We start from the raw sequence: 144,179 nt of genomic DNA on the forward strand, positions 1-144,179 counted from the left end.
GCGCAATAGACCTATCTGAAGACGGGGCGCATACGCACGGCTTCATAGTGCACATGACATGTAATTGAATACAGCTGTCTTTAATGCAGGTAAGGAGTTGATTAGGAGCATCTAAGTGCTCGGTAGGAGCCAGAACTCTTAATGGTTGGTAGGGGATCAAATACTTATTTCTCTCTGCAAAATGCAAATTTATATAATTTATACAATGTGATTTTCTGGATTTTATCTTGGATATTCTATTTCTCACTATAAAAATTAACCCACCCTTAAAATTATAGACTTTCATGTCTTTGTCAGTGGGCAACCTTAAAGAATCAAGAAGGGATCAAATACTTATTTCCCTCACTGTATACCTATAAAACTAATTCTAGAGGTATTGCCTCCATGTGCTGTATTGACATGCTAATGGGGTCTCTATCTGGTTTGCAATGTCTCTCATGTGTTCGCCAACTCTTCTGTCAATCGCGCTTTTACATTTTCTTTATTTCCCTATATATTCAAGATTTCGCAGATGGCTTTGTAAATCACTTCTTTAGTAAGACAATTAACAAAGGAGCACATTTCATATACCTGTCACTGTGCTTGTAAATGTCTTGCTTGTATTAATCCCCTAACATGCTATGCAGCCCTTACATTTGAAGCAGCCCTGAATATTAGATCATAACCATGTTAGCTGTCTAGGTGGAATGACATATGTTCTCCCCTTGTTTGTGTAGGTTTCCTCCACGTTCTCTGGTTTCCTCCCACACGCCAAAGACATACTGATATGGAATTTAGATTGTGAGCCCCAATTGGCACAGCTATGATCATTTCTGTAAAGTGGAATTAATAGTGCTAAACAAATAAATAAATACATAAATAAATAAATAAATAATAATCTTTATTTCTATAGCCCCAACATATTCCGCAGCGCTTTACAATTCAGGAGAATCATATACAAACAAGTAACAGTTATAGAAATACAATATTTAGAGGAGAAAAAAGAAAAAACACAACCCTGTTCGTGAGAGCTTACAATCTACAATGAGATGGGGGGAGGCAAGGTTCAAGTGTTTATTTACAATGACAATCCAGCCATCTCACGGAAATGGGGGATAGATAATGGTTTCCTGGACCAGTGGGCCAGAACTTGAGATGCCTTTGGGTGCCATGGAGTTTGATGTGGAGTTATGTTGTGAGAAGTTGTAGAGGGACTATGTGAATCGAATCTGATTAGGGAGTGTGATAGGCCGCCCTAATCCCTAATCCTAAGCCCTAAATAAATAAATTAAATGACTAAGGACAAGTCTGTTCCCTAGAGATTTTCCTTTCTTCACATTGCAAGAGGAGCATGTACCTATCATCTCTCCAATGTCACTATCATCTGAAATACAGGCCACTGTTTCTGAAGGATAGTGCGGGCCTGAGCAGAGAAGTTACAGAAAGTGATAATACAGCGGACAATTTTGGCATTCTCTTTTGAGCGAGTGGTAATTAGCAATTGATTTTTATCCTTGGTTGTGGCTGCCCCAAAGGCAAACTTGAGAACTGTATTGGGGTACCATCTCTCCAGGAATCACGTAAATTAGATCCTTGATTTATCAAATCACTGTTGATGGAACAATTACGACTAATTCTCAAGTACTAACTCTTGGGAAACTCTATCCTCAAGGGTAACGGATGATTGCTATCCCACTGCAGGAGGGAATTGGTGGAGATGGTTTTGCTATAGGGTTTTTTGCCAGCATGCCAGTTTTGGTCTTGCTGATCAGGGTGTCCAATGAGGAAAGTTTAGATGGAAGACTTTCTGAGGTAAAGGAAAGACCTAGAAGGGTGTTATTTAGCCCAGAAAGAAAATATGATAAACTTTTAGAATTACCCTTCCAACAAAAACATCATCTATATATCAGGACAAAAAAACGATGTTAGCAATGTTGTGAGGTGAACGATCATTAAAAACACAAGTTTCCTCCCACCAGCGCAGCAGCAGATTAGCATATGAGGACACCCCATTGCAGTACCCATGAGCTGGTGGTAATAAATGCCATAGAAAAGAAAAAAAAATGTTAGACAAAGATCTAGCAACCTAAAGACAATTGCATTGTGTCCAACATATTGACAGTGTCTACTCTTGAAGAAGAACTCTACTGCTTCTGTAGCGCCCCTGAACCCATCAGGGCACTGCAAGGTACTGCATCCTGTCTAAGATGCAGGGCCTACCCCCAGGGACATGGAAGAATGGTGCTGGTAACAGCAAAACACAATATAATCCCAGTTTTTCCCCATCCCCAAGGACTGGTGAAAGACAAGACTTGGACCCAATGGCTGACCACCCAGGGGTGGAGCCGATCCAGTCCACTAGACAACAACCAGGTGGGAGGGGATGGACAGTTAGACATTTAGTGAGTGTAAGTGAGAGGAAATAGACGTAACTGCACTGACACGGGAGTGTAGCGGTGACCTAAGGGCCCAGGCATGTGGTTGCCGGTGGAGTACGGCGAAGTACTCCCGGAACCATAGCACCAACAAGCTACAGAGCCCTAGGTCAGAAAAATGCTCCAAGCAGACCTGATAAAATCTGCACAGTAAAGGGACCATCCAGTACCTCACTGACCTTAGAAGTCCAGGGGCACCAGCAGTAATGGAAGAACCAGGGACCAGAATGGAACACCAACCCTACAGGGTTTACACTGCCAGCCATACGGAGACTGAGAGACAAACATGAGGGGACCCCCAGACGCTCCAAGCCACGGGGACCCACCAACTTGAGAAAGATGCAGGGGAAAGAAGCCACCAGGTCATCAACCCAGCACTGGGACTAAGGGAACCAGAGGTGAATACCAGCCTTATTCTGGGTACCAGTTACCATCTACTGTAAAGAGAACCAGTTACACTGCAACCTCTGATGTGGCCTACATTCTTTCTGCACTCAACTGTATCACCTACCCCCTGGGGCTCCAGCCCTACTTGTGGAGTGCCCAACATCTAGGCTGCCGTCAACATCAGCCCCAATGGAGAGACTGTGCAGCGGCGGTTCTGTGACGCCCGGGGCAAGCCAGGGGTCACAGGTCATCACACCACCACACCCTACACCCCAGTTAGGAACACCAAAGCTACCAAAATCCTTGTTGCCTTCCTCCAGGGGCTGATGTTCACACCAGGGGGTGGGCCAGGCGGTTGGCTCCGCCCACCAAGGAGTACACAGCCCTGGAGGCGGGAGAACCAGGCAGTTAGAGTTTGGAGGGAGAAGTGGAAAGAACAGTTTAGGAGGAGGAAGTAGAAGGAAGTGGTAGTGGAGCTAAGGAGAAAAGCTGAAGTGACAGAAAAGTGACAGTAGTAAAGCCTGAAGTTGGTCCGGGTGTGTGCCCCGGACAGTGTCAGCAAGGTCAGCAGACGGCGGTGATAGTCTGCAGGGGGACTGCTCGGAGGTTGCTGGAAGGACCGCGGATGGGTGGTGACCCGGCGGTCTGGAGCAGTATACGAAGAACAGTCAGCACCAGGGAAGGTTCCTTTCGGATCCCGGCAAGGCTAGGAGTCGCCATAATTTGCCAAATCCGTCAGTGAAGGGGACATCTGTCTCCCAACAACCAAGTCCCGATTGAAGGCAACAGTCCAACCGCAACGGAGAGACACCGCCACCGCCAGGGCACCAGTTTCTCAGGGCCAGCGCCTGCGGGCAAAGTAGGGCTCCTCCGGCCCATATCCAAGCCGGGGAGCGGGTTACCGGTGGGAACCCATCGCAACTATTATCATCATAGGTGCAGGACAGAGGGACCGTCACCGTCACCTACTGGGGAAAGCAAGTGCAGCCGTCCGTGGGAACCGTCTTTCCAGCCGTGTGTTTTACCGAGAACTGTGTCATCGTCTCAGGCTGAGTGAGTACCACAGTGCCGCAAGGCACAGCGCTGCCCCCCGCGTCCCTGCGCCCACCAAGCCCTGCATCTCCCACTTCATCACTGGGCCCCGGGATCACCAACCCCTACCCACGGAGGGCAACACAACAACTGGCTGCTCCGTACCATCACTCCTGGGCTCCCCAGACAGAGCAGCGGTGGTGTTCACTTAATCACCACAACCGTGGGTGGCATCACGGACAATAAACAATCCCCACACCCAAAAACCCCCTTTCACTCACGGGCGAGGAGCGCCGCTCGAGTCCCCGGGATCCGGCCCATCGCTCGAGCCACCGAGCAGCGGCAGGCCGCAGCAGCCGCGGCAGCCGGACCCGAGCAGTAGGGAGGGTGCGGCGTCCTCTCCTCCGCCCACGACAGTTCCATCACCATAACCGCAACCCGCAAGTGGCGAGTGCCACGAGTACAAAAGAGGCGCCCCTGATCCCACCGTTACTGTCCTAATATCTCTATGCTACATCTCCCATGTGCTCCATGTGTCCCGGATTTGTCTGTAACGGTGGGATCGGGGGCGCCTCTTTTGTAATCATGGCACTCGCCCCTGGGGCGGCAGGCTCAACCCAGACCCAGCCGTCACAGACAAATCCGGGACACATGGAGCACATGGGAGATGTAGCATAGAGATATTAGGACAGTCCCATAACAAAGCACCTGTCAAGTCCTGGCCTTTCCTCTGCTGGAGAAGTTGTCCCTGGCAACAGGAAAGAGTCCAAGACAGCCATATAACTTAACAAGTTTGTCTTTATTACATAACAGGTCTGCAGCACATCTATCAATTGAAATCATTCTCTCCTTCAGGTTACACTTTCAGTCAAATGTAGTTACTCTCAGGGCTCTGTTACTTAGCCCTCAGCTTACACCACCGCGCAGTTGTTGATCCAAACTTCCAAGAAATAGTACAGGCGAGCACTGGTTCACCTTCCTGTCCTCTAAAAGGGCTCATAAAACCTATCCTTTAGTCGCTGCACTGTTCCCGGGCTCACCAATACCTAACTCCAAGGTACTTCTCAGGCCTTTCTCGGGTACCCGTGCCAGCCTCCGGCTCAGGTAAAGAACATTAATATGGAAGCTTTTATCTGCGATTCCCTCTCTCTTCAGCTTAACTACATTACAGATGTTCCTCAGCTTTCCACCTCCGTCTCTTTCTTCTCTGCTGCTTCAACTCCCTGTCAGGTCTGTGTCCCAAACTAGACTAGACTGGTTTCACTTCCTGTCACAACTGTAACTGCCATTGACTCCTTCCCCTAGCCCAGTGATGGCAAACCTGTGGCACTCCAGCTGTTGCAAAACTACAATTCCCATCATGTAGCCAATCACCAACTGTCAACTGTTACCAGGAAGTTTTCCTAGTGAGTGTCTTACTCCTGGGTGACATCTAGTGGTGAAACAACCAAACAGCATTACAATATACATAAAACTGTAATACATCCTTATAACACACTATAAAGATTAATAACCACATTTTAGAAACATGTGATGTCTTCTGGGGGGGTTTCTTCTTCCAGGGGGCTCGACCACCCCCTTACAAGTGCATCTACTGTACATCGATGCTCACCAGAATCAAGTCCAGTCTCAGCACAATGCATTCTAGTTTCCTCAGAAGGTCAGTGGTGTTGGGTTATATGAGTTAAAAGACAAAACAAATGGTTTTAGAATGTAATCAATGTAGATCCCTACATTATGACTGAGCCCACCTATTTGTGATACTAAGGGCTTACCCCGAAGAGGTGATAACCCTTTATGAATTTTGGGCAAACAGTAGAAAGTCGCCAAAATGGGGTGTGGTGGATACAAAAATTCAAATGAGTTATGACCTTCCAATAGTATTATTCTTAATTTGCTGGAGTACAGAGTCACAGGGTTAGGCTGGACTCACATGAAGGTATGGCATCCGATTCGAGAGCATCATATGCGATATGCTAATGACCCCCGGTTCAGGCTCTGCTGCGAGCGTGAGCCGAGTGTCATGTGACTGTGACCCGATCTTGCAATCGGGTCACAGCTGTGAAGCTGAGGGCGGGTGCTGCAGAGGAGAGGGAAGGGTTAATCCCCCTATCTCCTCCATTGTCAGCCTGTGCGTATAGCGCACTGCACTCGGATAATTTCCGAGTGCAGTGCGATGTTTCTCTCGCACCCATTCACTTGAATGGGTGCGAGTGACACGGCTCTCCCAGAAAATTGCAGCATGTTGCGACTTTTCTCGCATCCAGAATCTGGATGCGAGAAAAGCTGACCAACTGCCCTCCCTCATTGACTAACATTGGTCAGAGTTAAATGCGAGATTGTCTCGCACTGTACTCGTCCGTCCGTGCCCTAAAAGTGAACTTTTTCATATCCACTCCTATCTATAAGAATGATTAGACACATTTCATAATATTATGTCCAGTCTATGACCACTACGTTTCTCCCTTTATCAGAGGGTTTAATCACTAAATTTTAGTTCTTCTCCAGTTTCCTGAGGGCTGTGACCTCACTCCGAGTCGTATTGTACCTATCATTAGTTTTATAGGTATATAGCTCTTCCAGATGCTTTGACACAAGAAGAACAAAAACATAAATTGACGAAATATCGCTCTGAATAAGGGGCATACGATTGCTTTTATTTTTATGATCAATAAGCGGGCCTTCACCATTTCAAGGCTAAATAGAAATCTTAAATCAGCTAAGAGATCATTAGGGATCTGTACATCATCATAGAGGCATTGATCTGTCTGTATGAAATGTTTTTATCATTTTAACTTTCTGCCAAATATATGGAGATTCCTGATGCTTCCAAAAATCTGAAGTCTGATGTATGAACAAACAATAGCCCCTTGATGAGGACACACATTTCAGTTTCGGTTAAAGGTCTTGATGAAATAATCATAATCAGTGACAATCTGTAGTTCTTTGACTGCTGGACGGATTTGACGTGTTCCTGAGAAGGTACGTATGGTCTAAAAAATGAGCACAAGTGGATCTGTCGACCGTCCACCTCTTCTTCCTCCACGTCCTCTCTATATTGTTAAGTGAGTATCTGTATCAGAGAGTTCAGTACATGTTGAGGATAACAGTACCTCCGTTCTCCTTTGATACCTTATTTTATGGAAAAAAGTAGGTTTTTCTGTCCCTGAAGTCCTACACGTCTCTCACTAAATTTGATGTTTGTTTTCTTTTAGATGGAATTGAAACATTTCCAAGATATTTTGGAGGTTTGTTTCTCTAGAGGCAAAATCAGTCTCTGAGGAAAACTTATTTTGTTATTTTAATTGTTCTTTAACATTCTCATTAAGAGTATTCAGAGTCTGCTTTTCCTCATCAAGTAGTACCATTAACCGAATGGAACTATTGGTAGCCTCCTTTTCCCATTTCTCAAAGATTAAAGTTTTTATAACATAAGCTTTGAGTTAGTGAAATTTTGAGGTGACGTAGGACAATTCCTGCCTTAATATAATTATCCAGGCTCTTACCCTCCCACCAGGAAGTAATTTGGTTCTTATATAGTTTTCTCAATTCTTTGAAAGCAGAATTACAATAAGGGGTTGGGAAAATTGCGGTCTAAAAAAACGTTCTTTGATTCCGCAATCCAAATCACAAGTCAACAGTCATTTTGAATCTGGGTTGTAATACAAAAATGTGTGTCTTTTTGTGTGTAGAATCCGAATCTAACTTCAGAATTGTTAAGTCACATAAGGTTTTGAGATATCCTGCTGTTACTGATGAACAAGGTGAACACTTTTACAAAGACATACTTGCCATGGAGCAACATTAAAAGGAACGCTAGGACTCTGCAATGAATGGTGATTACTATTGACTTCTGTTGAGAGACACTGACCTTACCAAGAAAAGCATCCTCATCATATTTTGCCAAAGGAAATTGACTGCAAACTTTGCAAATACTTGTATTAATATGTTTGAGGTACTCTTTGGTTTGTTAGAGTTTACAGTTTAGTCAGTATATGTAACATATAATTTTATGTATGAGTGTTATTGTGCCTTCTAATAGCTTAAATAAATGGTTAATTTGTCAATGTGTCATTATTGTATTTGATAATTATACCTGCTGTATATCTGTATATCTATTAAACAAGATGTGATAGAAAGAATTTGATTTCACCACTGAATTCAGAAGCTTGTACCATGAAGAAGGCGGCCAATACTGCAGAAACGTGTTGTCTGTAACGCACGTATCTCCTGCAACTTATTATTTACAGCTCTGCTATATATAGTTTTTAATTTTTCTATCAATAAATCCATTGTTTTATGCCAACTGGACCTCTTGATACTTGCTGGATCACTCTTCCTTTTCTACATTGTTCAAGACCCACTCCCGGTCTTCTGGATCTGTACAATATTGAGGATAACAGGAGGAACCATTCATTCAGGGCTGTCACGGGTGAGCTGGTCTACATCTTCTGTGCCATTGCAAATATATATATATATATATATATATATATATATATATATATATATATATACACTATTTTAAAGTGCCCTAAATGAATATTCAAGCAAATAGGTACATAGTAATAAATCAAAATTGAGGGGTATATATAAATGGTCATGCACCATACCATGAAACCTACATGAGAAATGTGCACTAAAGACCAAAATCAGTATAAAAAATGTCTCTATTAAATCAAATAAGATACAGAAAAAGTGAACGTGTATCGCAAATGGCCACAAGGTGGCCCTGCTTACAAGACACAGGGATGACTCAAACAATGGTCTAAAATATATATACATCTTTAGAAATACACATATAACAAAGTGATATTGCAAATGAAATTACCTGTATTGCCAATAGTATTGTTAATTAAGTGACCTGTGCAAAATATCAAAAGAATTACCGCATAAAAAGAGATAGTAAAATGTGCAATGATAATAGAATTAACAAACTGTAACAGTAACACTATCTTTAACCCCTTCAGCCCCGGGGCACTTTCCATTTTTGCGTTTTTGTTTTTTGCTCCCCTTATTCCGAGAGTCGTAACTTTTTTATTTTTCCGTTAATCTTGCCATATGAGGGCTTGTTTTTTGCGGGACAAGTTGTACTTTTAAATGAAACCATACGTTTTACCATATGGTGTACTGGAAAACAGCAAAAAAATTCCAAATGCGGAAAAATTGCAAAAAAAGTTTGATGGCATAATAGTTTTTGGGATGTTTTATTCACTGTGTTCACTATATGGTAAAACGGATGTGTGGGTATGATGCCTGAGGTCAGTGCGAGTTTGTAGACACCAAACATGTATAGGTTTACTTGTATATAAGAGGTTAAAAAAAATTCACAAGTTTGTCCAATAAAAGTGGCGCACGTTTTGCGCCATTTTCCAAAATACGTAGCGTTCTTGTATTTTGGGATCTATGGCTCAGTGACAGCTTATTTTTTGCATCTCGAGCTGATGTTTCTAATGGAACCATTTTTGCGCAGATGCTACATTTTGATCGCCTGTTATTGCATTTTGCGTAAAACTTGCGGCGACCAAAAAACGTAATTTTGGCATTTGGAATTTTTTTGCCACTACGCCGTTTACCAATCAGATTAATTGATTTTATATTTTGATAGATCGGGCATTTCTGAACGCGGCGATACCAAATATGTGTATATTTATTTATTTTTTAATCCTTTCATTTTCAATGGGGGGAAAGAGGGGTGATTTGAACTTTTAGGTTTTGTTTTTTTTTGTTTGTTTTTTTTTAAACTTTTTTTTATTTTACTAGTCCCTCTAGGGGGCTATAGCGATCAGCAATCGGATCGCTCTTATCTATCTGCTGATCACAGCTATACAGCTGTAAACAGCAGATACAGTCACTTTCTGTTTCCCTCTGCTCCGTGCCGAGAGAAAACGAAAGTGAAACATCATAGATGCAGGCGTCATCACATGACCCTGTGCTACAATGGCAACCATCGGGGCGGCGGTAAGTAAAAAACATGGCTGCCCGCATATAGATCTTGCTGCCAGACTTTGGCAGCAAGATTTAAGGGGTTAATGGCCGCGGGTGGAAGCAATTCCACCCGCGGCTAGCAGGCACACATGTCAGCTGTTGAAAACAGCTGATATGTGTGCCGACCGCCGCCGCCTGCCCGCGGCAGGGGGCGGGGCTTAACGGGACATGCTCCATGACGGATATATCCGTCCATGGTGGTGAAGGGTTTAAAGTAAGGTAAGTGGCAGCAACAAATGATAAGGTGCAAATGATAAGGTACTATGTTTATAGTAAAATAACAATTGCTACCAAAAAGGTTATACAGTATATAATAATGTAATAGTAACAATTACTATAGCAGTACTCACATTAAAGTAGAGTAAAATAGCAGCAAAATTTAACAAGATGCTTAAGGTAGTGCAGCAATTGCTGTCAAAAAGGTGCGTATACAGTCAGCAATATATGATTGGTAGCAGTAAAAGTTAATAACGTACAAAAATCAGCAAGATTGGATCATAATACCTGTGTCAGGAGCAGTGCTACGACCCCAATGCATGTTTCGGCACTGCATCTTCTTCTGGGGGCGTCCTATACACATTCATTTTTTATGTATTTTATTTGATTCAATCAAGAGAAAGTTTTTATACTTATTTTGGTCGTTAGTGCACATTTTTCATGTAGGTTACAGTGAAAATACAGTATTATATAATAAATCTTGGTTGTAACACTGGTGACCAGAAAAACAGGTGTGACAGAATTTGCAACCTATTAATAAGTTAGGAACAAGCTCCCCAATATCCACAATAATATTCAATAAATGCTCCCATAGAAAGACTGTTTCTTCTGTATGAGGGTAAGGGGGCTATTTTTTAGCAACACCACACATTACCCCAAGTCAAACGATCCATGAGAAGGTGTTCCTAGATACTTCAGTCGTGTTTTGTCTTGGACTTATCAGTGAAATTGAGGGTTAAACAAAGCCTACTGGGCTGGATGAGCACTACTGAAAACTACTGCAAAAAGAACAGGAGACAATGGGCAACCTTGTCTGGTTCTGTTGGTTATTCAAAATAAATAAATAAATCTGAAGCCTGGTTATTGTAAATGCTTCCTGCTTAAGGGTATGTTCCCACGAGTGTAGGACTCGGACGAGTGCAATGCGAGAAAATCTCGCCTTGCTCTTGGACCAATCTTATTCAATGAGGGAGAGCAGATAGCCAGCTTTTTTCTCATCCACATTCTGGATGAGCAAAAAGTTGCAGCATGCTGCGATTGTCAGTGAGAGACGTGTCACTCGCACCCTTACAAGTCTATGGGTGCAAGTGAAACATCGGACTACTCTGAGATGACATCCAACTGCAGTACGATAATCGCATCAGCTGACAATGGAGGAGATGGGAAAATTAATCCTTCCCTCTTGTCCGCAGAACCCGCTCCCTCCTCCGCAGCTGTGATCCGATCTCAGGATCAGATCACAGTTGCATGACACTCAGCTCACGCTCGCAGGACAACGGCAGCCGAGGGTCATTAGCATATCGCTTCCGATGCACTCACATCATGTGAATTCCACCTAAGGGTTACTATATTGGACTAATAAACTCTTTAAGATTGGGCCAGGAACTCTACATTTCTCCAATACTTTTCCCTGAAAACCCCAGGTGACCTCATTGAACAGAGTGATTTCACCTCAGGTGAGGTCACTGAGTTCACAGACCTGCATCTCCTTGCAGAAAACTGTATTTGGTGCTGAAATTTCTACACCATATTATTGCACTCAATCTACACATCCTGGCAACAATCCTCATTAAAAAAAACTATGTGGTTTCGATGCAATAGTGGTGCGATTATTTTTGCCAGGAGGGATGTAGATTGGGTGCAGGATATGGTGTAAAAATTTCAGCATCAGATCTGCATCTCATGGGCAAAAATGCACAAAAATACTGCTTTGGTGTGGATTTCTGCCAGGAGGTGCAAATTTGGTGCTAAAATCTGGCGCAGACATTTGCATCTCCTGGCAGAAAACTGCACCAAAATGGCATCAAAACTTATTTTGTGCATTTTTTGGCCAAGAGATACAGATTTCATGCTGAAATATTTACACCATATTCCTGCAACCAATCTATAACTCCTGGCAAAAAAAATTGCATCACTATTACATCAAAATCGCATGGTGTTTTTATGCATTTTTTTGCCAGGAGCTGTACATTGTTACAGTAATTTGGTGTAGAAATGTCAGCATCAAATCTGCACCTGTTGGCAAACAAAATGCTGTTTTCTACCAGGAGATGTTAGTCTGTCAACTCAGTGACCTTACCTTAGGTCAATCATTTCAATAAGATCACCTGAGATCTGGTTACCTGCGGTCACTGGTGGAGGACCGTGGGAACCTCCTGCTGTGACTGCAAATAACCTGAGTGACATCACCGCTCATTGCTGTGGCTCAGTCTCTGCCTGAAGTCCACAATGGGCGGTTATGTTCTATGTCCATGTGCTGTGCCTTCAGTAACGTAGCAGAATTGGAATCGTCGTGGGACCTCATGTGGGTTACGTCAGACTTGTGTGTTTTTGAGGTTAATAAAGTGGTGAAAGAGGGTGTATTTTATTTCAAATAAAGGATTTTTTGAGTGTTTGTATTTATTTCTATTCATTTAAAGTTTAGTAATGGGAGATCGCATAGATGCCTCCCATTACTAAACTAGGGCTTAGTGGCAGTTGTGAGGTGTCATTAACCCCTTATATCCCTGATTGCCACTGCACCAGGGCAATAAGGATGAGCCAGGTAAAGTGCCAGGATGGCCACATATAATGGATGTGACAATCCTGAGTGGCTGCAGGCTATTATTTTAAAGCCAGCTTTACACCTTACAATTAGGTGTGCGATCTCGTATGCGATGTGACACGCCCAGGTCGCATATGCGATTGAATGAGATTGCACGTAGGTCGTTCATTTGCTGTCACACGAGCGTTAGTAGCCTATGTTAAATTGATCAATTTTGTGTGCGATCCTTTAGATCATGTGTTCTGTGACGTATGCATTGGGCACCCTTTTTTTTTTAATTTATTGACTTGCCAAGCGTGTGTAATGTGTAGGGATGCGTTTTTACTATGTCATCTGCCATTCAGCTCTGCTACATGGCCGCTAACAGCAGACATAGACAGCCATGTAGCAGAGCTGAATGGCAGATGACAGCAGACAGAGCCGCACTGTCAGAATGAACTCGGGCGAACTTCACCTGACTTCATGGTCATGCTGCAGCTCTGTCTGTGTCGCGCCCTGATTAGCGGTCACCTGTGAAGGACTCACCGGTGACCGCTAAACTCCTGAGTAACTGACTTGAGCAGCCCTCTCTCATATACTCACCGATCCCCGATCCGCTGCACGGCATTCACACTGCTCCGGCGGCTTTTACTATTTTGAAAAAGCCGGCCGCCCATTAAACAATCTCGTATTCCCTGCTTACCCCGCCCACCGGCGCCTATGATTGGTTACAGTGAGACACGCCCCCCATGCTGAGTGACAGGTGTCACACTGCACCCAATCACAGCAGCCGGTGGGCGTGTCTATACTGTGCAGTGAAATAAATAATTAAATAATTAAAAAAACCAGCGTGCGGTCCCCCCAATTTTAAAACCAGCCAGATAAAGCCATACGGCTGCAGGCTGGTATTCTCAGGATGGGGAGCCCCACGTTATGGGGAGCCCCCCAGCCTAACAATATCAGCCAGCAGCCGCCCAGAATTGCCGCATACATTAGATGCGACTGTTCTGGGACTGTACCCGGCTCTTCCCGATTTGCCCTGGTGCGTTGGCAAATCGGGGTAATAAGGAGTTATTGGCAGCCCATAGCTGCCAATAAGTCCTAGATTAATCATGTCAGACGTCTCCACGAGATACCTTCCATGATTAATCTGTAAGTTACAGTAAATAAACACACACACCCAAAAAAATCCTTTATTATAAATAAAAAACACAAACATATACCCTGGTTAACCACTTTAATCAGCCCCAAAAAGCCCTCCATGTCCGGCGGAATCCAGGATGGTCCAGCGCCGCTTCCAGCGCTGCTGCATGGAGGTGATCGGAGCTGCAGCAGACACAGCCGCTCCTGTCACCTCCACGCAGCTAATGAGATGAGAAGTGCGATCAGCTGAGCTGTCACTGAGGTTACCCGCTGTCACTGGATCCAGCGGTGGCCGCGGGTAACCTCAGTGACAGCTCAGCTGATTGCGCTACTCACCTCAGTTGCTGCGTGGAGGTGAGAGGAGCGGCGGTGAGTAGCGCGATCAGCTGAGCTGTCACTGAGGTTACCCGCGGCCACCGCTGCATCCAGTGACAGCGGGTAACCTCAGTGACAGCTCAGCTGATCGTGCGGCTGTCTTCAGTTGCTGTGTGGAGGTGACCGGAGCTGCAGCAGACACAGCCGCTCCTGACAGGAGCGGCTGTGTCTGCTGCAGCTCCGGTCACCTCCATGCAGCAGAGCTGGATGTGACGCTGGAGCATGCTGGATTACGCCGGACATGGAGGGCTTTTTGGGGCTGATTAAAGTGGTTAACCAGGGTATATGTTTGTGTTTTTTATTTCTAATAAAGGATTTTTTCGGGTGTGTGTGTTTATTTACTGTAATTTATAGATTAATCATGGAAGGTGTCTCATAGACGCCTGACATGATTAATCTAGGACTTATTGGCAGCTATGGGCTGCCAATAACTCCTTATTACCCCGATTTGCCAACGCACCAGGGCAAATCGGGAAGAGCCAGGTACAGTCCCAGAACTGTCGCATGTAATGTATGCGGCAATTCTGGGCGGCTGTAGGCTGATATTGTTAGGCTGGGGGGCTCCCCATAACGTGGGGCTCCCCATCCTGAGAATACCAGCCTTCAGCCGTATGGCTTTATCTGGCTGGCATTGAAATTGGGGGGGACCGCACGCCGTTTTTATTAATTATTTAATTATTATTTCACTGCACAGTATAGACGCGCCCACCGGCTGCTGTGATTGGGTGCAGTGACACAGCTGTCACTCAGCGTGGGGGCATGTCTCACTGTAACCAATCATAGGCGCCGGTGGGCGGGGAAAGCAAGGAATACGAGATTGTTTAATGGGCGGCCGGCTTTTTCAAAATAGTAAAAGCCGCCGGAGCAGTGTGAACGCCGTGCAGCGCCGCGCCGGTGATCGGGGATCGGTGACTATGAAAGAGGAGGGTAAGAGGGATAGACTGACATGGACAGTGAGAGAGGGACAGAGATAGTGACCGACTGACAGAGATTAGTGAATGACAGACATTGTGAGGCGCTTCAGAACGCAGCTTTTCAGCTGCGCTCTGAAGCGGACATTTTTTAAGCTGCGGTCCAGAGCGCACACCTGCGCACATAGCCTCAGACATCACAATCGTATGAGGGATGTCACACGTTACAATTGCCTAGGTTCATACAACAAAACGTCCAATGTATGAGGAATAAACGACTTGTATGCGATCACCGTGTTTTCGCTCAATCTTGATCGCACGTAGGTGTCACATGCAAATACCTCACGAACGATGCCGGATGTGCGTCACTTACAACTTGACCCCGACGACGGATTGAAAGATTTATTGAAGCGTGTAAAGCAGGCATTAGGCTTTGGGGGGTCCAATAAGCATGGGTCTCTCCAGCTTGAGAATACCATCCCAAAGCTGTCGGCGTTATCATGGCTGGGAAACAAAACTGGGGGGGGACAGCACGCAGTTTTTTTAAAATTATTTATGTATTTTATTTTTTTTAAAGAAGCTGCATGCAGTCTATCTTATTTTAATACACATCTAAGATAAGCACACTGCTAGGGACTGTAGCCTGTAGCTGTACGCTTTATCTTTGCTGAGTATCGCAATATGTGGGGGACTCTACGGTTTTTTATATTTATTTATTTTTTTTATTTTTACACCAATATAGACATACACATAGTGTCTCTGATTGCAAACAATCAGACATGCTGTCACACAAGGTTGGGGCATGTCCGACTGCAACCAATCAGAAACGCATGGCCTGCCGGTGGGCAGGGAAAGCAGTGCATATGCGTGAAGGATAAAGAGCAGCACTGGAAGTAGCGTTACAGCTGTGTGGAGATGGGTAAACATGAATAGCTTGCTCCAATTCCTCTATCCCTTCTACCACCATTTTTAAGCACCTGATTCAGGTCCCCATAGATTTATATGGGGATAGGCATCAGGCCATATATCCAGGATCAATTCTGCCCCTGAATCAGGTCTTTTTAAACCCGGTTGGATCCACCAATCGCCGGTATCTGCGAGTCCGTCCATCACTCATTATGAAACTACCTTCATCATCAACAATTTGGTTAGTTAATTGAAAACTAACAGCATTTTTTTTATAAAGAAAGCTACTCCCAGTTTTTTTTTTTTTCTGTTGTTGGCAAGGATGATATGGGAAATTTCAGTTATTATAAGTAAGGCATTTATTTTGTGTAAATTTTGTCTCTCGAAGACAACAATGACAGCCTTCGAATTTTTCATGTTGAAAATCTTTTACAAGGGTTATTAACACCTCTTTGGTTTCTATCTTCTCAAGCGACTGGTTCCTAGGATACACTTATAACCAAATATTGAGGATAATTTCAGGGTAAAAGGATATGCTAGACTGAATTAAAAAAGAAAACAAACACATCAATTTGAGCTCTTAAATTTTAGTTGCTTTCTTCTCTAAAAATTAGGGTTTAATAGGGCTCCCAGGGTCAGCCCCTGAGGAGTGAAGGCACCATTTCATCAAGTTAGGGTGCCAACCCCTGCAGACAGGTAGGAACAGCCAATAAGATGAGAATCGGGATATTTAGGACTGACTTTAACACCTTCCATCTATCCGATTGTAGCCATTCATTAATCTGCATTCTACATTTTAGTATTTCCCTTTTTGTGTACTACTGCCTAAATACATATTTTATTTGTAACTTCATGTTTTATTTGATGTAATATCAAAATGAAGACCATTTCTTATTACCATATTTTGGTGCATTTGCAGTGACCATTTATCCCTGTCCTTCATTACGTTGCGTTCCACAGGCAACCCCCTTTGTATGTCAATACACGGCACATAAGATATGACGACAGCACCATGGTAAGGAAGTGACGTGTGCTCAATAATATATAGGATACATTGGCATTGCATTACTGCTAGAAGAATATTAAAGAAAGAAGAAAAATACATAGCTATTGTGAAAAATGAGTAAAAAAGACATAGGTATTCATTACTGCTTTGGAAATATTGACAACATTTTTAGCTTTTGTATTGGCCAATCCATGTGAGCCCGATAACCTCGACAAGGTGATCTGATTATATCGGGAACCTATCTGTAAATGCCTCTATGTGTGATTAAAAATCTGCGTGTCCTTGCAGATAAGTCCCTGGCTAAATAAGATGGTGGACACACCCTGGCTATGGGGCGGAGTGCTAGGTCAGAACAAAGTTTAGGATCACAGTGCGGAGCCATTTGTTGGTGAGTGCAAAGTGATCCTAATATGTGTAAAGTATCACATAGGACAGCCGGCATAGTGCTCCACTGTATGATGTGCCCTACTGTATACTGTGCCCCATATACTCTGCCACCATATTACTGTGCCCCCAAAATACTGTGTCCCATATTCATGTGCCCCATATTACTGCATCCCCTAGTGCTCTCTGTGCCGCCAGTGTTCTTTGTGCACCCAGCATCCTCAAGGTCTTGCTATTCCCCCAGTGCTCTCTGTGCCCCTAGCATCCCCCAGGTCTGGCTATGCACCCAGAGTCTCCAGTGCTCTCTGTGTCCCTACAGCATCCCCCAGTGCTCTGTGCCCCACCAGCATCCCTCTAGTGCTCTCTATGCCCCCAACGTTCCCCAGTGCTCTGTGCCTGCCTCGAACATTCCCCTGTCCTCTGTTCCCCGAACATTCCCCAGTGCTCAGTGCCCCCTGTGTTCCCCAGTGCTCAGAGCAAAGACAGGAGGAGCTGCCAGGAGCGGAGGTCCGAGGTGAGTGACATGTGGGGGGAGGAGCGGAAAGGGGGAGAAGTGGGATTGGGGGGTGCGATGATTGCAGCGTGACATCTATAGTACAATACTAGGCTCACGTTGTAGATCGCCGCTCACCACCACCGTGCTCAGGGGGAAAGTGGAGCACACAGCATATGCTGTGGGCTGCACAGAGATGGTGGCAGTCTCCTCCCAGACCTGTGGTCTGGACAGCCCAGGGGGAGCCTGACTACTATCTTTTATGCACAGGAGCCGCTGTATTTGACGTGTGTGTGGTTACACACAGCAAATCCAAGATGGCAGCCCCCAGTGTTTGAGTAAAAATAAAATAAAAAAAAACCTAATAAACAATTAATTTAATCTTGTATTAAAAATAATTGATTTCATAATCCAGAATTATTAATAGAATCCTACGAATCGAGGCACCTTCCCTTTAACTAGAGTTTTAACAAACTTTTGTATAAATAAACCTATTAAATGCCAACAGAATCAAATGTTTATCAGATCTACTATTAAACTCCTTTTTCTTTCTTCAATTTTTCCATTACTTATATTTTTTCCCCCTTTCCTTTCCCATCTGTCCTATCCCCTTCATATCCACATTCCCCCTTTCTGTACCTAACCTCATTTTCTGTTTCCCTCCGAGGCTGGTACTTGTATTATTTTACTTTCATTTTAGTTAATGTTTTATTTTATATTGTTCAAATATTCTTTTTATCAATGTTCAAAGAAAACCTTTCACCGATCAATGCCGGAGCGCCATCTAGTGGAAAATCCAAAGATCACACATTTCTAAGGACTCGTCTAAGAAAACTAGGTTTTGCTCCACGAAATGTGGGCATTTAATATTGTTTATAGCATCACAGCTTACCAGATTGCACTATATGTGAATGACTTCACTCATTGCAAAATGTATATCCCCTAAAAGTCTTTTATTGCTCTGCACTTCTCAGAAATAAAATTATCCTACTCATTTACCATCATTTCACTAATTTATATTAAACTTTCACAAAAGAGATAACTCATCCAGAGATAAATCATGAACCATGATTGACTGGGCGTCATTTTAACATATGCAACAAAAGTCTTCATCGTTGCCAATTATATAATTTAATCAAAAATTGTTTTGTATCATCAATTTAGGACAACCATTTATCCATTATTTGGATGATGGGGCTATGTGGGGGCCTGTCTTTTGCTCTTTTGCAGGGTACCTGATCTTTTTATATGTAAGTAGGAGTAGATGTAGATGCAATGTTTTGTTTGCTGCTTATTGCATTTTTTGCAAAGTTGTGGTAACCCAAAAAATGTAATTTAGGTTTTAGGTGTTTGCGTTTTTCTTTTCAATTAATGATAAGTGAGTGTGTTTGCTACTGCTCAATACTCGGAGTGCTCAGGTACGCTTCGGTCTGATCAGGAGAAGCAGTCGGACTGTGTAGGCAAAAAGTCCACTAGGCGGACTAGTAAAATCAATAAAAAATGTAAAAAAAAAGTTTAAAAAATATTAAAAAAAATTGAAAAATATAAAAAAAACAATAAAAAACTAAAAGTTCAAATCACACCCTTTTGCCCCATTGAAAATAAAACAATAATACTATAAAAAAAAACAGATATTTGGTATTGCCGCTTTCAGAAATGCCCAATCTATCAAAATATAAGGTCAATTAATCTGATCGGTAAATGGCGTAGCAAGAAAAAAAAATCAAAACGCCAAAATTACCTTTTTTTGGTCGCCTCAACATGGCATGAAAATTTAATATCAGGTGATCAAAATGTCCCATCTATCTAAAAATGGTATAATTAAAAACGTCAACTCAAGACGCAAAAAATAAGCCATCACGCAGCCCCAAATACCTTTCTCCTATGCTATGTGCTACATTTACCAATATGCTTTACCTTATGCTGATTGGTCATTTAGCAGAATGCACTCACAGACTGTACTTATCATACCTTGTGAAGCTTACAGGCAGTTTGTTATCAGCTACATGATGTTATATCCCATAATGTGTTCCCTAGACACTCATTGGTACTTGAATATCTAATATTGATATTCTTTGCATACTAAACGACACTTGCTGCAAAATGTGATACCCTCATCTTAAACTTCTGTGACGGCTGTGACTGACCATCACCATACCATGTACGCCTGATCTTGGTTTGCAATGTATTCTTCCTGTTGGTAGCTGTACACATTCAGTTGCCTCACCCTTTCCACAGGCATTGCTAATTAAGCACCATACTTGGTTCTGGTCCTTTATCAATGGTTGCTGTCTGGCACTGGGAGTGTCAGTTCTGATGTAGTCCTGGTAGGTGTAGAGCTTGCTCCACATACTGGGACCTGGGCTGGCCTCTATGCATAATTGCCTCTTTTGCAACATGGAAGCGACTATATACAGGTTACAGGTATGTGTGCTCCATTCTGCTTTTAACTTTATCTAGGAGGCCGCAGGGCACATGAAATACATAATATAGAGTAGGACCCCCCTATTGAGATTTGCCGTGACGTTGGCAGGGGTGGCTCAAAGAATTGATCAATTATTTGCTAAAAATCTTATTTTTTTATTATAGTACAGTTGGAATAAATCTGTGAATTTGCACTTTTTATATGATGCATGCCAATTTCAGATCATGCTGGCTCCTTTTACTCATTGGTACTTGAATATCTAATATTGATATTCTTTGTATACTAAACGACACTTGCTGCAAAATGTGATACCCTCATCTTAAACTTCTGTGACGGCTGTCCAGGTGACCTGTGATTCCTAGCATCGTTGTCATTAAGTACGTGTCAAATTACTTTGTAACATGTATATATGTGTTGTATATATTTTCACTTGTAAATATTCACTCTGTTCTTTGACCTTGCAGGCAACAACCTTAAAAAAGGTGTCACAACCGAAACGTCGGTGTTGCTTCTGTCAGGGTTCACATGTTTTTGCAGTTTGTCAATAATAAAAAACACTTTGCATACATCTTCCCTCTTTTCATCATTTGAGTGCATGGGTTTTACTTATATTTTGTACTACTATTTACTCAGACCACCTAGTCTATAACAGATTGAGCCAGACTTTATCCTTTATACTATAGTCTATTTTGTCTGAGCTCCTGTTGTACCATATTTCCCCCATGTCCACCTCTGTCCTCTCGTATAACGATGAACAGACTGTCTCTATCCTAGCAAGAGTATCCACCAGTTCCCAGTTTCTCACCATTCCCTCAAATGAGGTACGGTCACGGGATTATCTGAGGGAGTTAAAGAGAAACACGGCTCTGGAATTGCATGCAGCCACTCTTACGGAGTACCACAAGGTGCAGCGAGTTCCGAGGGGTCTCAGGGTCTCCCTGAGGCCTACTCTGTTTGCTGACAACCCAGAGTACTGCAAATCCTTTGAAGGTATTTTTAATAAATGCTCACTTAATATAATTCTATTAACCATTGACTTTCTGCAAAAAGAACTTGACTCTATAGATGTGTGAAGCCCCACAGGTGTTGTGTCTGTGCATTACCTCCAGGGACTCCACGTAGCTGGTGCTGGTCACAGGTAGGAAATCTTCTGTTTTGATCGTGACGCCACTCTCAGTATTGCGGCCAGTAGGGACCGCCACTGCAGATTGAGGGTCGCCTGGGGCTGATGGTGTGTGCAGTTAGATGTAGTAGCCTCCTGAGAGTGAGGCAAGCCCCAGGGCCCTGTGTAGGTTTGTAGTACCACAAGGCGCAGAATGACCACACAGGCAGGAATGTCTTTCAGGGTTTTTACTCACTTCAGGTGGCAGGGTGAGTAACCCGGGCGTAGCTGAGATGAACCAGGTAGGAACCAGGTATCCTTCAGGCTGACTTTATGAGGGTGACTACTGACTCGCCTTCCTTAGCCCTTGGTGGTTTGGGGTGACCCCGACTTTGAGTCCCTATGGGGGTCACCCAGGGAAGATGCTGCAGCCTCTCTCCCCTTCGTTCGCCGTATGCTTGTTCCCCGGACCAGGCCACTCCAGCCTCTTGCCTCCTATGACCTATGGGCCCTCACTGCGGTTACGTGGCTGCGGCTTTTGTAGTGTTGTGGTGTGGGCTTTAAGAGCCCCACACCGGCAGGTTTAGCAGAAGAAAGCTGGATCTATCTTCGCTTCGGGATCTGCCGCCCGGTTGGGCCTGGTGCTCTCTAGCAGTCTCCTTACTTCCCACTCCGTGCACTCTCTAGCTGAAGCTGGCTTTCAGGCAGCACTCCTAGTTGACCGTTCTCCCCCGTCTGTAGCCACTGCGCGGGCGCTGTTAGACAGCAACAGCCCCACAGGTCTGCTCCTCACTGAGCCCTATGGAGTTCTGCTCTAACTGACTCACTGCTCCTCCTCTCCTGTTCTTGCCTACGCCACCTAGCAACCAGATTCTCTTACCACACCCCTTGAGAGGAGATGGAGGCTCTACCCCCTCCACTATTCCAGTGAAGGTGAAGGCTTGCCCCCTCCTGGGATCCCCAGGGGTCCTCTCATGGGTACATGTGTGAGACCTGATCACTATGCGCCTGTGTTCCACACCCCTGTCAGCCTTCTGGATTACCTGTATTGTACTGTCCCCAGCATGGGTGCAGTACTCAGTGGTGCCTGACCAGGTCAGGGGCGCCACAGATGCTAACATAAAAAATATTGAAGAACAGCTGGCTCAGACTCTGAGCACAACTGCTCTGGGAGATCTCAAAACCAAGTGCAACACCACCATTACTGAATTCAGAGAAACTCTTCAAGCATGGAAACTTGACAAATTTTTACGTGACCAGGAGGACTATACCAAGAAACGCGTATACAAATGGCATACATCATTTCCCTCTCAAAATTACCGACGTACTGGAGACTACAGCACGAGCTCAGACAGCGAGCCCAATACCTCTGGTTCTCTCCCTTTTTTAGGGCCCAAAGGTTCCAAAAGAGGCAAACAAGGAGGGGTAAACACGGGCATCGGATGGTCCAACCGAATGATGACACGATCCCAGGTAGGGAGAACATCGTTTTCAATGTCTCCAACTATACCCTCAGCCCCTTGGAAACCCAGGTTCTACAGAAAGGTCTCTCCTTCTGCCCCACACCCTGCTTCAACTCCTTTCTCCTAGAACAAGAACTAGGTCGGTTCTATAGGAAAAAACGACTTAAGACACATTTCTCCTCTACAATCCCTCCACCCATTGGTAATATACCCACCATCATCCCTGAACTTACACTTTCAGAACTCAACCTGAAGGTACCAAGCACCTTTCAACCACCACGGAGTTATCATCCAGTGGAAACATATCTACATTGATCTAGTCTCCAGGGATATTCAACACACCATAGTGGACATTAGGAAAGGCAACCTTCACTTAAAAAACAACATGTCTCCCACTGAGCGCAGAGCACTCCACTCTATCAAACAAAACAATAATATTATCATAAAACCAGGGAACAAAGGTGGAGCGATAGTCGTTTTGGATAAAAAATACTACATTGGGGAAATACGTCAACAGTTGAGTGATACAGACACATACAACCTTTTATCTCACCACCCCACTGCAAATATTTCTTGTGAAATACGTAACAAGATTAGCACATACCAGCAGAATGCTGTGGTTGATAATAAACTGGCTGACTTTCTCATCAACAATCACCCCATTACCCTTGTATTTTATACTTTACCAAAAATTCACAAAAACCTTACATTTGCCCCCGGGCGCCCAATTGTCGCATCTACCGACTCTATTCTTTCACCACTGTCCACTACCCTTGAAAATATCTTATCCCCACAAATTCTCAAAATTCGCTCCCATCTGAAGGACACTAATCATTTTCTATCCATTTTGGACTCCATTCACACAGTACCTACTGATAGTATATTGGCAACCCTTGAAGTTTCTAGTTTATACACTAGTATTGACCACACGGAGGGACTACACGCAGTTAAGGAGTTTATAGACACCAATACGGACCTCTCTAGCTCTAAGAAAGATTTTTGCTTGGACCTCCTCAGGACGGTTCTTACTAAAAATGTCTTCCTTTTTGAAGATCAATTCTTCCTCCAGCTGAAAGGGACCGCGATGGGAAGTAATGTTGCGCCTCCATGTGCAAACATTTTTATGGATTCTTTTGAGCTTAAACATGTCTACACCCATCCCCATTTCAATCGTTATGCCAAAACATGGAAAAGATTTATAGACGACATTTTCTTTATCTGGACTGGTGACATCCCGTCTTTAGAATCCTTTTTCTCTGACATCTTAAACTTCTGTGACGGTTGTCCAGGTGACCTGTGATTCCTAGCATCTTTGTCATTAAGTACGTGTCAAATTACTTTGTAACATTGTATATATGTATATATGTGTTGTATATATTTTCACTTGTAAATATTCACTCTGTTTTTTGACCTTGCAGGCAACAACCTTGGAAAAGGTGTCATAACCGAAACGTCGGTGTTGCTTCTGTTAGAGTTCACATGTTTTTGCAGTTTGTCAATAATAAAAAACACTTTGCATACATCTTCCCTCTTTTCATCATTTGAGTGCGTGGGTTTTTCTTATATTTTGTACTACTATTTACCCAGAGCATCTAGTCTATAACAGTTTGAGCCAGACTTTATCCTTTATATCACACAGCCCCAAATCCAAAAAAATTAGAACGTTATAGAACTATACATGTTTGGTATCTCTGGTATAATTTTATATTGACTAAAAAAATAAAAAAAGTTATGGCTTTTGGAAGAAGGGGAGGAAAAAACAAACACAGAAAATTGTCTGGGGGTGAAGCGGTTAACCCCAAATCTTTCATTTTCACAACAGTAACAGGTGAAAAGAGACCATACAATTTGTTGTGTCATTTCTCCTAAGTATGTCAATACTCTATATGTGGTGAAAAAGTACTTTTTGGTTGCAAGGCAGGGCTCCGAAGGAAGGAGCGCCACTTGACTTTTTGAATGCAAAATTGTCTGGAATCGTTAGCTGACGCCATGTCGCTTTTGGAGACCCCCTGATGAGCTTAAACAGTGGAAACCCCCACAAGTTACTCTATTTAGGAATGGAAATTACACCCCTCAAGGAATTAAGGAATTTATCTAGTTGTGTGGTGAGCAGGTGGAGAGCAGAATATTATAACGTTGAGCCGTGAAAATGAAAAAATACATTTTCATCATAAAAATGTTGCTTTAACTCCAAATCTTTTATTTTCACAAGAGGAGAAAATGCACAGAACAATTTGTTGTGTAGTTTCTCCTGAGTAAGCTGCATCTGTGGGGGAAACCTACTGTTTGGGTGTAAGGCAGAGCTCAGAAAGACATGAGTGCCATTTGACTTTTTGAACGCAAAAATAAACAAGTAAAAAATGTTAAAACAAAGTGATCCAAAGGTGTATAGAAAAAAACCGAACAGTAGCAACACCAACGTTTCGGTTGTGACACCTTTATCAAGGTTGTTGCTTAATGTAGGGAAGTTCTGATACACGGGTCTCCATGGACAACCATCAGTGAGATCAAGTAGAGAGCATCACATTTTGCAAAATCACACGTCAGAGTGATGTGGGTAAGCTGGGTGAGAGCAGGAGTGTGAGGAAAAGGACGCCTGTTGAGGAATGACCAGGATGAGCTGAAACAGCGGTGGTATGTGCAGCGGCGGTGACACCTTTATCAACAACCTTGATAAAGGTGTCACAACCGAAACGTTGGTGTTAGTACTGTTGGGTTTTCACATTTTTGCAATTTGTAAAATAAACACTTGCATGAAAAACAATTTCCCCTCCCTTCCTTTGAGTGCTTGGGTATTTGCTATTTGATATTGATTTGTTTACCCTACAAGCACCAAGCCTATGGTGGTTTGAGCCAGACTTTATCTACACAATTATAGAAAAAAATATGGCATCGCTAAAAATGTCTCTTTTTCTTGCAAAGAATACAGCCCCCCAAATTATTTTTTTTTCTATGTGCAACCTATATACCCAGCTGAGTTTGAGATCCCTGCTATAGACTATGGCAACTTTTGGGTGTATTATATTTCTGCTTCGTTGTTCTCCTTAGGCACATTTTCTTGTTATTAATGAGTCATTATATATTATTATATTTATTTTATTTATATACTCTATCACAAGGTAACCCCTAGTTAATATTCCATTTTATACAGCTACACTGTTAGGGGTACTATTCCTTGATGCCTTTTTTCCATCCTTTTAGGTATTTTTGCCTTTGTCTGGATCAACATGTTAGGTTAGGTCATGGGTTGAACTCGATGGACATAAATCTACCTTCAACCTTAAACACTATGAAACTATTACTGAAAAATTCTATGAGATACCCTCTGCGCATCTACGGTGCAGGAATCCAGAAATATTGCCCCATCTGGGGATGGAACCCAGTGACCCGCCCATGATCAGAGGAAGAACTCGATTTAAATGCCTATAGTATGACTGCACAATCCTTTTACAATTACATAGGTAACAGTAGTTTTTTCTCATTTGGATTACTAGGATTACCTTGCATGGTTTGGTTTCCTCTATTGAATATGATTACAGCATGACATCTGTCACGCTCCCCGGGTCCCCTGCTCTGCTCCCCGGCTCACCTGCCACGCTCCCCGCTCTCCAGCCTCCATTGCCCGCGCTTCCCAGGCCTCCTGGTCCCCGCTCCCGGCGCCCGTCGGCTTCCCAGCCCCAGCCCGGCTCTGCTGCTTCCTCCTCACAGCTTCCTGCTCTGGCTTCTGGCACCCGGGCCGCGCGCATGCGCATTAGGGCGCGCGCGCGGTCATTGACCCTTTCTTAAAGGGCCAGCGTCCACTGACAGGAAATGAAGCACACAGGTACAGGGTATAAAGGGGTTTAGTGTCCAAGTGGGCGGGGCCTGTTCTTCGTGTTTCCCAAGCTAGGAGTCAGGTCTCCTTGTGTTCCTGTGAGATACTCACCTCTCTCTCTTCTAGAGCCGATCCTGCCTTGCCATCCGGTCCTGCCGAATCCCGAACCACGAACGCTGTCTATCTGCCATCCTGACAGTCCGTACCATCTCTGATCCCTGCGGTGACCCGTCATCTCGCTCCAACGGTTCCGGACTCCGCCTGACATCATCTCGGCTTCCGAACCTGAGCTCCGTCACCCGGACTACCATCAGTGACTCCGTGGTCCCAGGGACTTCTCCATTATACTCGTGTGCACGGACTGTCCTGCTACCTGTAGTGCTCCAGCTACCGGACCCCTTACCATCATCAAGGAGTTCGGCCCAGTGGATCCACCTCCTGGGTCTGCCCGTCCACCTGGCCCTAACAGTAAGAACAGGCCATGGATCCCGCTGCAGCACTAGCAGCCTTACAGGAGGAACTCTCACGCCAGCGTGAGACTCAGACCCGCATGCTGCAATTCATGTCTTCTGTGGACGCCCGCCTGAACACGCTACAAGCGTCAGTTACATCTTCAGCATCTCGGGCTTCCACTAGTCAATCCACGGCTCCAGCTCCCGTGGCAGCCTCTTCGGATGCTTCCAGACTTCGTTTGGCCTCACCACCCCGGTATGCCGGAGATCCCAAGACCTGCAGGGGATTCATAAACCAATGCTCCCTTCATTTCACGCAGCTGCCGCATTTGTTTGCCTCCGACCAAGCCAAGGTCGCCTTCATCATGTCCCATCTAGAGGGTGAGGCACTGGCGTGGATGAACCCCTTGTGGGAAAGGGAGGATCCGGTGACCACGAACATCCAGGAGTTCCTGCAGGCTTTTCGTGGCACCTTTGACGAGCCCGGACGCGCCTCCGCGTCTGCCTCATCTCTTCTCCGGTTACGTCAGGGGACTCTGACGGTGGGTCAATACGCCATCCGTTTTCGCACCTTGGCTTCGGAACTCGGGTGGAACAACGAGGCCCTAACCGCCGCCTTCTGGGAAGGACTCTCGGGTCGAATTAAAGATGAGCTGGCTGTTCGTGACGTACCGTCCACCCTGGATGCCCTGATTACCCTAGCGACTCGAGTGGACATTCGCTTTCAGGAGCGATCCAAAGAAGTGTCCCGTGAGAGACGTCCGGTACGGCATTCCTCTCCTCCGCAGAAGCCCGCCGTACTCCAGTCAACGGCATCTGGTGTCTCCGTCCACGAGCCCATGCAGATCGAACGTGTGCGGCAGTCTGAACAACGTCGAGCAGAGCGGCTCGCCAAGGGCCTCTGCTTCTACTGCGGAGAGGGCACACACCTGCTACGCTCCTGTCCAGAGAGGCCGGGAAACTTCAAAGCCTAGGGTTGGTAGGAGAGGCCACCCTAGGTACTGGGACTCTCTCAGACCCGGTTACATGGACTGTGCAAGTGACAACGGGAGAGACGCGGTTCGCGGCTGAGGCGTACCTCGATTCTGGGGCAGCAGGCAATTTCATCCAGCAGGCCACGGTGGACAAGTACCAGGTGCCTGTTACTCCACTCGACAAACCCCTCGTGATAGCCTCTGTGGATGGGAGACCCCTCTCTGACACCATCTCCTGGATCACCAGGCCGGTCGAACTGCGTATCGGTGCCCTGCACAACGAGAACATCGCTCTCTACGTCCTCCCACACATGTCCCATCAAATCCTGCTGGGACTTCCCTGGTTACGGACACACGAACCATCAGTCAGCTGGGGCACTGGTGAAATCACCCGATGGGGCTCTTCTTGCCATGAGAACTGTCTGAAGACCATACAACCCATCCGGCGACCTCCGGCTCCAGAGTCCCTACCGGGACTGCCCTCGGCCTATTGGTCCTTCGCGGACGTCTTTGATAAAAAGGAGTCAGAGGTACTTCCGCCACATCGTCCTTACGATTGTGCCATCGACCTGCTCCCGGGAACTACACCACCTGAAGGACGGATATATCCACTGTCTCCAGCCGAAACAAGGGCCATGTCTACTTACATCACAGAGAGCCTGGCAAGGGGATTCATTCGGAGATCCTCCTCTCCTGCTGGAGCAGGTTTCTTCTTCGTTAAGAAGAAAGAAGGCGACTTACGCCCATGCAGAGACTACCGGGGATTGAACCAAATCACCGTGAAAAACAAGTACCCCCTGCCGCTCATCCCCGAATTGTTTGATCGGCTTAGAGGAGCTCGTGTGTTCACCAAGTTGGATCTTCGGGGTGCCTACAACCTGGTCCGCATCCGCTCTGGGGACGAATGGAAGACCGCGTTCAATACTCGCGATGGGCACTATGAATACTGCGTGATGCCCTTCGGCCTGTGTAACGCACCAGCAGTCTTTCAAGAATTGGTGAACGACGTTTTCCGGGACCTTCTCTACGTCTGTGTGGTGGTGTATCTGGATGATATCCTTGTCTTCTCTCCGGACCTCCAGACCCACAGAGAGAACGTGCAGCTGGTTCTACAAAGACTGAGAGAGAATCGTCTGTACGCCAAGTACGAGAAGTGTGTCTTTGAGCAGTCTTCTCTCCCCTTCCTGGGTTACCTCATCTCCGATACCGGACTGCAGATGGATCCAAAGAAGGTCTCCTCCATTCTCAACTGGCCTCCTCCTTCTGGACTGAAGGCAATCCAACGCTTTCTGGGATTCGCCAACTATTACCGCCAGTTCATCCCTCACTTCTCTGCTCTGACTGCTCCTCTCTCCGCCTTGACCAAGAAGGGGGCTAATCCAAAGGACTGGTCACCTGCGGCCGACGCCGCGTTTGGCTCTCTGAAGCAGGCATTTGCCTCCTCTCCTGTACTCCACCGTCCGGAGTTAAATCGCCAGTTCACCTTGGAGGTGGATGCCTCCTCCTCGGGAGCCGGAGCAGTGCTCATGCAGAAGTCCTCCTCCGGGAAGATGGTGACTTGCGGTTTCTTCTCCAAGAGCTTCTCAGCGCCTGAACGCAACTACACCATCGGTGACCGAGAGCTATTGGCAGTCAAACTGGCTCTGGAGGAATGGCGCTATCTTCTGGAAGGAGCAGTGTACCCCGTTATTATTTACACGGACCACAAGAACCTGGAATACCTGCGGTCCGCTCAGCGACTGAACCCACGGCAAGCCAGGTGGTCCTTGTTCTTTGCCAGATTCGATTTCCAGCTCCATTTCCGACCCGCGGACAAGAATGTACGCGCTGATGCCTTGTCCAGGTCTTTCATGCCCAAGGAGCAAGAGGAGGAGACATCCCAACCCATCATCTGTCCTAGTAAAATCATTCCAGTGGCTCCTGTCACCCTGGCCCAGATACCGCCCGGGAAGACCTATGTCTCTGAGACTGACAGGAAAAAAGTGTTACACTGGGGCCATGCCCGAAAACAGCCGGTCATGCTGGTCAGAAGAGAACTTGGAGTGCGATTGTACGTCATTACTGGTGGCCATCCCTTCGCACGGACGTCGCCTCTTTTGTCTCTGCCTGCTCCTCTTGTGCCAGGAACAAGACGCCCAAACACCTGCCATATGCCCGTCTTCTGCCTCTGCCTATACCCTCCGTTCCGTGGCAACACATTGCGATGGACTTTATTACGGACTTGCCATTGTCCTCCGGACACACAGTCATATGGGTCGTGGTGGATCGGTTCTCTAAAATGGCTCATTTCGTCCCTATGGCTTGACTGCCCTCTGCTCAGGAACTCGCGGACGCCTATATTCATCATATCTTCCGCTTGCATGGCTTTCCATCACACATCGTGTCCGACAGAGGAACTCAGTTCACCTCCCGCTTCTGGAGGGCTCTCTGCAAACATCTGGGAGTGACTCTGGACTTTTCTTCAGCCTACCATCCTCAGTCGAACGGCCAAGTGGAACGGGTCAATCAGATATTGACCTCCTTCTTGCGTCACTACGTCAACGCCCATCATGACGACTGGTCCACGCTTCTTCCTTGGGCTGAATTCTCCCATAATCACCACGTCAGTGAGTCCTCCTCCAGCTCTCCCTTCCATGTCGTTTACGGACTTCAGCCTACCGTCCCATTGCCTGTATCCTCTTCCTCGGATGTCCCTGCTGATGATGCTGTAGCCCGTGACTTTACAACCATTTGGGACTCTGTTAAGGCGTCCCTTGCACATGCCTCCCTGTGGATGAAGAGACACGCAGACAAGAGACGTCTGGACCCTCCGTGTTTCTCTCCTGGAGATCTCGTCTGGCTTGCTTCCAAGTACGTCCGATTGAAGTTACCATCCTACAAGCTGGGTCCTCGCTACATCGGGCCGTTTAAAGTCCTCAGCAAGATCAATGAGGTCTCCTACAAGCTACAGCTCCCGGCCACGATGAGGATACCAAACTCTTTCCACGTCTCCCTGCTCAAGCCGGTTGTCCTTGGTCCCTTCTCCGCTGCTGCCAGTTCGGCTCCTCCTCCTATTGCCGATGACGACATCTATGCGGTAAGGGATATCGTGGCCATGAAGACCGTACGGGGTCGACAGTTCTTCCTGGTAGACTGGGCAGGGTATGGTCCTGAGGATAGGTCCTGGGAGCCCCGGGAGAATGTGGGTACTCCTCTGATCCGTGCCTTCCTGTCCCGGTTGCGGGGAGGGGGCGTGGGGGGGGGTACTGTCACGCTCCCCGGGTCCCCTGCTCTGCTCCCCGGCTCACCTGCCATGCTCTCCGCTCTCCAGCCTCCATTGCCCGCGCTTCCCAGGCCTCCTGGTCCCCGCTCCCGGCGCCCGTCGGCTTCCCAGCCCCAGCCCGGCTCTGCTGCTTCCTCCTCACAGCTTCCTGCTCTGGCTTCTGGCACCCGGGCCGCGCGCATGCGCATTAGGGCGCGCGCGCGGTCATTGACCCTTTCTTAAAGGGCCAGCGTCCACTGACAGGAAATGAAGCACACAGGTACAGGGTATAAAGGGGTTTAGTGTCCAAGTGGGCGGGGCCTGTTCTTCGTGTTTCCCAAGCTAGGAGTCAGGTCTCCTTGTGTTCCTGTGAGATACTCACCTCTCTCTCTTCTAGAGCCGATCCTGCCTTGCCATCCGGTCCTGCCGAATCCCGAACCCCGAACGCTGTCTATCAGCCATCCCGACAGTCCGTACCATCTCTGATCCCTGCGGTGACCCGTCATCTCGCTCCAACGGTTCCGGACTCCGCCTGACATCATCTCGGCTTCCGAACCTGAGCTCCGTCACCCGGACTACCATCAGTGACTCCGTGGTCCCAGGGACTTCTCCATTATACTCGTGTGCACGGACTGTCCTGCTACCTGTAGTGCTCCAGCTACCGGACCCCTTACCATCATCAAGGAGTTCGGCCCAGTGGATCCACCTCCTGGGTCTGCCCGTCCACCTGGCCCTAACAACATCCAGAATATCATTGATACCTTTGAATCATGCAACATATTCTGATTGGGCATTCTGTGCAATGGATTATATATTTTTTGGCTATACTGAGAATCGCCTACATTTGTAATTGGAAATGTATCCCTAAAGAACCTCTGTTTTCAGAGGAGAAATGCATTGGGTTTGTTACTTTGGTTTGACTAAGTGGGGGTTGCTATTATGCCCCCTCTTTGTGCAATTTGATGTTGAATCTTTTTAAAATCGCATGGTTTTCCATTTATTGTAACCATGTATTGATTTATCTCTTTATTTCCCTCTATACAGAACATCACCCTCTGACACTATACTCACAAATACAATGTGTAGGGCTAGAAAGGGCATTCAGGTCAGGGAGAGTCTACATTGAGCGGGGGCACATAATATTGTGTGCCTTTTCTAGGGTGTTAACCCCACGGATAGGCAGGATATTTTTAGGGTCAATCTAGTGCCTATTTGTAATTACAGTTGAAACCAGAAGTTTGCATACACTAAAAAGACGCATATGCATGCTTTTCTTACTATCTGACATGAAATCGGAATAAACCTTTTCCATTTAAAGTCAATTAGGAACCAACATTATTTATATTTGCCAAATGCCACAGTAATGAGAGAGTGTTTTAAGGCATTTTTATTACTTTCTGCCAAGTCAAAAGTGTTCATACATTTCATTAGTATTTGGTACTATTGCCCTTAAACTGTATGACTTGGGTCAAACATTTTCGATATCCTTCCACAAGATTCTCACAATAGTTGGTAAGAAGTTGGGTCCATTGCTCCTGACAGAACTGGTGTAACCGAAGGCGCCATCAGGGCATGAAAACCATGACTGGTGTATGGGGTCCAGTGAAGAGGGGGACCCGGCCAGGCCCGGGGTAATTACTTAGCTTTATTAAGCCTCTCTTTACCGGGCCCCAGTCACAGGCCCAGCAGAGGCTTCGGCCACTATACAGAGCTAATTTGCATGCAAAGGGGCAACATATAAAAATTAGCCATGTGCTGGAAGATCAGTGGAGCAGAGCATGATGCTGACACGTCATCCACGGCCCAGCGTGCAGCAGCGTGATGAGGTCATCACTCAACCTCATCACACTGCTGCAGGCATTGCAGAGCCATGGAGGTGGTGAAGACGTGGCAGCCGGCGAGAACAGGTAAGCACTCGGTGAGCTAAAGATAGGAGTGGGACAATCGCCGGGGATGGTGTGGGTATGCCAACCCCAGTCTCTTTATTCTTTCAGCCACATCACGGCCCAGAGAGGAAGCCAGGTGACATTAGAGCCAGGGAGGGTGAGTAAAAATGTTTTTTTCTTTTTGCAGCACACAAATATGCCAAGAGGGGCCCAGGAAGGGGACATATAAACAAGGAGGAGGACATATACACCAGGAAGGGGACAGAAACCAGGATGGGGATATATAACAGAATGTGCCCAGAAGGGGATATATATACCAGGAGGGCCCCAGTATGGGACATACATACCAGAATAGGGACAAATAAAACAGGATGGGGACATATACAGTATACCAGAATGTGCCCAGAAGGGGGACATACTGTATATACCAGGAGGCCCCCAGGATGAACATATATACCAGGACGGGGACAAATAAGCCAGGAAGGGGGACATATATACCAGGAGGACATAAATATCAGGAAAGGGAAAAGGGACAATAAAAACAAGGATGGGGACATATATCCCAGGATAGGCCCAGGAGAGGGACATATATACCAGGAGTGGGATATATAAATACCAGAAAGGGCCTAGGATGGGGATATACAGTATATACTAGGAGGGGCCCAGAAAGGGGATATATACCAGGAGGAGGGCATATATACCAGGAAAAAAACAAATAAACAAGGATGGGGACATATATACCAGGATGGGCCCAGGAGGGGGACATATATACCAGGAGGGTGACATACATACCAGGAAGGGCCCATGATGGGGACATATATACCAGGAAGGGGGCATATATACAAGGAAGGGGACACATATACAAGGAAGGGGAGAAATATACTGTACCAGAAAGAGGACATATAAACCAGGATGGGACATATATACCAGAATAGAGACAAATAAACCAGGATGTGGACATATATACCAGGAGGAGGACATATACACTAGGAAGGAGACATAAACCAAGATGGGGACATATATTCCAGAATGTGTCCAGGAGGGGGATATATATATACCAGGAGGGCCCCAAGCATGGGACATATATAGCAGGATGAGGACAAATAAACCAGGATGGAAACATATACACCAGAATATGCCCAGGAGGGGACATATATGTCAGAAGACCCCCCAGGATGGGACATATATACCAGGATGGGGACAAAAAAGCAGGATGGGGACATAAATACCAGGATGGGCCAGGAGGGGGACATATATACCGGGATGGGGAGAAACATACAAGAAAGGGGACACATATACCAGGAGGGGGACATATATACCAGGAGGGGCCCAGGATGGGGATATATACCAGGAGGGAGACTATGTACTGTATAGATATATTATATATATATATATATATATATATATATATATATATATATATATATATATAGTATTCAGTCTCCTTTAAATTTTTCACTCTTCCATTCATTGCAGCCATCTGGTAAATTCAAAAAAGTTCATTTTTTTCTCACTACTGTACACTCTGCGCACCATCTTGAGAGGAGAAAAAAACAGAAATGTAGTAATATTTGCACATTTATTAAACAAGAAAAACTGAATTATCTTATGGTCATAAGTATTCAGACCCTTTGCTCAGTATTGAGTAGAAGCACCCTTTTGATCTAGTACAGCCATGAGTCTTATTGGGAATGATGCAACAAGTTTTTTACACCTGGATTTGGGGATCCTCTGCTAGTCCTCATTGCAGCTCCTCTCCAGTTCCATCAGGCTGGATGGGGAACATTGGTGGACAGTCATTTTCAGATCTCTTCAGGTCAGGGCTCTGGCTGGGCCAGTCAAGAATGGTCAGAGTTGTTCTGAAGTCACTCCTTTCTTATTTTACCTGTGTGCTTAGGGTCATTGTCTTGTTGGAAGGTGAACCTTCAGCCAAGTCTGAGGTCCAGTAGACTCTCAGGCCTAAAACACACTTCCGCATAAAAAACGTCCGTTTGACACGGTCCCTTTTTCGGGTCCGTGTTCCATTTTTTTGGGGCGTTTCTCCGGTACGTATGGCATCCGTGTGATGGCGTATGCGAGCCGTGTGTACATGTAAAATGTCTGTGTTTGTGTGTAAAATGCCCGTGTATGTGTACGTGGAATGTCCGTGTGGAATGTCCGTTTGTGTGTTGCACAATGTCGTTGATACATGTCGGCTGATGTGAAGCCCCACAGGTGTTGTGTCGGTGTCGGTGCGTTACCTTCAGGGACTCCACGTTGCTGGATCTCCGTCACTGGTAGGAAATCTTCTGTTTTTGATCGTGACGCCACTCTCAGTATTGCGGCCAGTAGGGACCGCCACTGCAGGTTGAGGGTCGCCTGGGGCTGATGGTGTGTGCAGTTAGATGTAGTAGCCTCCTGAGAGTGAGGCAAGCCCCAGGGCCCTGTGTAGGTTTGTAGTACCACAAGTCGCAGAATGACCACACAGGCAGGATGTCTTTCAGGGTTTTTACTCACATTAGATGGCAGGGTGAGTAGCCCGGGCGTAGCTGAGATGAACCAGATGGGAACCAGGTGTCCTTCAGGCTGACTTTATGAGGGTGACTACTGACTCGCCTTCCTTAGCCCTTGGTGGTTTGGGGTGACCCCGACTTTGAGTCCCTATGGGGGTCACCCAGGGAAGATGCTCCAAGCCTCTCTCCCCTTCTTGTGTGCCGTGTGCTTGTTCCCCGGACCAGGCCACTCCAGCCTCTTGCCTCCTATGACCTATGGGCCCTCACTGCGGTTACGTGGCTGCGGCTTTTGTAGTGTTGTGGTGTGGGCTGTAAGAGCCCCACACCGGCAGGTTTAGCAGGGAAAGGTGAATCTATCCTCGCTTCGGGATCTGCCGCCCGGTTGGGCCTGGTGCTCTCTAGAAGTCTCCGTACTTCCCACTCCGTGCACTCTCTAGCTGAAGCTGGCTTTCAGGCAGCACTTCTAGTTGACCGTTCTCCCCCGTCTGTAGTCACTGCGCGGGCGCTGTTAGACAGCATCAGCCCCACAGGTCTGCTCCTCACTGAGCCCTATGGAGTTCTGCTCTAACCGACTCACTGGTGGGTTTTTCCATCTCTGCTCTTTCTGCTGACATCTCCTCAGTCCGAGCTCCAAGCTCTAACTAACTCCTCCTATCTCTCTTTCCTTCCCCACTTGTGTCTGCCTACGCCACCTAGCAACCAGACTCTCTTACCACACCCCTTGAGAGGAGATGGAAGCTCTCACCCCCTCCACTATTCCAGTGAAGGCGTAGGCTCTGCCCCCTCCTGGGATCCCCAGGGGTCCTCTCTTAGGTACATGTGTGAGGCCTGATCACTATGCGCCTGTGTTCCACACCCCAGTCAGCCATCTGGATTACCTGTATTGTACTGTCCCCAGCATGGGTGCAGTACTCAGTGGTGCCTGACCAGGTCAGGGGCGCCACATTCCCCCTTAGTTATCACCAGCACGTCCTCGGGCTGCAAGACAACATTTTAAAATGCATAAAACATTAAAACATGTAAAACATTTTTAAAAGCACCAGGTATCAGACATCACCTCCCTCCACCCACAAGTCCGTTAACCCACCCAAAACCCTCTCACGTTGGCCGCAACTTCAGCCACTTCTGGCAGGATGTATAGGCGGCTTTCATGGGCTGGTGGTTTCAGGGTATACCTGGCCTGGTGGATCCGCGCCGTCAGCCTCTTCTGGCAGGATGCAGAGGCGGCCTCCACAGTTGGTGCTGGCCAGGTACCCTCTTTGTGGTGGTGAGCCAAGGCCCCATAAACAGGCGTGCTCTCTGGTCGCAGGTGAGCCAAGGCCCTTTTCTACGGACGGGCCCCCCCTGGTTGCAGACGAGCCAAGCCCCTAAACAGGCTGGCCCTGGTGGTGGTGCCACTGGTGTAACTATTTACACTGCGAGAGTTTGTGGCTATAGCAAGTTCATAGCCTTAAGTTTGTTTCTCACAATAGTTTTTGTGGGCGCATTTCTTAAACGTTGCAAAACAAAACTTTCAAACTTTAACTGATCAAAACTTCTTTTCTGTACTTTACTTTACTCCTTTTTAGCAGGGCATGGGCACGTTGGGCACTGGCACCTGTGGCTTTCCTGCTCTTTGTCTCTTTCTTCATCTGTGGTTGCCTCATCTATAGGTTCTGTGTCTTTCCTTTCTTGGTCTGCATCTGATTCCTTTTCTGTATCTGTTTCTTTATCTCTGTCTTGTCTTTCTTGTCTTTCTTGTCTTTCTTGTCTTTCTTGTCTTTCTTGTCTTTCTTGTCTTTCTTGTCTTGGACATGGTGCTACATCGAGCGCATACAATCCCCTTTCACCTTCATGCAGAGTGAACTGTACTGCTTCTCCAATTTTCAAATTTCTGCCGGAATGTCCTCTGGGCAGGTGGGCTTGAACATCTCTCCTGTTAACAAATATGCCCTCTTTTATTCCTTTCGCTACAATGAAGCCGTATCCACTTTTCAGGTTGAAGTCCTCTACTATTCCTCTGTAAAGGGGTCCTCTAGCCTGGGCTTTGGACCTTCTTAGGCACCTTTTCTCCTCCAGATCTCTGGCTGTAACCTCTTTCTGTTCTGGGGACTGTGGTGTCGGAGGACGCTTTGATCTGCTGCGCCGTGTCTTGCGGGCTGGGTTCATGCCTGTGGGCTCCCAGGTGAGGTCTTTAGGCTGATCTTCGTCTGCTGACGGTGTCAAGTCTTCCTCCTCCCAGCGGGAATAGGGCAGCATCTCCGGCTCTGGGTAGGGGTCTGCTGCGGCTGGCGTCGGAGTCAGCCCTTCTGCTCCCTGGCCTCCTCTCCCCCTTAGTTCTTCCTGGCACTCCTCTGGTGGCAGGACTGGGGACGGACTTTCTTCTGCTGGCCCAGGCGGGGGACTCTCCGGCGCGGCTGCAGGGGTTGCCTGAATCTCCTCAGGGGTGCATGGGGGGCGCAGGTACAGATCCACCAACCACTGGGGAAACTTGGCCTCCATGTCAGCCCTCATCTGCCAGTATTCTTCCTCCAGCGTGGGCTTCCTATCAGAGACCTCCGTGGATTGGGGAGCGGTATCAGCTCTGGCCTTGCAGGCCGGGGTAAATGGTATGTCTCTTTTATCTTGGCGGGCCGCGCCCTGTATGGCGGCGGCCTGGTCTTGGCGGGCCGGGCAGGGCATCGCTGCGGCGGCCTGGTCTGTGCGGGCCGGGCAGGGCATCGCTGCGGCGGCCTGGTCCGTGCGGGCCGGGCAGGGCATCGCTGCGGCGGCCTGGTCTGTGCGGGCCGGGCAGGGCATCGCTGCGGCGGCCTGGTCTGTGCGGGCCGGGCAGGGCATCGCTGCGGCGGCCTGGTCTGTGCGGGCCGGGCAGGGCATCGCTGCGGTGATCGGAGCTTGGCGGGCCGCACCCGGCGGGGCTGCGGCCTGGTTCAGCATATCACTTGCGGCGCGGACGAGCGTCGCTGCTGCGTTGGGGTCTTGGCGGGCTGGGTTCAGCAGGGTGGCAGCCTGGGTCAGCGTCACACCTGCAGCACGGATGAGCACTGCCGTGGTGGTCGGAGCCCTGCGGGACAGGCGGGGCATCGCTGCAGCGGCCTGGGCTTGGCGGGCTGCTTCTAGCGTGGCTGCGGCCTGGTCCAGCATCGCCGCGCCGGGCGCCTCTTCGGGGACCGCGGGCGTGGCTGCAGGGGTCGGGGCACTCGCGCTGGCCGGGGCATCACTTGACTCACCCACCGGTGGCAGCATCGGGGTCTGCGTCGTCGCCGCTCGGTCTGACATGCGTCGCGCGGCTCCCTCCTCGTAGGTCCGCACCGCCGCAGCCATCCCCAGGAACTCCGCGTACTCTTCTCTGACCTGCTCTATGACCCGGGTCTCCAGTCGATCACAGAACTGGGCCAGCTCCCGATACCACCAGGCAGCGGAGCCTGGTTCTGGGTTCCTGCTGTCAGACGCCATTCCTTCTGCGCCGTCTTCCGCACGATCTCCCAGCGGTGGCCTCGTCGCTGCCTCCTGTAGCAAGCTGTCCAGCTTCTGTTCTGCCTCTTTCAGCAGCTCCTCTCCCAGCAGCAGGCTTGTGGCTCCCTTTCTGTTCCGCCGTTTCTCGACGCTTCCACTCTCATAGCTGGCAAGGTCAGAACTCTGCAGGGGATCTCTGGGTAGCCACACCTCTTCGTGGGCGGTAACTTCTTCCAGCGCGGGCTGCTGTTGTTTTTCAGCGCGCTTTTCATGGTGGCAATATGGCGGCGCTTCCAATTTTTCAAGCGGACCGCCCAGGCACATGGTCACCTGTCTGAACAGGTCTAGTCCTTATCCTGTTCGTGACGCCAGATGTGAAGCCCCACAGGTGTTGTGTCGGTGTCGGTGCGTTACCTTCAGGGACTCCACGTTGCTGGATCTCCGTCACTGGTAGGAAATCTTCTGTTTTTGATCGTGACGCCACTCTCAGTATTGCGGCCAGTAGGGACCGCCACTGCAGGTTGAGGGTCGCCTGGGGCTGATGGTGTGTGCAGTTAGATGTAGTAGCCTCCTGAGAGTGAGGCAAGCCCCAGGGCCCTGTGTAGGTTTGTAGTACCACAAGTCGCAGAATGACCACACAGGCAGGATGTCTTTCAGGGTTTTTACTCACATTAGATGGCAGGGTGAGTAGCCCGGGCGTAGCTGAGATGAACCAGATGGGAACCAGGTGTCCTTCAGGCTGACTTTATGAGGGTGACTACTGACTCGCCTTCCTTAGCCCTTGGTGGTTTGGGGTGACCCCGACTTTGAGTCCCTATGGGGGTCACCCAGGGAAGATGCTCCAAGCCTCTCTCCCCTTCTTGTGTGCCGTGTGCTTGTTCCCCGGACCAGGCCACTCCAGCCTCTTGCCTCCTATGACCTATGGGCCCTCACTGCGGTTACGTGGCTGCGGCTTTTGTAGTGTTGTGGTGTGGGCTGTAAGAGCCCCACACCGGCAGGTTTAGCAGGGAAAGGTGAATCTATCCTCGCTTCGGGATCTGCCGCCCGGTTGGGCCTGGTGCTCTCTAGAAGTCTCCGTACTTCCCACTCCGTGCACTCTCTAGCTGAAGCTGGCTTTCAGGCAGCACTTCTAGTTGACCGTTCTCCCCCGTCTGTAGTCACTGCGCGGGCGCTGTTAGACAGCATCAGCCCCACAGGTCTGCTCCTCACTGAGCCCTATGGAGTTCTGCTCTAACCGACTCACTGGTGGGTTTTTCCATCTCTGCTCTTTCTGCTGACATCTCCTCAGTCCGAGCTCCAAGCTCTAACTAACTCCTCCTATCTCTCTTTCCTTCCCCACTTGTGTCTGCCTACGCCACCTAGCAACCAGACTCTCTTACCACACCCCTTGAGAGGAGATGGAAGCTCTCACCCCCTCCACTATTCCAGTGAAGGCGTAGGCTCTGCCCCCTCCTGGGATCCCCAGGGGTCCTCTCTTAGGTACATGTGTGAGGCCTGATCACTATGCGCCTGTGTTCCACACCCCAGTCAGCCATCTGGATTACCTGTATTGTACTGTCCCCAGCATGGGTGCAGTACTCAGTGGTGCCTGACCAGGTCAGGGGCGCCACACTGACAGCAGACAGAGTTGCGCGATGAGAATGAACTCGGGTGAACTTCACCCGACTTCATTGTCATGCCGCGGCTCTGTCTGTGTACCGCGTACTGATTAGCGGTCACCTGTGAAGGATTCAGCAGTGACCGCTAATCCCCCGAGTGACTGAAGTGAGCAGCCCTCTCTCATACTTACTGCTCCCCGATCACCAGCGCGGCGAGGAACAGCTGTGCAGAGAATACGCGGCAACAATTACTTCAGCCTTCAGCCTTCAGCCGTGTGACTTTACCCTGGCTGGTATTAAAATTGGGGGGGACCGCACGCCATTTTTTTAATTATTTATTTATTTATTTTACTACACACTATAGACACGCCCACTGGCTGCTGTGATTGGGTGCAGTGAGACACCTGTCACTCAGCGTGGGGGGCGTGTCTGACTGCAACCAATCACAGGCGTCTGTGGGTGGGGAAAGCAGGGAATACGAGATTGATTAATGAGCGGCCGGCATATTCAAAGTAATTGTTGCCGCGTATTCTCTGCACAGCTGTTCCTCGCCGCGCTGGTGATCGGGGAGCGGTATTAGCCGGGGAAAGAAAAAAAACGAGCGCCAATGTAAGTATGACTGAGAACAGCAGGAAAAAAGGTAAGTATACTGAATTTAATTTTAAAAAAAAAAAAAAAATAAGATCGCTAGTGTAAAAACGCACACGCACGAAACGTGCTGAACAGAGACATACTCCGTGTGCGGTCTGTGCAGGCATGGACTCATAGACTTTAGCGGGTCCGTGCCTGCGTGCTGCCGGCCAAAAACGGACATGTTGTCCTTGCAGAAAAGCGCACACACGTACTTATCACATGGACACACGTTCCATGTGATTTTACGTGTGTGTGCCATCTACCATTGAATAACATGGGTCTCCGTGCAAATACGTACCGCACACGTACAAAAAAACGGATGTGTGTTGCGGGTCTAAAAGAGGTTTTCTTCCAGGATATCTCTGTACTTGGCCTCATTTATCTTTCCTTCAATTGCAACTAGTCGTCCTGTCCCTTCAGCTGAAAAACACCACCATAGCATGATGCTGCCACCACCATGTTTCACTGTTCGGATTGTATTAGGCAGGTGATGAGCAGTGCCTGGTTTTCTCCACACATACCGAATTATCACCAAAAAGTTCTATCTTCATCTCATCAAACCAGAGAATCTTATTTCTCATAGTCTGGATGTCCTTCATGTGTTTTCTTGCAAACTCTATGTGGGCTTTCATATGTCTTGCACTAAGGAGAGGCTTCCATTAGGCCACTCTGCCATAAAGGCCCGACTGGGCTGCGGTGATAGTTGACTTTGTGGAACTTTCTCCCATCTCCCTACTGCATCTCTGGACCTCAGCCACAGTGATCTTGGAGTTCTTTACCTCTCTTACCAAGGCTTGTCTACCACAATTGCTCAGTTTAGCTGGACGGCCAGGTCTAGGATGAGTTCTGGTGGTCCCAAACGTTTTCCATTTAAAGGGAACCAAACATCAGGATTTTCGTGTATAAGGTGCAGCCAGTGCAGTACTGGCACTATCAGGCACAGTGTGTACATACCATTAGTGGGCAGCTCGGATGTTTAGGCTGTGAAATCCAAGTTTATAAAGTTTGAAAATTCATCATGTTTTTGATTGACGTGTGCACCTCTGCTGCTAATGTCCAGGCGCGCTATGCACGTGGATTCCCGTCCCCCCACCACCTGTTCCTCCCTCCCTCTGGCTGTATGTAAATTTCTACTCTTCTGTTACATGGCGTCGGAGTTAGCGCTTGCGCATAGCGCTCATCTCCGGCGCCGTGTTTCTGATGCCCACAGTATTACTGTGCATGAGAGGGCGGCGCATGCGCCCTCGCTTCTTCAGATCTGTTGTGACCGCGGGAGCGCGCGCGGTGTCACAACAGGACTGGAGAACAGCTGATCTTACCCCGATTAGCTGCAGCAGACGTCTGCTACAATATCGTCTGCTGCAGCTAATCGCTAAGATCAGCTGTTCTCCAGTCCTGTTGTGACATCACACGCGCTCCCGCGGTAACAACAGATCTGAAGAAGCGAGGGCGCATGTGTGACGCCCTGGACCCCAGGGATCACAGAATAACACCACATACACACCCCCCTCCCCTGGTCAGGAACACCAGTCAAACAAAACCCTTGTTGCCTCCCTCCAGGGTCTGATGTCCACACCGGGTGGGGCGGAGCCAGGTGGTTGGCCCCACACACCGAGGAGTTCACAGGCCTGGAGGCAGGAAAAGACAGCAGATGGTAGTAGACAGTGGAAGTGAGAGGAGTAAAACTCTGTGTGTGTGTGTGTGTGTGTGTGTGTGTGTGTGTGTCTGGGTCGGAGCCCAGACACAATCAGCAAGGTCGGCAGACGGTGGTGGCCATCTGCAGGAGTTGGTGGAGGTCAGCGGAACCGTAGGACCGGGGTCAGGTGGTGGCCCGCCGGTACCGAACCGGGGAGCAGATTGAAACCAAGCACCAAGGCAGGGTACTCAGACCCCGACTAGGCTCGGAAGCCGCCGTAAAGGTCAAATTCTCTGATAGCTGTCTGGACCTCAGGGGTTCATTCCCAACCAAGTCCCGTCAGAAGGCAACAACCCAACCCGTCCGGATAAGAGCCACCGCCAATGGCCAGAGATCCAAGGGCCAGCGCCTGCGGGCAACACGGGCTCTCCCGACATGTACAAGCCGGGGAGCGGACCACCCGTGGGAATCCATAGGGGTCAAACACTTACACACAGGTGCAGGGAAAGACAGCCACCATCAACCCGTCCGGGAAGAGTGAAGTCACCGCAGCCGACTGCGGGCCCCATCCATCCAGCCGTTTGGTTTACCAGAGACTCTGTTCTTGTCTACCTGAGTGAGTACACCAGTGCCATCCGGCACCGCGCTGCACCGCAACGTCGCACCCGCGTCAACGCTGCCTTCCCGCATCGGCACCTGCACCTATCCCTCCTCCCTACTCCCCAACCGGGGCCCCGGGACCAACAGCCCCTACCCACGGACGGGTCAACACCTTAGCTGCTCTCCGCCATCGCTCCCGGGATCCCCCGTCACCAGCAGCGGTGGTGCCCACCATCACCACAACCCGAGGGTGGCGTCACAACCGACATCCCACCACCAAACCTCCCCTTTTCACTCGTGGGCGAGGAGGCACTGCTCGAGCCCCCGGGTCCGGCCGCGTGCTCCAGCCACGAGGAGCAGAAGCACCGGACCCGAGCGCCAGCGAACCCCCAGGCGAGCGGCGTTCCCGACCCCTCCGCCCACGACACATGTGCCGCCCTCTCATGCACAATAATACTGTGGGCTTCAGAAACACGGCGCCGAAGATGAGCGCTATGCGCAAGCGCTAACTCCGACGCCGTGTAACAGAAGAGTAGAAATTTACATACAGCCAGAGGGAGGGAGGAACAGGTGTTGGGGGGGGCGGGAATCCACGTGCATAACCCGCCCGGACATTTATCAGCAGAGGTGCACACGTCAATCAAAAACATGATGAATTTTCAAACTTTATAAACATGGATTTCACAGCCTAAACATCCAAGCTGCCCACTAATGGTATGTACATACTGTGCCTGATAGTGCCAGTACTGCACTGGCTGCACCTTGTACACGAAAATCCTGATGTTTGGTTCCCTTTAAGGATTATGAAGGCCACTGTGCTCTTAGGATCCTTGAGTACTGCATAAATTATTTTGTAACCTTGGCCAGATCTGTGCCTTGCCATAATTCTGTCTCTGAGCTCCTTGGGCAGTTCCTTTGACCTCATTATTCTCATTTGGTGTGACTTGGACTGTGAGGTGTGAGCTCTTATATAGACAGATGTGTGCCTTTCAAATAAAGTCCTATCAATTTAATTAAACACAGCTGGACTTCAATGAAGGAGTAGACCCATCTCAAGGAGTATCACAAGGAAATAGACAGCATGTGACTTAAATATGAGTGTCTGAGCAAAGGGTATGAATACTTATGACCATGTGATATTTCAGTTTTTCTTGTTTAATAAATTTGCAAAAATGTTTACATTTCTGTTTTTTTTGTCAAGATGGGATGCAAAGTGTACATTAATGAGAAAAAAAATGAACTTTTTTGACTTTACCAAATGGCTGCAATGAAACAAATGGTGAAAAATGTAAAGGGGTCTGAATACTTTCCAAACTCACTGTATATATATATATATATATATATATATATATATATATGTCGCGGGTGGAGGAGGGGATGCTGCGCTCACCCACTGCTCGGGTCCGGCTGCTGCTGCTACTGCTCGGTGGTGGCTCGAGCGGTGGGCCGGATCCCGGGGACTCGAGCGGCGTTCCTCGCCTGTGAGTGAAAGGGGGTGGTTTGGGTTTAGGGATATTGTCTGTGATGCCACCCACAGTTGTGGTGAGATTGGTGACACTACCGCTGCTCTGGACGGGGATCTCGGGAGCGATGACAGGGAGCAGCTTGGATGTTGGTTCTCCCCTCCGTGGGTAGGGGGGTTGATTGTCCTGGGGCCCGGTGAGGGAGGTAGGGATGGATGGCAGGCGGGTTACGGGGCCTGGTGAGGTGCAGGGTCGCGGGGGCAGCGCTGTGCCGCACGGCACGGTGGTACTCACTCAGCCAGTAATTCACACGGAGTCTCTGGTCAAACAAATGGCTGGATGGACGGGTCCCACAGGCGGCTGCGGTGTTTCTCCTCCCGGCAGGTTGATGGTGACTGCCTTTCCCTGCACCTGTGTTGTGTTTACGGTTCCAATGGCTTCCCACCGGTAACCCGCTCCCCAGCTTGGATGGATGCTGAAGGAGCCCCTTTTGCCCGCAGGCTCTGGCCCTGGGAACTGTAGCCTTGGCGGTGACTGTGTTTCCCTCTACGATGTGAGCTGTTGCCTTCAATCGGGTCTTGACTGCTGGGAAACCCCGGAGGTTCCCTTCGCTAACGGATTTGACCAGTTTTACGGTGACTCCTAGCCTGGTCGGGGTCCGTAAGCCCTGCCGGATGGTGCTGGCTTCTCTTTACTCTCCGATCCGGTACCGCCGGGCCACCGCCCGTCCACGGTCCTTACGGTTTGCTTCAATTAGCCTCTCCTGCAGACGGTCACCACCATCTGCCAACCTTGCTGTTTCGTCCGGGCCACACACCCGGACACCTTCAGACTGCTCCTCTACCACTTTGCTTCCTCACTCCTCAACTTCAAAACAGATCTCCTCTCCTTTTCCCGCCTCCAGGACTGTGAACTCCTCGGTGGGCGGGACCAATCACCTGGCCCACCCCCTAGTGTGGACATCAGCCCCTGGAGGAAGGCAACAAGGATTTTGTGTTTGGCTTCGGTGTGCCTAGCCGGGGTGTGGGGTGTGTTGGTGTAGTACCTGTGACGACCTGGCTTGTCCAGGGCACCACATATACACTTGGCTTTTATTGATACATAACATATAAGGCTGACAAACACAAAGATCGGAAACCTACCCCCTATTGACTTACTGCAACATTACCTTTAAGGTCAGACTTTACAGCCAGGTATTGTGGGTTTGGGGATTATATTATTTATCTGCGGACACTGCCTTATTTATATACTTATTGTGCATTCTATTATCAGTGCCCTGATACATCATTAGGGATAAGTACAGGATTATTATGTCCATCCCCTTATTTCATCCATTCTTTTTCTCTTGTCAGTGATGGATTTTTTAACCTTTGATTTTGTCAACTTTATATGTTTTGTATCAATAAAAGTCATGTTTATATATAAACTAGCTGTACTACCCGGCTTCGCCCGGGTTAATAACCGCTGTTAACAAAATAGAATGCATTAATAAAAATGTATTCTGCACACAAAAAACAAAAAAAAAATAGATAGAAATGTAATTATTAAATTGTTGCCTATATTAACCAATCAGAGTTCAGATTAATTAACTGTAGCAAAATAGAAGCTAAGCTGTGATTGGTTGCTATTGGCAGCCTGATAAATCTCCAGGCAACAGAAAGCCCTCCCCCCTGACAGTATATATTAGCTCACACATACGTATAGACAGGTCATGTGACTGACAGCTGCCGTACTTCCTATGTGGTACATTTGTTGTTTTTGTAGTTTGGCTGCTTATTAATCAGATTTTTATTTTTGAAGGATAATACCAGACTTGTGTGTGTTTGAGGGCGATTATGTGGCGAGGTTGGTGTATGTGTGGTGAGATGTGTGCTGAGGGTGGTATATGTGTTCAAGTACGTGGTAGTGTGTGGCACATTTTCTGTGTGTGTTCATATCCCCGAGTGTGGTGAGTATCCCATGTCGGGGCCCCACCTTAGCAACTGTACGGTATATACTCTTTGGCGCCATCGCTCTAATTCTTTCAGTGCTCCTTGTTCACATCTGGCAGCTGTCAATTTGCCCCCAACACTTTTCGTTTCACCTTTTTCCCCATTATGTAGATAGGGGCAAAATTGATTGGTAAATTGGAACGCGCGGGGTTAAAATTTCGCCTCACAGCATAGCATCCGGCGCTGCCCGGGATAGTAACTGTCTCTCTGTTTCTGTCCCATTCTCTGTCTCCCCCTCTGTATATATCTCTGTCTCTCTCTATCTCTTTGTCTGTCTGTCTCTTTCCCTGTCTATCTCTTTCTCCGTCTGTTTCAATCTCTTTCCCTGTCTGTCACTTTCCCTGTCTGTCACTTTCCCTGTCTGTCACTTTCCCTCTCTTTCCCTGTCTGTCTCTTTCCCTGTCTGTCTCTTTCCCTGTCTGTCTCTTCCCCTCTCTTTCCCTGTCAGTCTGTCTCTTTGTCTGTGTCTGTCTCTTTGTCTGTGTCTGTGTCTTTGTCTGTGTCTATCTTTTTGTGTCTGTCTCTTTCCCTGGCTGCATTGTGACACGCCAACATTCCATATAAGGGCGTGGCTGCGCATTCTTCTGAAGTTCTGGCTGCACTGTGGCTCCCAGCTCCATTCGCTTTAATGGAGGCAGGTTTTTTGGTGAATAACTGTAAAGCGCGGGGTTCAAATTTCCCCTCGAAACATAGCCTATGACGCTCTCAGGGTCCATACGTGTGAGTGTGCAAAATTTTGTGGCTGTAGCTGCGACGGTGCGGATGCCAATCCCGGACATACACACACACACACACACACACACACACACACACACACATACACACACACATTCAGCTTTATATATTAGATATCTGGGTGAGCACATTTTTACTATGCAGCTTTTTTCTCTCATGTTACAATTCATTTTTTTGCAGAGTTTTGTTAGCACCCTGCCCTTTATTTATATGTATTACGCTGTGGTGTCCACTACTTTCTTAAAGTGTTGCGAGGAGTAGTGTGTGTTTGGGGGGATATTATAAAGGGGCAGTTTGTGTGCGGGGGATGCTATGTGGGGGTATTGTGTGTGGGGCGATATACAGAGGGGAAGTGTGTGGGAGGATATTATAAAGAGGGGCAGCTTGTGTGGGTGGGTGGGATAGTATACAGCGGGGCAGCGTATGTGAGGGATATCATACATAGGGGCAGTGTATGTGCGTGGGGATATTATACACAGGGGCAGTGAGTGGGGATATTATACTGAGGGGTAGTGTGTGGGGAGCATATTATACTGAGCGGCAGTGTGTGTGGGGGATATTATACAAAGAGGCAGTGTGTGGGGATATTATAGAGAGGGTCAGTGTGCGGGGGATAATATACAAAGCGACATTGTGTGGGGGATATTATACAGAGGGGCAGTGTATGGGGGATATTACACAGAGGAGCAGTGTGTGGGAGAGATATTATACAGAGGGGCAGTGTGTGGAAGGATATTATACATTGGGAGACGGGCCGTGTAGAGGGTGTTTTATGGAGAGGGGGCGGTGTAGGGGGTGTATTATTAATTTTCTGAGGGAAATACTTCATTTTCTGGAACTTCAAGGGTGCTAACATTTTTGGCCATGAATGTGTGTGTGTGTGTGTGTATATACGAGTATATTTTTTTTTTCCAAGAGTGGCAGTAAAACTGTGGAAGGCTTGAGGGGTGAAGGCAGAGCTGGGGTCGAGTCTCCAGGGGGCCCAAAAATGTTGCCGATATGGGGCCCTGAAATTCCTAGTGGCAGCCCTGGGTGTAACAATGCCATGTTTGGAGGTCGCTTTGCTTGCATCTGCCTTTTCAACTTTGCCCATACATTTTTAATAGGATTGAGATCAGGGTTTTGTGATGGTCACTCCAAAACATTAACTTTGCTATTCTTAAGCCACTTTGTTACAAGTTTGGCAGCATGATTCGGGTCATTGTGCATTTGAAAGACTCATTTTCGTCCAAGCTTTAAGTTCCTGGCTGATGTCTTGAGATGTTGCTTCAGTATTGCCACATAATCTTCTTTCCTCATGATGCCATCTATTTTGTGAAGTGCACCAGTCCCTCCTGCAGCAAAACAACCCCACAACTTTATGCTGCCATCCCCATGTCTCACAGTTGGGATGGTGTTATTAGGCTTCAAAACTTTTCCCTTTTTCCTATAAAACGTAATGACGGTTATTATGGTCAAACAGTTCAATTTTAGTTTTGCCACAGGACATGTCTCCAAAAATTAAGGTCTTAGTTCCTGTGTGCATATTCAAACATTAATCTAGCTTTTTTATGATTCTTTTGGAGTAATGGCTTCTTCTTGTCAAAGTGGGCTTTTAGCCCGTGTCGATACACTACTCGTTTCACTGTGGATAATGACACAATCTTACCAGCTTCCACCAGCATCTTCAAAAGATCTTTTGCTTTTGTTCTTGGGTTGATATGCACATGTCTGACCAAAGCACGTGCATCTCGGGTACACAGGAACGCGTCTCCTTCCTGAGCAGTATGATGGCTGGACATTCCCATCTTGTTTGTACTTGCGTATAATTGTTTGTACAGATGAACGAGCCACCTTCAGGTATCTAGAAATTTCACCCAAGGATAAACCAGACTTGTGCAAGTCCACAATTCTATTCCTGAGAACTTGGCTGATTTCTTTTGACTTTCCCATGATGCTACACAAAGAAACAGTGTTTTTCTGGTGTGCATTAAAATAAATGCACCAGGGCATCTCTAATTAACTCAGATGGTGCCAATATACCTATCAGACGCTTCCAAAGACATGACATCATCATATGGGCTGTCTCTGTTTTGTTTAAAGGCATAGTACTTTTAAGGGTGCTTTATACGCTGCGACATAGCTAGCGATGTCATGCGCGATAGCACCCGCCCACGTCGCTGTTTCATCATGGGGGTGATCGCTGCCGTAGCGAACAATATCGCTACGGCAGCGTCACATGCACATACCTGCTTAGCGACATCGCTGGAGACACGGAACAATCTCTCCTTTAAAGCGGAAGTTCGTTCAGAGTCACTAAGCGGCCGCCCAATAGCAGAGGAGGGGCGGAGATGAGCGGCCGGAACATGCCGCCCACCCCCTTCCTTCCGCATTGCCGGTGGACGCAGGTAAGGAGATGTTCGTCATTCCTGCGGTGTCACACATAGCGATGCGTGATGCCGCAGGAACGACGAACAACCAGTGGCATGTACCACCAATGATATTATGAAAAGGAACGACGTATCAACGTTCAACGATTTTTGGCGTTTTTGCGATTGTTGATAGTCGCTCCTAGCTGTCACACGCTGCGATGTCGCTAACGACGCTGGATGTGCGTCACAAACACCGTGACCCCGACAATATATCGTTAGCGATGTCGCAGCATGTAAAGCACCCTTATGTGTATGTAAACTTTTGACTTTGCAGAAAGTAATAAAAATGCCTTAAAACATTCTCTCTCATTATTCTGGCATTTGGCAAATATAAATAATTTTGGTTCCTAATTGATCTAAAACGGGAAAAGTTTATTCTGATTTCATGTCAGATAGTGAGAAAAACATGCAGATGTGTCGTTTTAGATAGTGTATATGAATTTCTGGTTTCTACTGTATTTTTTTACATATCTGTTACCAATTGTTAACTATAACCATTGATATAGTGTTACTTTATATCAACTCTATCACATTTACAAGTGTTGTGCTCCTCTTTTATCTGTTACTGAAGTCACCACAATTTTCATATATAATTTTAATCATCTTTCTTATAAAAATCATGTTATATACCATCTGACAAAATGTCAGTGTTTTTTAAATTTTTCTCCAAGGCTACAGTTAGGTGGAGTTATAACTGGTTCAATGATCGTACCCACAGAGTGGTGATATATTTTCCACATCCAGTTTGAAGAGTATATCAAGTGGGGTACCACAAGGCTCAGTCTTTGCCCCAGTGTTGTTCAACATTTTTAGAAATGATCTAGATAAGGGAACTCTAGGTAAACTAATCAAATTTGCAAACGATGCAAAGCTAGGAGGGATAGCGAACACTAGAGAAGACAGAGAAAGGATTCAGAAGGATCTAGGTAAGTTCAAACAATGGGCAGCAACTAATACGATGATATTTAACAGGGAGAAATGCAAAATTCTACATTTAGGCAAAAACAAATAAAAATAACACCTACAGAATGGGAGAAATAGAACTAAGCAACTGCATATGTGAAAAATCCTTGTTTATACTAGCACATCACAGACTGCACTATAGTTCACAGTGAGATGCAGCAGCAAAAGAGGCAAACACAGTTCTGGGATATTGTAGGAGAAACATAGAGTCTAGATCACTTAAAGTAATTACCATATTTTTAGGACTATAAGACGCACCGGACCACAAGACACACCCTGGTTTTAGAGGAGGAAAATAGGAAAATAAAATTTTAAGCAAAAAATGTGGTCATGACACACTGTTATGGGGTGAGGATCTGCTGTTGACACTGTTATGGGGGTAATGTCCCCAAATTCTCTACTAAGGTACCCCATCGTGGTAATGATCCTCATGCCTTGTATATGATCCCCATGCTTGTATATATGTCCCTCATCCTGGTATAGCCCTCATCCTGCTATATACCCCCATCCGGCTATATACCCCATCCGGATAAATACTCCCATCCTGCTATATACCCCCATCCTGCTAAATACCCCCATCCTGCTAAATACCCCCATCCTGCTATATACTCCCATCCTGATATATACCCCCATTCTGCTATATGCCCCCATCCTGCTATATGGCCTGTATCCTGTGCACACAAAAAAATAAACATTTATAATCACCTTCCCTCACTCCAGCAGCATCGCTCAGCTTCCTGTCTGTGTCAGAAGCAGCACCGCTGACCTGTGTGGAGCCGTCACCGTTCCCCTGCAGAATCGTGATGACCTCAGGTCTGCCTGCCCGCTGATGTGTATGGAGAGCAGTGCACACAGCAATGACGTCATCGCTGTGCTGCTCACCGCTCTCTACACAGATCAGTGGGCCGGCCGACGAGAGGACATTGCGGTGCTGCAGGGAACGGTGAGTATGCTGTACTTATTCACTGCCACCCGCACTAATGCGCGGGGGCAGTGAATATAGCCATACATGACCACTCCAGGCTGTAGTTGCCAGGGGTGATCAAGTGGGCCTGCTTCCCGCCCATCATCCTGCACACCTGTCAGCGCGTTGTCACGGCAGGCGCTGCTGCAGCGTGCTCGTGCTGCCGATGACCCGCTCCACCGCAGCACCCTCATTCCCCGCAGCCATGCCCTAAATTCAGACTATAAGATGCACCCCCCACTTTCCCCCAACATTTGGGGAAAAACGTGCATCTTACAGTCCGAAAAATACAGTATGCTCCTCTACTCTTTGGTCAGACCTCATTTAGAATATTATGTCCAGTCCTGGGTACTACATTTTAAAAAAAATACCTGTACATTGAAAAACTGGAGTAAGTTCATAGAAGAGCTCCTAGGATGGTAAGCGGGCTGCAAACTACTTCTCATGAGGAATGATTAAAGGATCTGGGAATGTTTTTTTGCAAAAAAAAAAAAGGCTAAGAAGACACTTCATAGCTGTCTACAAATATCTGAAGGGATGATACATATTTATTCTCATTTGCAAATGGAAACGCGAGAAGTATGGAATGAAACTGAAAGGGAATAAATGCAGATATTAGAAAAACCTTTTGACAGTCAGGGTTATCCTTGAGTGCAACTGGCTGCCACAAGAGGTGGTGCGTTCTCCTTTAATGGAAGTCTTCAAACAGAGACTGGACAGATATCTGCATGAAATGGTTTAGTGAATCCATTATTGAGTATGGGGTTGGACAGGATGACCCTGGATCATTCTATGATTCTATGACTTACTCAGCATTAGCAAACTAAAGGCTACTTTACACACTGCGATATCGGTCCCGATATCGCTAGTGTGCGTACCCGCCCCCATCTGTTGCGCGACACGGGCATATCGCTGCCCGTGCCGCACAACATCGCCCAGAGCCGTCACACATACTTACCTGTCCGGCGACGTCGCTGTGACCGGCGAACCGCCTCCTTTCTAAGGGGGCGGTCCGTGCGGCGTCACAGCGACGTCACTGAAACGTCACTGAACCGCCGCCCAATCGCAGCGGAGGGGCGGAGATGAGCGGGACGTAACATCCCGCCCACCTCCTTCCTTCCGCATAGCGGCCGGGAGGCAGGTAGGGAGAGCTTCCTCGCTCCTGCGGCGTCACACGCAGCGATGTGTGCTGCCGCAGGAACGAGGAACAACCTCGTTACTGCTGAAGTAACGATAATTGGGAATGGACCCCCGTGTCGCCGATTAGCGATTTTTCACTGTTTTGCAACGATGCAAAATCGCTAATCGATGTCACACGCAATGGCATCGCTAATGCGGCCGGATGTGCGTCACGAATTCCGTGACCCCAACGACTCCGCATTAGCGATGTCGTAGCGTGTAAAGCCCGCTTTAGATGAACTCAATTTGTAAATTTACAGTCAAACTAATATTGAGTTTTCTATTCTGGCAATGATAACTGAAGAAGAAATGGGGTTGATTTTATTCTCAACTGAAAATTGGCCAGTACTGTCCTACAGTACAATGTGCACAGTAATAAAGTAATCTTAATAAGACTACAAGGAGTGCCACTACATCTCCCAGGTATACAAGTCTAATCACTAACAACAGATGCTGAGGATGAGGCCGTTGATCAACTTCAATAAGAAATGGACATGCCAAATGCCAAAAAAGCTTACTTATTGTCATGGAAGACTTGAATGCCAAATTGAGTAAAGGCAAACATGGAACTGTTGTTGGAAACTTTGGACTTGGTGAATGAAATGTGGCTGGAGGAAGATTCATTGACTTTTGTATGACAAATCAACTGTCCATCATAAACACGTTCATCCAAAATCACAAACAAAGACTCTTCACATGGACATTACCAAATATGGCCTTAAAGAATCCGATTGACTGCATATGTGCTCGCCATAGTTAGAGGTCACGTGACGTCATCCACATCACCAGGCAAAATCTCACGCCTGTGCAGAGAACTCACCGACACGCACAGGCGCACACATGTTTTTGGCTCTGTCCGCAATAGGACAAAGTGAAGTGCGCCTGCACGAATCGGGAATGTCTCTGCGCATACGCATAGATTTTGCCATGTTAAGTGGATGGCACCGGAGGTGTCATACACATCAATCAATCAATCAAAAGAGGACAGTGAACAGCGCAGAAAAGAGAGAAAGGAGCCAAAAACTAGGACACCCATTGGACCAGACTGAAGAATTTACGTACATGGTGGGAGATTTTATAAATGTATTTATGGGGTCTGCAGTGGGAGTCAGGGCACAACATGCACCATTATAGAATGCAGCACAGGTGCTGCTTAAGGTGCTAGTTTTGGGTTTGCACTCAAAAATCTGGTGACAGGATCCCATTAATAAAAAAAATTACAATTAAAAAATTGTTGTGTCACCATATTTTTAGAGCCATAATCTTCTGATAGTCGTTTTCATGTTACGGCCAGAGCTGTATATAGGCTTGATTTTTTCAATGAGAGGTATAGTACTGATATCTTTTTATTCCATTTTATTGAGAGGCAAAGTGACCAAAAGACAATGACTCCATTATGATTAACTTTTTCCTTTTTTTCAGACAGCTGCACAGTGATACTAAACATGTTATATTTTGGTATATTTTAGATTGTTATTTTCATTCAGGGAAAAGTTGATTGGTTTGACTTTTCATATTGTTGGATTATTCTAATATATATATTTTGCTTATGTTTTCTAACATTTTTTATTAGTCCCTGCAGGAAACTTGACCCGGCAATCGTTTGCACGGCAAAGTAAAAATACCAATCTCTTATGACTCTTCTCCATTTCCCATTAAATGTTGCTGTCATCTCATCTGTCAAGTGGTGGAAAGTATTACACTGCAAGTGAACAGTAACAGTGTATATAAAATATGTAAAAATAAAATTATATTATTTATTGTCAAGCTAGTGAAAATAATTTTAGTCTTCAATCTTCTTGTCTGCATACATTGTGGCTTGCTTGATGTTTCGTATATGTAGCTGAAGCGCCCCCTGCAAAGAAGCAAATTGCTGTTTAACAAGTATTTTAACACATATAACATAAAAAAAAAACATTAACGGGAAGGTATCGTCAAAAAAAAAAAAATAATAATAACTGAGAAAATGTAAAGTAATAATGTTTAAATGTTTTGTTTAAATATTATTATTTTTTTTTAATTGTGCAAAATATAAAAAAAAAAATTAAAAAGTTTGATATTTTCCACTGTTAAACACTAGGGGGAGCAGCTGCTGAAATCCTACTGAATTTCCACTGTATAAAAAGCTCAGATTACAGCCTGCTGTAAAGTGGGCGGAGTCTGCTCTCCTGTGTGTGATGGCACGCCTCCCCCCTCCTAATCTGAGAGTTTACAACAGATAACAGAGAATGACATGTAAGGATACAATGCACAGCCATTTTCATGGTGACCAGAAATGCCTAAAGTGTCACCAAGGACAGCAGGAGTATCACACAGGATAGGATTAGATACAGTGCTCTGCAGACAGTATCACACAGGATAGGATTAGATACACGGCTCAGCAGACAGTATCACACAGGATAGGATTAGATACACGGCTCAGCAGACAGTATCACACAGGACAGGATTAGATACACGGCTCAGCAGACAGTATCACACAGGACAGGATTAGATACACGGCTCAGCAGACAGAATCACAAAGGATAGGATTAGATACACAGCTCAGCAGACAGTATCACACAGGAGAGGATTAGATACACAGCTCAGCAGACAGTATCACACAGGACAGGATTAGATACACGGCTCAACAGACAGTATCACACAGGACAGGATTAGATACACGGCTCAGCAGACAGTATCACACAGGATAGGATTAGATACACAGCTCAGCAGACAGTATCACACAGGATAGGATTAGATACACAGCTGTGCAGACAGTATCACAGGATAGGATTAGATACACAGCTGTGCAAACAGTATCACAGGATAGGATTAGATACACAGCTGTGCAGACAGTATCACACAGGAGAGGATTAGATACACAGCTTTGCAGACAGTATCACAGGATAGGATTAGATACACGACTCAGCAGATAGTATCACACAGGAGTATTAGATACACGGCTAAGCAGACAGTATCACACCGGACATGATTAGATACACAGCTCAGCAGACAGTATGACACGATAGGATTGGATACACTGCTCTGCAGACAGTATCACACAGGATATGATTAGATACACAGCTCAGAAGACAGTATCACAGGATAGGATTAGATACACAGCTCAGCAGACAGTATCAGACAGGAGAGGATTAGATACACCGCTCAGCAGACAGTATGACACGATAGGATTGGATACACGGCTCTGCAGACAGTATTACACAGGATAGGATTAGATACACAGCCGTGCAGACCATATTACACAGCAGATGATTAGATACACAGCTTTGCAGACATCACACAGGATAGGATTAGATACACAGCTGAGCAGACAGTATCACACGATAGGATTAGATACACAGCCTTCCAGACAGTATCACACAGGATAGGATTAGATACACGGCTCAGCAGACAGTATTAAGCCAGCTTTACACCTTACAATTAGGTGTGCGATCTCGTATGCGATGTGACACGCCCAGGTCGCATATGCGATTGAATGAGATTGCACGTAGGTCGTTCATTTGCTGTCACACGTGCGTTAGTAGTCTATGTTAAATTGATCAATTTTGTGTGCGCTCCTTTAGATCATGTGTTCTGTGACGTATGCATTGAGCACCCTTTTTTTTTTTATTTATTGACTTGCCAAGCGTGTGTAATGTATAGGGATGCATTTTTACTATGTCATCTGCCATTCAGCTCTGCTACATGGCCGCTGACAGCAGACACAGACAGCCATGTAGCAGCGGTGAATGGCAGATGACAGCAGACACAGACAGAGCCGCACTGTCAGAATGAACTCGGGTGAACCTCACCCGACTTCATTGTCATGCTGCGGCTCTGTCTGTGTCGCGTCCTGATTAGCGGTCACCTGTGAAGGGCTCACCGGTGACCGCTAAACTCCTGAGTGACTGAATTGAGCAGCCCTCTCTCATACTCACCGATCCCCGATCCCCGACTCTGCATGGCATTCACACTGCTCCGGCGGCTTTTACTGTTTTGAAAAAGCCGGCCGCCCATTAAACAATCTCGTATTCCCTGCTTTCCCCGCCCACCGGCACCTATGATTGGTTACAGTGAGACACGCCCCCACGCTGAGTGACAGGTGTCACACTGCACCCAATCACAGCAGCCGGTGGGCGTGTCTATACTGTGCAGTGAAATAAATAATTAAATAATTAAAACAAACGGCGTGCGGTCCCCCCAATTTTAAAACCAGCCAGATAAAGCCATACGGCTGAAGGCTGGTATTCTCAGGATGGGGAGACCCACGTTATGGGGAGCCCCCCAGCCTAACAATATCAGTCAGCAGCCGCCCAGAATTGCCGCATACATTAGATGCGACAGTTCTGGGACTGTACCCGGCTCTTCCCGATTTGCCCTGGTGCGTTGGCAAATCGGGGTAATAAGGAATTATTGGCAGCCCATAGCTGCCAATAAATCCTAGATTAATCATGTCAGGCGTCTATGAGACACCTTCCATGATTAATCAGTAAATTACAGTAAATAAACACACACACCCGAAAAAATCCTTTATTAGAAATAAAAAACACAAACATATACCCTGGTTCACCACTTTAATCAGCCCCAAAAAGCCCTCCTTGTCTGGCGTACTCCAGGATGATGCAGCGTCGCTTCCAGCGCTGCTGCATGGAGGTGACCGGAGCTGCAGCAGACACAGCCGCTCCTGTCACCTCCACACAGCAACTGAAGACAGCCGCGCGATCAGCTGAGCTGTCACTGAGGTTACCTGCTGTCACTGGATCCAGCGGTGGATGCAGCGGGGGCCGCGGGTAACCTCAGTGACAGCTCAGCTGATCGCGCTACTCACCGCCGCTCCGGTCACCTCCACGCAGCAACTGAGGTGAGTAGCGCGATCAGCTGAGCTGTCACTGAGGTTACCCGCGGCCACCGCTGCATCCACCGCTGGATCCAGTGACAGCAGGTAACCTCAGTGACAGCTCAGCTGATCGCGCGGCTGTCTTCATTTGCTGTGTGGAGGTGACCGGAGCGGCTGTGTCTGCTGCAGCTCCGGTCACCTCCATGCAGCAGAGCTGGATGCGACGCTGGACCATCCTGGAGTACGCCGGACATGGAGGGCTTTTTGGGGCTGATTAAAGTGGTTAACCAGGGTATATGTTTGTGTTTTTTTATTTATAATAAAGGATTTTTTCGGGCGTGTGTGTGTTTATTTACTGTAATTTACAGATTAATCATGGAAGGTGTCTCATAGATGCCTGACATGATTAATCTAGGACTTATTGGCAGCTATGGGCTGCCAATAGCTCCTTATTACCCCGATTTGCCAACGCACCAGGGCAAATCGGGAAGAGCCGGGTACAGTCCCAGAACTGTCGAATCTAATGTATGCGGCAATTCTGGGCGGCTGTTGGCTGATATTGTTAGGCTGGGGGGCTCCTCATAACGTGGAGCTCCCCATCCTGAGAATACCAGCCTTCAGCCGTATGGCTTTATCTGGCTGGTTTTAAAATTGGGGGAACCGCACGCCGTTTGTTTTAATTATTTAATTATTTATTTCACTGCACAGTATAGACACGCCCACCGGCTGCTGTGATTGGGTGCAGTGTGACACCTGTCACTCAGCGTGGGGGCGTGTCTCACTGTAACCAATCATAGGCGCCGGTGGGCGGGGAAAGCAGGGAATACGAGATTGTTTAATGGGCGGCCGGCTTTTTCAAAACAGTAAAAGCCGCCGAAGCAGTGTGAATGCCGTGCAGAGCCGGGCCGGGGATCGGAGATCGGTGAGTATGAGAGAGGGGGATAGACTGACATGGACAGAGAGAGAGGGACAGAGATAGTGACCGACTGACAGAGATTAGTGAATGATAGACATTGTGAGGCGCTTCAGAACGCAGCTTTTCAGCTGCGCTCTGAAGCAGACCTTTTTTAAGCTGCGGTGCAGAGCGCACACCTGCGCACATAGCCTTAGACATCAAAATTGTATGAGGGATGTCACACGTTTCAATTGACTAGGTTCATACAACAAAACGTCCAATGTATGAGGAATAAACGACGTGTATGCGATCACCGTATTTTCGTTAAATCTTGATTGCACGTAGGTGTCACACGCAAATACGTCACGAACGATGCAGGATGTGCGTCACTTACAACTTGACCCCGACGACGGATTGAAAGATTTATTGAAGCGTGTAAAGCAGGCATTACACGATAGGATTAGATACACAGCTCAGCAGACAGTATCACACAGGAGAGGATTAGATACACAGCCCTGCAGACAGTATCACACAGGAGAGGATTAGATAAACAGCCATGCAGACAGTATCAGACAACATAGGATTAGATACACAGCTCAGCAGACAGTATCACACAGGAGAGGATTAGATACACGGCTCAGCAGACAGTATCACACAGGATAGGATTAGATACACAACCCTGCAGACAGTATCACCGGTACACACACAGGTACTCACATGCAGTGGCGCGCGCGTGCACACACACACACACACACACACACACACAAAATCACCCCTGATGGGGACCTTGTGCCACACACACACACACAATCACCCCTAATAGGGACCTTGTGCCATACACACACACACACACACACAATCACCCCTGATGGGGACCTTGTGCCACACACGCACACACACACACACAAAATCACCCCTGATGGGGACCTTGTGCCATACACACACAGACACACACACACAATCACCCCTGATGGGGACCTTATGCCACACATACACACACACAATCACCCCTGATGGGGACCTTGTGCCACACACACACACACAATCACCCCTGATGGGGACCTTATGCCACACATACACACACACACACACACACAATCACCCCTGATGGGGACCTTGTGCCACACACACACACACACACACACACAAAATCACCCCTGATGGGGACCTTGTGCCACACGCGCACACACACACACACACACACACACACACAATCACCCCTGATGGGGACCTTGTGCCATACACACACACACACACACACAATCACCCCTGATGGGGACCTTGTGCCACACATATACACACACACACACACACACACCTTTCACATCATTCCTCCCTTTGACCTCCGGTGGGCGTTCCAGGCAGCACAGCATGCCATCCTCCCCTGCGTCCGGCCGACATTTCACACATCCGATCGCATACACTCACACATCCGATCGCATACACTCACACATCCGATCGCATACACTCACACACACTCACGATATCGCACATACCTGTACAATCGCAAGCACACACTCACAACATCCAGAGATATCACATGCTTCCCATGTGATCCTCTCGCAGGTCCTGTAAGCTCACTGCACAGCATCGCAAGCGCTGACACACACTCATAATCACCCCTGATGGGGACCTTGTGACACACAGACACACACACACACACACACACACACCCCAGCGGCGGGGACTTGGGAGAACGGAGGGAGGGGGCAATAACGAGGGGAGGGAAGGCGGCCCGTACTCACACATCCCGGCGGGTGACAGGGGTAAAGTGGAGCAAACAGCACACGCTTTGAGCTCCACAATAATGGCGCTGGTCTCCTCCCTCTGTTGTGTTCTGGACAGCCCAGGGGGCGCATCCAGGTCACAGCAGACGCCCACTGTAACGTATGGCATGGGGTCGGAGCCTGACTATCAGAGTCTATGCACAGGGGCTGCCATAAAGGAAGGAGTTACAAACACGGCAAATCCAGCATGGCAGCCCCCAGTGCCTCCAGTAAAATAAGAATTACATAAAAACAAAATAAGCTGCGATTTTCATTTTGTATTAGAAATACTTGATTTCATAATCACTATTTTTAATACAAAAATAAAAAAACGCGATATCTTCCCTTTAAGGGCTACAATTTTGTTGCAGTAATTCTTAAATATAACAATTTGCTCATGAACTACCAGTATGTATGGTGATTTTTTCATCTCAAACAATTTATTGAAACAAAAGCCAACAACAGTGGTGAGTATACCCCCCCCAAAAAAAATATCAGTGTCTTAATAACTTGTCATGTGGCCGTGAGCATCAATTACAGCTTGACATCAACGGCTCATGCTGTTCACAAGTAGAGTTATTGTCTGCAGAGGCATGACATCCCACTCTTCTTGAAGGGCAGCCCTCAGGTCATTGAGGTTCTGGGGTACAGAGTTATAAGCCTCTATACGACAACTCAGCTGATTCCATAGGTTTGTTATGGGATTTAGGTCTGGAGAAGTGCAGCTCATTCCTTTGAGGTACCCCAGTCTTCAGCAGCCCTTCCCTAATGATGCGACCTCAATGAGCTGTAGCATTGTCGTCCATGAAGATTAAATTAGACCTCTGTTGTTCATGCAGAGGCGCAGTGACTGAATTAATGCTGTTATTTAAATAGCATGGGCTTGTCACTGTACCATTCACAAAGTATAGTGCATTTCTGTATTGACTAGACACACCTGCTCACACTGTAACAAAACCACCACCAAAGGCTCGTCTGGTGACAACAGTACCTGATAAATAGCTCTTTGCTTGTCGTCTCCAACATCGTTGATGGCAAAATTTTTGCTCAGTGTGAATCAACTTTCATCAGTGAACAACACTGGTACCTCGTCCAGCAAGACGATGACACCTAGTGTCTCTCATATGTACATGGAGTAACGTGGCATTTATCATGCGATTCTGAAGGACATTGTTCAAAATGAAGCAGTCATCAGTGTGTGATTTGGCCAAAGGACGTCTTTTTGTATGGCTTTCTGTTACTCTTACAGTCTTTCTGTATCTCTGTTGCCACTTGCTGATGACACTCTGTGACACTCTAAGCTCAGTGGCCACTTCCTGTCTGAAAATATTCTGTTACGTCACCCCCGGAGTCCGCTCCAGCGACTTCTGCTCCGATCGCAAGGCGACGCCGTGGATAGTCCTGGTGATGGGAGAGGAGTCGATGCCAGCGGCACCGGTGGGCACAGGCTCCGATCATCCACTGGGCTGGGTTATCGTGGAATTTGCAGTACCACTGGCTGACTGTGGGTGGCGTGTGTCTTCCAGCTGAAGTTGCCAGCGTTCAGATACAGCCAATGGGAAGACATCACAGCCTTCTTAGTTCCCCTTCTGTCTGCTGACCTCTGCCAGAGATCGTTCTGATTTCCTGGCTCCTAGTCCGCCCTATTCTGTTTTGTGATTCCTGTGTGCTGACTTCTGCTGTTTTCTGACTACCCTTCTGCCTGCTGTTTTTGTACCTCGCTGCCCGATCCGGATTTGACCTCTGCTACGTTTTCTGATTACGATCTTGCCTGCCGATTCTGTCCCTGTTCTGCTATTCCTGGTTTTACCCTGCCTGACGACTACTCTCATCGGACTGCAGCCTTCCACAGGTAGTGATCTCCAGGGCCCTGTGTAATTCCAAATCCCTGTATAGGGATTAAAGGGTTTCAGGGTTCTGGGGGTCCTGCTTGGTGAGTGGCTTCCCTCTAGCCTGTCCATTACATCCCATCTGAGTCTGTTGATCCAGGCAGGCGTTACACATCCTGACTGAAGCTGGTTGTGAATTTTGCCTTTAAGCTCCTTGTAGAGAACAGTTGGACATAATCATTCAAAAGATTAGAGAAGGTCACATTAGGTTCACCTGAAAAGGTTAGAATGTTTTTTAGGACCATCCTGAAATGTCACCCGAAAGCCAAATATCCCTAACTTTTTGTGAGTAGTATATATGGGCAGCACGATCAGGATATCACTTTTCAACCAATGTCATAAACTTTGCTGGAGCAGTGGAGTACGACAGTGTAGGTACAGGAGGAGAGGAGCTCAGGTTGACATAAGTCACACAGCCGGCGTTTGAGCTGGAAGTATCAAAATCTCATATTGTTTGCAGTGGTACACAAAAAGTTAGGGTGGGCTGGGGGTTGACATTCATAACTTTTTACTAAACATCCAGGATGATAAGCTTTGTAGTTAGTTTTTCTGAAAACACTGTGAAATTTCAAGATGCAGTTGCAGTTTGTGTTTTGGCCACAAGATGTCAGCAGAATCCAAGAGTTGAACTGAATAGCAGCTACTAATCTTGAAAGGGTGCAGGGATTCTTTATTATTGGAGTGTATTTCTCCAACAGATCACACAGGCCCACTTTGAGAGGGAAATGGAGGGGGAAATTGCAGGGAGAATTCACCACACATCCCAAAGATTCTGAAGAGTTTACTCTGGAGGGACTCCAGGGGACACTTTGTCCAGGTGTAACTTAAGATAACGGCCGGAAGCGTGCAGTGGCAGAGGGAATGAGCCCATGCCTACAGCAAGGCTCCCAAGTGTCTCCGGGGAGGCGGCCGAGGACAGAGTTGGGCAGAGAGTTAGAGAGCTGCAGCACTGGGAGAGGGAAGCAGATCATCGCTGGTCACCAGAAGGTACTCAGCGGGAACCGCACTGGCCCCTGCTTTGTCAAGCCGCAGTAGGACGCAGTATCACCTCGCCTTCAGGGTCCTTCTCCTCAGGAAGATCGCACCCTGATCTATGAGGGAAGTGTGCTGATCAGGCAGGAGACAGCAGCAGCCTGCAAGACTGTCCAAGGCTTCAGGCTGCAAGGTAGGTCTTGTAACCACACTGTAGGGTCTTGAGAGTTGGCTCAAAAGAATCCTCCAAATGAAGTGATGCCAAGGAGGATAGTTTAAGTGGTGGATGACATGTTAGATTCTGTTTGTCACATGTTGGAGTTCTGTATTCTTCTTTACCTTGGACCTATGGAGTGGTATTCTAATGGAGCACACACACACGCACACACATGCACACTGTAATGCCTGATTGGAGCCACAGACTCAGACTGGCTGTAACTGGAGTCTAGAGAAAAGCTGCTCACAAAGCAGGACCCCAAGAACTCTTCAACCCTTTAACCCCTATACAGCGATGTGGAATTACACAGAGCCCCAGAGATCACTACCTGTGGTAGGCTGTAGTCCATGGTCGTCAGACAGGGTCAAAAACCAGGAGATGCAAAACAGGAACCGAATCGGCAGGCAAGGGCGTAGTGAGGGGACAGAGCAGAGGTCAAATCCGGAACTGGCAGCAAGGTACAAAAACGACAGGCAGGAGGGTAGTCAAAAAACAAGCAAAGGTCAGCGCACAGGAATCAACATACAAACAGCACATGAGCCAGGAGTACAGAACTATCTCTGGCAGTGGTCATGTGACAGGAGGGGGGATAAGAAGGGTGTGGTGTCTTCCCATTGGCTGCAGGTGAATGTTGGCAACTTCAGCTGGAAGACACACACGCCACCTACAGTCAGCCAGTGGTACTTGTCAGGGCAGGGAGGACTGGTAGGCCCAGGAGGTGGATCCACTGGACCATGCACCCCACCGGAGGGCAGGGTACACGGCAGCCGGAGCACTGGCGTGGCAGGGACAGGTATAACCAGGTCACCAGGGTCACGGAGTTCATTAAGACGGTACAGAATGCTGGTACAGGTAACAGGACACGGTACAAGGGGACCTGAGCACCTAGCTCGAAAGACAAGGCTTCAAGACTCGTTGATCAGGCCCCGCCCACATGGAAAGGCAACTCTTATATACCCAGCACAGCCCCATGTCACTTCCTGCTTCAGGTGTGCTGGGCCTATAAGACCAGGAGAGTGGGTGCGGCCTGGTCCTATACAGAGGCACTAGTCAGAGTCAGACTCCTGAGACCAGGAACAGAACACAGGAGAGCACGAGCGGGAGCGGCAGGCGCGACCGGCGGACACGTGAACTGGATCAGTGGGCAAGGAGCGGTGGTGCGATGCAGGTGCGACTGGATCAGTGGGTACGGAGCAGTGGTGCGATGCAGGTACGACTGGATCAGTGGGTACGGAGCGGTGGTGTGATGCAGGTACGACTGGATCAGTGTGTACGGAGCGGTGGTGCGATGCAGGAACCGGGTCAGTGGGTAAGGAGGGCTGCCGGGACACCGGGAGCGTGACAGTACTGCAGGTTCCAGGGAAACCTAGCCTAGTGGATGAGCGGAGCCTGTGCTCCGCAGAGCCACGGGCACCGACTCCTCTCCCATCACCAGCACTATCCGTGGTGGGAACACGGCGTCGTCTGGCGATCGGAGCAGAAGTCGCAGGAGCGGGCTCCGGTGGGGATGTGACACACACGCACACACACACACACAGAGTTACATATCTTGTTCCCACTATAAAAACTGTTCAAATGGCTAATTTATTTATTTGACATCCTGGGAGAAGATGATTGTAAGTGAAGCCCTGGGTCCGGCTAATCAATCAGTATGCCAAGAGGCTGCTGTATATCACTGATGATCACGTTTAATCTGTGTTTATGAGTATAACTAATAAATTATTTGTTATTCCAATATAAAAATGTGTGGAGTTTCACTATGTCCTCTTTCATCAATTAGATATTTGCTATATATGGTCAAAAATATCATCGGATGTATAATCATTTACACAGTCACCTGTGAAGGATTTTTTTCACAATAAGTACGACATTAAAAGACCGGCCAACGTTTCGATACCAAGTTCAATTCTTCTGAACCATTTTTTTACTTTATGGCTTCACACTACATGTGTTTCTTTTCTGCATTTTTTTTCTGTACTTGCTGTTGGGAATTGGACTTTGAATTGGACTGATGTGGCAATACATAATTTAAATAGCATTTTGATTGGACAGTGCCTAGTTTGTTGTGATTTCCATTACGATCCACTTCAAAGAAATGACATCCATTTTCTCTTCTCTAACCAGGTGTTTTTTTAAAGCCTGAAGAATTTAGAAGACACTCAAAACGAATCAACAGCAAATTGTCTATGCATAGAAATGAATGTGAAGATTCTTTGAGAGTTTTTTGAGTGCTTTTTCTGATGTTTTTAAGAACATAACTCCTCAAAAACACTAGAAAAAGATGCAGTGGGAGCAAAACCTGAGGGTTTCAGAAGGGTAGGTAGTCATACAGGAGGCTCAACAGCATCCCAAACTTTAGAAAATCTTAGCAGGCACTTTCCATTTTTATGTACGTAAGATTTGTTCATGAGATACATCTACATCACCCATGATGTGAGTTTTACTGCCTTGCGCAAATAGAATTTCTCCTGAAAAGATAAAGGCATGACGAGGCCATATAGTTTCCTCCAAAAGGCAGAACAAGCAGACTTCTGGTGTATGGGGGTCATAAAATATTTTTTGTTTTATGCAATAGAAAAAAGGTATACATATATGTAAATGTATGGACTTTGTTAAAGGTGTATGTGATCATATATGTACTCTTTATCACCAGTCTCAACATGTGTATACCTTTAGATATTTCTTCCTGCCAGATCACTCTGCTCTAACTTGCTGTAATCATCAATCCGCTTTTCCATTACTTCACGAATTAATACTAAAAGTAATGAAAAGAAAATTAATAAGAAACATACACAAACTATATTTTTCACTAATCATTTCTTACAGGTGCAGGCATAACATAAAAGTACAAAGATTGTTAAAATGATAAATAAACTTCTTGTTTGCTAATTTCAACTAATTACCGTATTTTTCGCTTTAGAAGACGCACTTTTGTTCCCCCAAATTTTGGGGGAAAGTAGGGGGTGCGTCTTATAAGCCGAATATACGGGGGGGTATATGTATATGTACACTGCTGGGTCCAGAGGAGGTGGGAGCGCTGCTGGGCGCAGGTGAACACTGCGGGCTGCAGCCTTTGATCTCCTGCTCCCGCTCATATAATATGCACAGCCGCTGTCCATCTCCAATGGTGCTGAAATCGCACACACTGATGGGCTGGGGGAGCGGTGCATATTATATGTCCCTGCGCCCTCCTGTGATGGCACATGTACCCCCCTGTGTTAGATATGGCCCCCAGGCTGCTGCTCATTCTAAAATAAAAAAGCTTTACTTACCCCCTCCAGCGTTTCTCCCCGGTGTCCCTGCTTTCACTGGGATCAGGCAGGCAAGGAGGTAAGGAAAGAGTGTTTTATTTTACTATGGGCAGCAGCCTGGGAGCGATATCTAACACAGGGGGACTTGTGCGATCTATAGGGGCCATGGGCAGCACTATGGGGGCGATATCTAACACAGGGGGACTTGTGCGATCTATATAGGGGCCATGGGCAGCACTATGGGGGCGATATCTAACACAGGGGGACTTGTGCGATCTATATAGGGGCCATGGGCAGCACCATGGGGGCGATATCTAACACAGGGGGACTTGTGCGATCTATAGGGGCCATGGGCAGCAGCATGGGGGCGTTATCTAACACAGGGGAACATGTGCAATCCATAGGGGACCATAGGCAGCACAGGGGAATGTATGCAATCCATAGGGGGCCATAGGCAGCACAGGGGAACGTGTGCAATCCATAGGGGACCATAGGCAGCACAGGGGAATGTATGCAATCCATAGGGGGCTATAGGCAGCACAGGGGAACGTGTGCAATCCATAGGGGACCATAGGCAGCACAGGGGAATGTATGCAATCCATAGGGGGCCATAGGCAGCACAGGGGAACGTGTGCCATCACAAGGGGGCTATATTCAATATAAGGGGGCCATATCCAGATTAAGGGGGCTAATTTTAGGATGGGGGGCTATGAGGGACATATACCCTATATGATTTGTTAGAGGGACACTGGCATTATAAGATGGACCCCATTTAACATTAAAAAAAAAAAAATTCTCTTTTCCTTCACCAAATTTGGGGGTGCGTCTTATAATCAGGTGCGTCTTATAATCAGGTGCGTCTTATAAAGCGAAAAATACGGTAACTAGTTTTTTAGAAAGGTACTCAAGGGTGCTGAAAACCAAAATGTCATACTAGATCTTCACTGTGCAGATAACTAAGTATGCAAAAGTGGGTGCGGACCAAAAAATTCTTCACCACTTTGAAATTTATCACATTTCAGAACCACAAGGATTACCATAGGTAATACTCTGCGCAGGGGGTGCTGAGCAAAGAACTTCATTCACTCCACAGTTAGAAGTATTTGGACAGTGACACACGTTTTGATATTTTAGCTGTTTACCAAAACATATTCAAGATACAGTTATATAATCAATATCGGCTTAAAATGCAGACTCTCAGTTTTAATTTGAGGGTATGCACATCTTAATTGGAGTTAGGGTTTAGGAAATACAGCTCTTTAGTATGTAGCTGCCTCTTTTTTAAGGGTAATAAAGTAATTGGACTATTATCTCAAAAGCTCTTTACTGGTCTGCATGGTCTATTCCCTTATTAATCTATCATCAATTAAGAAAGTAAAAGGTCTTGAGCTGATTCCAGGTGTGGCATTTGTATTTGGAAGCTGTTGCTGTGAACCTACAACATGCGGTGAAAGCTGCTCTCAAAGGAAGAAAACAGAGCATCATTAGGCTGAAAAAAAAGAAATCCATCAGAGAGATAGCAGAAATGTAAGGAGTGGTCAAATGAACAGTTTGTAATATTCTGCAAATACAGTGCTCTGGTGAGCATGGGAACTCAAAAAGAACGGGACACCCAGTAAGACAACAGTGGTGGATGATCACAGAATCCTTTCCATAGTGAAGAAAAAAACCTTCACAACATCCACCCACGTGAAGAACAGTCTCCAGGAAGTAGGTGTTTCAGTATCTAAATCTTCAATAAAGAGAAAACTTTATGAGAGCAAATATAGAGGGTTCACCACAAGGTGCAAACCATAAATTAGCATTAATAAAAATAGAAATTTCAGATTAGACTTAGCAAAAAAAAAAACATTTAAAAAGTAATTTCTGGAAAAGTATTTTGGTCAGATCAACCTGTACCAGAATGTTGGGAAGAAGAGAGTATGGAGAAGGTTTGGAACGGCTCATGACCCAAAGCACATCACATCCTCTGTAACACATGGTGGAGTATGATGGCCAGGCATGGATGGCTTCCAATGGCCCCGGGTCATTAGTGTTTATTGCTGATATTCCTGAAGACAGAAGTAGCCAGGTAAATTGTGAAACTTATAGGACTGTATTTTGTTCTCAGATTCAACCAAATGCAGCAAGTCTGATTGGATGGCGCTTCACAGTACAGATGGACAATGACCCAAAACATACTGCAAAAGCAACACAGGAGTTTTTAAGGGAAAGAAGTTGACTGTTCTTCAGTGGTAAATCACCAGATCTCAATCCCATCAGCTGAATTTCATATGGTTAAGACAAAACATAAGGCATAAAGACCCACAAACAAGTACCAACTGAAATCAGTTGCTTTAAAGGGTTAGTAAACCATCACAAAAGAAGGAAACCCAGAGTTTGGTGACATGCATGGCTTCCAGACTTCAGGCAGTCATTACCTGCACAGAATTCTCTTCAAAGTGTCAAAAATATGGTAAAGTAAATTTGTACAATTTGTTTTCAGCCCCTGAAATGAGGAGGTTTTGTAGGAAAATGGTTGCAAGTCCTAAACGTTTCACAGGATATTTTTGTCAACCCCTTTAATTAAACCTGAAAGTCTACACTTCAATTACATCTCAGTTGTTTCATTTTAAATAAAAAATATTGGAATGGAGAGGTCAAATCATGAAGATTCGGTGACTATCCAAATATTTCTGGTCCTAAGGGCGGCTTTGCACACTACGACATCGCAGGTGCGATGTCAGTGGGGTCAAATCGAAAGTGACGCACATCTGGCGTCACTTGCGATGTCGTAGTGTGTAAATCCTAGATGATACGATAAACGAGCACAAAAAAGAGAATTTTGTTACTTACCGTAAATTCATTTTCTTATAGTTCCGTATTGGGAGACCCAGACCATGGGTGTTTAGCTTCTGCCTCCGGAGGACACACAAAGTACTACACTTAAAAGTGTAGCTCCTCCCTCTGAGCTTATACACCCCCTGGTAGCCAGTCCTAGCCAGTTTAGTGCAAAAGCTGAAGGAGAATAGCCACCCACAAGTAGAACCGAGTAAGAACCGGAACAACCGGAGACTCTGTCCACGACAACAGCCGGTGATAACACACGGAACAAGAAAATTGCCAACAGGCAACAGGGAGGGAGCTGGGTCTCCCAATACGGAACTATAAGAAAAAGAATTTACGGTAAGTAACAAAATTCTCTTTTTCTTTATCGTTCCTGTGGGAGACCCAGACCATGGGACGTTCCAAAGCTGTCCCTGGGTGGGAATAAACAGAAAAAACTAAGAAGTAGGCGGAGCTTAACTTCACAAGTGGGCGACAGCCGCCTGAAGGATGCATCTGCCCAAGCTCGCATCTGCTGAAGCATGAGCATGCACTTGGTAGTGCTTCGAAAAGGTATGCAGGCTAGTCCAAGTGGCAGCCTGACAGACTTGTTGAGCCGTAGCCTGGTGCCTAAAAGCCCAAGAGGCACCGACAGCTCTGGTCGAGTGTGCTTTGATCCCCGGCGGGGGAGGCACCTGAATACTCTGGTAGGCGTCCGAAATGGTCGATCTAATCCAACGGGCCAAGGTCGGCTTAGAAGCAGAGAGACCCTTGCGCCGCCCTGTGGTTAGCACAAAAAGAGAGGTGCACCGCCTAAGCGCAGCGGTGCGAGCCACATAAATCCGGAGAGCACGCACCAGATCTAGAGTATGCAGCGCTTTCTCAAAGCGATGAACAGGGGCCGGACAGAAGGAAGGCAAGGAAATATCCTGGTTAAGGTGGAAGGGAGAGACCACCTTAGGAAGAAAGTCCGGGGTCGGACGGAGAACTACCTTGTCTTGGTGAAAAACCAAAAAAGGTGACTCCGAGGAGAGCGCAGCCAAATCAGAGACTCTCCTGAGAGAACTAGAACTAGAAAGGCCACCTTTGAGAAAGACGATACAAAGAAACCTCCCTAAGAGGCTCAAAGGGGGGTTTCTGCAATACCGTGAGGACCAAGTTAAGGTCCCAGGGATCCAAGGGCCGCCGATAAGGCGGAATGATGTGAGACGCACCTTGCATGAAGGTGCGGATCTGAGCCAGCCGGGCGAGACGCCGCTGGAACAGCACTGATAGAGCTGAGACTTGTCCCTTGAGAGAGTTGAGGGACAGTCCTAGCTGCAGACCGGACTGTAAAAAAGACAGAAGGGTCGGCAACGAAAATGGCCAAGGAGAATGGCCGGAAGAGCGACACCAGGACAGGAAAATTTTCCAAGTCCTGTGATAGATCTTGACGGAGGAAGACTTACGGGCCCGAGTCATAGTGGAGATGACTTCAGGAGGAATACCAGAAGCCGTCAAAATCCAGGACTCAAGAGCCACGCCGTCAATTTGAGTGCCGCAGAATTCGGGTGGAAAAACGGACCTTGCGAGAGCAGGTCTGGACGGTCCGGAAGATGCCACGGCATCTCCACGGACAGTTGGAGCAGATCCGGATACCAAGCTCGCCTGGGCCAGTCCGGTGCAATGAGGATGACTCTTCGGCCCTCCATTCTGATCTTGCGCAGGACTCTGGGCAAGAGAGCTAGAGGGGGAAACACGTAGGACAGACGAAACTGGGACCAGTCTTGAACCAGAGCGTCCGCGGCGAAGGCCTGAGGATCGTGGGAGCGAGCCACGTAAACCGGAACCTTGTTGTTGTGACGGGATGCCATTAGGTCCACGTCCGGAGTGCCCCACTTGCGGCAGATTGACTGAAACACTGCCGGGTGCAGAGACCACTCGCCACAGTCCACGGATTGACGGCTGAGATAATCTGCCTCCCAGTTTTCTGCGCCAGGGATGTGGACTGCGGATATGGTGGACTTGGAGTCCTCCGCCTATTGAAGAATGCGTTGGACCTCCAACATTGCCAGGCGGCTGCGTGTCCCGCCTTGGTGATTGATGTAGGCAACCGCTGTCGCGTTGTCTGACTGGACTCGAATGTGCCTGCCCGCCAACAGGTGGTGAAAGGCTAGGAGAGCTAGAAGCACAGCTCTGGTTTCCAGCACATTGATTGAAAGGGCTGACTCGGACAGAGTCCAAGTGCACTGAGCTCTGTGGTGGAGATGTACCGCTCCCCAGCCGGATAGGCTGGCATCCGTGGTGAGAATCACCCAGAACGGAGCCAGGAAGGAGCGCCCTTGGGACAGGGAGAGGGGTCGAAGCCACCACTGAAGAGAGGTCCTGGTCCGTGGCGACAGAGCCACTAACCTCTGTAAGGAGGAAGGCCGCTTGTGCCAACAGCGGAGAATGTCCAGCTGCAGAGGACGCAGATGGAACTGGGCAAAGGGAACCGCCTCCATGGAAGCCACCATTTGACCCAGCACCTGCATCAGGCGCCTGAGGGAATAACGGCGGGGCCTCAGGAGAGAGCGCACCGCTAGCCGGAGAGACTGCTGTTTGATTAAGGGCAACTTCACAAGTGCCGGCAAAGTCTCGGACTGCATCCCTAGGTACGTGAGACTCTGAGTCAGAGTCAGAGTGGATTTGGGAAGATTGACAATCCACCCGAATTGGGCTAGGGTGGCGAGAGTGAGCGAAACACTCCACTGACAGTCTGCGCTGGATGGACCCTTGACCAGAAGGTCGTCCAGATAAGGAAGCACTGCTAACCCCTGGAGGTGCAGGACCGCAATCACTGCCGCCATGACCTTGGTGAATACCCGAGGGGCCGTGGCTAACCCGAAGGGGAGAGCCACGAATTGGAAATGATCCTCTCCTATCGCAAAACGTAACCAACGCTGATGTGACACTGCGATTGGCACATGTAGATAGGCATCTCTGATGGACGCCAGGAACTCCCCTTGGGTCATAGAGGCAATGACTGATCGCAGAGACTCCATGCGAAAATGCCGCACCCGGACATGCTTGTTGAGAAGCTTGAGATCCAGGATGGGCCGGAAGGTACCGTCCTTTTTTGGAACTAGGAAGAGATTTGAGTAAAAACCTCTGAACCGTTCCTGAGCGGGAACTGGGACAATCACTCCGTTTGCCTGCAAGGACGCCACGGCCTACGAGAAGGCGGCGGCCTTGGAGCAGGGGGGTGTTGAGAGAAAAAATCTGTTTGGAGGGCTGGAAGAGAATTCTATCCTGTAGCCGTGAGATATGATGTCTCTCACCCACTGATCGGAGACCTGCTTTAACCAAGCGGCGCCAAAGTGGGAGAGCCTGCCACCGACTAAGGACGTGGCTGGAGCGGGCCGAGAGTCATGAGGAAGCTGCCTTAGTGGCAGAACCTCCTGCGGTCTTCTGCGGACGCGCTTTTGGGCGCCAGTTGGATTTCTGATCCTTGGCTGAGTTAGCGGACGAGGCGGAAGGCTTAGAGGATGACCAGTTGGAGGAACGAAAGGGACGAAACCTCGATTGATTCCTACCCTGGGCGGGTTTCCTGGTCTTAGTTTGTGGCATGGAAGTACTCTTCCCGCCAGTAGCTTCTTTAATGATTTCATCCAGCTGTTCACCAAACAGCCGTGAACCAGCAAAAGGGAGCCCAGCAAGAAACTTCTTGGACGAAGCATCTGCCTTCCACTCTCGAAGCCACAAAATCCTGCGGATAACAAGAGAATTAGCTGAAGCCACCGCAGTGCGGTGAGCAGCCTCTAGCATGGCAGACATGGCATAAGATGAAAAGGCTGAAGCCTGAGCAGTTAAGGCAACCATCTCAGGCATAGATTCCTTGGTGAGGGAATGCATCTCCTCTAGAGAAGCAGAGATGGCTTTAAGAGCCCACACTGCTGCAAAAGTCGGGGAAAACGCGGCCCCCGCAGCTTCGTACACAGATTTGGCCAGAAGGTCAATCTGACGGTCAGTGGAATCCTTAAGTGAGGTGCCGTCAGCCACCGACACAACGGTCCGGGCTGATAGCCTAGACACCGGAGGGTCTACCTTTGGGGAGTGAGACCACTCCTTGATCACCTCAGGTGGAAATGGAAACCGGTCATCAGAACCACGCTTTGGAAAGCGTTTGTCAGGGCAGGCCCTGGGTTTGGTCACAGCGGTCTGAAAACTAGAGTGGTTAAAGAACACACTCTTCACTCTCTTAGGCGAGGTAAACTGATGTTTTTCTGCCAAAGAGAGTTGCTCCTCTGATACTGGCGGATTGAGATCCAGCACAGAATTAATAGAAGCAATCAAATCACTAAGATCCGAGTCACCCTCAGAGAAATCGATGGGATACATAGCCTCCGAGCCCCCAGTGAGAGCATCCTCCTCATCTTGAGAGTCAGCTCTTGAGACAGAGCCGTGGGATGGGGAGGGGGAGGAAACCCAGCGCCTTCTCTTAGAAGGACGGGGTCTGGGAATAGATGATGAATCCTCCGTGAGCTCTGATGGACGGAGGTCAGAGGATAGGAGTCCTCTGTCAAGAGTATTAGAGGCACCCTGAGAGGGGGGCTGATGCATATTCATCAAAGTCCTGGACAAAAGTCCCATGGACTCAGCAAATGACTGGGATATGGACCTAGAAAAGGACTCTACCCAGGCCGGGGGTTGAATCACAGGTGCAGCAGCAGCCTGAGAGACCACTGGGGGTGAGACTCCAGGCTGTGGCACCGCCAAGTTAGAGCAACCATCACAGTGTGGATAAATGCTCGGCTCAGGCAGCAGGAGCTTACATGCAGTGCATGCAGAATAAAGCTTTGGAGCCTTGCTCCTTGTGTGAGACATGCTGCTGGAGTGGGGGCTTTGCAGAGAATGAACCCCAGGGAGAATATACAGAGGTCCACAACCGGAGACCGGCTGTGGCTTACCAGACCGCTGAGCGCAGTGTTGTGTGCCCTCCAGATCCCGAAGCCCGGTCCCCCAGAGCACAGCACCTCAGCAGAGATGCAGAATGCAGGATGTCCCAGAGCAGAGTGAACTCTGCCTGAGAAATGGAGGGGGCGGGACTAGGGGCGTTCCTATAAAAGAGCGGGAACTGGAGGGCTATAGAGACTTGCCGGGAAGGAGGGACACCCCAGCAGTGGGGAGTGTCCCTCCCCTGTGTAGAACGGCCGCCGGGAGGAGCCGAACCTGTCCCTCTGCATGAGTGACATGCGAGGGCAGGAAAACGAAACTAGGCCTCTGGCGAAGCCGGGGCCTAAATTTAAGTGGCGAGGCCGACAAGCAGGCACCATCGGCGCGGTTCTCAGGCAAAAGCTGGAGAACCCGCCGGAAAAGTTAAAAAAGAGAATTTTGTTACTTACCGTAAATTCTTTTTCTTATAGTTCCGACATGGGAGACCCAGACCATGGGTGTATAGCTTCTGCCTCCGGAGGACACACAAAGTACTACACTCAAACGTGTAGCTCCTCCCTCCTAGCATATACACCCCCTGGTAGCCAGTCCTAGCCAGTTTAGTGCAAAAGCTGAAGGAGGACATCCACCCACAAATAGAGACAGAGCAAAACCCGGAACAACCGGAACCTCTGTCTACAACAACAACAGCCGGTGAAAACACACGGAACAAGAAACCTGCCAACAGGCAACAGGGAGGGTGCTGGGTCTCCCATGTCGGAACTATAAGAAAAAGAATTTACGGTAAGTAACAAAATTCTCTTTTTCTTCATCGTTCCTTATGGGAGACCCAGACCATGGGACGTTCCAAAGCAGTCCATGGGTGGGAATAAACAGAAAAACTGAGAAGTAGGCGAAACCTAACTTCACAAATGGGCGACAGCCGCCTGAAGGATGCGTCTGCCCAAGCTCGCATCTGCCGAAGCATGAGCATGCACTTGGTAGTGCTTCGAAAAGGTATGCAGACTAATCCAAGTGGCAGTCTGACAGACCTGCTGAGCCGTAGCCTGGGCCTGAAAGCCTAAGAGGCACCGACAGCTCTGGTCAAGTGTGCCTTGATCCCCGGCGGGAGAGGCACTTGAGTACACTGGTAGGTATCGGGAATGGCCGACCTAATCCAACGAGCCAGGGTCGGCTTAGATGCCGAGAGGCCCTTACGCTGACCAGTGGTCAGCACAAAAGAGAGGTGCACCGCCTAAGAACAGCGGTGCGAGACACATACATCCGGAGTGCCCGCACCAGATCCAGAGTATGCAACGCTTTTTCAAAGCGATGAACAGGAGCTGGACAAAAGGAAGGCAGGGAAAATGCCCCGGTTAAGGTGGAAGCAGCAACCACCTTAGGGAGAAAGTCCGGAGTCGGACGGAGAACCACCTTGTCTTGAAGAAAAAAACAAAAAAAGGGGTGACTCCGAAGAGAGTGCAGCCAAAACAGAGACTCTCTTGAGGGAAGTTATGGCCACTAGAAAGACCACTTTCTGTGAAAGACGAAACAAAGAAACCTCCCTAAGAGGCTCAAAGGGGGGTTTCCGGAAGCCGTGAGGACCGGATTAAGGTCCCAGGGCTCCAGAGGCCGCCGGTAAGGCGGAATGATGTGAGATGCGCCCTGCATGAAGGAGCGCACCTGAGCCAGCCGGGCGATACGCCGCTGGCAGAACACTGACACAGCCGAGACCTGTCCCTTAAGGGAATTGAGGGATAGTCCTAGCTGCAGACCGGACTGTAGAAGGGACAGGAGGGTCGGCAAGGCAAAAAGGCCAAAGGATACTTCCGAGCTCGAGTCACAGTGGAGATGACTTCAGGAGGGATACCAGAAGTCGTCAAGATCCAGGACTCAAAAGCCACGCTGTCAATCTGAGAGCCGCAGGATTCTGGCGGAAAGACGGACCTCGTGAGAGAAGGTCTGGACAGTCCGGGAGATGCCATGGCACCTCTACGGACAGATGGAGCAGGTCAGGGTACCAAGCTTGCCTGGGTCAGTCTGGAGCAATGAGAATGCCCCGACGGCCCTCCTTTCTGATCTTGCGCAGGACTCTGGGCAAGAGCTAGAGGGTGAAACACGTAAGACAGACGAACCTGGGACCAAACTTGAACCAGTGCGTCTGCCGCAAAAGCCTGAGGATCGTGGAGCCATGGTTTGACGGCTGAGATAATCTGCCTCCCAGTTTTCCACGTCTGGGATGTGGGCTGCGGATATGGTGGACTAGGAGTCCTCCGTCCACTGAAGAATGCGTTAAACCTCCAACATTGCCAGGCGGCTGAGTGTCCCGCCCTGGAGGTTGATGTAGGCAAACGCTGTCGTTGTCTGACTGGACTCGAATGTGCCTGGCCGCCAACAGATGGTGAAAGGCTTAGAGAGCTAGAAACACAGCTCTGATTTCCAACACATTGATCCAGAGGGCTGTTTCGGACAGAGTCCAAGTGCCCTGCGCTCCATAGTGGAGATATACTGCTCCCCAGCCGGATAGACTAGCATCCTGGTGAGGATCACCCGGGACGGGGCCAGGAAGGAGCGTCCCTGAGACAGAGGGGCCGAAGCCACCACTGAAACGAGCCCCTGGTTCCACCACCCCGTGGAAGGAGGAAGTCCGCTTGTTCCAACAGCGGAAAATATCCAGCCGCAGAGGACGCAGATGGAACTGGGCAAGGGAATCGCTTCCATTGACGCCGCCATCTGATCCAGCACCTGTATTAGGTGCCTGATGGAACGACGTTGACCGCCAGCGGAGGGACTGCTGTTTGACTAAGGGCAGCTTCACAAGTGCCGACAGAGTCTCGAATTGCGTCCCTGGGTACGTGAACTTCTGGGTCGAAGTCAGAGTGGACTTGGACAGAATGACAAGCCACCCGAATTGGTTAGAGTGGCGAGAGTGAGCGAGGCACTCCGCTAACAGTCTGCACTGGATGAAGCCCAGACTAGAAGGCCGTCCAGGACAAAAGGATCACTGCCAACCCCTAGAGGTGCAGGACTGCAATCATAGCTGCCCCGACCTTGAGAATACTCGAGGGGCCGTGGCAAACCCCAAGGGAAGAGCCACGAATTGGACCACTCCGATTGCAAAACGTAGCCAACGCTGGTGTAAAACTGCGATTGGCACATGCAGATAGGCATCTCTGATGTCGATGGATGCTAGGGAATCTCCTTGGGTCATTGATTGATCGCAGAGACTCCATGCGAAAATGCCGCACCTGAACATGCTTGAGAAGCTTGAGATCCAGGTCGGAAGGCATCGCCCTCTTCGGGGACTAGGAATAGATTTTGTGCAGAAATCTCAGAACCGTTCCCAGTCGGGAACCGGTACAATTACTCCATTGGCCTGCAAGAATGCCACGGCCTGTGAGAAGGCGGCGGCCTTGGAGCAGGGGGGAGTTGACAGAAAAAACTGTTTGGCGGGCTGGATGGAATTCTATCCTGTAGCCGTGTATCCCGCACCCACTCATCGGAGACGTGTTAAAACCATACGTCGCCAAAGTGGGAGAGCCTGCCACCGACCAAGGACGTTGCTGGCGTGGCCAGATAGCCAGGAGGAGGCTGACTTAGTGGCAGCATCTCCTGCGGTCTTCTGAGGACGCGGCTTCGTGCGCCATTTGGGTTTACGATCCTTGGCTGAGCTAGTGGACGAGGCCGAGGGCTTAGAGAACGATCAGATGGAGGAACGAAAAGAACGAAACCTCGACTGATTCCTGCCCTGGACAGTTTAGGTTTGTGGCCTGGAAGAGCTCTTCCCGCCAAGAGCTTCCTTAATAATTTCATCCAGTTGTTCTCGAATAGTCTGGTCCCAGCAAAAGGGAGCCCAGCAAGGAACTTCTTTAGAAGCATCTGCCTTCCACTTCCGAAGCCACAGGAGCCTGCGGATAGCGAGGAAATTAGCCGAGGCCACAGCAGTGCGGTGAGAGTCTCCAGCATGGCAGACATGGCATAGGATGAAAAGACTGAAGTCTGGAAGTTAAGGCAACCATTTCGGGCATAGAGTCCGTGTGAGGGAATGCATCTCCTCTAGAGAAGCAGAGATGGCTTTGAAAGCCCGCACTGCTGCAAAAGGTGGGGAGAACGAGGCCCCTGCCGCCTCCATACAGATTTGGCCAGAAGGACAACCTGGCGGACAGCAAAACCTTAAGTGAGGAGCCATCAACCACTGATACAACGGTCCGGGCTGAGAGTCTAAACACCGGAGGGACCACCTTTGGTGAATGAGCCCACTCCTTGACCACCTCTGGTGGAAGGGGAAAACTGTCATCAGAACCACGCTTTGGGAAGCGTTTGTCAGAGCAGACCCTGGGCTTGGTCACAGTGGCCTGAAAACTGGAGTGGTTAAGGAACACACTCCTTGTTCTCTTAGGCAAGGTAAACTGGTGCCTTTTTGCCAGAGAGGGTTGCTCCTCTGATACTGGCGGATTGAGGTCCAGTACAGAATTAATGTACAGTGGGATCCTTAGAGAGGTGCCGTCAGCCACTGATACAACTAACCGGGCTGAAAGTCTAGACACCGAAGGGACCACCCTTGGTGAATGAGCCCACTCCTTGACCACCTCTGGTGGAAGGGGGAACAGTCATCAGAACCACGCTTTGGGAGCGTCTGTCAGGACAGGCTCTGGGTTTGGTCACAGTGGGCTGAAAACTGGAGTGGTTAAGGAACACACTCCTTGTTCTCTTTAAGGTATACTGATGCCTTTCTGCCAGAGGGGGATGCTCCCCTGATACAGGCGGATTGAGGTCCAGTACAAATATAATGGACGCAATCAAATCATTAGCATCTGCATCACCTTCGGACAGATCAATGGTACATGAAGTAGCGTCCGAGCCCCTAGTAAAGACATCCTCCTCGTCCTGTGAGTCAGCTCGTGAATCAGAGCTGTGGGACGGGGAAGGACAGGGGACCCTGCGTCTCCATTTTAGGAGGACGGGGTCTGAGACCAGATGAAGAGTCCTCTGTGAGCTTTGCTGAGCGAGCTGTAGCAGCAGAAGCGCCCTGAGAAGGGGGCTAATGCATGCTCAGCACCACCGGAGCCGGAGCAGCTGGAGGGACCACTGATGAGCCTCCAGGCTGAGGGACCACTGTGTTTATGTGCTCGGTACAGGCAGTACGAGTCTACATGCAGTGCATATTAAGAACAGCCTTGCAGCCTTGCTCTAATGTGAGACATGCTGCAGAAGTGGGGGCTCTGTCCAGAATGACCCCCAGCAGAGTATATAAACAGAGAATATAAGCAGCTGCACAACCGGAGGTTGTGGCTTGCCAGACCGTTTAACATACATTTCTGTGCCCTGCAGTCCCCCAGCCCAGGCCCCCATTTGTCACAATGTGGTATCTCTGTGCCTATGCAGACATTGAGAACGCTGAGAAAATGGCGACCGGAGCGAGGAGAGGGGGCGGGGCCTACTCTGAGAGCGGGATCCGGAGGGCAAATGAGGTATACAGGAGAGGGAATCTTTCCTCAGTGAGGAGTGTCCGTTCCCTGTGCTGAGCAGCCGCTGGGCGGAGCCGCACTGTCCCTCTGCATGCTGACATGCAGGGGCAGTGAAACCGAAACTAGGCCTCAGGCGAAGCCGGGGCCTAGATTTAAACATGCGGCCAGCGTGCAGGCACCATCGGCGCGGTTCTCCAGTGAAAACTGGAGAACCGGCCGGAAATGTTAACACAGTCATATAACACACTCTCCCCAATATATAAAGAACAAGGGACCCCTGGAAAGACCACTTTCTGTGGTAAAAACGTCTCGGTAATTAGCTTGTGAGACGCAGGTGCCAGGTCCCTGGGAGGTGAGCGCTCCGTCCGGCAGGATCCTGAAAGGGCTGCGGATGGAGACCGGTCTCCTGCAAAGCAGTGAGAACCGTGATGGCTCCCACTTCAAGCCAGAGCCTCAGGGGATGGTGAAGGAGCGCGGCATGTGAAGGCTCCAGCCTTGTAAAATCAACCTTAACAACACCGCCGACACAGTGGGGTGAGAAGGGACATGCCGGGAGTCCAGACTGGACCCGCTTTTCTTCCAAATCTTTGAAATAAAAAAAAATCAAAAATCAGAGAATGCATGTGTGTGTGACCTCCTGAACACAAAGCATTGAAACTGGCTAGGACTGGCTACCAGGGGGTGTATATGCTAGGAGGGAGGAGCTACACGTTTGAGTGTAGTACTTTGTGTGTCCTCCGGAGGCAGAAGCTATACACCCATGGTCTGGGTCTCCCATAAGGAACGATGAAGAAAACAATCACATACAGCATACTCTCCCCTTACAATAAAGAACCGGGACCCCCAACATAAACGTCTCAGGTACTTAGCTGCTGAGACGCAGGGCTATGTCCCTGGGGATGAGTGCTCCGGTCCAACAGAATCCTCAAGGGGCTGTGGATGGAGACCGGACTCCTGCCAGGCATGGAGACGGTGCTGGTTCCCACTTCAAGCCAGAGCCCAGAAGGGGTGGTGAAGGAGCGCAGCATGTAAGGCTTCAGCCTTGTAAATCAACCTTAACAACACCGCCGACACAGTGGGGTGAGAAGGGACATGCCGGGAGTCCAGACATGGACCCGCTTTTCTTCAAACTCTTTCCAAAAGTCAAACAATCAGATGAGAATGCATGTGTGGATGTATGACCTCCTGAACACAAAGCGATAAACTGGCTAGGACTGGCTACCAGGGGGTGTATAAGCTCAGAGGGAGGAGCTACACTTTTAAGTGTAGTACTTTGTGTGTCCTCCGGAGGCAGAAGCTAAACACCCATGGTCTGGGTCTCCCAAAGGAACGATAAAGAAAGTGTCGTTATCGTATCATCGTTGCAAGCTCCGACTTTTCCATAATTTTGCTGCAGCGATGGTACGATGCTGTTCCTCGTTCCTGCGGCAGCACACATCGCTGTGTGTTACGCCACAGGAGCGAGGAACTTCACCTTACCTGCCGCCGCCGGCTCTACGGAAGGAAGGAGGTGGGCGGGATGTTTACATCCTGCTCATCTCCGCCCCTCCGCTGCTATTGGCCGCCTGCCGTGTGACGTCGCTATGAGGCCGCACGACCCGCCCCCTTAGAAAGGAGGCGGTTCGCCGGCCAGAGCGACGGTCGCAGGGCAGGTGAGTGCATGTGAAGCTGGCGTAGCGATAATTTTCGCTACGCCAGCTATCACACGATATCGTACCTGCGACGGGGGCGGGGACTATCGCGTGCAACATCGCAGCATCGGCTTGCGATGTCGCAACGTGCAAAGCCCGCCTAACTGTATATTACATCCACATTCCCTTTTACATTAGACTACTCATTTGAAGGGGTTGATCATGGTTATCATGAAAGTCTGCAGTACCACTATGTGACTGCAGACTTATGAATCCTTATATTGTGTGCAGGGAACGCTGTAAGGATTCTCCGGTATTGGAAGCGAGACTAAGCGGTCGTGTGACCGCAATTATACGATATGCATACTGCAGGGCACATTCCGACAAGACGTGCGTGGCCTCACTTAATTCACTTATACATAGAGTGACTGGAGACTTTTATGATGAACCTGGAAAATCCCTTTAAGGATGCATTAGCATACATAATATTCATTTGTCTTTAGATATTCATAATAAGAAAGAACTTACAGTCAAGCACTGTCCTGCCCAGTTCATTCCTCTCTAGTGCCTTCGTCACCTCACCCATCAGCCATGGCATGAATCCCGTTTCAACATCTGATAAACATATAAATACTTTGTTAAGTGGAAAACCTTAGTAAAATACTCTAAAAGGGTATGTACACAACACATATTAAAACAACCTGACAATGTATTCCTATGTATAGCTGTTTCTTTTCCCTTAAGTGGCTTCAGTACCGATTTTGCAATCATTTTTGTATTATTTAAATTATAATTAGCGATTGGCGCTCCAGCGGAAGCAGCCAGCCACATGAGTATGCTACTTTTAAACGCTTCTTGGTTTCCAATCCCTGAAGCGGTTAAAAGAAGTAATACAAGACTGAATATATGCTCAGCAATGTCCTTTTAACATTGCAGTGCATAATGTTATTTTTTCCGGCAAGTTTGGGGGGGGATTTTTCAGCTGACTTCTAGGAAGAATTCACTTGAAAAAGACATTATGTCACATTGCCCAACGACTCCAGTTCAAAACATTAACCATGACATACAAAGCCTTCCACAACCTGTCTCCTCCTTACATCTGTGACCTAGTTTCCTGGTACTTACCTGCATGCAACCTCAGATCCTCACAAGATCTTCTTCTCTACTCCTCTCTTATCGCCTCTTCCCACAATCAAAACAAGATTTCTCCCGTGCCTCCCCCATACTCTGGAACGCTCTACTTCAGCATATCAGACTCTCCCCTACCATGAAAAGCTTCAAGAGGAACCTGAAGACCCATCTCTTCCGACAAGCCTACAACCTGCAATAACCCTCAGTCCAGTACACCACTGTGCAACCAGCTCTGTCCTCACCTATTGTACCCTCACTCATTCCCTGAAGACTGTGAGCCCTCGCGGGCAGGGTCCTGTCTCCTCCTGTACCAGTCTGTTTTGTACTGTTAATGATTGTGTACGAATACCCTTTTTAACTTGTAACGCGCCATGGAATAAATGGCGCTATAATAATAAATAATAATAATACCCCACGAAAGCAAATATGAAAGGAAGAAACCAGCATATCCTAACTACACATTATTACATGGGTAACACGTAAAGGGATATTCCCATCTACAAGATCATATCCCAATATGTAATAGGTGTGATAATAAAAATAATATTAACAAATACCTCTAATTAGAACTGTAGTATAGTTCTCCTGCCTAGCTATGTATCTTACATCATGTGCAGGGCATTAGAGTAGCTTAGGTATCCATGGTTACGATCACTTGCAAATAACTGTCACTATATGAATGGTCATATATGGATGCCTAAGCAACAGTAATGCCCTGCACATGAGGTAAGAGACACAGCTAATCAGGAGAACTATACTACATTTCTAATTGTAACTATTTGGTAATATTATTATTATTACGCCTATTACATATTGGGATAGGATCTTGGAGATGGAAATATCCCTTTAATGTGTACATTCAGGCACTACTGACTAAAAGTATACAGTCAATAAAGATTAAGTAACATCTATTATAGTCTATATTTGCAGTAATGCTTTTGCCTAATTGTTAAAACGCCCACACACAGAGGACAGCCATCTCTTCCGACACACCCATACATTTGAACGGCAACTCGGTAGAGCTTTCATGTGTTTTCAACAGGAAGGGCTTACCTCCAGGGAGAACAGAAGGATGGGGTGATTCAATTAAGCTACCTGATTGTTATGTTCCCTGACTTCATGTTTGGCGAGAGAGATGAGATGCTCCCATTAAGATTAGATGGTCAGCCGAAATTGACATGTTTGGCTAGTTGTATTAATTCTAATATGTATAGGAGCCCTAACTTAACAATGAATTAATTAGTAAGTCAATGGATCAAATTTCACCATAGAATACAGCATGTTAACATTGGTAGTAGGATTTTAATGCGCAAAAGAAGGGAATTTTGTTTACTTACCGTAAATTCCTTTTCTTCTAGCTCCAATTGGGAGACCCAGACAATTGGGTGTATAGCTTCTGCCTCCGGAGGCCACACAAAGTATTACACTTAAAAGTGTAAAGCCCCTCCCCTTCTGCCTATACACCCCCCGTGCATCACGGGCTCCTCAGTTTTAGTGCAAAAGCAAGAAGGAGGAAAGCTAATAAATTGGTTTAAAGTAACTTCAATCCGAAGAAATTTCGGAGAACTGAAACCATTCAACATGAACAACATGTGTACACGAAAAAACAACAGCCCGAAGGGAACAGGGCGGGTGCTGGGTCTCCCAATTGGAGCTAGAAGAAAAGGAATTTACGGTAAGTAAACAAAATTCCCTTCTTCTTTGTCGCTCCATTGGGAGACCCAGACAATTGGGACGTCCAAAAGCTGTCCCTGGGTGGGTAAAATAATACCTCGTAATAGAGCCGTAAAACGGCCCTTTCCTACAGGTGGACAACCGCCGCCTGAAGGACTCGTCTACCTAGGCTGGCATCCGCCGAAGCATAGGTATGCACCTGATAGTGTTTGGTGAAAGTGTGCAGGCTCGACCAGGTAGCCGCCTGGCACACCTGCTGAGCCGTAGCCTGGTGCCGCAAAGCCCAGGACGCACCCACGGCTCTGGTAGAATGGGCCTTCAGCCCTGAGGGAACCGGAAGTCCAGAAGAACGGTAGGCTTCGAGAATTGGTTCCTTGATCCACCGAGCCAGGGTGGATTTGGAAGCCTGTGACCCCTTACGCTGACCAGCGACAAGGACAAAGAGTGCATCCGAGCGGCGCAGGGGCGCCGTACGGGAAATGTAGAGTCTGAGTGCTCTCACCAGATCTAGCAAATGCAAATCCCTTTCACATTGATGAACTGGATGAGGACAAAAAGAAGGTAAGGAGATATCCTGATTGAGATGAAAGGTGGATACCACCTTAGGAAGAAATTCCGGAACCGGGCGCAGCACCACCTTGTCCTGGTGAAACACCAGGAAAGGAGCCTTGCATGACAGCGCTGCTAGCTCAGACACTCTCCGAAGTGATGTGACTGCTACTAGGAAGACCACCTTCTGCGAAAGGCGAGAAAGAGAAATATCCTTCAAAGGCTCGAAAGGTGGCTTCTGAAGGGCCATCAGAACCCTGTTCAGATCCCAGGGTTCTAACGGCCGCCTGTAAGGAGGGACTATGTGACAAACCCCCTGCAGGAACGTGCGTACCTGAGAAAGCCTGGCAAGACGCTTCTGAAAGAACACAGAGAGCGCTGAGACTTGTCCCTTAAGGGAGCCAAGCGACAAACCTTTTTCCAATCCTGATTGAAGAAAGGAAAGAAAAGTGGGCAAGGCAAATGGCCAGGGAGAAAACCCCTGATCAGAGCACCAAGATAAGAATATCTTCCACGTCCTGTGGTAGATCTTGGCAGACGTTGGTTTCCTGGCCTGTCTCATAGTGGCAATGACCTCTTGAGATAACCCTGAAGACGCTAGGATCCAGGACTCAATGGCCACACAGTCAGGTTGAGGGCCGCAGAATTCAGATGGAAAAACAGCCCTTGAGACAGCAAGTCTGGTCGGTCTGGTAGTGCCCACGGTTGGCCCACTGTGAGATGCCACAGATCCGGGTACCACGACCTCCTCGGCCAGTCTGGAGCGACGAGAATGCCGCGGCGGCAGTCTGACCTGATCTTGCGTAACACTCTGGGCAACAGTGCCAGAGGAGGAAACACATAAGGGAGTTGAAACTGCGACCAATCCTGAACTAAGGCGTCTGCCGCCAGAGCTCTGTGATCGTGAGATCGTGCCATGAATGCCGGGACCTTGTTGTTGTGCCGGGACGCCATTAGGTCGACGTCCGGCATCCCCCAGCGGCAACAGATCTCCTGAAACACGTCCGGGTGAAGGGACCATTCCCCTGCGTCCATGCCCTGACGACTGAGAAAGTCTGCTTCCCAGTTTTCTACGCCCGGGATGTGAACTGCGGATATGGTGGAGGCCGTGGCTTCCACCCACATCAAAATCCGCCGGACTTCCTGGAAGGCTTGCCGACTGCGTGTTCCGCCTTGGTGGTTGATGTAAGCCACCGCTGTGGAGTTGTCCGACTGAATTCGGATCTGCTTGCCTTCCAGCCACTGCTGGAACGCTTTTAGGGCAAGATACACTGCCCTGATCTCCAGAACATTGATCTGAAGGGAGGACTCTTGCTGAGTCCACGTACCCTGAGCCCTGTGGTGGAGAAAGACTGCTCCCCACCCTGACAGACTCGCGTCCGTCGTGACCACCGCCCAGGATGGGGGTAGGAAGGATTTCCCCTTCGACAATGAAGTGGGAAGAAGCCACCACCGAAGGGAAGCTTTGGCTGCCTGAGAGAGGGAGACGTTCCTGTCGAGGGACGTCGACTTCCTGTCCCATTTGCGTAGGATGTCCCATTGAAGAGGACGCAGGTGAAACTGCGCGAAAGGGACTGCCTCCATTGCTGCCACCATCCTCCCTAGGAAGTGCATGAGGCGCCTCAAGGGGTGTGACTGACCTTGAAGGAGAGATTGCAACCCTGTCTGCAGTGACCGCTGTTTGTTCAGCGGAAGCATCACCATCGCTGAGAGGGTATGAAACTCCATGCCAAGATATGTCAGCGATTGGGCCGGTGTCAGATTTGACTTTGGAAAATTGATGATCCACCCGAAACTCTGGAGAGTCTCCAGAGTAGCGTTGAGGCTGTGTTGGCATGCCTCTTGAGAGGGTGCCTTGACAAGCAGATCGTCTAAGTAAGGGATCACCGAGTGTCCCTGAGAGTGGAGGACCGCTACTACTGTAGCCATGACCTTGGTGAAAACCCGTGGGGCTGTCGCCAGGCCGAAAGGCAGTGCCACGAACTGAAGGTGTTCGTCTCCTATGGCGAAGCGCAGGAAGCGCTGATGCTCTGGAGCAATCGGTACGTGGAGATAAGCATCTTTGATATCGATCGATGCAAGGAAATCTCCTTGGGACATTGAGGCGATGACGGAGCGAAGGGATTCCATCCGGAACCGCCTGGTCTTTACGTGTTTGTTGAGCAGTTTTAGGTCCAGGACAGGACGGAAAGACCCGTCCTTCTTTTGTCAGAGACCTCACCCTGGGATCTATGAGACACCCCGGGAGCACATTGTTGTTCCAACTGAGGGGGACCAGGGTGCAATGATTCAACAGTGCCCATGGTCTGAGATACCGGTCTGGACTGCAAGGCTTCTAGTATCCTAGCCATAGTCTCAGAAAGTCTATCAGTAAAAACTGCAAACTCCGTCCCCGTCACCTGGACAGTGTTAACAGGTGGTTCCCCCTGGGCCACCCTTAGCAGCCTCCTTCGCACAAAGCATGTAAACTGAGGAGCCCGTGATGCACGGGGGGTGTATAAGCAGAAGGGGAGGGGCTTTACACTTTTAAGTGTAATACTTTGTGTGGCCTCCGGAGGCAGAAGCTATACACCCAATTGTCTGGGTCTCCCAATGGAGCGACAAAGAAAGGATTTCTTTAAGGAAATCAGGATCATCTATTCTAGACACCAGCATAACAGTAAGTTTTTCGAGCATAAGACACTTCAGGAAAACTACGGCAGTGTATTTCATGAAGTGTCTATTTGCCATTTCCGTTTTTTTACATATATGTGTAAAATAGTGAAGGGCTTCCAAGCGGAAAACACCTTAATGCTCGAGTCACTTTGTGGCTTTGGAAGTGTGGAGTGGTTAAATAAAGCTCAAAAGACTGAACATGTGCACGGCATTATAACAACGAATTGCAGTGCATATGTTCAGTCTATTTATCACTTATTTAGCCCTTTTTCTGGCGGGTTATGGTGCGTATCCAACTGAAAAAGTTGCTTTGTGCACAAAACCTAAAAAGCAACTGCTACAATATAATAAATATGTAATGCACTGTTTGACATTGACTAACCTCTTTCCACCGGATCATAGAAATATCCATTGTCCCTTAAGCTGCTGAATACAGAAGGAATAAGATCAGCCAGGTATTGCTGGGCAAAGGCTCTGGCTGCCACTTTCTCTGCAGTCTCCTTTTCTTTCAGTAGCATTTCTCTTTGTTGCTGTTTCCTCCTAACCTGCAAAGAAAAGGAATGATACAACGTACAATGTAGGTTTCCAATATTTGGAGATTTCTTCAGTTGCAGGCATTGATTCCAATGAATGAAGGGTGCTTAGCACTGCTCGATACTCCATCGAGCATCATGGTGCTGTGGAAACCCCAGTGTTCAGCCAAGTATCATGAGTGCTTAGATGTATGGCTTGTGAACAATCCAACACAATGAACCAGCTCCCTTCAGTGAATGATGGGAGCCGGCACCTCAGTGAGAGCCATTTGCAGTCTGAATGGCGATCAATGGGGGTAAAATCAACTTGTCCAAGTACTGTGTGTAAAAAAAAAAAACTGCCCTCCCTTACCCCCCAGAAGTTCTCTGTTTATCGCTGACTATATGTGGACGGAGAGCCGAACTGCCCAATCATTGACTTCCATTAATACTTGTCCGACCTGTTCGATTCCAATAACGAGCACTTTGATGCTCGCTCATAAATTCTAATAAGCGTCAAATGAACTTTCAGAGATTACCTTTTCCTCTCGGTGCCTTCTTTCTTGTTCTTCAAGTCTCTGTGCTTCAGCAAGCTCAGCATTACGCAGCTCCTCAAAAGCACGCTGCTGTGCCCTTAGATTTGCCAGTTCTTCTTCTTCCATCACTTCCAGGAGAGCCTGCTCAATCGTCTTTCCAATCAACACTTCCAGTATCGGCTTTACTTCCAGATCAAAGTCAAAAAGCTGAGAGAATAAGATAGAAAATATAATTATCCAGAATATTAACCTTTTGTAGTTCTTAGATGTAGACTGTCATTAATTGTCTTCAGGTGGCATTTAAACTGCGCGACTATCAGAAACAAGCATCCTCAATTATTAGCCGGTGTAAACAGACTGCCAATTACCGGATGAATGAGCAAAGCACTTGTTCGTCAGGTGAAATGATCTTTTAGCTTTCTTAAAAAGTCATCATTCTTGTCAGTATTTTGCCTTGTGTAAATTGTAAGGCTATGATCACACGTTGTGTTTTTGCAGCACTTTTTTCATGAATTTTAAGCATATTAAAAGCTGTCTTTAGAGTACCAGCAAAATCTATGAGATTTCAGATCGTCATGAACACACGCTCACTATTTTTTTACTGCTGTTTTTGAAAGAAGCAGTGTGTCCATTCTTTCAGCGTTTTTTTAGCTTTTTTTCCCCATTGAAAGCAATTGCATTTTTTGCTGCTTTTTTTGCTGCTTTTGTGGTGAATGAAACTAACTTTATTTAAACATGTACTGTAAACAAATGACACCAAAAACACTGCAAACAACGCACCAAAAATGCAAAAAATAAAACCGCTACAAAACCTGCCTTTTGGAAGCAGCTTTTTCACTGATCAAATATCCTGTGGAAATGCTTTAAAAGTCTAAATTGGGATAACTTTGCTAGTACAGAGCACTGGGCAGCCTACAAATTGTGCCAAAATATTAAAAGGAATAATAAAAATGTACAAAAAGGGAATGACCGCTTTCTGAAATCACTAAAGCCCCATTAACCAGTGTATAACGGTAGAGAAAACCCTTAGCTTCCCCACTTTCCTCACTGGAGCATACAAATTCCAGACCTCTTGCTGCCCATGGTTCCGGGTTGTAAATACAGGCCACCGGCTGCCGCAGCATCCATGTCATTAAAGGCGGAGGTGTTCAAGTGTTTTACCGATGTGACCGATTCCGTGGCTGCTTCCTCTTCTAAGCTGGCACTGACAGCATTCACGGAAAGCACAGGGACAGGCAGTAAAGTATCTGCGCACACTGACCACCTCCATCATGAACGCAAGAACGTAAGAAGCTGCCATATATGTTTTTACCCACTGGGCTTATGGGCAGCAGGGGGCCAAAGATTGGGGTGCTGCAATAACAAAAAAGGAGTTAGGGTGTAAAGAGAACCTGTCACCATGCAGATGTAGTCCAATCGGCAGGTACCATGTTATAGAGCAGGGGGAGCTGACCAGATTGATTGCATATAGTTTTGTGAGAGAAGCTCCCGTATACCCTGTGCTTTCATCATTTAAACATATGATTTTTCTGTTATTTGCAGTCCAATCAGTGACTGACAGCTATATCTGTATGTACACTTATACAAAGACAGCTGTCAATCACTGATGGTGCCGCCCACTGGACTAGTATCCAAGAACTAACAAAAACACAGGTTATACTGAATCTTCTTTAAAAACCCATATACCAATCTGCTCAGCTCCCTCTGCTCTATAGCATGATGCCCACATATTAGATGAAATTTTCATGGTGACAGGTCCCCTTTAACCTCTGCATGACAACCAAATACATACAGATAGGGAATTTAGATTGTGAGCCCCAATGGGGACTGTTTCTGATGTATGTAAAGCGCTATGGGATTAATGGCGCTATATAAGTGAATAAATATTATATTTGACGTAATGGTACATCAAAGGTCGTGTCTATGCTTTTGATGTGGGCTTGCACGAATGAATGAGGTCATTCAAATATACAACTTGTCCAGCAAAAAACATGCCCTCATATGGCTATGTGGATAGAAAATAATCATAGTTATGTCTCTCTGAAGTAGGGTACAAAAAAAACGAAAGTGCAAAGACAGAAGGTCATGAAGGGGTTAAGCTGCGATTGAAATAATATAGTATTACACGATCTGAAATAGTTGTAGAACGCCTGCAGTGTCTATCTTCATTACTGGTTTACAATACATTGTTTTCTTAGGACCTATAGAAAACTAAATATGTTATAGATATGTACTTCTCCTTCCAGTATCTGAGTTGCAACATCAGCTCCGGTCTTAGCTGGGATGAAGAGGGGTGTCGGAGGTCTGTCCAGGAAGGCATCTGTCTGGCACTCCATGTCCTTCTCCTCCACACGGTCACTGAGCTCTTCTAAGTAAAGCTCTGAAACAAAGACCACATAGAATGGTCACTCATCTGCCATGTCCGCTATACTCTTATGTAGCTCTGACTTAGGGCTTTTCTGGAAAGAAATCAATGGTTTAGCTATTTTGATGTATCAATTGCAGATTTTCTCACTACAGTGATGGAGGAAGTTTCTGCACATTTTCTAATTCCTCTGTGCAATAATAATCTTTAGGCCGGGTCACTCGAGCATATAAATCGGACAAGAAAATCTCACAGTTCACTCCAACCAATGTTAGTGAATGCTGCATGTCTGATCTGGGAGTTTATCTGTAGCTCTAATCAAACTGAGGAAACCATTGCAGCATGCAGCGATTGGCAATGTGTCTTGGATCATGAGCAGCCATATAAGTCTATGGGAGCATGTGAAACATCGTACTGCTCTCCGATGAACAAAGGTCAAAAGGAGTCCAGAGAAAAGGCCACTTTACACGCTGCGATATCGCCATCGTGCGTACCCGCCCCCATTGGTTGTGCGACATGGGCAAATCTCTGCCCGTATCGCACAACATCGCCCAGACCCGTCACACTACTTACCTTCCCTGCGACGTCGCTGTGACCGGCGATCCGCCTCTTTTCTAAGGGGGTGGTTCGTTCAGCGTCACAGCAACGTCACAGCAGCGTCACTGAGCGGCCGCCCAATAGAAGCGGAGGGGCGGAGATGAGCGGGACGAACATCCCGCCCACCTCCTTCCTTCCGCATTGTGGCCGGGAGGCAGGTAAGGAGAGGTTCCTCGTTAATGCGGTGTCACACGGAGCGATGTGTGCTGCCGCAGGAACGAGGAACAACCTCGCTACTGCTGCAGTAACGATATTTGAGAATGGACCCCCATGTCACCGATGAGCGATTTTGCACGTTTTTGCGACGATGCAAAATCGCTCATAGGTGTCACACGCAATGGCATCGCTACAGCGGCCGGATTTGCGTCACAAAATCCGTGAGCCCAACGAGATCGCTCTCGCGATCTCGTAGCGTGTAAAGCCCGCTTAACTCTGCAACCTCATGAGTGAATGGATCCATAGGGGGTTTCATCTGAATCATGTATTTCGGAGATGTGGATAGAAACCCCGATGTAAGTGCTCAGCATAGAGCATGGGATATATGTAAACTGATCTAAAATATGCTGTACCCCAAAATGTTACTAGTAAAAGCTTCAACTCAGTCGAAAAAAAAAGGCCCCATTAAGGTCAGTCATTCCTTAATGGAAATATAGGGGGTTTCCATGTTACTCGTGGCACCAAGGCTCTATAAAAGCACCACAGTTCCACCTCAACCCCCTCCCCCAAAGGAGATCCAACAAAATCTGCACTACCAAATCCAAATGGCCTTACCTTCTCAGCGCCACTATGCACCTAAACCACAGTTAAAGGGAACCTGTCATGTCCCCCATGGCCTCCAACAAAGCAGCACTGACACCTGGATGCCCAAATTCCCCGCAATCTTTTACAGCCAAAATAGTACTACAAAATCCAATTAGCGCTCCTTCTCTTCAGAGCCCTTCCATGTGCCCAAACAGTACTTTGCGACAAATAAAGTTGATTATCATACTCAGGAGAAATTGCACAACAAATTGTGTGGTCCAATTTCTCCAGCTACACCCACAGATGCAGTCTTTGAGGGGCGTAGTTTCCAAAACAGGGTAACTTGTGAGAGGTTTTTGTTGCTTTGGCATGTCAGGGGCTCTTCAAATGCATCATGGCGTCTGGTATCTATTACATCCAAAATGGAGCGCCAACATTCAAATAGCGCTACCTCCCATGTGCCCAAATAGTAGTTTTCCCCCTAATCTGCGCTCCAAAATACAAATAACACTCGTTCCCTTCTGAGCTCTGCCGTGCACTCAGGCAGTAGTTTTTCACCACATATGGGGAATTGGTGTACTTAGGAGAAATTGCACAACAAATTGTGTGCTTCATTTTCTCCTTCTACTTTTAGGAAAATGAAAACTTTGGGGCTAAAGCAACATTTTTGTGGAAAATATGTAGAATGGTAATTTTGCATTTTCACATCCCAATGTTATCAAATTCTGTGAAGCACCTGTGGGTTCAAGATGATCACCAAAAACTTTGGGTGTTAGACATTCACCACACCCATATTTGCATTCTTTGAGGGGTGTAGCTTCCAAAATGGGGTCACTTATGTGGGTTTTCTACTGTTTTGGCATATTAGAGGCTCTTCAAATGCCACAGTATCCACAATCTATTCCAGCCAAAATGGAACTTTAAAATGCAAATAGCACTCTCTCCCGTGTGCCCAAACAGTAGTTTTCCCCCACATACAGTTAGGTCCAGAAATATTTGGACAGTGACACAAGTTTTGTTTTTTTAGCTGTTTACAAAAACATATTCAGAAATACAATTATATATATAATATGGGCTGAAAGTGCATACTCCCAGCTGCAATATGAGAGTTTTCACATCCAAATCGGAGAAAGGGTTTAGGAATCATAGCTCTGTAATGCATAGCCTCCTCTTTTTCAAGGGACCAAAAGTAATTGGACAAGGGACTCTAAGGGCTGCAATTAACTCTGAAGGCGTCTCCCTCGTCAACCTGTAATCAATGAAGTAGTTAAAAGGTCTGGGGTTGATTACAGGTGTGTGGTTTTGCATTTGGAAGCTGTTGCTGTGACCAGACAACATGCGGTCTAAGGAACTCTCAATTGAGGTGAAGCAGAACATCCTGAGGCTGAAAAAAAAGAAAAAATCCATCAGAGAGATAGCAGACATGCTTGGAGTAGCAAAATCAACAGTCGGGTACATTCTGAGAAAAAAGGAATTGACTGGTGAGCTTGGGAACTCAAAAAGGCCTGGGCGTCCACGGATGACAACAGTGGTGGATGATCGCCGCATACTTTCTTTGGTGAAGAAGAACCCGTTCACAACATCAACTGAAGTCCAGAACACTCTCAGTGAAGTAGGTGTATCTGTCTCTAAGTCAACAGTAAAGAGAAGACTCCATGAAAGTAAATACAAAGGGTTCACATCTAGATGCAAACCATTCATCAATTCCAAAAATAGACAGGCCAGAGTTAAATTTGCTGAAAAACACCTTATGAAGCCAGCTCAGTTCTGGAAAAGTATTCTATGGACAGATGAGACCAAGATCAACCTGTACCAGAATGATGGGAAGAAAAAAGTTTGGAGAAGAAAGGGAACGGCACATGATCCAAGGCACACCACATCCTCTGTAAAACACGGTGGAGGCAACGTGATGGAATGGGCATGCATGGCTTTCAATGGCACTGGGTCACTTGTGTTTATTGATGACATACCAGCAGACAAGAGTAGCCGGATGAATTCTGAAGTGTACCGGGATATACTTTCAGCCCAGATTCAGCCAAATGCCACAAAGTTGATCGGACGGCGCTTCATAGTACAGAAGGACAATGACCCCAAGCATACAGCCAAAGCTACCCAGGAGTTCATGAGTGCAAAAAAGTGGAACATTCTGCAATGGCCAAGTCAATCACCAGATCTTAACCCAATTAAGCATGGATTTCCCTTGCTCAAATCCAGACTTAAGACGGAAAGACCCACAAACAAGCAAGACCTGAAGGCTGCGGCTGTAAAGGCCTGGCAAAGCATTAAGAAGGAGGAAACCCAGCGTTTGGTGATGTCCATGGGTTCCAGACTTAAGGCAATGATTGCCTCCAAAGGATTCGCAACAAAATATTGAAAAAAAAAATCTTTTTTTGGGTTTGGTTTATTTGTCCAATTACTTTTGACCTCCTAAAATGTGGACTGTTTGTAAATGAATGTGTACAATTCCTACAATTTCTATCAGATATTTTTGTTCAAACCTTCAAATTAAACGTTACAATCTGCACTTGAATTCTGTTGTAGAGGTTTCATTTCAAATCCAATGTGGTGGCATGCAGAGCCCAACTCGCGAAAATTGTGTCACTGTCCAAATATTTCTGGACCTAACTGTATGGGGCATAGTTGTGCTCTCTCATGATCCAGGACCAGTATTCTCCGCTCCAGAGTTTCCCAGACCTGGCCTGGTCATGTCAGGAGTTAACTCCCCTCAGCCTTGTTCTGGTTTCAGGAGATACTATATCTGGTCGCTGCACTTGCATTCTTGTGCTGGTTATAGTTTTGCTCTGCAGCCTGTGACTGGCTCTGATGAGATTTCCTGTTTGATCTGACTCCTTGTTACCGTGCCCTGACCTGTACCCTCCCCCATTTGTCCGTCTGTCCCAATCCCTGACTTCCTGCTCCTGTCATTTGTTTACCCATCCTGGTTCATTCTCCTTCCTGTGTTTGTTTCTCCTCACCCTCCGGTCTTGTCTTCTGTTCCCTGTGCCCTTTGTGTTTCCCTCTGCATACCTGATTTTCCGGCATCCAACTTCGGTTCTGTTTTCTGACCTGATTTTGATCCTCCCTTTGCAATGACTTGACTTTCCTGGCTAGACCCTGACTGCTTGACTACTCTATTGCCCCCCTGGTCGTTCTGCCTGCTGAAGTTACTCTGCTGTACTTCAGCCTCCTTTCTGTTACAGTGTTATTTTGACTCTCCTTCACTACTCTTCTGCCACCTAGTGGGGAATACGTAGTACTACGTCTTACCAGCCCTTTGTACAGCGTGACATGCTCAAGAGAAATTGCACAACATTTTGTACTGTCCATTTTCTTGACAAAATGAAAAATTTGGGGCTGAAGCTACATTTTTTAGGAAAATAACACATTTTTCATGTTTTTTTCCATTTTGTTAACCCTTCAGGTGCATCAGATGAATTGAACAATCTTCCTAAATGTGGTTTTGAATACCTTGGAGACCGTAATTTTTAAAATAGGGTTACTTTTGGCCATTTTTTGACATAAGAGGCACCCAAAAGTCACTTCAAATATGAAGTGGTCTCTACTAAAATAGATTTTTAACAATTTTGTTGGAAAAATGAAAAATTGCTGCTAAACTTTTTTAACTCTTCTCCATTTCTACCCAAAAATATGTTTAAAAATTGATGCTGAAAGTAGACATGTGAGAAGTGTTATTTATTATTTTTAGTAGTATGACTATCTGTTTAAGGGCATAAAAATTCAAAGTTTGAAAATTGCTAATTTTTCATGAAATTTCCATTTTTTTTGTTTATTAAACGCAATGATATCAACCTAAATTTACCACTACAATGAAGTACAATCTGTCAGAAAAAAACTGTCTCAGAATCACTGTATATTGAATTATTATTATTATTATTATGATTATTATTATTTATTCCAGAGTTATTACCACATAAAGTGATACTAGTGAGAATTAGAAAATTTGGATTGGTTAGGAAGGTGAAAACAGGCTTTGTCGGTAAGGGGTTAATCTATGTCAGACCTGTCATATAATGACACTAGTGGCCTCTGTGGAAAACTCTCCCACTAAGCATATACTCAAGAATGGCAAAGGGAAATTTGATTTTAATAATTGCTGGATGTTCTATTCATGGGTCTTCATGGGCGACTCTTCAGACATGCCATTATGCATATGTAACACTTATTCAATTCATATCAGTCACAAGCAAAATAGCAACTAATGATAGCCATAATAGCATTTAAAGGGGCTCTCCACCTTCTCAAGTAATATGTTTTCCCAAGTAAAATAATAAAACTGATACTCACCTCTCGTGCTGCTACAGCGGTGTCGGCACTGCCTCTCACAGAAAGGCTGTGCCATCTCTTACTTCCTCCAGATGTCTGACTTGTCTGAAGGAGGGAAAAGTGATTGGACGCAGGGATCGTGTGACATAATGCCACACAATCTCTAGGAGAGACAGTGCTGACACAACTGGAATGGCGCCGACATAAGATTTGAGTATCAGTGTAGGTATTTTACTGGCGGGAAAAGCATGGGTATTGAGAAAGAGATGTCCGAGTAGTGCACAACCCTTCTAATAGTAATCGTCACATTCTCCTTCTCACCTGTCTGCACATCAATGTGTTTCCGGCCTTCAACAGGTTCCGGTGACCTAGATCTCAGCAGTTCTTTTGCACGTTTTTGTGCGAGTGCTCTCCTGCGGGCTTCCTGATTCCTCTGAATCTCTACCGGATCTAGCTGCGCAGACTAAAGGAGAAAAGAGGTGGTTAGTATTTCTCAGACTATGATATTAACTTTTTGAAAGAAAAAGTGCAAAATGTGTCTGTGCCTTATTGTTTGCAATCGAACCAGAGTCCTGTGCAGACAATGGTGTGACTGTTCATTGCTGCACAGTTCTCCCTACTGGGAACTGATTTATTTCTGGGGTGATCCGGTAGACTAACGCTGAGCTTAGAGTCCAGATTATTAAGTATCAGGGCCCAATATTCTCTTTAGTCAGACTGTTCCCATAAAAGCAGTAGTAAAGAGATCATCCACCTTCCATATTTCTTTAACTCAACAGCATGTATTTGAGAACAAGAATCCTTTTTTTAATGGGTTTCATTAAACTTTTTAAACTGTTTTACCGGCTCTTTGTTTCCTGCCCATTCACTTTTTATGTGGTCTGTGACTAAAGGTACCGTCACACTAAGTAACGCTCCAGCGATCCCACCAGCGACCTGACCTGGCAGGGATCGCTGGAGCGTCGCTACACGGGTTGCTGGTGAGCTGTCAAACAGGCAGATCTCACCAGCGACCAGTGACCAGCCCCCAGCCAGCAGCGACGCGTGGAGCGATGCTGTGCTTGGTAACTAAGGTAAATATCGGGTAACCAAGCTCTTGGTTAACCGATATTTACCTTGGTTACCAGCGCACACCGCTTAGCGCTGGCTCACTGCACTCCTAGCCAGAGTACACATCGGGTTAATAAGCAAACTGCTTCGCTTATTTACCCGATGTGTACTCTGGCTACGTGTGCAGGGAGCAGGGACCCGTCACTGGCAGCCTGAGAGCGGCGGACGCTAGTAACCAAGGTAAATATCGGGTAACCAAGCAAAAGGCTTCTTGGTTACCCAATATTTACCTTGGTTACCAGCGTCCGCAGAAGCCGGCTCCCTGCTTCCTGCACATTCAGTTGTTGCTCTATCGCTGTCACACACAGCGATGTGTGCTTCACAGCGGGACAGCAACAACTAAAAAATGGTCCAGGACATTCAGCAATGACCGGCGACCTCACAGCAGGGGCCAGGTTGTTGCTGGATGTCACACACAGCAACATCGCTAGCAAGATCGCTGTTGCGTCACCAAAACCGTGACTCAGCAGCGATGTTGCTAGCGATGTTGCTTAGTGAGACGTGGCCTTTACAGTAGCTCGGGTAAAAAGAGATACACAATATTATAAAATTACAAACTCTCCCATCAGACCGTCATAACAAGTTCGAAGCCAGCAATAGACAATGTGACGCAACATTTTTAATGAAAGCCAATTGCAAAAATAGCCAGAGACGGTCGGACTCACCATAGAGAAGTCATTGTTTATTACCATCTTTACCTTCCTAATCACTGTAAACACAATGCTGAGGTGTATACAGTATAACACACACTAACAGTACTTCCCCCTCCAGACCCAGCGGTCATGTGATCACTCTATGTAGGGAGCAGAAGCTACTAGATCCTAGAAGAACCGAAACTTCTGCTATGCAGGCTGGACGCTGAGATTTCCCTGTCACTGGCGCTGATATATCAAGACAAAGAATAAATGAATATATTAAAATGACCCCTCTTACCATAAAAGCTCTTTTAAGACCTTATGGTGGGTAGAGTGTGAGAAACAAATGAAAAATAAGTAAATAAAAAAAGCATAAAAAATAAAACAAAAATACACCACCAGTTAAAGTTTCTAGCCCCGCCCCCGACAAAAAAAAATATGTCCAATATATTACGATAACTTTTATGGGTAGGGAAAGGCAATTTTAAGTTTTATCTAGCGTTCTTCTATGGTCATAATAAAAATGTGAATTTACATTTCCCCCCGATACCAGCAGGAAAAGAAAAAGAATTCAAGAATGACATAAAAAATAAGCCTAGTTTATCACAAAAAAAGGCAAAAATTAATTTAATAATAAAATGAGAACATTTTTTGGAACCAATAAAAATGCATGTCTGAAAAAAATTAAAATGTGTTTGGTCAGGAACGAAGGAAAATGGCTCAGTCATTGACCTAAAATGTTTAGTTGCTTCTGGTCATAAAATCATCCAGTTTTGCCATTATTGCACAGTGGACCCGATTCATCAAAGTGATTACCCCAAGATTCTGAAAAGTCGCTACATTTACGCAAAATGTTTTACATATTTTGTGATTTCACACCAGATTCACTTTACTGCACCAAAATGGGGGGAACTGGTATGTGAAGAGGGGGTGACTCCACAGCTCGACTAATTCATCCTTAACTGGCAAGATTTTTCGTGAGGCACACAGAAGTGCACACCACTTTTCAGACACACCTGAATCGCTAAGAGACCCGTGCCACCTAATAAATCAGTAGAATATGACCCCCTCATCAAGACCACCGTGATGAAACGGACTGTATATCTGTTTTATACGCTAGAATAGGGAATCTATGATGTTCATAGAGCTAGTACTACAGGGGCATGCAAAAGATTGGGCACCCCTGGTAAAAATTACTGTTATTGTGAACAATTAAAGGGAACCTGTCAGGTCCAATATGCCCCCCCCCCGAACCACGAGCAGTTATGGGTACATATTGCTAATCCCTGCCTAACTGTTCCTGTATCTAACAGCATAGATAAAGGGATCATTAGAAAACGTATTTCTAAAGATCTTTTATCTTATGCTAATGTACACGGGGAGTTAGGGGTGCTTCACACACAGCGAGCTCGCTGCCGAGATCGCTGCTGAGTCACGCTTTTTGTGACGCAGCAGTGACCTCATTAGCGATCTCGCTGTGTGTGACACTGAGCAGCGATCTGGCCCCTGCTGCAAGATCGCTGCTCGTTACACACAGCCCTGGTTCGTTTTCTTCAAAGGCGCTCTCCCACTGTGACACACAGATCGCTGTGTGTGACAGCGAGAGAGCGACAAATGAAGCGAGCAGGGAGCAGGAGCCGGTGTCTGGCAGCTGCGGAGGCTGGTATCTAAGATAAACATCGGGTAACCAAGGTGGTTACCCGATATTTACCTTAGTTACCACCCTCCGCAGCTCTCACGCTGCCTGTGCTGCCGGCTCCGGCTCTCTGCACATGTAGCTGCTGTACACATCGGGTTAATTAACCCGATGTGTACTGTAGCTAGGAGAGCAAGGAGCCAGCGCTAAGCAGTGTGCGCGGCTCCCTGCTCTCTGCACATGTAGCTGCATTACACATCGGGTTAATTAACCTGATGTGTACTGTAGCTAGATGAGCAAGGAGTGTTACATCTCGTGGCTCTCCTGGGGCAAGGACTGAGGCAGTCTCCCATTCCTTGCCTGCCACGAGCGCTCCTGCTCAGCAGCGCCGAAGGTCTGCCAGACTGCGCAGTGTGCAGGAGATACCTTCTCAGAGAGGCAGCAGAAGGGTGACACCTAGTGGTTCTCCTGTTACAAGGAGTGAAGCGGTCTCCCATTCCTGGCCTGCCGCAGACTCTCCTGCTCAGCGGCCCCGAAGGTCTGCGAGGCTGCGCAATGTGCAGAGGTTTACTGCTCAGGGAAGCAGTGAGATTCCCGTTATCTCTCCACATTGTGAGACCGAGGTTCCCGCCTCTATTTCCCAGAGGCAGGAGGGTGAGCATGTGCAATGCGTGGTGGCTCCTGATTCGCTCACTGACGTCACACGGCTTGATGACAAGGCTGGTGACGTGGTGAATCCTGACTGGCCAGGCTGGGACGTCGTGGACCCTGATTGGGTCAAGTCCGTCATCTCCGCCTCGCGCCCGCCCTCGGGTGGAGCTGCACCTCCTTAAAAGCTCCCCCTGCCATCATGGCGGCGCGCGACCGTCCTTCTATGTTTGGATGTCTGGCAGCGTGCTGCCACGCCACTGCTCAGGCATTACTGTCTCTTGTGGGCTTGGCCCTTGCTGCTCCGGCAGTACCTCGTTTGCAGGCCGTGTTCCTGCCTTGCTGCTCCGGCAGTACCCCCGTCAACAGGCCGTGTTCCTGTCCCAGGTGAGCTCCTCAAGTCTCCATTGGACTCACCTGGTTATTGAAAGCACACATGCGTGGGCACCTCTGTGCTACCCTCGTGCCATATTCTCGTGACTTCCACTGGCACACGTGCGTGGGCACCTCTGTGCTTCCCCGTGCAACAGGTACACCGAGCCGTGAGATCTGTGCGATACAACCCTCACGGGTTAGGGCAGATCGGTGTACATAGATCGTCTGTGACATTCCAGACGATCGCTAGCAGCAACCCGCTCACTCTTCACCCACCATAGCGGCGGTCCCTTACACCGCACAGTGGACCTTGACCGGCAGAAGCAGTCCATTTCCCATCTTGGCACGCTTCCCCGGGTCCCCCTCGTAACATTACGGTCGCGCCAAAGGTCTGGCTATGGCTGAAGAGCAGCAGCAGTTGCTGCGTTATGTGCAGCAGTTGGAGTCACGATTGGCAGCAGTGGAGCAGTCTTCCTCCGATAAGACTACTCTGACGACAGTCGCCACCCAGGCGGCTACCCAGGCTGTGCTATTGGGCGGAAGGTCTCCTCGCCTTGCGCTTCCAGAGCGCTTTAGCGGCAACAGCTCTGAGTGCCGTGGTTTTATAAACCAGGTTACCACCTACTTAGAGCTGTCCGCGACTCTTTACGCTACCGAGAAGGCGAAGGTAGCCTTCGTCCAGTCCCTGCTCACAGGGAGAGCGCTGAAGTGGTCCACGCCGTTGTGGGAGCGCGGAGATCGTGTGGTGAATAACTTAGCAGCTTATCTTGGGGCCATGAGAATGGTGTTCCTCGGGCCTCAAGTCACCCACGATTCCGCGCTGCGCCTCCTACGACTTCGGCAAGGGTCTGCTTCAGTCGGGGACTTTGCTGTACACTTTAGGACACTGGCCGCAGAGCTGGACTGGCCGGATAAGGTCCTTGTCCCTGTGTTTTGGGAGGGCCTGGCAGGGTTTGTCAAAGACGCACTGGCCACACGTGAGGTGCCTGCCACTTTAGAGTCCTTGATTCAGGTTGCCTCTCGCATAGACATCCGCCAGGCGGAGCGAAGGCTCGAGGTCTCTTCAGCACCCACGTCTTCTCGGCCTAAAAAGCGTCTGACTCCCGTCTTCCATCAGACAGGTCCCCCAGCCAGTCCTGTAGGCGACTCCGTGGAGTCAATGGAGGTGTCCAAGGTGGTCTCCTCTGCCCCAGGTTCTCGGTCTTGTGTCATCTGCTTTTCCTGTGGGCAGAGGGGACACATAGCTACCCTATGTCCCAAACCGTCGGGAAAAGACAGCGTCTAGTTTCTATCAGAGGGGGGACTCTAGACGCTACTTCTCCCTCTAGGTTGACTATCAGCGCCCAGTTGCAGTTCGGCACTACTCTCTTCTCTGCCCTGGCTTGCTTGGACTCAGGCGCTGAAGGCAATTTCATCTCGACCTCCCTGGCAACCCGATACTCAGTTCCCCTGGTTCTGTTGCCCAAGCCACTCAGGGTCCGGGTAGTCGACGGGTCCATACTACTCGATCCTATCACCCAGATCACCATCCCTCTCAGGATGGATGTACCACCGGGACACCATGAGCAGGTGTCCTTCCTGGTGCTTCCAGGGGGGACGGATGAGGTCCTACTGGGCCTTCCCTGGTTGAGACAGCATGCTCCTATACTCAACTGGGCAACAGGGGAGATCTCATCCTGGGCAGGATCCTGTAGAGAGCACCTCGTGACTACCGATCCACCCGCTACCATTAGGTCGGTTGGGTCCTCAGGGAATACTGAGGGGCCGGGTTTACCGACACCTTATGAGGCCTACAGGGATGTCTTTTCCAAAAGGGCCGCAGATACTCTTCCTCCCCACCGGCCATATGATTGCCGAATAGACCTGAAGCCAGGCTCCGAGCCCCCTAGGGGCAGAGTGTATCCACTCTCTGCTCCAGAGACGGAGGCTATGTCCAAATATATTCAGGACAGCCTGGCGAAGGGGTTCATTCGCAAGTCTATTTCACCGGCTGGTGCAGGGTTCTTTTTTGTGCAGAAGAAGGAAGGGGATCTGCGCCCCTGTATCGATTACAGGGGATTAAATGCAATCACAATCAAGAACAAATACCCTTTGCCCCTCATTACTGAGCTATTTGATCGATTCCGCAGGGCAAAGGTCTTCACAAAGCTGGATCTACGCGGGGCGTATAATCTAGTGCGAGTCCGAAAGGGCGATGAGTGGAAGACCGCCTTTAACACCAGGGACGGTCACTACGAGTATCTAGTAATGCCCTTCGGACTCTGCAATGCCCCCGCCGTATTTCAAGACTTTGTGAATGACATTTTCCGGGATTTGTATCTTTCCGTGGTTGAATACCTGGATGACATTCTTATCTTCTCCCCCGATCTTACCACCCATCGGAGGGATGTCATCCGAGTACTTAAGAGGCTCCGCACCCATTCGTTATATGCTAAGCTGGAAAAGTGCGTTTTTGAACAGGAATCCTTGCCGTTCCTGGGGTACATCGTGTCCAGTCAGGGGTTAGCAATGGATCCGGGGAAGTTGGAGACAGTGATGAACTGGCCTGAGCCCCGCTCGCTGAAGGCGATCCAGCGATTCTTGGGGTTTATCAATTATTATCGCCAGTTCATTCCCAACTTCTCGACGGTGGCAGCACCCATCATTGCCCTTACCCGCAAGGGCGCTAATCCCAAAGCATGGACACGGGAAACGGTAGAGGCATTTCACACTCTCAAAACTCACTTCTCCAGAGCTCCCATCCTTCATCGTCCAGACATCTCCAAACCCTTCCTACTGGAGGTAGACGCCTCTTCGGTCGGTGCAGGTGCAGTCCTGTACCAGAAAAACGAACGAGGAAGGAAACATCCGTGTTTCTTTTTCTCCAAGACCTTTTCTCCGGCCGAGAGGAACTACTCCATAGGGGATAGGGAGTTACTGGCGATGAAACTAGCATTCCAGGAATGGCAGCATCTCCTGGAGGGTGCGAAGCATTCATTTGAGGTTTTTTCTGACCACAAAAACCTCACATACCTCCAGACAGCACAACGCCTGAACCCAAGGCAGGCCCGTTGGTCTTTATTCTTCTCCCGGTTCCGCTTTATTATCCGCCACCTGGCCAGTGAGAAGAACGTACGGGCCGATGCCTTGTCACGTTGTATGGTTGTGTTGGAGGAGGACGAGGAGGAGCCTCGTCTTATACTACCCCCGGACAGCTTGAGGATGGTCACTCCCACTTCATTGGACCAGGTGCCACCTGGCAAAACCCTCGTTCCCCCTGAACTACGGAACGAGGTGCTATCGTGGGCCCATGCCTCCAAGGTCGGGGGTCACTTCGGGGTCAAAAGGACCAGAGACCTGGTGACCAGGCATTATTGGTGGCCGAGACTACCCCAGGACATACAGGAATATGTGGGAGCCTGTATGTCGTGTGATCGGAATAAGCCGTCCCGGCAGAGACCGGCAGGTCTTCTTCACCCACTGCCAGTGCCGGATCGTCCCTGGGAAGTGGTGGGGATGGACTTCCTGGGAGATCTGCCCAAGTCAGCAGGGCACAGGATCGTATGGGTCATCACGGACCACTTCTCTAAAATGGTCCACTTGGTGCCTCTCCCACGACTCCCGACGTCACGTGCTCTCGCCACCTTGTTCATTCGGCATGTATTTAGGTTGCATGGCATGCCTGACAAGGTGGTGAGCGACCGGGGTCCCCAGTTCGCGTCTCGCTTCTGGAGAGAGCTCTGTAAGCTCCTGCAGATAGAGCTGAACATCTCCTCCGCATACCATCCCGAGACCAATGGACTAGTGGAGAGGACTAATCAGACCTTGGTAACTTACCTCCGCCATTTTATATCCGCGCACCACGACAACTGGGCTAACCTCCTTCCTTGGGCCGAATTTGCCATTAACAATTCGGTCCATGAATCCTCTGGCCAGACTCCGTTCCTACTCAATAACGGACAACATCCCAGAATCCCGGTTCCGATGCCCATTACGTCACCCGATACTAGAGTGGAGGATTGGGCGACCAAGGCCCGGGAGATCTGGGATGACACCCAAGAGGCTCTTAAAAGGGCTAAAGACCGGATGGTGACAACGGCTGATGTTCGCCGCCGCCCTGCACCATCCTTCGCCCCTGGTGACCTAGTATGGCTGTCCTCTAAGAATGTTAACCTACGGGTACAGGCAGCCAAATTCGCCCCTAGGTATCTGAGTCCGTTTAAAGTACTACAGCAGGTAAACCCAGTGGCATATCGACTCCAGCTCCCTCCACGCTGGGCTATAGCCAACACCTTTCACGTGTCCCTCCTGAAACCCGTACGACTTAATAAATTCTCGGGGTCCCTGCCGGCTCAAACCGACTCCCCGTCCGACGACCCTGAGGTGGCAAAACTTGTGGAGACAAAAGTCATACAGGGCAAGAGGTACTACCTCGTGGAGTGGGCCGGCCGTGGTCCGGAGCATAGATCCTGGGAGTTGGAGGATCATATCCGCGCCCCGGGTTTGATAGCGGCCTTCAAGCACGGACAGGGGGGGGGGGCCTAGACGGGGGGGTAATGTTACATCTCATGGCTCTCCTGGGGCAAGGACTGAGGCAGTCTCCCATTCCTTGCCTGCCACGAGCGCTCCTGCTCAGCAGCGCCGAAGGTCTGCCAGACTGCGCAGTGTGCAGGAGATACCTTCTCAGAGAGGCAGCAGAAGGGTGACACCTAGTGGTTCTCCTGTTACAAGGAGTGAAGCGGTCTCCCATTCCTGGCCTGCCGCAGACTCTCCTGCTCAGCGGCCCCGAAGGTCTGCGAGGCTGCGCAATGTGCAGAGGTTTACTGCTCAGGGAAGCAGTGAGATTCCCGTTATCTCTCCACATTGTGAGACCGAGGATCCCGCCTCTATTTCCCAGAGGCAGAAGGGTGAGCATGTGCAATGCGTGGTGGCTCCTGATTCGCTCACTGACGTCACACGGCTTGATGACAAGGCTGGTGACGTGGTGAATCCTGACTGGCCAGGCTGGGACGTCGTGGACCCTGATTGGGTCAAGTCCGTCATCTCCGCCTCGCGCCCGCCCTCGGGTGGAGCTGCACCTCCTTAAAAGCTCCCCCTGCCATCATGGCGGCGCGCGACTGTCCTTCTATGTTTGGATGTCTGGCAGCGTGCTGCCACGCCACTGCTCAGGCATTACTGTCTCTTGTGGGCTTGGCCCTTGCTGCTCCGGCAGTACCTCGTTTGCAGGCCGTGTTCCTGCCTTGCTGCTCCGGCAGTACCCCCGTCAACAGGCCGTGTTCCTGTCCCAGGTGAGCTCCTCAAGTCTCCATTGGACTCACCTGGTTATTGAAAGCACACATGCGTGGGCACCTCTGTGCTACCCTCGTGCCATATTCTCGTGACTTCCACTGGCACACGTGCGTGGGCACCTCTGTGCTTCCCCGTGCAACAGGTACACCGAGCCGTGAGGTCTGTGCCATACAACCCTCACGGGTTAGGGCAGATCGGTGTACATAGATCGTCTGTGACATTCCAGACGATCGCTAGCAGCAACCCGCTCACTCTTCACCCACCATAGCGGCGGTCCCTTACACCGCACAGTGGACCTTGACCGGCGGAAGCAGTCCATTTCCCATCTTGGCACGCTTCCCCGGGTCCCCCTCGTAACAAAGGAGCCAGCGCTCAGTGTGCGCGGCTCCCTGCTCCCTGCACACACAGCTAAGCGGTGTGCGCTGGTAACTAATGTAAACATCGGGTAACCATACCCGATGTTTACCTTAGTTACCAGTGTCCGCAGCTTCCAGACGCCGGCTCCGTCAAAGCGCAGCGTCGCTTGCACGTCGCTGCTGGCTGGGGGCTGTTCACTGGTCGCTGGTGAGATCTGCCTGTTTGACAGCTCACCAGCGACCATGTAGCGATGCAGCAGCGATCCTGACCAGGTCAGATCGCTGGTCGGATCGCTGCTGCATCGCTAAAGTGTGAAGGTACCCTTAGTTCTTGCTCTAATTAGTACTTAGTAGCACCCCTTTTGGCAAGTATCATAGCTTGCAAACGCTTTTTGTAGCCAACCAAGAGTCTTTCAGTTCTTGTCTGATGGATTTTCATCCATTCTTCCTTGGAAAATTCTTCCAGTTCTGTGAGATTCCTGGCTCGTCTTGCATGCACTGCTCTTTTGAGGTCTAGCCACAGATTTTCAATGATGTTCAGATCAGAGGACTGTGAGGGCCATTGTAAAACCTTCAGCTTGAGCCTTTTGAGGTAGTCTATTGTGAATTTTGATGTGTGTTTAGGACCAATTGTGGAAGCCATCCTCTTTTCAGCTTCAGCTTTTTTATACAGATGGTGTTATATTTGCAACAAGAATTTGTTGAAATTTCATTGAATCCATTCTTCCCTCTACCTGTGATATCTTTCCTGTGCCATTGGTTGTAACACAACTCCAAAGCACGATTGATCCTTCCCCATGCTCAATGGTTTGTGAGATATTCTTTGCCTGAAATTCTGTGTCCTTTTTTCTCCACACGTACCTTTGATCATTGTGGTCACAGAGTTCTATTTTAACCTCATCTGTCCATACAACTTGTTTCCAAAATTCATCAGGCTTCCTTGGATGTTCTTTTGCATACTCCTGATGCTGAATTTTATGGTGAGGACGCAGGAGAGGTTTTCTTATGATGATTCTTCCATGAAGGCTAATATTGTGCAGTTGTCTCTGAACAGTAGAACAATGTACCACAACTCCAGAGTCTGCTAAATCTTCCTAAAGGTCTTTTAAAGTCAAGCAAGGGCTTTGATTTGCCTCTCTAGCAATCCTACGAGCAGCTCTCACAGACGTTTTCCTTGATCTTCCAGACCTTATTTTGACCTCCACTGTTAATGTAAACTGCTATATCTTATTTACATTTCAAACTGAGGAAAGGCCAACTTGAATAGGCTTTGCTATCTTCTTATAACCTCCTGTTTTGTGAGCCTCCAGCATTTTCATTTTCAGAGTGCTAGGCAGTGGGTTCTTCTAAGGAAGAACACATGGCTGCTGTTTTTTGGCACAAGGTTAAAGGAGGCTATGTTTTTGTTTTTTTTTTTTATAAAGCTGTGAAATTTGCATCACCTGGGCTTTCCTAATGATTGATAGTGAACAAGCCATAACCCTAACAAGTAAAATAAGGTCTGAAACCTTGATCAAAGTTATCTGAGCACATAAATCTACAAGGGTGTCCAAAGTTTTGCATTGGACCATTTTCCTTTTTTTAATTATTCAAATGTAAAAGATGAATATATATATATATATATATATATATATATATATATATATATATATATATACATATTCATATTCTCTGAAATACAAAGAAAATGTGTCATCTTTACGTTTATGCCTATTAGAGATCATTTAATCTTCAACTTGCTTTACGGTTCACAATCACAGTAATTTTGACCAGGGGTGCCCAGAGTTTGGCATGCCACTGTATATCTCATAATTACCTTTTGTAATTGTCATTTTTCCTTAAAATTTCCTAATTATGGTTATGAAAACATCTGGTTATAATCAGGCTGAACACCTTGTACTAATGCAATGAAAGGTCTGCGTGTCCCACTTACCAAAGGTAATATGTGTTGGGCATAAGTATTGCCGCGGACCACCCTTGGGTCATACATAATATTTCCAAAATTGTACGTCTCTTCAGTCCTATAAAAAAAATGATTAATCAGAACCTGTGCAATAGTAGGATGCTCACACCTTTTTATGTCCAGTTAAAATCCCACGTTTCTCATAAATTACAGCTACCCTTTCATATGCTGCATGTAACAGAGAACAATTGTAGAAAAAGGGTTTTCATAAGCCGCGCCAAATGATCACTGGTTCAAGTAGTCCGATTAATGAATCTTTATTTTACACAGGTCTACGCGTTTCTGGAGTCTCAGCTCCCTTCCTCAGGACCGTCAGGCATAAGAAAACATCAAATCTCTGAGATCAAGAGATTTGATGTTTTCTTGTGCCTGACGGTCCTGAGGAAGGGAGCTGAGACTCCAGAAACGCGTAGACCTGTGCAAAATAAAGATTCATTAATCGGACTACTTGAACCAGTGATCATTTGGCGCGGCTCATGAAAACCCTTTTTCTACAATTGTTTTCTGTTATCTGCCACTCGGGTTGCTGCTGCCGTGATCTAATTTATCCATGCCTATACTATAGTTGTGACTTTCACAACTACATCTGGTATTATTGCTCCCTGTCCTCCTCCCTGTACATTATTGGGGTAAGACCCTATTGCGCTTGTTTTTCCACAGCTCTTCACTTATATGCTGCATGTAAAGCATCATAAAAGCTAGTAAGGAGGGAGAAAGGCAGATGTGTGACGTCCTGTACTACATGGAGTATGGAGGTAAGCATGTGCTCAGAATACAGGACGCATTGTTAAAGGGTTATTGCCATCTCCAAGATGGTATCCAATATGCAGTAGGTATAATCATCATACTATTAGCAAATACCTCCAATTAGACATGTAATATAGTTCCCCTGATTCACTATGTCACTTACCTCATGTGCAGGGCATTGCAGCCTAGGTATCCATGGTTATGCCCATGAGCAACTAACTAACTGTGACTATATGCGTGGTTGTAACCATGGATACCTAAGATACTGCAATGCCCTGCACATGAGGATAGCAACATAGTGAATCATAAGAACTATACTACATTTCTAATTGTAGGTATTTGCTAATATTATTATCATACCTAATGCATATTGGGATAGGATCTTGGAGATGGGAATACCCCTTTAAGTAATTCATCCTATTTCAATTAAAGGTTTGTGCACATTTTATAAAAATTATAACATGCATTATGATACAACTTGATAGGTGCAAATTCATGGATAATGTCCCTATTCTCACCACAATGCATCTAGGAATATATACAGATGGTGTAGAGAAATTGATATTGCACGTACATAAGTGGCAGTGTTAATCGGTACTTCTTGCGGTTCTGCACCACTCTAGGCTGACTGGAGAAAGTATATGTCCCGCTTCTCATCTCTGTCTGGCTGGGTAATACGGACGTCATGGCTGCAGTTTGCGTCTTCCTTTATTTGATTTATAGAGAATAAGATGCTGGTGCTGCAGAAAAGGAGAAACAGAGGACGCTGTCAGCAGAATCAATACACTAAGGTATCAAAGGTGTCGTTCACACAAGTTGGACAATATTCATTTGAAGTACAGTGCCTTGAAAAAGTATTCATACCCTGTGAACTTTTCTCCATTTTTTCACGGTACACCCACAAGCCGTATTTTATTGGGATTTTATATGCTATACCAACACAAAGTATTAAGGATTTGTGAAGTGTAATGGAAATGATACATGATTTTCTAAATGTTTAAAAAATATAAATGTTAAAATTGTGACGTGCATTAGTATTCAGCCCTCTGCAGTCTGATCCTAAATAAAATTCTGAGTGACAAAATGTCTCTAGACGTCACATAATTAGTAAATTGTGTCCACCTGTGTAATATATTCTCAGTATAACTACAGCTGATCTGTGAAGGCCTCCGAGGTTTGTTAGAGATCATTATGGATCAAACAACATCATGAAAACCAAAGAAGACAGGTCAGGGACAAAAATGTGGAGAAGAGTAAAGCAGTGTTAGGTTATAGATTACATCTCAAGAATTGAACATCTCATGGAGCACTGTTCAATCCATGATTCAAAAATGGATGGAGTATGGCACAACTGTAAATCTACCAAGACATGGCTGTCCACTAGTGATGAGTGGACCCGGACTGCAAAAGTCCGGATCCACGCGGTTTCAAAGATACCTGGGTGTCGGACCCAAGCCCAGGATTCCGGGTGTTTGATCCAGGTCCAGCACTCAAGAAACTAAAAAAATAATGGAAAAATAAAGAAAATAAAATGAAGCGAGCGCTTCATACTTACCAAGGCTTTGTCACGACTGTACACTGCTCCCGCAGCCTCTCCTTCACTTACTGTGCCGTTCATCATTGCTCATGCATATGCACTGCTTTCCCCGCCCACCGGCCAACTTGGCATCTGTGATTGGTTGCAGTCAGACGCACCCCCAGTCTGTGTCACAGCATCTGACTGCAACCAATCACAGGCACTGTCTGTGGGTCAGTATCATGGCATAATAATAAATACATAAAACAATTGGCACATGGCACATGGTTCCCCATATTATGATACCCAGCACAGCAGCACAGATAAAGCATATGGCTACAGGCTGCAGCCACCAGCCGTGTGCTTATCTTGGCTGTGTATCAAAATAAGAGGAACCACAAGCGGCTTTTTTTTTTTTAACTAGTTACATAAATAACTTTAAAAAATGACACGCGGTCCCCCAATTTTGATACTCAGCCATGATAAAGCCCGAAAGCTGGAGCTGGTATTCTCAGACCGGGGAGGCCTATGGTTATTAGGCCACTCAGCCTAAAACTAGCAACCTGTAGCTGCCCGAGATTGTTGCATCCATTAGATGTGACAGGCTCGGCGCTTTACCCAGCTCTTTCTGATTGCCCTGATACGGTAATAATCGGGGTAAAGAGGGTTTAGTCACAGCACACAACTGTCGTCAAGCCCAAAATTAGTGATGGGAAGGAGTCTATGAGACCCCCCCATCATTAATCCTAAAAATAAAAAGAAATTCACAAACACTGAGAAAAATCCTTTATTTGGAATAAAATACAAAAAACACCCTCTCTCATCACTTTATTAACCCCCAAAAACACCCCTGCAGGTCCGACGTAATCCACATGAGGTCCCACGATAGTCCTGGCTCTGCTACATCCTATCCTGGAGAGACCGAAAACATGTCCGATCTCTACAGTTTCTGGGAAACACTGACAAGAAGGACACGGCTGGCAGCAGTGATGTCACTCAGTTTACCGGAGGTCATATCCAGGTTCCCACGGTATGACCTCTGGTGACCTGAAGCACTCTGGCTTAAAATACAGAACCATGCCCCGCACCCCGCCAGCTCTTTAACACTGACAGCGCCGGCCAGGGGTCGGGGAGTGCAGCCCGCACCTCTCTGCTGGTACTGTCACTGTTAAAGTGTGGGGCCATGTCTCGCACCCCGCCAGCACTTTAACAGTGACAGTTAGTTAGTTGGTTAGTGGGCGTGATCGCTTGGTTGGTGGGCATGGCAATGTTTCCTTATGTCCACTATATTCAATGCAAGGAGGGGGCTTCGCCCCCCCCTGCACCATACCCATCTAGGGGTCTTACACCAAGACCCCTGCTTCTATTATAAACAACTCCATGCCCACGTGGACTGGAAAACATTGGGCTGCATTTTGAACACGCTCCCCTATCACGTGACAAATTACATCCTACCTGAAAGGAGCCCATACATTCTAGCATCTACCTTTATTTTTAATGCACGATCTAGACACATGCAGCGCCTATGAGTGGAAACGTCAGACAAGCTGTCACTCAGCATGGGGGTGCGTCAAACTGCAACCAATCACAGGTGCCGGTGGGCGGAGGAAGTAGTGCATATTCAATTATTAGCTCCGGAAGTGAATAAGCTACCTTCAAGGAGTATACAGCCATGACAGAGCCTTGGTGAGTACATCACGCGCACTCTTATCCCCCCATTCCTTCCACCAACATCTTTAATTCTGGTACCCATAGACTTATATGGATACCGAATTCCAGACCGGAACAAGATTTAAAAAAAAAAAAATAGCAGGGACCCGCCGGTCCCGATTATCTGCGAGTCCACTCATCTCTACTGTACACCTAAACTGACATCCCAAGCAAGGAAAGCACTAATTAGAGAAGCAGCCAAGAGAAAACCTGTCAGAGGCTGCAAAAGACCTGAGGCTGGGGTGTAGGTTCACCTTCCAGCAAGACAACAACCCTTGAAGAGACCCTGTCAGATCCAATATGCACCCAGAATCACAAGTGGATCTGGGTGCATATTTCTAATCCCTGCCTAGCAGTCCCAGCCTACAGTAACATAGATAAAGAGATCTTTACAAAAAGTATTTCTAAAGATCCTTTATAATATGCTAAGGAGGCCAGGGACTAGTCACAAGGGCGTTAGTTCCTTTGGCTAGTCGGCCCCCTTAGCATGTAAGTACGCTCCTGTTGGCGTGTTAACATGCTAATGAATGCGCAGCGTCAGAGGGATGGTCGCTCTCACCTCTGACGCCACCGTTGGTTTTCGTCTCAGTGCGTACGATAAGAACGCCCCCGGACTTCTGGTCATGTGTACTACACCAGTTTAAAGCTGGGACGTGAACACCCGGCTTCATACTGCGCATGACAGGAAGTCCAGGACTTCTAATCATGCACATTGAGTCCAGGGTTGGGTGGTGATGGCAGCGGAGAGGTGAGATCATCCTGTGACGCTGCACATTCATTAGCATGTTAGCACACCCACAGGGACATGCTACATGCTAAGGGGGCCGACTAGCCAAGGGAAGTAACGCCCTTGTGACTACTCCCTGGCCTCATTAGAATATTATAAAGGATTTTTAGAAATACTTTTTCTAAATATTTATTTATGTGTGCTACTATAGGCAGGGACTGGAAATATGCACCCAGGACTGCTCGTGTTTCTGGGTGCATATTGTACCTGACAGGCTCACTTTAACATACCGCCAGTTACAGTGGAAGGGTTTACATCAAACCATATTGATGTGAGTCACAGTCTAGACCTAAATCCCACTAGACTAGAAAATTGCTGTTCACAGACGTGTCCGTCCAATCTCACTGAGTTAGAGCTATTCTGCAAAGAAGAATGGATGTGTAAAGCTGGTAGAGACATAACATGCAGAGGTAATTGTGGAGAAAGATGGTCCCGCGGAGTATTGCCTCAGGGGCAGAATACAAACGCACATCACAATCTTCATATTTATATCCTTAAAATAATTAAAACCTTGTATCATTTCCTGTATCCTTCACACATACTGCTACTCGTGAAGCCGGAGGTCGATTGCTCTTGTACACATCAGTCTACTTTGGAATGTTGATATTTATACACTATATGTTTCTGCCATATTGTAATTTGAACATTTGCTTTGCTAACCTGAGATGATGTCTTTTACAAACGATTGCTGATGACATATGTGACAATCCCCTCCCCACTGTGTCCGGCCGCCCCCCCAGTTGTTGTGCTGACCCCTACACCTACAGTCAGGGCCAGAAATATTTGGACAGTGACACAAGTTTTGTTATTTTAGCTGTTTACAAAAACATGTTCAGAAATACAATTATATATATAATATGGGCTGAAAGTGCACACTCCCAGCTGCAATATGAGAGTTTTCACATCCAAATCGGAGAAAGGGTTTAGGAATCAGAGCTCTGTAATGCATAGCCTCCTTTTTTTCAAGGGACCAAAAGTAATTGGACAAGGGACTCTAAGGGCTGCAATTAACTCTGAAGGCGTCTCCCTCGTTAACCTGTAATCAATGAAGTAGTTAAAAGGTCTGGGGTTGATTACAGGTGTGTGGTTTTGCATTTGGAAGCTGTTGCTGTGACCAGACAACATGCGGTCTAAGGAACTCTCAATTGAGGTGAAGCAGAACATCCTGAGGCTGAAAAAAAAGAAAAAATCCATCAGAGAGATAGCAGACATGCTTGGAGTAGCAAAATCAACAGTCGGGTACATTTTGAGAAAAAAGGAATTGACTGGTGAGCTTGGGAACTCAAAAAGGCCTGGGCGTCCACGGATGACAACAGTGGTGGATGATCGCCGCATACTTTCTTTGGTGAAGAAGAACCCGTTCACAACATCAACTGAAGTCCAGAACACTCTCAGTGAAGTAGGTGTATCTGTCTCTAAGTCAACAGTAAAGAGAAGACTCCATGAAAGTAAATACAAAGGGTTCACATCTAGATGCAAACCATTCATCAATTCCAAAAATAGACAGGCCAGAGTTAAATTTGCTGAAAAACACCTCATGAAGCCAGCTCAGTTCTGGAAAAGTATTCTATGGACAGATGAGACAAAGATCAACCTGTACCAGAATGATGGGAAGAAAAAAGTTTGGAGAAGAAAGGGAACGGCACATGATCCAAGGCACACCACATCCTCTGTAAAACATGGTGGAGGCAATGTGATGGCATGGGCATGCATGGCTTTCAATGGCACTGGGTCACTTGTGTTTATTGATGACATAACAGCAGACAAGAGTAGCCGGATGAATTCTGAAGTGTACCGGGATATACTTTCAGCCCAGATTCAGCCAAATGCCGCAAAGTTGATCGGACGGCGCTTCATAGTACAGATGGACAATGACCCCAAGCATACAGCCAAAGCTACCCAGGAGTTCATGAGTGCAAAAAAGTGGAACATTCTGCAATGGCCAAGTCAATCACCAGATCTTAACCCAATTGAGCATGCATTTCACTTGCTCAACTCCAGACTTAAGACGGAAAGACCCACAAACAAGCAAGACCTGAAGGCTGCGGCTGTAAAGGCCTGGCAAAGCATTAAGAAGGAGGAAACCCAGCGTTTGGTGATGTCCATGGGTTCCAGACTTAAGGCAGTGATTGCCTCCAAAGGATTCGCAACAAAATATTGAAAATAAAAATATTTTGTTTGGGTTTGGTTTATTTGTCCAATTACTTTTGACCTCCTAAAATGTGGAGTGTTTGTAAAGAAATGTGTACAATTCCTACAATTTCTATCAGATATTTTTGTTCAAACCTTCAAATTAAACGTTACAATCTGCACTTGAATTCTGTTGTAGAGGTTTCATTTCAAATCCAATGTGGTGGCATGCAGAGCCCAACTCGCGAAAATTGTGTCACTGTCCAAATATTTCTGGACCTAACTGTATATAGCTACATATACACACACATTCATATATACACATAGAATATAGTCCTAACTTCAGAGACCATAGTAATGAAGTAATGGCAGATTCAGGTCTTCATCCCTGCTCAGCCTACACTTCTTACACCAGGCCAGACACCTTGGCACCTACCAAGCCCTGGCAGTGCCCCCACCTCACCAGCTCCCCAGCAGTGCCCCCATCTCACCAGCCCCCTGGCAGTGCCCCCATCTCACCAGCCCCCTGGCAGTGCCCCCACCTCACCAGCCCCCTAGCAGTGTCCCCACCTCACCAGCCCCCTAGCAGTGTCCCCACCTCACCAGCCCCCCGGCAGTGTCCCCACCTCACCAGCCCCCCGGCAGAGTCCCCACCTCACCAGCCCCCTGGCAGTGCCCCCACCTCACCAGCCCCCTGGCAGTGTCCCCACCTCACCAGCCCCCTGGCAGTGTCCCCACCTCACCAGCTCCCCGGCAGTGTCCCCACCTCACCAGCCCCCCGGCAGTGTCCCCACCTCACCAGCCCCCTGGCAGTGTCCCCACCTCACCAGCCCCCCGGCAGTGTCCCCACCTCACCAGCCCCCCGGCAGTGTCCCCACCTCACCAGCTCCCCGGCAGTGTCCCCACCTCACCAGCTCCCCGGCAGTGTCCCCACCTCACCAGCCCCCCGGCAGAGTCCCCACCTCACCAGCCCCCTGGCAGTGCCCCCACCTCACCAGCCCCCTGGCAGTGCCCCCACCTCACCAGCCCCCTGGCAGTGTCCCCACCTCACCAGCCCCCTGGCAGTGTCCCCACCTCACCAGCCCCCCGGCAGAGTCCCCACCTCACCAGCCCCCCGGCAGTGCCCCCACCTCACCAGCCCCCCGGCAGTGTCCCCACCTCACCAGCTCCCCGGCAGTGTCCCCACCTCACCAGCTCCCCGGCAGTGTCCCCACCTCACCAGCCCCCCGGCAGTGTCCCCACCTCACCAGCTCCCCGGCAGTGTCCCCACCTCACCAGCTCCCCGGCAGTGTCCCCACCTCACCAGCCCCCCGGCAGAGTCCCCACCTCACCAGCCCCCTGGCAGTGCCCCCACCTCACCAGCCCCCTGGCAGTGTCCCCACCTCACCAGCCCCCTGGCAGTGTCCCCACCTCACCAGCCCCCCGGCAGAGTCCCCACCTCACCAGCCCCCTGGCAGTGCCCCCACCTCACCAGCCCCCTGGCAGAGCCCCCATCTCACCAGCACCGACATCTCCTAACCCTGGCAGTGCTCCGGAGCCGGCTCCTCACCTGTGCTCGGCGGATTCGGCCCAGGGTAGGCGACAACTCACCCACTGTTCTGTAGTGAGCGTCTCCAAGGCACACCGCGTCTCCAAGGCAACACCAGCACCGTACACAAGTAGGAGTCATGTGACCACCCTGAGGGGCGGGGCTTACACGGTACGGAGCGCTGTTGAGTGAAGCTGCAGCTGCCGGAGATAGGTAGGGCAGGTCTGCTGAGCACCGGCATACTGCAGTGTACGGAATAGTACAGCGGTATACAGCATAGTATAGCGGGATATAGTATACCAGTATATAATATAGGAGTATGTACTATAGCAGTACGTAGCATAGTATAGCTGAATATAGCATAGTACAGCGGTATATAGCATAGGACAACGGTATACAGCATAGTATAGTGGAATATAGCATAGTATAGCGGAATATAGCATAGTATAGCGGAATATAGCATAGTATAGCGGAATATAGCATAGTATAGCGGAATATAGCATAGTATAGCGGAATATAGCATAGTATAAAGGAATATAGCATAGTATAGCGGAATATAGCATAGTATAGCGGAATATAGCATAGTATAGCGGAATATAGCATAGTATAGCGGAATATAGCATAGTATAGCGGAATATAGCATAGTATAGCGGAATATAGCATAGTATAGCGGAATATAGCATAGTATAGCGGAATATAGCATAGTACAGCGGAATATAGCATAGTATAGCGGAATATAGCATAGTACAGCGGTATATAGCATAGGACAACGGTATACAACATAGTATAGCGGAATATAGCATAGTATAGCGGAATATAGCATAGTATAGCGGAATATAGCATAGTATAGCAGAATATAGCATAGTATAGCGGAATATAGCATAGTACAGCGGAATATAGCATAGTACAGCGGAATATAGCATAGTACAGCGGAATATAGCATAGTATAGCGGAATATAGCATAGTACAGCGGAATATAGCATAGTACAGCGGAATATAGCATAGTATAGCGGAATATAGCATAGTATAGCGGAATATAGCATAGTATAGCGGAATATAGCATAGTATAGCGGAATATAGCATAGTACAGCGGAATATAGCATAGTACAGCGGAATATAGCATAGTACAGCGGAATATAGCATAGTATAGCGGAATATAGCATAGTATAGCGGAATATAGCATAGTATAACGGAATATAGCATAGTATAGCGGAATATAGCATAGTATAGCGGAATATAGCATAGTACAGCGGAATATAGCATAGTATAACGGAATATAGCATAGTATAGCGGAATATAGCATAGTACAGCGGAATATAGCATAGTACAGCGGAATATAGCATAGTACAGCGGAATATAGCATAGTATAGCGGAATATAGCATAGTACAGCGGAATATAGCATAGTACAGCGGAATATAGCATAGTATAGCGGAATATAGCATAGTATAGCGGAATATAGCATAGTATAGCGGAATATAGCATAGTATAGCGGAATATAGCATAGTATAGCGGAATATAGCATAGTATAACGGAATATAGCATAGTATAGCGGAATATAGCATAGTATAGCGGAATATAGCATAGTATAGCGGAATATAGCATAGTATAGCGGAATATAGCATAGTATAGCGGAATATAGCATAGTATAGCGGAATATAGCATAGTACAGCGGAATATAGCATAGTATAGCGGAATATAGCATAGTATAGCGGAATATAGCATAGTATAGCGGAATATAGCATAGTATAGCGGAATATAGCATAGTATAGCGGAATATAGCATAGTATAGCGGAATATAGCATAGTATAGCGGAATATAGCATAGTATAGCGGAATATAGCATAGTATAGCGGAATATAGCATAGTATAGCGGAATATAGCATAGTACAGCGGAATATAGCATAGTACAGCGGAATATAGCATAGTACAGCGGAATATAGCATAGTACAGCGGAATATAGCATAGTACAGCGGAATATAGCATAGTATAGAGGAATATAGCATAGTACAGCGGAATATAGCATAGTATAGCGGAATATAGCATAGTATAGCGGAATATAGCATAGTATAGCGGAATATAGCATAGTATAGCGGAATATAGCATAGTATAGCGGAATATAGCATAGTATAGTGGTATATAGCATAGGACAACGGTATACAACATAGTATAGCGGAATATAGCATAGTATAGCAGAATATAGCATAGTACAATGGTTTATAGCATAGTATAGCGGAATATAGCATAGTATAGCGGAATATAGCATAGTATAGCGGAATATAGCATAGTATAGCGGAATATAGCATAGTATAGCGGAATATAGCATAGTATAGCGGAATATAGCATAGTATAGCGGAATATAGCATAGTATAGCGGAATATAGCATAGTATAGCGGAATATAGCATAGTACAGCGGAATATAGCATAGTACAGCGGAATATAGCATAGTACAGCGGAATATAGCATAGTATAGAGGAATATAGCATAGTACAGCGGAATATAGCATAGTACAGCGGAATATAGCATAGTATAGCGGAATATAGCATAGTATACCGGAATATAGCATAGTATAGCGGAATATAGCATAGTATAGCGGAATATAGCATAGTATAGCGGAATATAGCATAGTACAGTGGTATATAGCATAGGACAACGGTATACAACATAGTATAGCGGAATATAGCATAGTATAGCAGAATATAGCATAGTACAATGGTTTATAGCATAGTATAGCGGAATATAGCATAGTACAGTGGTTTATAGCACAGTGTAATCCATCTAATGGATTATCTGAGTAATTACGCTGCTTACTAGCTTAATAACTATATTATTTAATTGGGTTTATTTGTCCATTATATATATGGTTTAATTGTGTCCAGTTCAGTCTGGGGTTATTCAGTTTCTTCCGTCACTGTCTCCTTGTGTATTATTTAGTGTTTGACAATTGTAATCAATACAATTACTGTTTGTTTATTTATTCATCTACTTCCATTTTTATTTTTTTTTGTTTTCAGTTCCAAAAAGCATTGCAGCCAGTCAAATTAATCAAATATTACCATGGTTAGCATTTTATCCAGATCAGTTGAAAGCAGAATGATTAATTTAAGGTTTTGCTGAAGGTTTCTTAGTTCCCTGGTTCAATGGTGTGGGATGTAAAAGGGTTAATAATTTGTAATGTATTAATCTGATTAGAGATTTATAGTATACTAGAAGGTGGCCCGATTCTACGCATCGGGTATTCTAGAATTTACATATTGTGTAGTTCATGTATGATTTTTGTTATATATATATATATATATATATATAGATGTTGTTGTGTGTAGTTACCAAGTGTTTGTGTAGGGCGCTGTACATGTTCTGGGTGTTGTCTGGGTGTGGCGGGGGGTGAGAGCGGTGTTGTATGTGTGTTGCGTTGTTTGTGGAGCGCTGTGTGTCTGTAGCGTTGTGTGTGTGTGTTGCGCGGTTTGTGTGTGTGTGGTGTGTTTTGGGGGGAGGTATGTTTTGTGCAATGTGTGTGTTGTGCGGTATGTGCGTATATTTGTGTGTGCCGCGGTGTTTGTGTGTTGGGTGTTGTGTGTGTGCAGCGTTGTCTGTGTGTGTGGGTGTCTGTGTAGAGCAGTTGTTTGTGGTTCCCAGTGTGTGTGTGTGGTGTGTTGTGCAGTGCGCGCGCGTGTGTGTGTGTGTTGGGGAGAGGTGTGCACTTCCCATCGTGCTCCATCCCCCATGCAGCGCACCCCCCATCGTGCTCCATCCCCCATGCAGCGCACTCCCCATCGTGCTCCATCCCCTATGCTGTGCACCCCCCATCGTGCTCCATCTCCCATGCTGTGCACTCCCAAACGTGCTCCATCCGCCATGCTGCGCACTCCCAAACGTGCTCCATCCACCATGCTGCGCACTCCCAAACGTGGTCCATCCGCCATGCTGCGCACTCCCAAACGTGGTCCATCCGCCATGCTGCGCACTCCCAAACGTGCTCCATCCACCATGCTGCGCACTCCCCATCGTGCTCCATCCCCCATGCTGCGCACTCCCCAACGTGCTCCATCCGCCATGCTGCGCACTCCCAAACGTGCTCCATCCGCCATACTCCGCACTCCCCATCGTGCTCCATCCCCCATGCTGCACACTCCCCAACGTGCTCCATCCGCCATGCTGCGCACTCCCAAACGTGCTCCATCCGCCATACTGCGCACTCCCAAACGTGCTCCATCCGCCATGCTGCGCACTCCCAAACGTGCTCCATCCGCCATGCTGCGCACTCCCAAACGTGCTCCATCCGCCATGCTGCGCACTCCCAAACGTGCTCCATCCGCCATGCTGCGCACTCCCAAACGTGGTCCATCCGCCATGCTGCGCACTCCCAAACGTGCTCCATCCACCATGCTGCGCACTCCCAAACGTGCTCCATCCGCCATGCTGCGCACTCCCAAACGTGCTCCATCCGCCATGCTGCGCACTCCCAAACGTGGTCCATCCGCCATGCTGCGCACTCCCAAACGTGCTCCATCCACCATGCTGCGCACTCCCCATCGTGCTCCATCCCCCATGCTGCGCACTCCCCATCGTGCTCCATCCCCCATGCTGCACCAGCATCAGCCTCTTTACCCGCAGCATCAGCCTCTCTGCCCGCAGCATCAGCCTCTCTGCCCGCAGCATCAGCCTCGTTTCGTTCCCGCCCCCAGGCCTGCCAGTCAGGGGAAGGACGGGACGCTGTACAGAACGTCAGCGCCGAGGGCTGGAGTCTACTTTACATACTCCAGCCCTCACACTGGGCACAGTGGGACGCCAGTTTCCCGCACTTTGTCTGAGGCACGCCCACGGTCCACCCCTCTTCACAGAACGCCGGCAGCCATTCCTGTGTGCAGTCTGAGCTGGAGAGGGGAGACAAGTTCTGGGAGACCCAGACACGGGATTCTGGCGACCACACACCCGCGTTTGAGCGGGCGGTAAGCGGCACCTCTGGTGCTGACCCCACTAGTGCCGAAGTGTACATTTGTATTTTTATGCTTACATGCTATACATTGCACTGTACGGTCGCTGGTGATTTTTGGCTATATACCCTCCTAGATTGCTCAGAGGAGACAACAGCATGTCATCCGCAAAAAGCAAGGGTGCCAAGGCACAGGCTTTCTATGCTGCTTGTACCGCATGTGAGGCTACTCTACCGGCAGGTTCCACTGACCCCCATTGTGTGCAGTGCTCGGCCCCTGTGGCACTTGCTCGGCCGGGGCCTCTGCTAGAGGTGACCCAGGGAGAACCACCTGTGAATACTGTCCAGGTGACGGGGACGGAGTTTGCAGTTTTTGCTGATAGATTGTCTGTGACTATGACTAAAATTCTAGAAACTTTGCAGTCTAGACCAGTAACTCAGACCATGGGCACTGTTGAATCATTGCTCCCTGGTCCCCCTCAGTTGGAACAGCTCCGGGCTCCGGGGGTGTCCCATGCATCCCAGGGTGAAGGCTCCGACACGGACGACAGTCCCAGACAGCCTAAGCGAGCTCGCTATGAGCGGCCCTCGACTTCATCACACTGGTCAGGGTCCCAGCAGGAGGAATCTCTGTATGATGAGGCGGAGGTAGCTGATCAGGATTCTGATCCTGAGACCGCTCTCAATCTGGATACTCCTGATGGTGACGCCTTAGTGAATGATCTTATAGCGTCCATCAATAGAATGTTGGATATTTCTCCCCCAGCTCCTCCAGTGGAGGAGTCAGCTTCACAGCAGGAGAAACTCCATTTCAGGTATCCCAAGCGTAAATTAAGTTCTTTTCTGGACCACTCTGACTTTAGAGAGGCAGTCCAGAAACACCACGCTTATCCAGATAAGCGTTTCTCCAAACGGCTTAAGGATACACGTTATCCCTTTCCCCCTGACGTGGTCAAGGGCTGGACCCAGTGTCCCAAGGTGGATCCTCCAATCTCCAGGCTTGCGGCTAGATCCATAGTTGCAGTGGAAGATGGGGCTGCACTTAAAGATGCCACTGACAGACAGATGGAGCTCTGGTTGAAATCCATCTATGAAGCTATCGGCGCGTCGTTTGCTCCAGCATTCGCAGCCGTATGGGCACTCCAAGCTATTTCAGCTGGTCTTACACAGATTGACACGGTCACACGTACATCTGTTCCGCAGGTGGCATCCTTAACCTCTCAAATGTCTGCATTTGCGTCTTACGCGATTAATGCTGTCCTGGACTCTACGAGCCGTACGGCAGTGGCGTCCGCCAACTCCGTGGTTTTACGCAGAGCCTTGTGGTTAAGGGAATGGAAGGCAGATTCTGCTTCCAAAAAGTGCTTAACCAGTTTGCCATTTTCTGGTGACCGACTGTTTGGTGAGCGTTTGGATGAAATCATTAAACAGTCCAAGGGTAAGGATTCATCCTTACCTCAGCCCAGACAAAACAAACCCCAACAGAGGAGGGGACAGTCGGGGTTTCGGTCCTTTCGAGGCTCGGGCAGGTCCCAATTCTCCTCGTCCAAAAGGACTCAAAAGGATCAGAGGAGCTCAGATTCTTGGCGGGCTCAGTCACGCCCAAAAAAGACAGCCGGAAGACCCGCTACCAAGGCGGCTTCCTCGTGACTTTCGGCCTCCTCTCTCCGCATCCTCGGTCGGTGGCAGGCTCTCCCGCTTTGGCGACATTTGGCTGCCACAGGTCAAAGACCGTTGGGTGAGAGACATTCTGTCTCACGGGTACAGGATAGAGTTCAGTTCTCGTCCTCTAACTCGATTCTTCAGAACTTCTCCACCTCCCGACCGAGCCGATGCTCTTCTGCAAGCGGTGTGCACTCTAAAGGCAGAAGGAGTGGTGACCCCTGTTCCTCTTCAGGAGCAAGGTCACGGTTTTTACTCCAATTTGTTTGTGGTGCCAAAAAAGGATGGGTCTTTCCGTCCCGTTCTGGATCTAAAACTGCTCAACAAGCACGTGAAAACCAGGCGGTTCCGGATGGAATCCCTCCGCTCCGTCATCGCCTCAATGTCTCAAGGAGATTTCCTAGCATCAATAGACATCCAGGATGCTTATCTCCACGTGCCGATTGCTCCAGAGCACCAGCGTTTTCTACGCTTCATTATAGGAGACGAACACCTTCAGTTCGTAGCTCTGCCTTTCGGGCTGGCGACAGCCCCACGGGTCTTCACCAAGGTCATGGCAGCAGTAGTAGCAGTCCTGCACTCTCAAGGTCACTCTGTGATCCCGTATTTGGACGATCTACTTGTCAAGGCACCCTCTCAAGAGGCATGCCAACACAGCCTGAACGTTGCGCTGGAGACTCTCCAGAGTTTCGGGTGGATCATCAACTTTTCAAAGTCAAATCTGACCCCGACCCAATCGCTAACATACCTTGGCATGGAGTTTCATACTCTCTCAGCGATAGTGAAGCTTCCGCTGGACAAACAGCGTTCACTACAGACAGGGGTGCAATCTCTCCTTCAAGGCCAGTCACACCCCTTGAGACGCCTCATGCACTTCCTAGGGAAGATGGTAGCAACAATGGAGGCAGTCCCTTTCGCGCAGTTTCATCTGCGTCCACTACAATGGGACATTCTCCGCCAATGGGACGGGAAGTCGACGTCCCTCGACAGGAACGTCTCCCTTTCTCAGGCGGCCAAGGAATCTCTTCGGTGGTGGCTTCTTCCCACCTCATTGTCAAAAGGAAAGTCCTTTCTACCCCCATCCTGGGCGGTGGTTACGACAGACGCGAGTCTTTCAGGGTGGGGAGCAGTTTTTCTCCACCACAGGGCTCAAGGTACGTGGACTCAGCAAGAGTCCACCCTTAGATCAATGTTCTGGAAATCAGAGCAGTGTATCTTGCCCTACAAGCCTTCCAGCAGTGGCTGGAAGGCAAGCAGATCCGAATTCAGTCGGACAACTCCACAGCGGTGGCATACATCAACCACCAAGGAGGAACACGCAGTCGGCAAGCCTTCCGGGAAGTCCGGCGGATTCTGACGTGGGTGGAAGACATGGCATCCACCATATCCGCAGTTCACATCCCAGGCGTGGAAAACTGGGAAGCAGACTTCCTCAGTCGCCAGGGTATGGACGCAGGGGAATGGTCTCTTCACCCGGACATGTTTCAGGAGATCTGTCGCCACTGGGGGATGCCGGACGTCGACCTAATGGCGTCCCGGCACAACAACAAGGTCCCGGCTTTCATGGCACGGTCTCACGATCACCGAGCTCTGGCGGCGGACGCCTTAGTTCAAGATTGGTCGCAGTTCCGGCTACCTTATGTGTTCCCACCTCTGGCACTGTTGCCCAGAGTGCTGCGCAAGATCAGGTCCGACTGCCGCCGCGCCATCCTCGTCGCTCCAGACTGGCCGAGGAGGTCGTGGTACCCGGATCTGTGGCACCTCACAGTAGGCCAACCGTGGGCACTACCAGACCGACCAGACTTGTTGTCCCAAGGGCCGTTTTTCCATCGGAATTCTGCGGCCCTGAACCTGACTGTGTGGCCATTGAGTCCTGGATCCTAGCGTCTTCAGGATTATCTCAAGAGGTCATTGCCACCATGAGACAGGCTAGAAAACCATCCTCCGCCAAGATCTACCACAGGACGTGGAAGATATTCTTATCTTGGTGCTCTGCTCAGGGAGTTTCTCCCTGGCCAGTTGCATTGCCTACTCTTCTTTCCTTCCTGCAATCCGGTTTGGAAAAAGGTTTGTCGCTAGGCTCCCTTGAAGGACAAGTCTCAGCGCTATCTGTATTTTTCAGAAACGCCTAGCACGACTTCCTCAGGTACGCACGTTCCTGCAAGGGGTTTGTCATATCGTCCCTCCTTACAAGCGGCCGTTAGAGCCCTGGGATCTGAACAGGTTTCTAATTGCTCTCCAGAAGCCGCCTTTCGAGCCTATGAGGGATGTTTCCCTTTCTCGCCTTTCACAGAAAGTGGCCTTTCTAGTAGCGGTCACGTCTCTTCGGAGAGTGTCCGAGCTAGCAGCGCTGTCATGCAAATCTCCCTTCCTGGTGTTTCACCAGGACAAGGTGGTTCTGCGCCCGATTCCGGAGTTTCTCCCTAAGGTGGTATCCCCCTTTCATCTCAATCAGGATATCGTCTTACCTTCTTTGTGTCCTCATCCAGTTCATCAATGTGAAAAGGATTTGCATTTGTTGGATCTGGTGAGAGCACTCAGAATCTACTTTTCCCGCACGGCGCCTCTGCGCCGCTCGGATGCACTCTTTGTCCTTGTCGCTGGTCAGCGTAAAGGGTCGCAAGCTTCCAAATCCACCCTGGCTCGGTGGATCAAGGAACCAATTCTTGAAGCCTACCGTTCTGCTGGGATTCCGGTTCCCTCAGGGCTGAAGGCCCATTCTACCAGAGCCGTGGGTGCATCCTGGGCATTACGGCACCAGGCTACGGCTCAGCAGGTGTGCCAGGCGGCTACCTGGTCGAGTCTGCACACTTTTACCAAGCATTATCAGGTGCATTCGGCTTCGGCGGACGCCAGCCTAGGTAGACAAGTCCTTCAGGCGGCGGTTGCCCACCTGTAGGAAAGGGCTGTTTTTACGGCCCTATCACGAGGTGTTATTTTACCCACCCAGGGACTGCTTTTGGACGTCCCAATTGTCTGGGTCTCCCAATTAGGAGCGACAAAGAAGAAGGGAATTTTGTTTACTTACCGTAAATTCCTTTTCTTCTAGCTCCAATTGGGAGACCCAGCACCCGCCCTGTTTTCTTAGGGATTTTTGTTTTTTCGGGTACACATGTTGTTCATGTTGAATGGAATTTGTTTTTAAACCAGTTATTGGCTTTCCTCCTTCTTGCTCTTGCACTAAAACTGAGGAGCCCGTGATCCCACGGGGGGTGTATAGGCAGAAGGGGAGGGGCTTTACACTTTTAAGTGTAGTGCTTTGTGTGGCCTCCGGAGGCAGTAGCTATACACCCAATTGGCTGGGTCTCCCAATTGGAGCTAGAAGAAAAGGGATTTACGGTAAGTAAACAAAATTCCCTTCTTTGCATCTGGCAGAAGCAGGGTATCATATTTCACCCATCCTTTCTGGCAGAAAAAAGAAATAGATATTACCTTAATAAGGCATGATGCACATTGTTTATTCAGCCCAAAGGTAATAGCTAGAGTATGCTCAATGCCCTCCTTTGTTTTCTTCCCAACGCGTTTCCTCTTATTGATTCATCAGGGGAAAGTATTATTTGGAGGCTGTAGTGTGGAAAAGATATGATGAGCTACTGACCAGTCTAAGTGGTGCTCAAATAGAGTAAAAAGTAGAGTAAAAACATTACTATATACATCCCCAAATCATAAACTGATGTTACCTTATCAGAGGAGCATGGGACCTATATTGCCCTAGGTGTGAGCTTCCATAACACACCGGGTCTGGGGACCACGCTTCTTGTGAAGTCCACATGGAGTGCTAGATCGCCGGCATTTTTATTTCCGGCCCTAAGTAGCCTCATTTTGAAAATCGCGCGCCATGTGACATTAGTCACATGACCGCCGAGTCATAGCACCGCGTCATTCTTGTTTGACATGTGACCATCGCGTCATGAGTCCCGGTCACATGCTCAGGTTACTTCCTGATCAGATGCATGCTGGACCATGATCATAGTGACGCGGTCACGTGGTCATTGTTTAGGCCGCTCCCCCAAGCCCAGTTCCTAGTAAGGAACATAAAGACCAATAGTATTAGGGGGAACCGCGGTCATGTGACCTCCGTTCAGGCCACGCCCACAGCCCTTCGTTTCATAGGCAATAGTGGACGTTTTATAAAGATAAACAAGCAGATACATTTAGGTAGTCAGCGGTCAGGCTTGATCCCTAAAGGGGGGATTATATGTGGAATATATATCAGTTTATAATGGAGAACAAGGACTATCCGATAGGTGGGAAAATGAAATTACTGCGGCTCACTTTTTTGTTTTTATGTAGCTTTTTTGTATTCAGTACAAATAGGGTGTGGCCCTCCCTCTTGGTGAGCTGGGCATTTCATTCTGTGCATCGCCTGACTGTGTGTTCTGTTGGGACCCGGTCACTCTCAGCCCTTAGCCACATTGAGGCCTATTTTAGACCCATGGTAAGGTTTTAATATTAGAGAGTGTAGGTACTATCCCAGCTGGGTACACCTTGGCGTTGGTGGGATAGCTTTATGCTTTTTTTGATCAAAAAACAGTGTTTACTAAGTACCCTATGTTTATATGCACTATGCTTTTATTTAGTTACAGCAGGGTATGTTTTCACCATCTTTTTCCTTGGTTTCTCTTTCCAGGTCTGTCTCTTTCCAGGTCTGTCTCTTTCCAGGTTTGTCTCTTTCCAGGTTTGTCTCTTTCCAGGTTTGTCTCTTTCCAGGTTTGTCTCTTTCCAGGTTTGTCTCTTTCCAGGTTTGTCTCTTTGCCAATCTTTCTCTGTCTGTCTCTCTGTCTCTGTCTGTCTCTATCCGTCTCACCACTGACATCATATTACCTCACACATAAGCTTCTTATACTAACAGTTTATTTTGTTCCTATAGCAACCACTGACAGTTGCTATTAATAGCCTGTAGCTCCCACCACCATTCAGTTTAATGGAGGCAGGATTTTGGAGAGTAACTGTAAAGCGCGGGGTTAAATTTTCCCGTCAAAACATAGTCTATGACGTTCCCTGGGTCATATGGGGCGTCTGTGCAAAATGTGATTGTAAATACGATGGTTCAAATTCCTTTAGCGGACATACATACATACATACACACATACAAACATACACACACATACATACATACATACATACATACATACATACACACATACACTGAGCTTTATACATAACATTAAAATTCACAAGGCGTTCGAGGACGGAAAGGCTGAGGGCTCATTTTCGGCCCCTCCCTTTCAGCATTTCCATTTGTCTCTTCTGGGTTTAGTCCACAAGAGGGAGCCAAATAGTTGTAGATTAATTCAACATTTATTTTACCCTCAGAAATCGTCATAAAATGATTCAGTGAATAAGATAAATGCATCCATAGCTTATGCTTCATTCAATAAGGCTTGTGAATTATTACAGAAATTTGGTGAAGGGGAAGCTAAAGCTGATATCAAGTCATCATTTCTTTAGTTACCGATTTCTCTTATCGGCTTTAGATCACCAGGCTTTCAGTTTGATGGTTGTTTCATTTTGACAAAGCATTCCCTATGGGCTTTACTCTTTCTTGCTTGTATTTTTTAAACTTTTTAGTTCTTTTAAGAATAGGTAGTTTGGGATGTATATAAGGTTGGAAGAGGTGTTTTACATTATTTAGATTATTTTTATATATATATATATATATATATATATATATATATAAAATTTTTTATTCATTTATATAGTGCTGTTAATTCCACATACATTGGCAACACTGTCCCCATCGGGGCTCACAATGTAGGTTCCCTATCCGTATGTTTTTAGAGTGTGGGAGGAAATCACTGAGCCACCACAAGACTGCAGTACTAACCACTGAGCCACCACAAGACTGCAGTACTAACCACTGAGCCACCACAAGACTGCAGTGCTAACCACTGAGCCACCTTGCTAGCAGTTGTAACAAGCTAGCTTGAAACTTTCAACTCCCATGGATTCTTTGGTGTTCCCTTAGCCACAGAACATGCTGTTTTCCCTGTACCTGTTTAGAAAGTCTAGGCATTACAATTCAAACAGTTCATATAGAATTTAGTCTTCCAGATGAGAAATCAAGGAAGATTTTTTGATATTATGTTGTCCTTCAGGAATGTTTTTCTTAAGGATATTCATTCATGCTATTTTTTGCAGCTCATGTTATTCCCATTGGTAGGATTTTTGCAAGACGACTTTATATGGCCACTAAAAGTTTAATTTCCTCGTTATCAAATATTTGCCATACTAAGCCTCTTTGAGAACTTGGCGAGAATTTTTGTTGCATTTTAGCCATTAATAAAGCTTCTGGAATGGCCGTTGTTGTACATTGGCATGATTCTTGGATTTTTTTGGTGGTGTAACAAAAGATATAATTTTATTAGAATTATTTCCAATAATTGTAGCTTTAATAATAGTCTAAGAATTAAAGAATTATTTTTAATAAGAATAATAAAAGGGCAACTTTCGCTATTAGTGTTTGTCTTCTAAATCTAACAAGATGGTTAGATTAAAGGGAACCTGTCACCACTTTTTTGCCTATAAGCTGCGGCCACCACCACAGGCTCTTATAAACAGTATTCTAACATGCTGTATATAAGAGCCTAGGCCGCTGTGAAAACATAAAAAACACTTTATAATACTTACCTAACGGTCGCGCTGCGGTGGAATTGGGTCAAAATTAATAGAAAATAATAGAAATTCATTCTCCCTGGCAAGACCAAACCAGACTTATTTACGTAATAAACTGTGAGACCAACCTCAAGGACGCAGAATGTTTTGACTTAGGGACGACTGAAAAACATCTTGTTATGGGAGTATAAGTCATTATGTTAATTTCTCTTGCTGGGAATATGTAATTCACGCCTGTAATGAATATGTATGCTGCATAGTTACGCCCTAATCAACACTGTATAACCTTGTAATGTAAACAAAATAATACACTTTCTATTGGGAGCCACACATCTCCAGTCTTATGTGTGTAACGGCGTTTGCTTGTTTTCATTAAGAGCTGGAATAGCCGAGGGGGGGATGGTCACCGGTACCCTCTCTGCATTCGGACATCGCTGGCAACAGCTGTGACCGTTAGGTCAACCTAACATTATCTGGCGCCCGAACAGGGACCCGTGTTTGTAATCCCAGGACGCAGTGAACTGTCTTGCCAAGCCGAGGAGGAGGTGACCAGACGTGGGGACCAGAAACACCTGGCCAGGTAAGAGTTGAACCTTATTCTTCTCTTTATGCTCCCCATCTCTGTTCAGTTTCCTCCTCAACGCGCAAGAGGTGCACTGTGAGTAGATACTGGGTTATTGGCGGGTTTCTACTGAACTCTGAAAGAGAGAGCCTTGTCAGCTGATGTTTTCTGTGCCTTGTTTGGTTGTTTGTTTCTCTGTGTTTCTCTGCCTCTCCGTGTGTCGCGTGTCTGCTCTCCTGCGCTTTGCTTCTGTGCTGTTGTCCTTGTTGGTTGTCATAGATCCCATACATACGTGAGTGTTGAAAGGGAATAGTGTACCTGCTCTGTCCAATGGATGTGATATTCACTGCTCTAGTGTGTTAGTGGGAATAGCCCTGTTTGCCATTGCCATCGGATATAGAGTGTACCTTTGGTACAAGAAGGGTAACCCAGCGCCATTCAACATTCTCAGCCCCCTCTGAACAGTTAGGACACCACCTTTCAGTAGGTATACAGATCAAGAGTCAGTCTCTGGGTACTTCCAGGAAAGGTGGTTGTAGACCTCACCTTAGGTAGGAATACAAAAGGAGTTAGTCTCTGAGTACTTCCAGGATAGGTAGGTTTAGTCCAAAGGACGTTCAAGGGTCTAAAAGCTGAAGAAGATAGACGAAGAATGGGGCAAGGAATATCAAAAGACAGAAGAGCTGGATGCACCCTGCAACATCTCATTACGTGTTATCATGGCAAAAGAACAGTCAGTCAGTCCAAGGAAGTTTTTAAGACATTTGGATTGAAGGGGAAGGATCAATTGGACCCCAACAAATGGGACACAATAAGAGCTACTAGAGCAGGAGTGATAGCAGATAAATCATGGACTAAACTAGTCAGAACTCTTTCTGACATGGCAAAAACAGCCCACGATCAAGGTTGGATATACCATGAAGAATCAGACACATGGGAAGAAGCTGGGAAGCAGGCTAATAAGGATCAACAGCCTCCTAACCTGTGAGCTACTCCTGGAACAGCTCCAAAAATAGCAGGATCCCCGGGATGGACCTGCACAAACTGTGGCCAACAAAATCCGGACTGGAGTGAAACATGCCTAGCCTGTGGAGCCCCACAGCACAAGCTACAAGCCACAGCACCAGTGCCTCTCTATCCCGTAGTGGAAGAAGAGTCCTGATAAGACCACCTGTTAATCCACAAAACCCAGATGCTCCCAGAGATGCAGTTCCTCGTACGTATGATGACTATGTACCCTGGACTCCAGCCGAGCAGATGACTTTCCTGCAAAATGCTCCAGACCCGACTAGAAACCCAGTCAGTTTTTCACGTTACCTGAACCAAATACAGGTCTCCTACAGAAGCACTTGGTTGGACATGGAATGTTTGTGTAGAGTTAAAATGTCTCCCGAACTGTATGCCAAACTCACTGCCCACCTGACAGGACATGTTCCGGATGATACCTGTAATGTGGAATCGGGCCAAGACTTCATGATAAGACTCAATCTCTTCTGCGCCCAAGAGCAAAGAACTAAGGGCACAATGGGACCAGTGCATCAAGGTCCTGTGGAGAATGTCAGCTCATTTTACTACAGATTGTTGCAGTCATTCGCAGATGAAGGGCTGGACATACAAGCAGCCGCAATACGTCGCCTGATGGTAAGATCCTTCATGGATGGAATACGTGCACCTCTGGCAGAAAGATTGAAAGCATGCTGCCCAGAATGGAGGAACATGGAAGACATAGATCTTCTAGTCAACAAAGCAAGTGGCTTAGAAACCGACGCAAAGGATAAGAGGAGCTACAAGAAAGTTGTCATAGCAGCAGTGAACGGTCAGCCAGAAGATACAAGAAGGAAGGCACCGACCTGCTACTATTGTGGAGTCAGAGGACATGTGATCAGAGACTGTAGAAAGAAGAAGAGGGACACTAAAAACCAACCCGAGAGTCAGGAGGAGAAGACTGCCTGACTTGCGGCAGCACGGGATAGGGATGCCAGAGGTCTATTTGTACACGTCCCCCTTCACATTGGCACCAAGGAAATAAGAGCTTTGGTGGACTCAGGAGCCTCACGCTCCGTACTCCCCAGGAACCTGGTGCCTGAAGGATCCATCTCATCTGAAGCTACTGTAGTATCCGGATTTGATGGACAAGCCCAGATAATCCCAATAACACATCCACTGAAGGTGAAACTGGGACCACACATGTTCTTGTCTAAATTCTTAGTGTCCCCCCTGGGTGGAGATGCCCTAGTGGGAGCAGATCTACTATCAAGACTACAAGCTCAGATTGTCTACAATGAAGATGGATCTGCTATCCTGCAAATTCCAGAAGATATCCCAGAAGACGTCCTGTGCACCCTCCAGATGATAGAAGATCAACCAGAATCTGAAGTTACACGTGAAGTAAACACAGACCCAATACTTCTACAAGTTCCTGCAAAACTTTGGTCCACATCAAAAACTGACCTCGGCACACTTCCCGTGCCCCCCGTAAAAGTTTCAGTCAAGCCTGGAATTACACCACCGCAGCTGAGACAATACCCTCTTAATGTTCAACAGGAAGCTGCCCTGGAGTACCAAATAAAAGAATTGCTGAAGTCGGGAGCCCTCAGAATTACTAAGTCTCTTTACAACACTCCGCTGTTTCCTGTTAAGAAGAGACAAGTAAAAAAAGGTGACCCAGTCACGTACCGGATGGTACACGATCTGAGGGCAGTGAACTCAATACTGGAGCCCCTCACCCGTGTTGTACCAAATCCACATACGCTGCTCACACAGGTGCCGGCTACATCCACCCATTACACAGTCATAGACCTTGCTAATGCTTTTTTCTCAGTACCACTGGACCCAGCATGTCAAGATTTCTTTGCATTCACGCACAAGCAAAATCAATATACATGGACACGCCTGCCTCAAGGTATGCAACATTCTCCTACGCTATATACTCAGGCAATGAGCAATGTACTTCAAGGCTGGGAGCCCCCTGAACACTGTGTCCTTCTTCAGTACGTGGATGATTTACTACTGTATTGCCCTAGTGAAGAAAAATGTAAAACGGCTTCAATAAGTCTTCTTACCTTTCTGGCAGAAGTAGGATGCAAAGCGAGCAGAGATAAATTGCAATTCTGCAAAACAAGGGTCACTTTCCTGGGCCATGCCTTTCTGCGGGACAAAAACACCTCAGCCCGGACAGACAAGAAGTTATCAGGAAAGCAAGCATTCCTAGGAATCTCAAGCAGCTCAGAGGATTTTTAGGACTAATATCTTTCTGCAGATGGTGGATTCCCAATGCGTCACTACTCATGCAACCGCTGTATGATTGCACAAAGAATGTTCATTTCTCCCTCACAGAAGAAGCTCAACAAAACTTTCAAAAGCTCAAGGAACTAGTGATTGATGCACCTGCTCTGGCACTACCAAACTATGATCTCACCCTTAATCTGTTCGTAGCAGAGCTTCAAGGATTTGCTGTAGGAGTACTCACCCAGAAGACAGACAAACATCACATAATCGGGTACTACTCCTCTCAACTTGACAACGTCACCAAAGCAGCACCAACCTGTGTCCGTGCTGTTACAGCAGTTTCAAATATACTACAGAAAGCATCTGAAATCTCACTCGATTTCCCGACTACCATCCTTACCAGCCATAACATTTATGCTGTTCTCAATCAAGTGCAGTTGAAACACCTCTCCATGGCAAGACAGGTCAGACTTCAGTGCACGATGTTGCTACCCCCAAACATCTCATTTGCTCGAGTTACAAGTCTAAACCTTGCTGATCTGCTTATCTTTACAAGTTTAGAAGGGGGGACAGAAGAGAGGACAGAAGAGAGTGACAAACGTACCAGCGCACCATTTGATCATGATTGTCAGGAACTCATTGAACATGAGGCAAAGCCCCTGCACAATATACAGGCAACACCGCTTACAAATCCAGACTTTGAACTTTTTGTGGATGGTAGCAGATACGCTGATGAAGCAGGCAAGTTCCACACCGGATTTGCAGTAGTGACTCTATATGCAGTCTTAGCCAAACAACCGCTACCTCCACGCATATCTGCTCAAGAAGCAGAACTTCTTGCCCTCATCTGGGAAATTGAGTTTCTGGAAGAACGAACAGCGAACATCTACACGGACTCAGCCTATGCACACGGCATTGTGCACAATTTTGGCACTATCTGGCAGACTAGAGGATTCCTCACAGCAACAGGAAATCTCATCAGGCATGGAGCCTCAGTGAAGAAACTAATGGAAGTAGCCTTGATACCAAAACAGCTAGCAATCATAAAGGTTGCTGCCCACACCAAGGCTCAAACACCCGAGGCAAGGGGAAATCGCTTGGCCGATCAAACAGCAAAACAAGCCGCCTTATTCCCTTTGAAGGAGACAGAAACAGTGTCAACGACGGAGGAAGAAATGCAGAACCTCTTTGAAACACAAGAAAACGCCTTTGAGGAAGAAAAGGCCGGATGGCGGGCCAAGGGGGCAGAAAAGGTGGAGGGGATTTGGCGCCTAAACGGACTTCCCGTCCTGCCACGCAGTTGGTTCCCTGCCATTTTCCAAGTACTCCACTACCCCACACACGGTAGCACAAACTCAATCATGAACCAGATGCAACCATATTGGGTAGCCCCCGGCTTCAGACAATATGCCTCCCAGAGAATAAAAGCTTGTCACATCTGTCAACAACACAATCCAGGCCAGCTAACTAAAACCCCGCAAAGACACATGCCAAAGACGTTTGCCCCATTTCAAAGAGTACAAATAGACTATATACAGTTGCCAAAACATGGCATCTACGAGTTTGTACTTGTCTGTGTAGACCTCTTCTCAGGATGGCCAGAGGCCTATCCTGTAAGCTCAGCCACGGCCCGAATTACAGCAAAGAAATTGGCCTGTGAGCTGGTGCCTCGGTTTGGACTTCCTGAAGTCATAGAGTCAGACAGAGGTACCCATTTCACTGGACAAGTTTTCCAGAACACCTGTGCCCTGTTAGGCATTCAGTCAGACTTAGGGCTGCTTCTCACTTGCGAGTTTCTCGCAGTAGAGCAATGCGAGAAAAACTCGCATTGGAATCGGACACATGTTAGTGAATGATTCAGCTCTCACCTGCGATTTTTTTCTCAGTCCAAATCGGACTGAGAAAAAAATCACAGCATGCTGCTTTTTTGCGAGTTTCTCGCACCATTTGTCCCAATGATTTCTTATGGAAGGGGATTAAAAGTAGGATCACACACGCGCACCAGTGTTCACATTTGCGAGTGTGGCAGTAACTTCGCTCATTAAATATTCAACAGATGAATGTGACATCACATTCCCAAAGGTAAATTAAATGACACATGTGTAATAGCTTTTATATAATTAAGATGTTGCATGAAACTAGCATCGCAAATGCGACACACACGCGAGCAAAAAGCATCGCACTTGCGTTGCACTCGCACCTAACGTGAACTAAAATCAGCCGAGTATTTTTCAGCCCAGTCGGACCGATTTTATTCGCATAGATGTGTTTCCAGCGTTACACACGCTTTACCACCCACAGTCATCAGGGAAAGTGGAAAGGTTAAATGGAACTCTAAAGCTCAAACTAGCCAAGGCAGTGGAGGAGACTGGTAGACCATGGACAGAATGTCTCCCCATAGCTCTTTACTCTATAAGGACTACCCCGCAGGGAAAGCACATGCTCTCACCCTTTGAAATACTCTTTGGTAGTGCACCCAGATTAGGATGCTACTTTCCACAGGAGTTACACCTGCAATGTGATAGCCTAACGTCTTATGTTGTTTCCCTGCAGAAGAGACTAACTGAAACCCACCAAAGGGTTTACTCTTCTCTACCTGATCCTAATGCCGTTCCAGAACCCACTCTCTAAAGCCTGGTGACCGGGTCTACCTAAAGAAGCACGTGAGAAAGACCCTTGAGCCATGATTCGAAGGGCCTTTGACTGTCCAGCTGACCACTCCAACCTCCGTCAAACTTGAGGGGAGATCGACATGGGTCCATGCCAGCCACTGCAAGAAGGCCTAATACTGCTGATAAGTATTTCTATGTGTACTCCCTTTTTGGGGCCTTCTACACCACGGCAGAATTCATTTGAGACCCATCATGAAGTGTTAGCTGAAAAACTTGAGATCACAGACTGCTGGATATGTACACACGCACTTGTGACAGCCTCCTCCATGCCATACTTAGCCATACCAGTCCCAATAAACGAAGTGTTTCAATGGGGAGGCTGTTACAACAGACTATCAGTCAATGACACCAAGTATCAAAAACTGTGGAACACTAGTGTGCCCATACCAATAGTAGGGTGGGTAGATTTCCCCTGGTGGCAAGGCAATCTTACTACTGGCCTTCCCGGAACCCAGCAATATTTAGCCTTTGAAGGAAGCATCTGGGTACCCCGTAATTACACAAAAACACCTACTATGGGCAAGATTCCAACAGAAGGAATCAAAATAAGTTTTGGGCGAACCTCTGACAGTACAGATGCATTTAAACCCTTGAGAAAGCGGACTGCGAAACACGTGTCGGGGAGCTGTCCAGGTGGTCCACTCCCACTATGGGTAACTAAACAAACTTATTGAATTTAATCTTTCAAACTGCTTGATCGGTTTCTGCATATGAGTGTTATTATGTACTGATCGTATTAATGACCTGGCTTGGGCTGTGTGTGCTGTGCACCTGACACCCTGGAGACAGAGGGTTTCCTTTGATTCCACTCCCTTTTCCATCTGGGATTGAGGTGACATATGCGCAGCGCGCAGGCCATTGTTCGGGATATAAAATGAACAGCAGGGGATTAGGGCTATAATCTGAAACACTCCTGTTCATCCACTGGCGCTGTGAATGTTTAAATACCATTTATGTGGGCAATTAGATAACTTTATATATAAAAATAACACTTGGAGATTTAATCTAAGGTGTTTCTTTCACTGCTACCATTGTTTGATTCAGGAAGTGCTGGGAGCTCCATAAGTGATATCCCCTGTGTTCACTTATATGTGGTTATGGTTTGAACAGTGTTATAAAATGGACCCCATGGACTAGCTTTAGTTCTGTGTTTACTGTTTTTTACTGGGATCAATCTACTATAATATTGAGCACAATATTTTATAATATATATTTTTTGGAAAAGAAATATTTTGTTGTCGAATAAAAAAATAAAAATATGCATAATTTGATACTGACTCATGTCCGTTATATTTTGAAGCAATAGTAGGGTGGGTAGATTTCCCCTGGTGGCAAGGCAATCTTACTACTGGCCTTCCCGGAACCCAGCAATATTTAGCCTTTGAAGGAAGCATCTGGGTACCCCGTAATTACACAAAAACACCTACTATGGGCAAGATTCCAACAGAAGGAATCAAAATAAGTTTTGGGCGAACCTCTGACAGTACAGATGCATTTAAACCCTTTCTGTTAGAGAGACATCTGCATGACCATGGGTAGGTATACAATTCATTGTTTCCAGAAGGCACAAATGATACTTGTTACTCCCAACCCGGAAATTTATGGTGCAATGATTCTGACCCATATGTGCCTGGCCGAGAAACCTGTGGTGAACCATCCGCAGGGTATTGTAGTCCCCTAGGCCAACTTCCCAGATGGTGTATGCTCAGAAACATATCGGCCTTTATAGATCTAGTGCATAGACTCATATTACAACATTCTGCCATCTGGGATCTCCCACCGCAGACCTACTGGGTTTGTGGTTACAATGCCTACAAATGGCTACCAGTAGGAGTAAATGGCACCTGCACCTTGGCCCGTTTCATCCCTGCCACCTTCATTAAAATACAAAAAAAGACAGTTTGCACTCTGAAATGCTAAAGTATGAAAACTATGAATTTGTGAATATAGATATGCATTTCTGCTAAGGGAAATCTAAGAAAAATGAGATATTTAGCATATAGAAACAGCCATTTGTATATCTGCCCAGTTGCTACTTCACGGCATATCTCGTAACTGGATACCTACACTATACTGAAGCCTCTCTCTGGGTTAAAAACCTCCTGTGTATGGGCAAGTAGGAACCTGCTATATAGGATAAGATTACCTGTGGCAACTAGGGGAGGGGTGCACGGTCAGAAGGTAGGACCCTATTGACCCTTTTTTGTATTTTATGTCATGTTCAGTTATGCACCTATTCACATTGCAGTTTGGTGAGTGCAATCAGTCTTTTTGTCTATATTAAGAGGGTCCTACCTTCTGACCGTGCACCCCTCCCCCACTTGCCACAGGTAATCTAAGGCTGCTTTCACACATCCGGTAGGTGCAGAGCCGGCCAGTCCGGTTCTAAAACCTATGCAATGGATGCGGCGAAAAAGCCGCATCCTTTGCATAAGTTTTTTAAATGCGGCCCGTCCGGTTTTTGCCGCTTGCGGCATGCTACTGAGCATGTGCAGTGGCAAAAACAGCATGCGGCGACCGGATGCGTTTTTTGACGCATCGCGCCACATCCGGCGTCCATAGGCATGCATTGAAAAATGCGCCACATCAGCTGGATGCGGCGCGATGCGGTTTTTTTTTGCCGCACAACGTTCCATCCGGCCGCCGCATCGGCTAAATCTGCCGCATGTGGCAAAAAACGGACAGAATGCAAGCCCATGCGGCACAATGCGGCACTAATTAAAGTCTTTGCAGGAAAAACGCAACCGGCAGCAAAAAAAAACGGTTGCGTTTTTCCTGCAAAGTGCCGGATTGTGCCGCACAGGAAAAACCGGAGGTGTGAAAGCAGCCTTACCCTATATAGCAGGTTCCTACTTGCCCATACACAGGAGATTTTTAACCCAGAGAGAGGCTTCAGCATAGCGTTAGGGACCCAGTTACGAGATATGCTGTGAAGTGGCAACTGGGCAAATATACAAATAGCCATTTATATATGCTAAATATCTAATTTTTCTTAGATTTCCCTTAGCATTAATGCAGGTCTGTATTCACACATTCATGGTTTCCATACTTTAGCATTTCAGAGTGAAAACTCTCTTTTTTAGTGTTTGATATGGGAGGAGTCATTGCCATGTTTTAAAAATCCAAGGTCACATAAAACTTGATGTGATTATTTAGCTTCTTGGAAGAGATTGTGTTTATGTTGTAGCAAAGGGAACCATAATATTTTGGATAGCGATTTGGTATTTTCTCTTGTTTCATTTCCAGTATATTGGATAAGAATGTTACTGACAAAGTTCCACATTAACATATTTTGACTGAATTCATTCTGACCAATAGGATATATATTAAGTAGGAGGACATTGAGTCTCTATAGCTATTAAAACCATTGTTTTATCACAAAGATTCTATAATTAAAATACAAAATATATTTTTTAAATTATGTTACAAAAATAGATGATGTGTTAAAAAAATCGTGGTCCCAGATACCTCACACAGGCTAAATGTAAGGGTACGCTCACACTGGCGTATGACTCGTACAAGTGTAATGTGAGAAAATCTTGCATTGCACTCGGCCCCATGTAAGACAATGCTGCAGCTCAGATCTGCCCTAAATGGACTGAGGAAAAAATTGCAGCATGCTGTGATTTTCTGCGAGAGCCATGTCACTTGCAGCCAATCAAGTGTATGGGTGCGAGAGATACATCGGACTGCACTCGGATGTTAGGGAAGTGGCCCGCCGGTACCGACCCGAGGAACCGACTCGGAAACCGGAGCAGACAGAGGGGTACTCAGACCCTGAAACGAGGTCCAGAATCCACTGGACCGAGTTAATTCACTGATTGCGGTCTGGACTATAGGTCCTTTCCCATTCAAGTCCCAACTGAAGACACCAGCCCACTGAGGGGGATAGAAAGCCACCGCACAGGCAGAGAGATCCCACGGGCCTGCGTCTGCGGGCAAACGGGCTCCTCCGCCATATACAAAGCCGGGGAGCAGACTCCTGTTGCTGAAGTGCAGGCAGTCTACACATACACTACACGGTGCACGAGAAAGGCAAAGACCACCGAACCAGGTGGGGGAACAGACGCAGCTGGCTGCGGTCATCGACCACCATCAACTTTGTTTACCAGAGACTTGTGTGTGTCAATAACTGTGAGTACAACAGTGCCATCCAGCAGTGCGCCGCCCTGCACCACCCGGCTACTCTCCCCAACTGGTCCCAGGGCAATCATCCCTGCCCACGGAGGGGTTAACATTTGCTGCATCACCATCTCCCTCGGGTGCCCCGTAACCGCAGCGGTGATGTCTACACCTTCACCACATCCCGTGGGTGGCGTCACGAACTCAAACACGGCTCCGGCCGTACACCTACCTACCACCCCCCTAAGTAGCGCCAGCACCCTTTCAGAGCGAAGTGACCCCGGGTCCGGAGGCGCTCGAGCCACCCACCAACGAGCCCGGATCCAAGCGGCTCGGCTGCAGCCGAGCGCGGGGCGGTACATACGCACAGGCTGACAATGGAGGAGATAGGGGGATTAACCCCTCCCTCTCCTCCGCAGCGCCCGCCCTCAGCTTTGCAGCTGTGACACGATCACAAGAACGGACCACAGTCGCATGACACTTGGCTCACGCTCGCAGCAGACCCTGACCATCCTGACGTCATTAGCATATCACATATGGTGCTCTCGCATCGGATGCCATACGCTCGTCTTACTCCAGTCTAATGCAAATACTAGCAGGTAAATAGAATATCAATGTTAATGGAGGATATAGTATAACATGATATGCATAATTTGAGTCATACAGTCTATATCAGATCTATAGATACATATAATTATGCAGTGACATTTTCACATAAAAAATTCCACAGAATTGGTACGGGGTAATATCCGTAGAGTGTGCGTCATATATTCTATACAAGTCCATGGATATATGTGGTTTTACAATAACACGTTCACATCACAAAACGGATAGAATTGATTATGACTCAAAGCATGGCTAGTAAGGTATGTTCCACAAGATGTCTAAAGATATATATATAAAAATATACCCATGTTACTGACAGCGTGATAAAGCAGCAAGATCAGGTGTACATCCCCAAATACGCGTTTTCCCAAAGTGCTTCCTCAGGGGGCATGGTTAGCTGAGGTCAGTGTACAGTTTTATATCTGAGTGGCGACATGTGGTGAATATTGCCTAATAGGAGTGTTGCAGCGCTTAGTGACACATAAGGCTGATTTCACACCTCCGGTTTAGCAGAGCCGGCCAATCCGGCTCTAAAACTTATGCAACGGATGCGGCGACAAAACCGCATCCTTTGCATAAGTTTTTGACATGCGGCCCGTCTGGTTTTTGCCGCTTGTGGCACGTTACTGAGCATGCGCAGTGGAAAAAACGCATGCGGCGGCCGGATGTGGTGTTTGCCACAGGACGCCGCATCCGGCGTCCATAGGAATGCATTGCAAATCGCGCTGCATCGACTGGATGCGGCGCGATGCGGTTTTTTTTGCCGGACAAAAAAACGTGCCTGGCAGCGTTCCATCCGGCCGCCGCATAATCTAAATCTGGCGCATGCAGCAAAAATCGGACCGAACGCAAGCCCATGCGGCACAATCCGGCACTAATGAAAGTCTATGCAAAAAAAACGCAACCGGTTGCGTTTTTTCTGCAAAGCGCCGGATTGTGCCGCACAGGAAAAACCGGATGTGTGAAAGCAGCTTAAGCCGTTAGCTCCCCCCGCTGCTCGGATCCAGTTTCCTGTACCGATACACTTCCGGGATGGCTGGCGCCTGGTCGTCACGTGAAGTGCACGGTTGCTAGAAGACCAGTATACACAGGCGACAGGAAGAGCGAGATGCAATACGCAAGGTTGTGTAGCCGCGCACGCGCATATGTGTTTCACTCACACCACCCCCCAGGTCCAGCTTCCAGTATTAGGAAGCCAGTAATTAGGCGGGAAGGGCAAAATGGAGCATCATATGCAATTATAAGGAAGATGAGAGAGCAGCAGCAAGTAGTTCAATTGACCCAATAGTTACAGATTCATGGATTTCATAAGGGCTGAAGCGGAATTATAACACATAACTATTTGCATAGCAAACCTGCAGTGCATTACTCTTACATAATATAAAAATATACAGTGGAACCTTGGATAAAGAGTAACTTGGTTTGAGAGCGTTTTGCAAGACAAGTAAAGCTTTTTACAAATTTGTTACTTGCTAATTCTATTCAACTCTTAATAGGGTCACCAGAACATAGAACCTCCTATTAAATTGACCCAAAACCACCATAAAAATTCATAAATCTTCATTGACACAAATACAAGCAACGATAATAAAATAAATGACCAGAGAAAGGATATTGATACCAATTCCGGGGCAGTGAAATTACAATTGCTTTGATGACAGTGTGCAAACGTTTATAATACAGTTACTCCAATAATCCTCTTTCTCGATAAAAAGTTAAGGCCCCGTCACACTAAGCAACATCGCTAGCAACATCGCTGCTAACGAACAACTTTTGTGACGTTGCTAGCGATGTTGCTGTGTGTGACATCCAGCAACAACCTGGCCCCTGCTGTGAGGTCGTTGGTTGTTGCTGAATGTCCTGGGCCATTTTTTAGTTGTTGCTGTCCCGCTGTGAAGCACAGATCGCTGTGTGTGACAGCGAGACAGCAACAACTAAATGTGCAGGCAGCAGGAGCCGGCTTCTGCGGAGGCTGGTAACCAATGTAAACATCGGGTAACCAAGAAGCCCTGTCCTTGGTTACCCGATATTTACCTTTGTTACCAGCCTCCGCCACTCTCACTGTCAGTGCCGGCTCCTGCTCTGTGCACATGTAGCTGCAGGACACATCGGGTTAATTAACCCGATGTGTGCTGTAGCTAGGAGAGCAGGGAGCCAGCGCTAAGCATTGTGCGCTGCTCCCTGCTCTGTGCACATTTAGCTGCAGCACACATCGGGTAATTAACCCGATGTGTGCTGTAACTAGGAGAGCAGGGAGCCAGCGCTCAGTGTGCGCTGCTTCCTGGTCTCTGCACGTGTAGCTGCGTGCACTGGTAACCAAGGTAAATATCGGGTTGGTTACCCGATATTTACCTTAGTTACCAAGCGCAGCATCTTCCACGCGGCGCTGGGGGCTGGTCACTGGTTGCTGGTGAGCTCACCAGCAACTCGTGTAGCGACGCTCCAGCGATCCCTGCCAGGTCAGGTTGCTGGTGGGATCGCTGGAGCGTCGCA

General features: G+C 47.6%; 1 protein-coding gene across 2 annotated transcripts; it reads right to left on the reverse strand.

Annotated features, from left to right (window-relative positions):
- Positions 1–54,574: 54,574 nt before the first annotated feature.
- On the reverse strand, positions 54,575–117,422 carry RSPH3 (radial spoke head 3). 2 transcript variants are annotated; one of them, XM_075338250.1, is made up of 10 exons: positions 117,352–117,422; positions 110,193–110,358; positions 108,842–108,929; positions 97,202–97,343; positions 91,128–91,273; positions 88,897–89,100; positions 88,228–88,390; positions 82,365–82,451; positions 66,459–66,543; positions 54,575–55,088 (listed from the first exon to the last, which is right to left on the reverse strand). In XM_075338250.1, exons 2-9 carry the CDS (start codon positions 110,303–110,305, stop codon positions 66,461–66,463), a joined length of 1,026 nt encoding a protein of 341 aa, XP_075194365.1. In that variant the 5' UTR covers positions 110,306–110,358; positions 117,352–117,422; the 3' UTR covers positions 54,575–55,088; positions 66,459–66,460. The 2 variants fall into 2 exon arrangements, with proteins under 2 accessions (XP_075194365.1, XP_075194364.1); XM_075338249.1 differs by having other exon boundaries at positions 117,311–117,415.
- Positions 117,423–144,179: the final 26,757 nt, after the last annotated feature.

The sequence above is a fragment of the Anomaloglossus baeobatrachus genome, chromosome 3, assembly GCF_048569485.1.
Source record: "Anomaloglossus baeobatrachus isolate aAnoBae1 chromosome 3, aAnoBae1.hap1, whole genome shotgun sequence".
Classification (NCBI taxonomy): Eukaryota; Metazoa; Chordata; class Amphibia; order Anura; family Aromobatidae; genus Anomaloglossus; species Anomaloglossus baeobatrachus.

Bases quoted from the DNA above. Each gene is read 5' to 3' on its own strand.
- RSPH3 (XM_075338250.1), bottom strand. From the start codon at position 110,305: ATGACGTCCGTATTACCCAGCCAGACAGAGATGAGAAGCGGGACATAT. The intron at 108,930-110,192 runs GTACGTGCAATA...TTTTTTTTATAG, and splicing joins CGATTAACACTGCCACTTAT to GACTGAAGAGACGTACAATT. The intron at 89,101-91,127 runs GTACATATCTAT...TTATTCTCTCAG, and splicing joins CTCAGATACTGGAAGGAGAA to CTTTTTGACTTTGATCTGGA.